Source organism: Natator depressus, chromosome 1, assembly GCF_965152275.1.
Source record: "Natator depressus isolate rNatDep1 chromosome 1, rNatDep2.hap1, whole genome shotgun sequence".
NCBI lineage: Eukaryota > Metazoa > Chordata > Testudines > Cheloniidae > Natator > Natator depressus.
The window spans coordinates 55,039,050-55,148,929 of record NC_134234.1 but is presented as its reverse complement, the minus strand read 5'-3'; the positions used below and the strand labels follow the sequence as shown (position 1 = coordinate 55,148,929).

The window sequence follows — 109,880 nt, the reverse complement described above, 5'->3', positions numbered from 1 at the left end:
TCCAGCATGCTGTGTCGGGAATGTTCGGCCCGCTTCAGGAGTGGGCTTTGGTGAGTTAATCTGTGTAACAGAGCGTCAGGACCAGTTTTTATATTAACTAGCCCAGGGGCGGCGAGTTATATCTCCACGTGGTGCCTTGGCACCAGCAATACTCAGAGCCCAGGGGCCCAGCTCCACCAATATTTGGGGCCGGGTGTCCCCCACGCGCGGCACCTCCGCAGGCCCCTGCTTGCTACCCCCACGCACCTCCCCGGGCCCCGCAGCAGAACGTACCTGCCTCGGCCTCTTCCGAGCAGCTCCATGCTGCCTCCGGGTCCTAGTGCCCCCCCGCCTCACTGTCAGGGCAGACTGACTGACCCTGCCTTCCACCTCAGACCCTTTCCTTTTCCGGCGGGACCATCCACCAGCACAGGACCCCCTCTCCCCCCGCAGTCACCGCTTCTGCCCCTTGCTGGGCAAGGAGGCAGCCCCATCCCTCACCCCCAGTGAGGCTACAGTGAGGGGCAGCCGGAGAGGAGGAGGCGCACGCAGCACCCCCTGGCACCCACCACGGGGGAGGCGAGGGAGATTCCTGGACCTGAGAGGGGCCCTAGGAGCACATGCAGTGACAGTGGTGGGGGTGAGTGTGCTGCTCAGGGGGTGGGAAAGGGGGGCTCCTCCGCCAGCGCTCGCTGCTGCTGGCAGGGAAAGGGCTGGGGGGAGTCCTCCTCTCTGGCCCCTGTCCCGGAGCAGCCTTCCTGCACCCCAAACTCATCCCCAGCCCTGCCCCACCCCACAGCCCACACCCCCAGCCAGAGCTTTCACCTCCCCCCCGCATCCTCAACCATCTGCCCTAGCCCTGAGCCCCTCCAACACCCCAAACACCTTATCCCCAATCCCAGCCAGAGCCCTCATCCTCCCGCTCCCTAACCCTCTGCCCGAGCCCCTCCAGCACCCCAAACACCTTATCCCCAGTCTCATTCATAGCCCTCATCCCCCTGCACTCCAACCCTCTGTCCCAGCTCTGAGCCTCTCTAACACCCCAAGCCCCCCAGTCCCAGAGCCCTCACTCCCCACACTCCTACTCTCACCCTGAGCCCCTCCCACACCCCACACCCCTGTACCTCCTCCCTCTGCACCCACTCCCATCCCCAAACTCCCTCCCAGAACCTGCACCTTGCACCCCAATCCCCTGCCCCAGCCTAGGACCTGCACCCCAGACCTCCCCCACCCAAACTCCCTCCCAGAGCCTTGGGCAGGTGGGGGGGGTCGGAGTTTGGGGGAGGCAGAGTTTGGGCAGGGGTGGGTTCTGGGCACCACCAAAAATTATACAAACCTGCCACCCCTGAACTAGCCACTGTAAACGGCCAGCCTAGATTTTTAAAACACACCCAATATTCGGGCCCAATCCAAAGCTTATTAACATTAATAATGAAAGGCTTTCTACTGACTTCACTGGGCTCGAGATCAGGCTTTTAGAGTACTTGTGGCACCTTAGAGACTAACCAATGCTCAAATAAATTGGTTAGTCTCTAAGGTGCCACAAGTACTCCTTTTCTTTTTGCGAATACAGACTAACACGGCTGTTACTCTGAAACCCGGCTTTTAGAGTGTTTACTGCTTCAGCTATTTACCAGTTGTGTGTCAACGTAAATCATTGTCCCTGCAGAGGTGCGATCTGTGGATTTTAGAACTTGCAGTGCTGAAATAGCTATTTGAAGGCCTGCATTTGGCTCATTGAACCTCCCAAAGCAGGTGCTCCTGTGGCACCAGCGAAAATGCTGCAGGTGATGCAACAAAGCCCCAATGTGAACAGCAGTCTGACACCCTGTGGCAACAATTTGCATAACTTACCCTGGGAAGTGCCGGAGTCCAGCTGTCTAGCTCAGAGCAAATAGGTACCTGGCCAGTGGGACTTTTCAACTTGTATTAAGAAAAATGTGTCTATACTGTGGGTATGCAAAAAAAAGACTCACAGCAGCGAGTTGCAGAGGCTAGGTCAACTGACTCAGACTTGCCCTGCGGGGCTAAAAACTAGCAGTGTAGCTGTTCATGGTGGGTTGGGCTGGAGCCTTGGCTCTGAAACCCAGTAAGGGCGGGAGGGTGTCAGAGCTTGGGCTGCAGCCTGAGTGGGAAAGTCTACACTGTGATTTTTAGCCCTGCCGCGCAAGCCCAAGTCAGTTGACCTGGGCTCTGAAACATGCTGCCCTGGGTTTGTTTTTTTTATTGCTGTGTATAAATATTCTGAAACCCTTTCTGGGACTTGTACAAGATTTTGCAGGGCCCTCCACAAAGTACTACAGCGTTCCATCTAGCGCCTTCTCTCTCTGTGATCAGATACATCTTCCCGCATCCCCTCCTGTGCAAGGTCATCTTCTAAAGCAAATATCTGGTTTATACTATTTGATTAAATTATTTTAAACCCTTATTTAAATGTTCTAGTGTCAGAGAGTGGCTGTTGGGTGTTCCGTGACTTTCTGGGCCAGGATAGCACTGGCTTTTTGGCACTGAAATTGATTTTCAGCTTCTTGATGTGTGCAAGCACCTGCTGGTAGCTTTGTCCTGGAGCATGTCCCCAGCAGGATGTTGCCAAAGCAATAATGTTTATAGGAAGTGCCAGCATCAGCCTGAGTAGATTGGAAGCAATTGTTCCACCTTAACTAGTCTCCATGCCTATACATTGACAGAAGTTTCCTTATTGCTACTGGATTTTGTGCCCAGGGCTACACTGTTATAGGGTTGTACTATATGGTAAATCAGGGTTGGTAGGTGCCACCAGGTTAGCACTGATTTCTTCTGGTAACTTTTCATTTTATAAAATGCTCTAGATACATAATTATGGCCCCGTTGTAAGGCTTACTGGTGTGTAGTACAAATAAAGTGAGTTAGATGAGAGGAAGTTCTGGTGTTGGACTCCACTCCACTCCCTTTGGTGACAAGCATGACTCTCGTTCCAAAGACATACGTGTAGTTCTCATTTCTTATGGGCACGTGTTACCTCTTGGACTGAGGGCATCCATGCATTCTTCCTGGGCTGCAGCCCTTGAGGCTGTGTCTCACTGGTGCACTAGCACAGTGGGAGCAAAAGTGGACATCGGTCAGCATTTTAACTGATGGGTTGTCTACACTCAAAAGAGGTGTAATGGAGAGCAGGATTTGATCCTTGTGTCTCTAGGCAGATGAGCCATCAGGAAGCAGAGCATGTAAAATTTCACACTGAACATCCAGCTTCCCCAGTGTTGCTTGATTCAAGAAAATTAAGCTTGCCTTATAGGCCCTGAAAATGTGACTAGAACCAGTGATAAAAGTGTGAGTGAAATGTCTTGGAGCATCATCTCTCGCAAACCATTTCTGATTTTCCAACCAAATCTTTGTCCATCTCCCAGTATTGTTTAAGAACAAAAAAAATGTAAATTTCCATTCAAATGATTTTTAATTCACATGTGTACGAATATATAATACAAATTACAATGTGTATTTATCTAAAGGAAAAGTAAAATAAATTGAAAAGAACGACTAATTTAAAAGAGCATATTTATAATACACAAAGTGTAGGCTCATTTTGCTGCATGGAGGTTAAAGGATTTATGTCAAGCCCAAGTCTTTTGTTACTAACAACTTAAGAGAATTAATTGTTGGCATTACATTTCTTGTTGTTATTCTATACTCATTCATTTGTGCTGTATAATTTTCTCATTTCACTTGGCTAATATAATGAAGTGGAAGTGAACAGTGAACTAGAAGAGAACTTTCTAGTTCTCATTCACTAGCACAAAGTTGTCTGTTGCAGAACACTGACAAGAACATATAAATAAACAAATAGCAACTGAAATAAAGAATTCTCCAGAATATTGAACCTTCATATTAGGCTTTGCAAAGTCCACTTCAAAACAAAATCTAAATCTGAGACCTAGATCTAGCTGACAGCTTTAAGGGCCAAATCCTTATTCCCCTGTTTGTTCTATTTCTGTGTTCTTATATTGCTTACTACATTCACTGACCATTGAAATCAAAGTGAGAAGAATTTGGCCATTATAAGGTACAAATGGCTAAGAGGAGTAAGGGCCTGATTCTGCAAGGTGCAGAGAGTTTCCTGTGAACTGCTGAGTACTCTCCTCTCCACTAAAGATCGTTGGAAAACAAACTTGCGGCATTTCCATTGGTTTTAGCAAGAATGAGAGACCCTTACATCCTCCATTAGGCCATACGATAGGAGTATTCTAGTACTCTACCCTGGGGATGGATCCTCAACTAATGTAAACTGATCAAATGCAAATTACTACAGTGCAACTATGCTGATTTACACCAGCAGAGGGTTTGGCCCTTGATTTCTAAAATCCTTTCTATCCTGTACTCTCTCTGTCTCCAATGATGTGGATTCTAGCTGTCCTAGCTGCTTTCACCATGTCCACTCCCTACGTCGACAAAAGATGGAAGCCTGATTTTCATGGCTGTGTATTTCAGGGAGTACCACAACCCACGCCAGGTTGACCAAACCACTCCATTGTCATGGCGTCCGGTGTAGTTTCCTGTTTTATAATATTGTCCATTGAGATTTGCTGCGTGGCATCTTGTAGGGACAAAAGGGGGTGGAAAAAAGGAGACTCAGTTTAACGTGAGACGGCATTGCATCCTTACAGCAAAATACAAAGTATTTTTATTGATATACATTTGAATTCAATGGATCTATGCGAGTTTACACCTGATGAGGACCTGGCTTATAAAGGCTTAATATGAAACAAAGGGCTTAGTCTTACAAACTGTCCACATGCAGAACTATTGACTTCAGTGTGCATTCCCTGCACAGAGGGCCTGTGAGACCAGACCCAGTAATTGCTAACATACTGGTCATACCCACCAATGAAATATAACATCAGTGAAATATAATTATGGCCAACTGTGATAGAAAGCTCAAAAATTAATCACCCCAAACTAGAGATATGCCCTTAACATACAATCTAACTGCCAAGCTAGAGCCTCAGGCCCTTGGTACACAGGACACTTCTCTTATGCTTTTATTCTGAAAGTCATCATGAAAGCTATTTAAACTTCTCTGTCTTGAATGGTAATGAAAAAACACTGTTGCTGCACACCCACCCACAGCCCTAGTCCCATGTGCGTCACTCTTTGTGTAATGGATACAGTCAACTTCTTCCCATACCTGTTAAACCACCAGCCACACTTGTTCTCTTGTGCACAGTTGCCTGCTAGGAATCTATCATGATCTTTGTCTGATGTGGAGAATGGCATTCCACTGAGAGATGCTGACCACTGCTCTTCAAAGTTACTCCCGCCAGACAGAGCATCACCAGCATTACCAGAATAGGTGCCAACCCATAACCTGTAATTGTCCTGCAAGAGTTAAATGTAAACATTTCTTTGTTATCAGCAGCCTTTTATTTCTTTTTGAAAGCTCATAATTGTTTTCTGCAATATACTGTGGGCCAAATTAATCCCTGGTATAACTCCACTGAAGTCAAAGATGATTTTGGCCTTATGCTTTTTGATATTAGCCCTGGGCCAAAACCCCATCTAATATACCAAATATACTGCCAAGTTGTTCTCCTGCTACTAAAGGCTACAAGTATTATTCTCTTTCAACACCTACATGATACAAATTGGCTGACCTTGGCAGGAATGCCTAGACATTAGAAGAGTGGCTCCAGGGGCAATGGTGGTGAAATACCCCAGACTTCTCATCTTGGAAGATTTCAACATACACACTGACAAAGGTTGCAGATGCAAAAGTCTAAAAATTCATCTCCTCTCTTGCCTCCCTAGCACTTTCACAGATCATCTCTGGTCCAACCTCACAGCCAGTCATGCTCTGGACCTGATTTGCAGCCTAGATGTCAAGATAGAGGACATCACAACCCAGCCACTGTTTTGGACAACCCATCACCTCATTAGGGCAGTGGCCAGAGAACCTTCCAGCATCTAGGCAACAAGAAAGACCAGTGAGTCTGATTTGACCATAAAAAATCATGGACTCCAACAAATTGCAGAGTTTGCTGAAGGACAACAGCACCCCACGCACAGCACGAGGCGTCAAGGACCTGGTGAACCATTACCATTCTACACTGGCCTTGGCCACTGTTATGCTGGCTTCTATGCAGCCCCTTCCTTCCCATTGCCCACACAGATCTCCTTGGTTTTCTGATACCTTGCAGCGGTTGAAGAGGGGCAGAAACTTGAGTGCCAGTGATGGAAAACAAAGGCTGATTCAGACAGGATGAAATAACAAATTCCTCAAAGCCTGTACTAAGACATGTTGTGCTCCCCATCAGTACCCGGTCCAAGGAAGCTAATGATCCAACCAGCAGACCAAATTCGGTGATGAATCCTGATCACGTGCCACCCGAGGCACGTTGCGCATATGCTAAGAAGAAGAACAGGTCAAGAGAATCTTCCTATCAGTCTCTATTGAGTCTGCCAAATCCTGCCCCAAGGAGTCATCCAGGGTGATAAACCTCTTAGTCAGTCCTGAGTGCCTATAGCCTGCATCAAAACAGAGCACCAAGTATAGCAAAAATCTATCATCCTACTTCTCTGAAAAGATCATACACATTCAGGAAGGCTTCTTAAACAGTATGGATCTACTCTGCCTATACCCACTAACCAACAGCCCTCCTGCATTCCCAGAGTTCAGTACATTCACTCCTGAAGAAGTTATGGACACCTAAAGTAGTCTTGACCCATGCCCCTTCTGGCTTGTGAAAGAAAATCATGAACAATTGGTGCCACTCCTGAATGAAATAGTCAATGTATCATTTAGAGAAAGAATCTTCTCTTCCTCCTTCAAACACACAATAGTCTAACCAACACTGAAGAAACTCACCCCAGATACTTCAGTCTTAGCCATCACCCGGTGTCAAAGCTCCCATTCCTGAGCAAGCTCACAGAGAAGGGTTCAAAAAAGAATTAGATAATTTCATGGAGCAGAGGTCCATCAATGACTATTAGCCAAGATGGTCAGAGGTGCTCCGAGTGTCCTAAACCACTGACTGACAGAAACTGGGACTGGAAGACAGGGGATTGATGCACTCAATAATTGCCATGTTCTGATCATTCCCTCTGAAGCATCTGTCACTGGCCACTGTCAGAAGATAGGATAGATGGACCACTGGTCTGATCCTGTATGACCATTCTTATTCTCTTAAACTAGCAAAAGGCCAACTACAAGCTCATCTAACGGAAGCTAAAATTCTACATCCAGCACAATCTGGATTCAGGCCAGGACCTGGAACCAAAACCGCCTTAGTGGCACAGATGGATAATCTCCTGCTGTCAATTGATAGAAGACATATCCATTCCCATCCTTCTGGACCTCTGCGCAGCATTCAACACATGAGATTCTGCTGACTTGCCTGCGAGAGGTGGCCGGGGTCCAGGGTAATGTGCTAAAATGGTTTGAGTCTTTCCTGAGAGGACACACCAAAGAGTAGTGATGGGAAACTGCACTTTATTGATTTGTGTTATGCTGATAGTATGCTCAACCTGTTACGGCACCTCCATCACTAGACCACTCACTTGTAGAATCCCACAAGGATCAGTTCTCTCTCCAGTCGTATTCAACATCTATATGCAGTCATACGATATGGACTCAAGTGCCAGCAATATGCACATGACACACAGCTCTATCCTTCACCACAAACGACCACACCACCAAGATGCCCCAGTGGTTGGATGAGATCAGCTCTTGGATGAAAAACAGTTGGCTGAAGCTGAACCCATGCAAGACAGAGGTGATGCTGATGGGCAGAATAAAGCATTCTGAAGAGTTTTGAGCCTTGATGCAATCTCCACTGGTCGAAGATAGACACCCACAACTGTTCAATTCAGTCTATAGTCTAGGAGTTTAGCAAAATCCATTAATAATGCTTTCTACCATCTCCGCTTGGGTAGAAACTCCATCCCGTCCTGGCAGATAAAGACCTGGCCTCAGTTGTTCATACCTTCACCACCTCTTGGCTGGATTACAGCAATGCAATATACTTGTTCATGAAGCCTTCAGCATTTGGAAACTTCAATTAATTCAGAACACTGCAGTGCATCTCCTCGGCACACCAACTACCAAGATCATAGCAAACCTGTCCTCCATTCTCTACCCTGGCGGCTAACAGGAGTTCAAATTAAGTTGAAGGTCTTGATCCTTATGTTCAAAGTGCTCCAAGGTGTGGGCCCAGTATACTTAAAAGATCATATAATGCTCCAGGACAAAAACTGTGGTCTGCAGCTATGCTCCTTTGGCACAACAGAACTCTCAATAATAAGAGTAAATCTTGTCTATGTGGGAGACAGAGCCTTCTCCATGGGCCAGTCCAAGACTGTGGAATGAACTCCCCTAGGAACTATGTAGCATCACAAACTCACCACCATTCATTCCAACTGCCAGGCACATCTCTTTGATCTTGCCTTCTCTAACATAACGCACAAAACCAGGTATATTTATGTAAAAAAATAAACAGAACCCAAAAATACTCAACAACCACATCCTACCAAAACAAATCACTCCACTGAACATGCTTCTCCCTCTAGGGAGAGGATGGGAAAACAAACAACCCATGATATATGTGTGGCCACGTTGCTTAATGCACCACTGGAAAGTGCTCAGATACTACAGTGATGAACATAGTAGATCCGGAACGAGACTGATAATAGATGTGTAATAATTGTAGGTTCTCTCTTTCATAACATTTGCTTTTACCACTGATTGAAATGGAGTTGTCCAAAACTTTCATAACAAAACTTGAAATGTGGACAGGTTCTCCAGAATGTCTAGTGAGGTTGGCAAAACTTTTGGTGAACTTGGGCCTAGTTACAAGCAAACCTATATCAAACTCCAACAAAACTGAACCAAATTTGGAGTGAACATTGGCCTATTTCAGGTTTTCAGGTGTGAACCATGTGAAATGTTATGTTTTCATATTCTGACCCCAAACCAGACAAAACTTGGCAGTTTTGGTTGAATTTTGCTTTGAGTTTCTGCAATCATTCAAATCTGAAGCCCAAACAAAACTCACAGGGTACAAACCTATATGAAATTAACCTTAAAGAAAGATGCACAGTTGAGATGAATCAATGCCCCACATCTGAATACCTCCAAGCTTTGGAAAATTTCAGCTTCTGATCTGCTATCAAGCTTCTCTGCCATCCCTTCTCTCTATAATGGGCCAAACCAAAATACCGAATCTAACTGCAACTGAACTTTTCAAAAGTTCTCAATTAGGCTCTTTGTGGCTTGGTCCTGTCTCTAGTTGATATGGACCCCTGTGAACAAAATGGATGAGTTTTTCAGAACTTTATTATTAAGATCTCAGCAGGACTCAAGCAGAAGTACTAAAAGTCAAAGAGAACCCTCTCCCTGCAATAACAAACAAAACACTACTGTCTTCATTCCTTACCTGCTCATTCTTGATCTGGAAGTTTTCATAGATTGCATATCGTCTTTCTCCTTGCCAGTCCATCAGGTCAATTTTTAGTGAGTTTTTCTCTGGATTATAATGCAGTATCTTGTTAGATTAGTACTTCACAGTGAACCATACAATGCAACTAGTAAGAAATTGTGCAGATGAAATAATACCCTTACCTCTAACCAGCAGATCATAAATGTGCTCATTGCCCAGCCAGTATTCATCATTCTTGCCCTGGAACAGTCCAAATCCTTGTTTGTAATCAGCCCATTTCCTGAAGCGAGATACAGCTATCAATTTCAGTGCTCTATCTAGAATGCTGAAATTAGGGAGTTTGTATCTGACGATCTCAGTCGCCCTATTATTGTGAAATCTCTTGATAAGTGAATCTTTGGCTTTATCTAAAGAAACATTTTTCCTACGTATCCTATTCAAAGCATAAGAGATGACAGATTTATAGCAGCTCATTACAAATAAATACTAAACAATGTTGACTGCTTTACATATTACTCTCTCTCACTTGCTCGCAGTGGGTTCAATCCTGCTAACACTGCCAGGTGTAGTGCTTGCAGAATCAGGACAAACGGTACTGGACAAATGGAATGCAGTAGATATCCTAGATTAGTCTTTTAGTAAAGCAGCTGACACTGAGCCTTGCAAAATCTTAATTAAGTAATTAATTCAAATTGTCTCCTTACAAGCTACAAGAATTCTGTCTTGCACTCTCAAGCACCCTGCAAACTCAGGGCTACTATGCAATATAATAATGAATTGAAAACTGGCAAAAAGCTGCAAAAAAAAAAAGGTAGTGATGTCTCAAGTTATTATTAATCAATCACATTTATTATGGCAGTGCCTCAGGGCCAATCAGAATTGGGTCCCCATTGTGCTAGGCACCATACAAAGAAAGTAGTAGACAGGCCCTTCCCTGAAGAGTTTATAATCTAAAATAATAGACAAGACAGACACAGGGTAGGGGAAGAAGTAGAAACACAAATGGGGTGATCAGTGTGATGGTGGCAAATGGCATGTTAATCCCACTTTTTGGGGGGGTGAGTGGGCTGAGTTAGGAGTGGATCAGCTAAGTGGAAAGAAAAACGGCAGGGGAGAAGAGGGTAAGAGAGGCAGGTGAGGAGATTGAGGGGGAAGGGGGAATGTTGGAGCCAACAGCCAATCAGCACAGGGCAGAGAAAGTTGGAGTACATTCCAGTTTTGAATGTAGTGTCCAAAGGTCCCAGCTTTGGCTGCTTCTGGTCCCACCAGCGGGAGTCTCTGGCCACTTGACAAGGAGGAGGGGAAGCACTGCCTGGATCCTAGTACCCCAAGCATGTGTATATATGGGGATGTCTCCCTGCACAGTTCTTGCTCTGGAGGGGGAACTGGCTGGGGGGAAAGGTGGCCCTGGCTGGGCCTCATTTTACCCTCCTCCCCCAAAGTGCATTCTCTGCTTTGGTGGAGGTATGGGTGGAATACATTGGCCTGTTTTGTATCCATATCCGATTTCAAACCCATGTGTAATTTGCTGTCCACTGTCACCCCTATATGTCTTGCAGCATCACTGCTTGCCTGTCCTGTCCCTCCCTTCAAATATATGTGTTTTTAATTATTTTTCATCAGATTATGTAGGCTGCATTTTTTCAAGATGAATCTCTTTCTGTTACTTTCTGTCCCTGTTTTTTTTCTCTCTAGACTCCTCTGTGTTGTTTCTATATCCCCATCCGTATTCAAAGATCCTTCCAATTTAGTATTCCTTTCAGATTTCATTAACATACTGTTAAGTAGAGCTGGGCAATTTTTTTTCAGCCAATAATTTATTCTCTGAAAAATGCAGTTTTGGGTTGAATTTGGTGAATAATTTCAGCAGAATAAAAATGGAGGGGAAAAAATTCTGAAAAAGTCAAAGTTTCATTTCTACATTATCAATATGAAACATTCTGACTTTTCATTTGAAATGACATTTAATTGAAATTTAACTAGATTTATCTTAAAAGGGGATGGGTAAAAAAAATCCCAAACCTAAACAAAATATTTTGTTTTAGGACAAAATAACCATTCATTCATGCCCCTCTCTTCTCCCCCCCGAAAATTAGTTTTTCGTTTTGCCAAGAAAAAAAACAAAAAATTGTGATTTGGGTCAAACCGGAATGAAAATATTTTCAGATATTTTGGTTCAGGCATTGAACCAAAACCTCAGTTACCCCTCTAGCTCTACTGTTTATTTCCTCTTCCACATCATGAATGAGGATGTTAAATAAGACTGATCAAAACACCAATCAATGGACCAGTTTGCCAGGTTGAAAGTGGCAGGAGGAAGCTTTTTGGGTAGAAATCTCCATGTAAAAGCCACCTTTCCATGGCTTTAAGCCAAGACAATCTGGACCAGTCTTATTTTGCATGTTCATTAACATTCTGGAAGAGGGAGTAAATAGTACACTGTAATAGTTTTCATGATATGAGAGAGGATATATCATTTAATCGGTTGATAGCAGATGGTGGCAGAATCAAAATCATTACCAGATAATGAAATGTCTCCTATCATAATAACCAAAAAGACTTAAACAGACAAAGACCAACCAATGAAAAAGTATCACAAGTTCATTCTAACTTCATTCTAAATCATTAAAAAGGGCCCGATCCTGCCAGCCCTCACTCCCATGAGTTGTCCTTATTTGTGCAAATAGTTCTAATCAGTAAGGACTAGAACTGAACGAATTTTTTTCAACAAATTGTTTTTCCATTGAAAAGTGAAATTTTTGGTCCCTGAAACTATTAATTGAATTTGGATTGAATTCGACAAATAGATTTGGTTGAAAACACCTTTTTTTAATGAGTTGAAATGTTCTGTTTTAACTTTTAGAGTCCAAACAGCATTTTGATTTAAAATTTGGCCAATTTCAAAAACAAAATATAACACAATAAAAAGGGTGAAGTGCACAGGAAACAGCAGAATCAAAACAAAAACTAGGAAAAAAATTCATGTGGAGACAGCCCCAATGTTTCGATTGACTCAAAACAAATTGAAAAACTGGAAAACAATAATTCTGAGTTGAGTTGAAATGTTTGTCAATTCAAAATCATATTTTTTGTGTTCTTCAATTGGATGAAAAAATTTGAAAAAAATTTTTTTTGTTTGAATTGAACCAGAATTTTTTTTTCCAGATTTTTCGGTTCAGCCCCGGAACAGAAAAACTCATTGTTCCCTCATCTCTATGAATGACAAAACACATGAGTGCACATTTGTAGGACTGTAGCCTAAAATAGCAGCCTTTGATAGTAAGGTGCCATCAGAGATTGGATGGAATTTAAAAATCACAGCAATCCTTAAAGGAATAATTTAAATCCCCACTGAAATATTAACCACAGCACACACCTGTCAAAATTTTCTTTGCCATTACTGCGTCGCTGTATTACAGTCCATCCCCCTCCATCAGACATGTCACAGTACACCAGGAAAGGTTCTCGGTCTGCTCTGGGCCTGATTCGGTAGTATCCATTTTCGATTTTTCTGCTGTTAAACACTGCAGAGCAATCTGAGCAGAATAGTATTGCTTCATAAAACAGTGGTCATGGAAGAGCAAATAACTGACTGTAGTCAAGAGAAAACATCCATAGAAGTTTGTCTTAGGACAATGATTTCTGGCTCTTCTGTATGGTCCCACCCTGGCTGAGCTGGGGGTTGTATTTGTTAAACAATGTTTAAATATGGTTCTAGCAAAAATTGTAAAACAGTTTGGCCAGCCAGGATGCATCTAGATGAGCAAATTCGGGACCCATCTTTTGCAGCCCCACCAATGGTAACAGCAGTAGAAGCTGTAGTGCAGAAAGGACTCAGAAGAATTTACCACCGTCATCTCAACCTAAGACAGCATTAACTTAGATTCGTCCCACTGAAGTCCCTGAAATCAGGCCACTGATTTAAGAATTGAAATCAGGATTTCAGACTCTAATTTAAGGCCCCCTAGTTTTGAAAATTTTAGTGAAGGGTGAAAAGATTTGATGTTGTGACAATTGCAAAGCAATATCATTCTGTCATAGCAGGCTTCTGCACTATTGATCTGTTGCACAACAGGAACCATGCCCATGGACCATTGTGCCAGGTGCTGTACAAAAACATAGTGAAAGACAGTCCTTGCCCCAAAGAGCTAAGTGGACGAGACGGGCAGAGTGTAGGTGAGGAAGAGAGGTGCAGGGAAATAAAGTGACTTGCCTGAGATGACGCACTAGGTCAGTGGCCTTGGGCCATGGATCTACCCTTAACCCTCCTATGCATATAATAAATAGTACATATTCTAGATTAAGCATTTTTAAAGATATAAACTTCCTGTGTTGATTTTGTTAAGGTAATTGGATAAGATATAAATATGCCTATCTGTTTATAAATGGAATGTTGCAGCAAGAAATAAATATTTTGGTATGCTGAAGTGACAGTGTCTATTATATTCTTCTGCAACATCCTACCTTGATCGTAGACTATCAAGTTTCCACTAGTTGTGGGTAAAAGTATTTCAGGCTGTATGCTCCTCCTGCCTGAGAAGAACTTGCTCTTTGCTCCATGATAGTTGTTCCCTAAGATGTCCTTCAGCTGTAATTCACACAACTGAAGCAAGTCTTGGAGCAGTTTTAGCCTCTGTTGTAATTTAGTGTTGTCTAACAGGCAGATGTCCTTATCCTAAGGGGGAAAAAAGAGGTATGATGTAATTAAAGTGGTAACAACAGGGAGAACGTCTGTAGCTCTTAATGATCCAAACACATACATCTATGTTGAGGAGGCAAGGGGATTCAAATTTAAAACATCTAACTGGGTAAAGAGGGCTATTATTTTTTGTCTCTAAATCATTACAGCACAGTCTACATGGCAGATGAATTGAGGCCAATGGGAAGAGTTTTTTGTGCTGATTTTGGCAAAGAGATTCCAGCAGTGCAGCATTAACTTTTTAACTGGCCCATCAGAAAGTGACTTTGGACGACTTGTGCTCAACTCTGCTATCTTTTAATGAAATCAGTGGACTTATTTGCAGAGGAAGGTACTGATTGGCAAAATCTGGATCTTACAAAGGTCCTGTAAGGATGCAGAATTCTCAGACCTCTTATTGTAAAAGTGAAAGATAAAGGGAAAGAATCCGCTCACAGTTACTCTGGTATAAATCTGCAGTAACGCCATTGAAATCAGTAGTTCCACAGATATCAGTGGAGTTACTCCAGATTTACACTGGCATCACCGAAAGCAGAAACTCACTAGGAAAAACATTTTTGGTCAGAATCAAACCAGAAGCTCATATTGCTATATTCCTTAAGAAGAAGTCTTAGCCAACTAAAGTGGCAATGGAGTCTTATTACATGGATTTGTATAGCCTGAAGTTCGTGTGGAGTAGTGGGCTTGAATGACTTGAAAAACACCAAGTGAAACTGAGTCTAGTTTTGTTTCAAAGCTATGCCAAGCCTTTAGATTTCACCTGAAACCATACATTGATTTAGGTGGGCTAAAAACTTGACGCAGACTCATGTCACAGAAACCACCAAAGAAACCTGTTGATATTGTTGATGACAGAACTACCTTCCTACCACTACCAAAAATGGTTGCTTCAAGTCAGGGCTGAGGCAGAGTGGGGAAGTTTATCCTACCCACTGGGTGCACAAACAGAGGGTTTAAGCCTCCAGTGACATGAATACCCTCTAAGTTCTTGATGTGCCTTCTAGATATCACAAAAGTTTATGAAAAAAACAAATGGTCTAAAGAAGGTAGATCAGGAGCTTCTGCTCTCTTTGTCCCATAACACAAGAACAAGGGGACCTTTAATGAAATTAAAAGATGACGAATTCAGAACTGATAAAAGGAAATTCTTTTTCTCCTGTAATTAGATTACAGAACTCACTGCCACAGGAAGTCATTGGGCCCAAGAATTTAACAAGATTCAAAAAGGGACTGGACATTGATATGAGTGTTAAGACTATTCAGCGTTAGTGCTAACAACATTATGGAAGGGATATTAAACCTCATGCTTCAGGACGTAAACCAATCTCTAACAATTTGAGATCAGGATAAGACCTAGTGTGTGTGTGGACGGGCAGATCACCCCACATCTGCCTGCTGCAGGGTTCTTACACTTTCCTCTGAAGCATCTGCACTGGTCACTATCTGAGACAGGGTCCTGATCCAGTCTGGCTATTCCTGTTTCCTGTGTAAATTCTCACTCCTGCCACTGGAGGAGCCAGTGGCCAGTCAAGAGGGAATAACCGACAGTTGCTGGCCAACTGTCCTTTCAGAGAATTCCAGGCATGTGAATTTGGACTATGGGCTGGACGACAGAGTAATATGCTCCCCCTGTTGATGTTGCCTTGAGTAAGAGACAGCAAATTGTTCCGAGACCGTCTGTGAGGTGACATTTACTATTTTGTAAGGAAAATTTACTGTACACAAAGGTCAAATGTAGAGGCTGGCTACACTCAGGTCCTTTCTTGTTTTCCTTATTATTCACATTGCAGTTGCACCCACCAGGGGAGAGGTGCCATCCAAACACAGAAGCAGGCAAAGGGCCTGGCCCAAACCGTGAACAGTGTAGGAAGATAAAGGACACAAGCAGTTTTTAATTTGCCAGCTAATAGTTTATTTGTGCCAGTCTTAAGTATGTAATGCAGGTGGCGTCATGAGTTTAGTGCTAGTCTAGGACAGCCTTTCAGTGGTTTATTGAAAGCAGGTTGTGAGTACTTAAGGTTCCTATGCCACATTTGGAAGGAAAGCCCTTGGGTTATTTCCACAATACAGTCATTCCTTATTGTGGTCTGTAGGAACGTAACTTGCCGCTTACACTTACCCAGAGACTGCCTGGGCTACCTGTAGCTATGTTTCCTCCTCCTGCCTTTTTACACCCAGTGGGGAAAAAAAAGAAGTAATCAGTTTGTTCCAGTTGGTTTTCTGTTTCTTCCCTGACCACAGAGCTGTTGTTTACTCTTCAAAAGGCTATTTTCACACTATCCTCAGGAACATCAAGTCAACTTAGTTTATGAAAACAAGCTGTGGTTACTTGTGCCTATTCCAACAGGCCTCCGTTCCAAAACAGGGATTTAAGGATGAGTTAGAGCCAATAGAATACACATGGAAAGGCAGCATGACAGAGACACAATGTGTTACTTATTTAGATTTTTCTCTCATATTATCATAAAAATGGCAATTTTGACAGTTATTATTTTAAATGCATTTGTTTTCCCTATGTGTGTAAAGACTACTCAAGCAAGTAAGGGCATGCAGGACTAGGCCTGACGTTTTTCTGGAGCTATGATTCATACCACCTTCCAGGATCAGTTCTGATAGCTTTAGTCAGGTTGAATAGTATTTGTCTCCAGACGCAGGGCCATTGAGGCTGCCCATCTAATGCAATACCATTCTGCCCGAGTAAGGGATTTTGAATCTGACCCTAAATGTTATGGAAAGTTAGAGGAGCCTTTCTTGAGCTAAGAAAACACATTTAAAATATTAATGGCCAAACATTCGTATCATAACAAACTAGGTGAGAAAGTACATTCTATGTAAATAACATGCATTCGTCTTTATTGTGGAAAAATCAAAGTCAATGGGAGTTATGGCAACTCATAGGACTGAGCACTTTGTTAGCGGAAATGCTCTGGTATCAGATAATGCTTCCCATTCAAAGCACCTTCTATCTCAAAGCAGTTTCCAAAGAGTTAGCTTCACTAGCCCTCTATCTGTGAGGTAAGGGGATATTGTTATCCCAATTTTACGCTCCGTGAAATTGAGCCACAAAGAGGTGAAGTGATTTGCCTGAGGTCACACGGAGAATACAGGCATGAAGAAAATGCAGATCTGGCAATGCTATTCTGTAACCTTATGGCCATCCTTCCTCTCCAGCTACCTTTATGGAATTTGAATGCTTGGCACTCTGGGAAAAACACTACAAATACATCACTAAATGGGAGTTGCAGGTGCTTCGCACCTCTCAGGACTGGGCCCCAAAAGAGCGATTTGTGGATCTCATCTACAAAACTATTCCTCCTTCTGCTTTCAGATGCATCCTGAAGACCATCTTCCACTAGTGATGCCTGCAAGAAACTAACTGACTGATTTCTGGCACGATTGTGGGCATAGTCTATAAATCTTACAATATAATGTCCCCGCACACACCAACTGACCACAATGAAACCCAACCCCCTATATTATGTAAACACTCTATTATCCAGATGCAGCCAATTCTCACCTGACTGTTTTGCCTGCATGCTGTAATACCTCCTCCTCCACTCCTATATCCCTCTGTCTGATTTATCTTTTTAGGGAGTGAGTTATTTAGGAGAGAGGCCATGTCTTTTTTTGTGTATTTGCCATACCTAGCACACTGTGGATGCTCCTGGAAACAATCAGTAGTAATCAGCTAACAGGGATGATACAAACTGCAGTCAAGTGATACGTACCGAAAGTCTAGGTGCAGGTGAACACAAGTTCACAAGCAGAAGTAGCAACAGCAACCAGGATCTCATTGTATTCATTTCATGTAGCCTGGGGAGAATAATGAATTTACTGTACTATGTGCTTTTTTAACTCCACCAAAAACACAACCACAATTAAGTCCTCATATAAGTGTGACAGGACTTATTAAAGAAGGTACATGAAATGACATGGAGTACAAAATGAAAAGAAGATGCATCTTAGAAAGGGTTGGGACTCACTGGTCCAGACGCAGTGCCATGGGGAGACCTAAGTTTGGGTTCCAAGCTCAGTACCTCCCTGATGGGATGAGTGACATGCTAGCAAACCCCTCTGGCTCCCACAGACAGGCACATGCACCATTTACAGTACACGTCATTTTACTGGTAATAGCTCTTTATAGAGTTCCTTACAAACTAGTTGGCTGAAATCTTGTAGTCAGGCAAAACTTTCATTAACTTCACTGGGTTTTGCTGGAGTAAAGACGGCAAGATTTGGCCTTATATTCCATATACACTTCACCCACCACTGAAATGCAGTTCAGCTCTGAGGTGGGGGACAGCAGTCAGACAAGCAACTGGTGCACCTTCCTGCCAAAGGGGGCAGGGAGGGATACATTTGGGCAGGGCCCCAGGGTGAAGCCTCAGCTCTGACAAATTGTGCCAAGGCTGTTCAGTTACCACACTGAGCAGACAAGACAGTGTGGTAACTAAAGTCTCATCTGAAATAAATGTAAACAGATTAAAGTCAAGCACATGGAGATGAACATGAGTCAAATGGCAAAACTGTCCACAATGTTTTGCATAACAACATTTTGTATAAATAAAAAAGCAAATATGCAAAAACAACAAAAAACCCAACCCCTCCCCCAACATCTTAAACCCCATAGTTTTCCACAACTGTGGAAATTTAAATTGATAAAACTTGGGAGGGGGGGAATGCTTAACACCCATAATTTTGCACAATTGTGAAAAGTTAAATAAATAAAATAAATGCTTAAAAATAAACATCAATATTATTCATTGAAATTATAAAAACATAACAATAAAATTCTGCCAAACCTAAAAATATATCCGATGAAGTGAGCTGTAGCTCACGAAAGCTTATGCTCTAATATATTTGTTAGTCTCTAAGGTGCCACAAGTCCTCCTTTTCTTTTTGTGGATACAGACTAACATGGCTGCTACTCTGAAACTTGCATTAAACAGTTGCTCAAATCCTAATAATTTTGCTTGATTGTTACCTAATGTTAATCCTACTTGTTCCGAGTATGAGGAGACTAAAATCATGTTTATATCAGTGATGTTCCTTAAAAGGGAAAGGTTCCATTGCCATGCATCATTATTCACATTATTTAACTGTGAAATGCAATAAAGAATGATTTGTTTAAGCATTTAAATGAATCACTGAAGCTAACTTTCCCCATGGGTGTTCCCCTACAACAGCATTTCCCAAACTTGTGTTCCGCGGAACACTGGTGTTCCACATGATGTGAATAAGTGTTCCGCGAAAGAATCTAGAATTTAATTTTAACTCTTGCACTTGATTTTTGTACTACTTTATATGCGCTTTCCAGTTAGAAATTGTTAGTTCAAGTTATTTTAAATTTGTATTTTTGCTTTGTTTTATAAAATAAAATATATTTGAGCATAAATAACGCAATTTTTTATTTGAAAACCAAACGACTACAAAATAATATTACTAAGTGTTCTGTAATAGGCTAAAAAGTGTTCCGTGGCCAAAAAAGTTTGGAAAACACTGCCCTACAAATTTAATACAGCCATGCTAATTACAATAAATTCCATAAGATAGTATGAAGGCAGACTTTTGGACTCAGTGTTTATTTGCATTGTTGTTTAATTTGGTTTATGTCTAAAAAAATAGAAAACAGAAATTCGAATGCCAAAGGACAGGAAATCTGAACTGGAGAGTAGAAAATGAGGATATTAAGCAAGACTCTATTACACTGAAGCCTCAGAAGGGTTGTGGTTGTGTAACTAACCTCAAAATGGGAAGATCGGGTTTCTAGTTAACAAAAACAAGAAGGTTTGTGATGAATGGAGCAAAAAATAATAGAGACAGGCCACTCCCTCTGCATTATGGCCAAATGATTAATATTTATTTTCAGGGGAATAGGAGGAATTCTCCATTTTACAAGGCAATTGTTTGGTCACTCGAGAGGATAGCTAATGAGGCCAAATGACAAGTCATTCAGTCTCTGCATAGCCCCCATATTATTACTGAAAAAAATTCTGTTACAAAAGTGCAATAATACCATTTTATTAATAAAAATAGCGTTCCCCTTTCTCCTCTAACAGATCAGCACTCTGCACCCATTTCTCAGCCACAAATATTATTTATTATCAAATTAATGCTTTTCCTTCCGCTTTGGAGGTAGCCCTGTTTTAATAGCCAGTTTTTTAAACTTTGAAATTAAATGAACGAAACTTCTTCTCCTCCTCTCTTTTTGCTTTCTGGGTTCTACCCTGCAGAGTGCTTCACTTCCTTCCCCAGCCCTCACTGACTTCAAAAAGCCCAGCTCTTCAAAGGTATTTAGACTCCTAACTTCCATTGAAATCGGTGGAAGTTAAGTGCCTAAATACCTTTGTGAATCTGGCCAAAGAGGCTAAGCTAATGGTTCCCAGATGTTGAATTATTAGCATTCCTGACTTTTCATCTGTTAACAATCTCTCTTTTTAGTTAGATCTAGTCAGCCAATACTTACAATTGCTGTTCTCGCCTATCGCTTGTTGATGTCAATGGGGCTGCCTGGGTGTAACCGAGAGCACAATCGTAAGAGTCACACAGGACCCAACTCCTTTTAAAAACATACACACAAATAAAGGCCACCATCTTGCAGGTACGTAAGCACATGCTTAACTTTACATGTGTGAATAGGGCCGTTGGAGCCAATGAAACTATTCCTGTGTATAAAGTTCTGTATGTGCATAAGTGCTTGCAGGATCAGGGTTTAATATCCTATCCCTTCCTGAAGGACACTCCAAACCCTTCACAGAACCCAAAAGTCTCTGATCTTTGTACTTTCTCCCCTTCTCTACTTCCCTGTCTGCACAGGGCTCCCACCTCTGCTAGCCTGACAATTGGCTTGAGACCCATAATCAGATGCTCCCACAGAGGATCTTAGTGTGCTTCCACCAGACTCTTGGTTTGGTCTCTAAAAGCTGCCATTTATTAGCCCTGGGACAAATCGTGACCTCCTTGTTGACTTTTAACCCCCTCCTTATTGAGGCAAAACCCATACAGAAGTGTGAGACTAGTCTAGACTGGGTAGATAAGTCATGTTTGAAAACATGTTAACTCTTCCCTATGCAGGAGTCTAGGGTTGATCATGACCAGCTAATAGTCTTTTAAACATGACCTGCTCTGTCTACACTAGGTTCCAAGGCTCAGAATCTCAAAGGGGTTTATGAATCTCTCTCTCATTGAAATCAATGGGAGTTAAGCACCTAAGTACCATCTGGGCCCAAGTCATGTTTATAATAATATTAGTTAAAAATATTTGTTTAGACATTTTCAGACATGACTTATTTTCCCAGTTTAGACAAAACCTTAGGGATAGCAGAGATGTGAGGCAAGGACCTGGTGTGGAGATCATGTGAAGCAGATGTAGCAGAAGAGTGTGTCTGTGTACAGCTCCATTTGGCTTCTACTTAAAAATAACTGAGTCATCTTAAGCAAATATGAACATTGCGTTTTCTCTAATGATACCTCCTCACAGATGTTGAAATCCCTTGACAGCACGTTAGCAAAAGCATTTTCTTTTCCAGGAATATGTATGGCGGATACATGAACTGCAATATTAATTCCCATTCAGCTTTTTAGAACGAGGTCAGATTCACTCTTTGTAAAATGTTCGGCCCTACAGTCATATTGTCTGCAAATATTAACTGTTTTACACATTGCCCCCATTTTTACATCACTTCCAGGGGGACTCAGAAGAACCAGGTGTTCCTACCTCATGTTCTGGGTGACCATGGATAAGTCACTTCACCTCTCTAGGCCTCAGTTTCACCCTCTGTAAAATGGGGATAATGATACTGCCCTCTTTAGTAAAGTGCTTTGTGATCTACAGCTGAAAAGTGCTGCGTAAAGCACTGCACACTTTTTTTTTGGAGGTATGTATTATTGTTGGTACTTGTAAATATATGCACAGTATCTTGCATGCTTGATTTGTTGCTAGTAAACTGGATTTTCATGAACTGCATGTGACTGGTTCCCCCCGCAGGGTGCCCCCTGGAAGTGAGGTACAGCTGAGCCCTCTGTCTCACTCTGGTTCCCTCTTGCACTGTGATGTTGTGACAAGCTGCGAAGCCCTCCAGGCTTACGCTGACACCAACATCCACTGGCAGGGACCACACCCAGCTGTGTTCATGAATACTCTGGCCAGCCACTCATGAGCCCATAATAGAGAAGCTACAGCCAAAATACTCCCAGCTCCCAGGGCTGGCTCTAGGCCCCAGCAAAACAAGCAGGTGCTTGGGGCGGCACATTTCTAGGGGCGGCATTCGGGCGCTGGCCATACCGCCCCTAGAAACGTGCCCCAGCTCACCTCTGCTCTGCCTCCACCTGCTCCCCGAGCATGCTACCGCCACTCCGCTTCTCCCCCCTCCCTCCCAGGCTTGCCGCACACAAAACAGCTGTTAAGCCAGGGAGGGAGGGAGGAGAAGCCACGCCGGTGGCGCCCTTGGGGGAGGTGGCGGTGGTGGAGCAGAGGCGAGCTGGGGCAGGGAGCAGTTCCTCTACCCCCCCCCGTTACTTCCTGCGCTCCCCCTCCCCCCCTCGCTCACCTCTGCTCCGTCTGCTCCCCTGAACGCGCTGCCTCTCCCTCGCCTGAGAGGGAGGGGGGAGAAGTGGAGCAGTGATGAGCTAGGGCAGGGAGCCGCAGGAAGCAATGCAGAGGTGGGGGGGGGGAATGCAGCACGCCCGGGGGAGGAGGTGGGGCCGGGGATTTGGGGAAGGGGCAGAGTTGGGGCGGCCAAATTTTTTTTTGCTTGGGGCGGCAAAAATCCTAGAGCCAGCCCTGCCAGCTCCCCAGCCTAAGACCCCAGAGCTGTACCACCCTACCCTGGTCAAAACCCAACCAGTATGAATTTATTACCCAGTCCGCCACTTCTACAAAGGAAAGTGGACGAGCACCAACTCTTGCTCATGAGCTGAGATTTATCCCCGTTGCACTGCATGCAATACACAGTGTTTTAGGTAAAATATTAAATAGATTTATTAGCTACAGAAGGATAGCTTTTAAGTGATTATAAGTGATAGCAAACAGATCAAAGTAGATTACTGTAAGAAATAAAACAAAACGCAAACTAAGCCTACAATATTAGATAGGATGAATCATGGTCATACAAGCAGTCCACCAAGTTTCCATGCACAGGCTAGAAATCCCTTTAGCCTGGGACCAGCACTTCATTTCCCCCCCAGTTCAGTCCTTTTCCTCTGGTACTTTCAGGTGTGTCGTTGTAGAGGGAGTGAGGTCCCCTCATGATGTCATTTCTCCCTTTTATATCTTCTTCTTCCAACTTGCTGGAAAGTTCTTTTGCTGTGACCTGGGTCAAGCAGCCTCCATTGTGTAGTGCTATCTCTGAGTGGTTTCTATTGTACACTGTTCCTGGGGTAATCCTTGTGCTTGTGTGCATTTCCTCAACAAGCCATTTACATTGTTTGGCCTTTCTATTGTTGTACCTGAAGGGCGGCTTGTGATTGTTCTCAACCTCACAACATGTTTCAGTAGCACATACACAGCCAAACCTCATAGCTTCACCTACAATGGTAGCACATACAATCCAACGAGATATTAATATCTAGCTGATCAAGATTTTTACAGTGATACCTCATAAGGCACACTTCGTACAAAACATATCCTAATTACATGACAGTAGTGAATAAGGGGGTGCCAGGGCGTCACACTGCAATTAGGACCGATTCACTTCAAATGGTCCCTGAATTTGCAGAGGAGTATATAGCCAAGGCTTCACAAAACACTTTGAGGCATATATTGGAGAACCTCATTTGAGGCTTCAGAGAAATTAGCTTCAGCAGCAAGTCCTGGTGAACCCATTTTTAATTCTGCCCTTGATTTAAAAAAAAAAAAAGATAAAAATCAGGTAAAATTGGAAACTCTGATTTTAAGCATTAAAAACCAAAATGTATGCATTAGAGGCCCACAGTTTACTGAAAAGGAATAGCCAGAATAATTTAGGCACAAAGGAAAAGCAGTGGTAGGAGAAAGGTGCTAGGTTACAATATTTCAATAATGTTCAAAAGAGTAAACCCAGGTCACTCTGACAGTTTAGCTACTGTGTATGTAGCATATGGGACTCTAATGGGTTGTTGTCACAAATTTAATTAGAGTGTAAGTATCTCAGGGCAAGGATCATGGACCTGGTTCAGATCTCACTTACATCAGGGAAAATCAGGAGTAGCTGCATTGAAATAATAGATTCATAGCTTATAAGGGACCATTGTGTTCATATAGTCTAACCTCCAGGCCATAGGACTTGGAACTAGAGCATATATTTTAGAAAAACATCCAATCTTGATTTAAAAATTCCCAGTGATGTAGAATCCACCAAAACCTTTGGTAAGTTGTTCCTATGGTTAACTACCTTCACTGTTAAAAATGTACACCTTATTTAGAGTCTGAATTTGCCTACCTTCAACTTCCAGCAATTGGGTTGTATTATACCTTTGTGTCTACACTGAAGAGTTCTCAATTATCAAATTTCTGCTCCCTATTTACCACTCCCCCCAACTTTGTATCATCTGCAAACTTTATCAGTGCTGATTTTATGTTTTACTCCAGGCCACTGATAAAAATGTTAAACAGTGTAGGGCTAAGAACTGATCCCTGTGGGACCCCATTGGAAACACACCTGCTTGATGATGATTTGCCACTTACAGTTTCATTTTGAGATCTATCCAGTGATGTAACAAGGCCATAGAGGGCCTTGGTGCAAGAATAGGTTAAGGGCCCCTTTCTAATTCTAGAACCTAAAATTTTGCTTATGTCCAACATGCCAGCTCCAACCTACCCTCCTCCGCAATATTCCCCATTCCCTCATAAACCCCACAACTCACCCCACCAGCCTCAAAATCCCCCACTTACCCCAACTGCTTACCCCCACAGTCCCCCAACACTCCCTACTCACCCCATAGCCCACCAACAACTTGCTCCCAGCCCCTCACCCACTGACCTCCAGACCTTCCTGGCCACTCACTGGCAGCCCCCTGGCTAACTGCTCCACTCCCATCCCCAGCTAGGATGGCTCTGCCTGATCCTCACTGCTCAGAGGCTCCGCTTGCTCCCATCGCCCATCCTGCGTGCACAAGGAGTGGGCCAAATTCAAGTGGAGAATGGTATTGCAACCTGGCACATGGGGTTGCAGCACTGCTCAGGTTTGGCTCAGCCCCCCTCCATCTGGCAGAGAGGTGGGAGGGCCAAATAGGAGTGAGTCGCACTGAATGAGTGGTATCACAGCAGGTAAAGAGTACCCCCACAGTCCTGTGGGCCATGGCACTACTGTGCCACTTGCACCATTAGAGCTAAACACTGCACTTATCCGTTAGCCAGCTTCTAATCTATTTATTGCGTGCCAGCCTTGCTAGTTTCTTAATCAGAATGTTGTGTGGTACCAAGATAAATGCCTTACAGATGTCTAAATATATTACATCAACATATTGCCTTTATCAACCAAACTTGTAATCTCATGAAAAAAAGATACTAAATTAGTTTGACAAAATCTGTTTTCCATAAGTCCATGTTGATTAGCATTAATTATATTAATTTAATTATTTAATAATAAAGTTATTGTATCAACTATTCCACCATTCTGCTTGAGATCAACATCAGGCTGACATGCCTATAATTACCGAGGTCATCCCATTTACCCTTTTTATATATTGGCACAATATTAGCTTTCTTCCAGTCCTGTGGAACTTCCCCACTGTTTCAAAACATTGAAAATTAACAATAATGATACAGTGAGGTCCTTGGCCAGTTTTTTTAAAACTCTCAGATACAAATTATCCTGACCTGCTGATTTTAAAATGTAGAATATTCATAGCTGTTTTTTAACAGTCACCTGAGTTACTGTTGGAATCATGTGTGTAAATCTGGGGAACAGGGGGCATTGTCCCCCCCAAACTGCAAGCCTCAGGTAGGCTGCTCCTCTCCCCCCTCCCCGCAGTTCCATTGGGCTGATTGAAACTACCTTCCCAAATATAGAATTGAAACTATGCCTATGGAAAGTGTTTTATCATCATCATCTAATATGAATACACCATCCCACTTTTTCCCCAAGTACAGAACAGAAATATTTCTTGAATGCTTCTGCCTTTTCTGCATGATCATTTCTGTCTATTAATGTACCACTGTCAATTCACACTGCTGAAAATGGCTTTGAGATCAGAACTAGACTCATGTCTTTTTAAATGGCTGTAAAACAGTACTGCCAACCTCAGGATGAATTGGACTTCCAAAAATAATAAGATCAGCATAAAAATCTCATTTAGAACCCTCAAAATTAAGCATTTATGGTTCTATTTATTTGTCTTCTACGTTCTGACACTTTAGGATACACTCGGGTCATGGTTTCAAGCCTTCCTCCACAAACGTGAAGGTTAGATTCGTACTTTTATTTAAAAAATGAAAGCTAAGATTCTAATATAATCACTTGCCTTCAGGAGCTGGGGCTTGTCAAGGTTCCTTCCCCACTCTGAACTCTAGGGTACAGATATGGGGACCTGCATGAAAAAACCCCTAAGCTTATTTTTACCAGCTTAGGTTAAAACTTCCCCAAGGTACAAACTATTTTACCTTTTGTCCCTGGACTTTATTGCTGCCACCACCAAGCGTCGAACAAATATAACAGGGAAAAAGCCCACTTGGAAACGTCTTTCCCCAAAAATCTCCCCAAGCCCTACACCCCCTTTCCTGGGGAAGGCTTGATAAAAATCCTTACCAATTTGCATAGGTGAACACAGACCCAAACCCTTGGATCTTAAGAACAATGAAAAAGCAATCAGGTTCTTAGAAGAATAATTTTAATTGAAGAAAAAGTAAAAGAATCACCTCTGTAAAATCAGGATGGTAAATACCTTACAGGGTAATCAGATTTAAAACACAGAGAATCCCTCTAGGCAAAACCTTAAGTTACAAAAAGACACAGAAACAGGAATATACATTTCATCCAGCACAACTTATTTTATCAGCCATTTAAACAAAACAGAATCTAACACATATCTAACTAGATTGCTTATTAACCCTTTACAGGAGTTCTGACCTGCATTCCTGCTCTGGTCCCGGCAAAAAAAAAAAAGAAAAACCAGACAGAGAGACAGAACCCTTTGTTCCCCCCACCCCCAGCTTTGAAAGTATCTTGTCTCCTCATTGGTCATTTTGGTCAGGTGCCAGCGAGGTTGTCTCAGCTTCTTAACCCTTTACAGGTGAAAGGGTTTTTCCTCTGGCCAGGAGGGATTTAGAGGTGTTTACCCTTCCCTTTATTTTTATGACAGGGCTTTAAGAAAATACACCAAGTCTCTTGAGTCTCATGATAAACCATGAGAGCTGGCAACACTGGTAAAGCATAGACAGTGCTGTACAGTTAGTAATAATAAAAGTACTAGTAATTAGAATTCGGCCCAAGCCACAAAAGTCAGCCCTGGATACATATTTTGAACAATGAAAAGTCAGAGGTGTTCTGATCTCAGATTTTGGTTCAAGTCCACTTCTATTATGTAGGAAGCATATCTGGTTGGTTTACAGCTCCTTTATGCCTGCAGAACTGGTGTAAAAGACAATAGAGAATCAGATCCACAGGCCTTTCAAGTTGTTCCCTCACCCTTGCTACTTGTATATTCTGAGCACAATGATTCGTGGGAAAAGTCAGCATCTCAACTAAACCATGCATTGCAAAATATCACATTCCTACTTTGTTACACAAGGAATACAGAACGGGAAATCAAGCTACTGCATTTACACACTCTCCTCTAAATAGTTTCCTTCTGATCCTGAATACATTCCACACACATAATCCCCTGCTGAAATGAATCCATATTGTGTGTCCCACAAGGACTGCAGGATTCATTTCAGGAAAAAAAACCCTAGCACATGTAAAAGCTTTTATCATCAAAAGGGTAAATGTAAAAGCTCATCCTCATCTTCTCATCCTCATCTTGCTAGTTTCCAAAAATGTCTAGCTGTTTCTTAAACACATTTACTTATTTATTTAATTCATTTGTTTTATTTACCTTACATAAGTTACAATTTACTACTTATTGATCTTAATAGTGGCTTATTCCATACATTCATTACACTTAGCCTGGATGTGGTCTGTTTCCCTCCCCAATGCAGTCTCATACGTACCTCTCTGCTTTAACTCTTGGCTGCAGTAAGCCTAATCCAATGTATCAAACCAAATGAAACCCAACAGAACCACGGTTTTGTTGTTTGGTTAGTACTGGAATTTATGAAAAGTTTAAGGAATTTATGTTATCAGGTATAAATATAGTAACTATAATGCAGAGAGCCAGCTTTCATAGGAAGATCATTTACTAGGACTAAGCAAAAGGAAAACTGACTGAGAAAGGGGGAAAAACACATTTTAAAAGATACCATTATGGGTTATAGGTGTAAAATATACCTTACCTTCCATTTGTTTCAGTTTCATGCATAAAAGTGCTCCAAATTCTGAGTATTCATCAAAGGGGTTTTGTTTCGTTTTTAGAAAACAATGATTCCTGCCATTTCATCACTGAGAAATTTACAACTAAACAAACAAACTCAAACACTGTGACCACCTCTTGGACAAGACCTACTAAAGCACACTTGGAGCTCCCTCTGCTGGGCCATGCAGCTGCAGTGAATACTGCTTTGGGAGTTGTGCTGAAATCATGAGTGATGTTGAGACACAAAAGGAAGGCTATTTTTTAATGACAAATCATTGCAAAAGTTACAGTGGTGGAAAAAACCCACACAGTGTTGCTAATTTCAGCTCTCTTTGTAATAAAGACATTTTCAAATGACAGTTGGGTGCCAAACTCCTTCTTTGAAAATCTCCCTCTAAAAACAAGGCAGAAGTTGCCCAGTGGAAAAGGACTGAATCAGTAGAGAAAACATTTCAAGTGTCAGAGGCCCAGATCCCTAAATACCTTTGGGGATCTGAGCCAGACACCCTTACAGTCTGTGGAAAACAAGAACAAAATCTACAAAAATATAATCGAGGGTGTTCTTTTAGTGAAAGGTACCAACTAAAATAAGCAGTGACAAATTAACAAGGCTAATCACCCAGGCCCAGCTGATTAAAAATGCTAAGGCTTTGTCTACACAGATATATTTTTCAGTATAATCTAAGATGTGAATTTAAACCAGAATAGTTATACCTGTATAAGATCCATGTGAACAGTCCTATTCTGGTATAAGATTGCCCTTTTTTTGTTTGTTTATTTTATGTCACTTGGGAAGGGATTTAAGATAAACTGAAAAAAGGCAATCCTATACTGGAGCAAGAGTGTCCACATGGAGTTTTACCAGTATAACTGGTAAAGCTTTCCCATATAGATAAGGCCTTAAGATCATCAAAAAAGTAGTTGTTTTTCTTAACTAGGAGGTAAATATTGAACTACTCAAATTAGAATATTGTTAATTAACCTTAATCTTAAATGGTGATATTGTGCTTGGTACTGTTGAGGCACAAAATAACCCAAAACACCTTGCCTCAGAGTTTACAATCAAAGGCCCAACGCCTGCAAAGATGTATGTGTGTGCTTAACTTTACACACTATGTGTTATATATTGTGAGCAGTCAGTCCCATGTACACACTGCGAGTCATTGCATTGGCTTCAATGGGATGACTCACACTCACAATACAGAAAGTTAAGGGTATGTCTACACTTAAAACATTATAGCGGCACAACAGCACACTGTAGCACTTCAGTGTGTAGACACTCGCTATAGCAACAGGTGGGGTTCCTCCATCCCTGTAGTTAGTCCCCCTCACCAAGCGGCGGTAAGGTCAATGGAAGAATTCGATTGTGTGGATTTTTCACACCCCTGATATAGCTGTGTCAATGCCACCCCTAAGTATCTGCATAAGGCTTTTCAGGATCAAGGCCTATATAGACAAACACCACAAACTGGACAGAAAGTGCACTCGGATGGCCAAAGAGCAGATATATACAGTGCATAGATTTACAGAAACAAATTAGAGAGAGGATGACAGCATTTTTACAGATGTGTATTAGCAGCGAAGGGCTTACATAATGATAACTTGTAATAATGCATCCAAAGCGATCCAAAATCATCTTAGATGGCAAGGTGACAGGAACCATAAAAGAAGATAGGTCCTTGGCACGTGGACCCTTATTCTGCACTCTTATGCATGTGGATGGACCCCTGTGTGCCCACAAGCCCCATTGACTTCAATAGGGCTTCACGCAGGTGGAGGGGTCTGCCTGCATGCATCACATTACAGGACTGGGGCCTTATAGAGCACTTCACATTTTCAAACTGCTGTGCCATATTAATTAACAAATCCTATAATAAGCCAATAGTTTAGAAGAAGGCCCCAACCTGAAGGTGATAGGTATGAATTTATTGCAGTCATTATTGACTTAGGACAAGATCCTGGAAGTACCCATGTGCTTAGTTTTCCTGACATGTTCACCCTCATTAAAGCCAGTGGCAGCTGGATCAGGTCCTTAAGCAATAGTGATTTCCAGGCTGGGCATTTCCTGGCCCATTTCTGTCCAACTGGAATAGCTGAGGGGTGAAAACTGCTACCCTTTACCTAGGCCCTCATGCTGCAAAGGTTTATGCATATACACAGTTTTATCCAGGTGACTATAATCCCTCCAAAGGAGCCTTTACATTGAAAAGACTTCAAAGGGCTAGTTGTGTAAATAAGGTTTCATGAGTGTTTGCGGGAGCAGGGTCCTGCTAGAGCCTGGAATTGTTGTTATAAATGAACTGTGACACCATTAAGATGGGAAGGGACACAGCACTCATTGGCACTGTACTAAGTGCGCTGAGATCCAAGTATGATGAATGCGATGCACAAACTACTCATTCTTCTGCTAAAAGAAAAGGAGTACTTGTGGCACCTTAGAGACTAACCAATTTATTTGAGCATAAGCTTTCGTGAGCTACAGCTCACTTCATCGGATGCATACTGTGGAAAGTGTAGAAGATCTTTTATACACACAAAGCATGAAAAAATACCTTCCTCCACCCCACTCTCCTGCTGGCAATAGCTTATCTAAACTGACCACTCTCCTTACAATGTGTATGATAATCAAGTTGGGCCATTTCCAGCACAAATCCAGGTTTTCTCACCCAGTATGCATCGGATGAAGTGAGCTGTAGCTCACGAAAGCTTATGCTCAAATAAATTGGTTAGTCTCTAAGGTGCCACAAGTACTCCTTTTCTTTTTGCGAATACAGACTAACACGGCTGTTACTCTGAAACCTGTCATTCTTCTGCTCTGAGGGGTGAGGGACCTGCCTGTTGCCACGCGGCCATGGTGCTCCCTTCAAGGAGACTTCTGTGCTGCCCCAGTGGCCGCTCAGCTCCTGCCTGGGCTTGCAACCGGCCAGCAGTTCGCCGACCTCCCCTGAGCCGCCAGCAGGGCGTGAGCAGCAATGATGGGGATCAGGTGTGTGGAGCTGGAGCGGTGGCTTTGCCCCCCCGCAGCACAAGGATCAATCAGCGCCGCCTGCTCCCCGCGGTAATGCCATAAAGCCGCGAAGGCGAAGTCGCTGCAGCTGAGCTGCACTAAAGGGACAGAGCTGGAGCGACGGCCGGGAGGGACTTTTTTTTTTTATTTAAAAGCGTAGGAAGTTTAAACACAAACCCGCCCTGCTGAGTCTGCAAAGCGCGGAGAGGGCCAGGGAGGGGAGCCTGTGCCTGAGCTAAACTTTGAGCCAGTCACAAGACTTCCCAGCTCTCTGGCCGCGGGGAAGGGGGGGGTCGGGTTCCTCGCCTGAGTCGCCCCGGGAGGCAGCCGCACAGAGCCCCGCCTGCAGAGGACTGGTAAGGGGGACACGTGCGGGAGAGGGGCTTCCCCAGAGCCAGCAGGCGCAAGAGGCTTTGAGCCCCTGGCCCCCGGCGGCCTTGGGGGGAGGTGAGACGCCGTCTGATGGAGAAAATCAAAGCGATTTCCTCTTGGGTTGTTCCTGACCCAGCCTGCTGCTGTGGGAGTTAATGATCTGCAGCCGCCGCAGATGTGCCTGCCGCGGGATCTGCGTGTTTGGCGAAACCCGCATTCCTCCCCTTGCTACGTGCATCACTTCCTCCGTTCTCTGCTCTCTTGGCTTGTCTAGTGTCCCAGGCACGCAGCTGTGGCGTTACAGACACAAACTGCTGCCTGCCTGCTCTGGGGCTGCAGGATGTCAATGAGCTGTGCAGGACAGCCCTGGGGCTCCTTTCATTCGCGCTGGGGATGGAGTAGGCCCCTGGTATAGTGAGAATTTGGGGACTGTGCTGATTGATTTAAAATCTCCTTTGACATCTTTCCTCTCTCGTTCTTGACTGGGAGGAATGGAGAACTAACCCCTAAATCTCTTCCAGAGCGCTTGTCTTACCTGCGCTTCTGTTGATGCATCGCCCAAGCATTACGCTCTCTTGGTTAGGCCAGCTTCTGTGAAGTAACACACACTGCTCACCTCAATAAATCGCTGATGTGCTGGACTCTGGGCTTCCAGTAACCAAATCCGAATGCCATTTGCAAGTGAGGGAAGAGACCGCTAGGCTCTCACATGGGCAGTACATTTCCCTTGCTAATGTGTCAGACACAAGGCACAGCATTGTTAGCCCACACAAATGTCATGATCTTTCATTACAGTCTAGGAAAGAGACTACATTGCATTGGGGGAGGGATAGCTCAGTGGTTTGAGCATTGGCCTGCTTGGGGCAAAATTTGGGGATTGGCCCTGCTTTGAGCAGGGGGTTGGACTAGATGACCTCCTGAGGTCCCTCCCAACCCTGATATTCTATGAAGGGAGGGTTGAGAGGAGACGCGCACTTGCTTAAGAAGCTAAACAGAGCTGTAGTTCAAGCAGACTAAAACCATCCCACCAACATTGCCTGGTGCTGCTTAAACTTTCTAAAATGGACTCCTCCATCTATACCGAAATCTCACCGACCTTGATTTGCTTTACACCCCTTTTACATTGGACACCTCTGATTGCCCAATAGTTTGCCCAATGAAGCGGGGGAAAGTGCTCCAGTTGTGTTGAAGTAGCTATGAATCTTCCTATGCCCTCATTAACTCCTGGATCTGTCTCCTTTTCTCTTTCTTCCAAGGCCAGCTTGTCTGTCCCCATCCATTCTCATTTGCCAAAGTTGTGCTGTGTGGTCTGAAGTAGTGACAAAGGGTGCAATCCAGGAAGGGGCTTAGGAGCCTGTCCCATTTTTAGGTCCCACTGTGATCCACAAAACTTCTGCTTGTGTGGGTGCCTATATTTTTACCTTTTGCTAGCTGCACTGCAGTCTCTCTTTAGGCACCTGTCTCCTGCCTGATCATGCCTGAGTGATCTGCAAACTGGAGAAGGCAGATGTACAGCCACCTAGGTTGTGTCTGGGGCCTGATCTAGTAGGTGTGCTCAGAGGCCACCTACCAGATCAGACCCCTCAGAAAAGTTCATACAAAACAGCTGGTGGTGGGAAGGAAGAGGAGGCAGAGGAGAAGAACCTTTTGGCATAGGATACTCCCCTAGGCTATGGGAGATTCTGATGTGGGGCTCTCACTATCTCTCCTACTGAAGGTGTTCCACTGTAATTAAATAATTAATATTTCATTATTCAATTAGGCCAGTGAAAGTGAGTGACTGTGTCCCAGAAGTTGAGGCAGTGACCTGAAAGGTGGCAGGTGCCTGGTCTAATCCCTTCCCCCTCAGGAGGAGAGGGGACTTAACCGGGGATCTCCCATATCGTGGGTGAGTCCCCCTATGCACTAGGCTCAAGGTTATAAGGGAGGCCTCCCGCTGCTGTTGCTGTTTCAGGCTCCGCATGCATATCTTCCCCTGGTGCCTGTCTCTGTAAGAGGGGTGTGGCTTAACACATTGGCTAGCTTAGGTGGCTCCCCACCTAGCGTGCTGGTTTTGTGGATCACAGTCTCTGGTACCAATCTCTCCCCATTCGTTGTATAGGAAATTAAGTGCCTAACTCAGGCTTTATGGATCAGTGTTCTTCCTGTGATTGGTGGCTGGTTTTTTTTTTTTTTTCTTTTCCTCCTAGGCACCTAAAAGCTAGGGGCCATGATGCTCAGCATCACAATGGCTAAGTCCCTTTGTGGATCTGGGCCAAAGTCCTCACAGTGGTCCACTTTGAAACTACATCTCCATTCCCTTGAAATACAAATACTCAATTTAATATTGCTTTAAACATGCTCTGAAGTAGCTCCACACTTCATAGATATTAACATCATTAATGGAAAACATGGTCTCTAGTTTTCTTAGGTAGTACTTGGGCAGTAGTCCATGATGGATTTAAGGAGTAAACCAGAAATTCTAATATAAATTGGGTGCTTTTGGAATATATTTGACCTTTATTTTTAGGATTTCTGGGTCACTTTGAGATGAGAAACACTTAAGTCTGTACTAGCTTTTTCCATGCACTATATCTGGGATAGTCAGCTTGTGGCTCTGGAGCCATATGCAGCTCTTCAGAAGTTAATATGTGGCTCCTTGTATAGGCACCAACTCTGGGGCTGGAGCTACAGGCACCAACTTTCCAGTGTGCCGGGGGGTGCTCATTGCTCAACCCCTGGCTCTGCCACAGGCCCTGCCCCCACTCCACCCCTTCCTGCCCCCTCCCCTGAGCCTGCTGTGTCCTCACTCCTTGTCCAGAGCCTCCTGCATGCCACAAAACAGCTGATCAGGAGGTGCGGGGAGGGAGAGGAGCAATTGGCGGGGCTGCTGGTGGGGTGGGAGAAGCTGGGAGCGGGTGGTGGGAGCTGCTGGGGGGGCTGCTGACATATTACTGTGGCTGTTTGGCAATGTATATTGGTAAATTCTGGCTCCTTCTCAGGCTCAGGTTGGCCACCCCTGCGCTATATGGTTTAAAGGAAAAGATGGATAAAACATCTGCCATTTGGGGTAGATACAAGGCCGATGGAATGCTTTAAAATTACTTAACTTTGGTATACAGCAGAACCCCAGTTACAAACACCAGAGTTATGAACTGATTGGCTAACCACATCTCATTTGGAACATGAAGTACAGTACACAATCAGGCAGCACAGACAACAAAAAGCAAGCACAGTACTGTGTTTAAATCTAAACTTTACTAAAGATTTTTTTTTTAAGTGACAAGGCAAGGAAACTTTCTGTGCTTGTTTCACTTAAATTAAGATGGCTAAAAGCAGCATTTTTCTTCTGCATAGTAAAGTTTCGAAGCTGTATTAAGTCAATGTTCACTTGTGAACTTTTCAAAGAACAACCGTAATGTTTTGTTCAGGGTTACGAACAACCTCCATTCCCGAGGTGCTCGTAACGCTGAGGTTCTACTGTATTAGACCCCGGTTCAGCAAGGTACTTGTGAATGTGGGTAACTCTCTAAGCACATCAGGGGAGGTACTCATGCTTAGTTAGGCAGGCGCTGAGTACTTTCTGAATTAGGGGTGTAAACCTATGTAAATTCAGGAATGAAGTACGAGCTTTTTCTGAATGTTTAGATTAATTAACCTTGTATGTGAAACTCCTCTAATGGATACTAGTGCATATCTGCTGTACTACTTCAAATGTCTTAATCTAAAACATTTTGAAGAAATAACCTGTTTTCCTTTTACTAGATGCATTCTCTTTAAGAGCAACAGAACTAGAAAGAGCAAAATGACAACTGTGAGATATGAACAGGGGTCGGAACTGCCAGAAGCTGATGGGTGAGTAGTCCACCAGAAACGTAACCAGTAGTAATTACAGAACTTAATAACAGTGTATAACCTCTTGTCTCTCCATTTTAGGGTTTTCTTAATGCTCATCAATATGGTATGTAAGCACTTCCAGGTGGAAATAAGTTTGTATTTGAAATCTCTGAATTTAAGGGGAGGCTGCTGCAGTTATATATACAGTATATAATTTTACTATACAAAGTGTGTGTTTTCATGAGGAGTAGAGTGGGAAGTTTAGGGAAAACATACTTAAAATTGCCAATTTACATAACACACAGAATCATAGAACTGGAAGGGACCTCAAGAGGTCATCTAGTCTAGTCTCCTGCACTCGTGGCAGGACTAAGTATTATAAGAAGTAGAGAAGTACATAAAGAAAGATTTAAGAATCAGAACTGAAGGGTATTCATATGAGTATAAGAAGAGATTCTGTTGAGAAGGATATAGTATAGCAAGATCCCCATGCCAGTCACAGACTAATTCAATCTTAGGTGGCTTTCTTGCATTTGTCTAGCTACTGAACCAAAGAACTACGGAGAAATTAAGTCTATTGGATGTGAAAAGACTAAACTCTCATCCAGTAACACTGATGCCATCTACTAAAGCTATGATAGCAGTTGATCTGGAATTTCTACTTTACTGCATAGTAAATTAGGACGGACAGCCAGCTTAACTCTGAACTTCCATGCTTCAGTACATTGGAGATGGTCTTGCTCCTTACCCTTCCATTCCCAAAGATGTTCCTATCCCTGATGGAGTTTAAACAAAACTGTAAAGGGAGCTTTTAAGAAGCAGCCAGTTCTACTTCAACTTTTAAGAGTTGCTCTGTAGGCTAGAACAAGGCCCATTGTGGGACCAGTGAAAAGGTTGCTTCCACTACACTTGTAAAGACATGGGAAGATTGTATGCTCTTGCGTACCTGTGGCACCATAGCCCTGATTTTAGCAAAGCATTAAACCTTGGAGGGGATCCACAAAAAGACTGGGGTGTTGCAACTTCTAGGTGCCTAGAAAATCAAAGAACAGCACTGCAATCCACAAAGCTGAGTTAGGCACCTAGGCTCTCTATACAATGTGGTAGAGATGATCCACAACAGCCAGCATGCTAGGCATGGAGCTTCCTAAGCTAGCCAGTGGGGAAATGTGGCTGAAGGGTGTGTGAAGCCTTGCCTTTCTTGACATAGATACCTATCTCTACTTAGGTTTCAGAGTGGTAGCTGTGTTCGTCTGTATGAGCAAAAAAAACAAGGAGTCCTTGTGGTACCTTAGAGACTAACACCATTTATTTGGGCATAAGCTTTCGTTGGCTAAAACCCATTTCATCAGATGCATCTGATGAAATGGGTTATCCCACAAAAGCTTATGCCCAAATAAATTGTTAGTCTCTAAGGTGCCACAAGGACTCCTCGTTCCATCTCTGCTTAGTGATGGATGAACGGGAACCAGCCACCTGAAGAGCATTTCTTTTGGGAATGAGTTAGGTGCTTGCCTGGCTCCGCAGCGAACAGTGGATTTGGAGCAGGGAGGAGGTGGTGCAGCTGCCACTCTCAACATTGTAATGTTTAGCCCAGTGGTTAGGACACCCACCTGGGATGTGGGTGACCCAGGTTCAGTCCCACCTCTCTGCCAGAAAGGGAGAGGACTTGAATGGTGTCTCCCACCTCTCAGGACTGTGCTCTAACCATTAATCAGTCTCTCCTGTTGAAGGGGTTCCAGTGTGTGGAAATAGTCACTGGGCAAGAGGGTGTGGCAATGACTCCACAATCCAGTGGTTGGGGCATCTGTCTGGGATGTAGGAGACCCTGGGTCCAGGCCCCCTACTCAGTCACTTTCATTATTTATCCATTATTGAAGAGCTTCAACAGGAGAGATGCAGGAGCCCCACATCAGAATATCCCATAGTTCAGAGGTTAGAGCACTTCGACCCTTTTGGGGTTACCCAGAGGAGCCTTGTCTGTGCCCTTGGGGATGGGGGGGGAACTTGCTCAACACTACCAGCAACACCAGTGCCCCACTCTGGGCTCTGCAAGGCCTGCTGTTTCCATCTACAAGCTAGCAACTTGCATGCCCCAGCACTTAAGCTCCCTCTGTGAGTCCTTTGGGGCCTAGCCAAGACTAGCCTAGCCTAAGGCTAAAAATCCAGTCCCTGGAAAAATCATGGAGCAGGTCCTCAAGGAATCAATTCTGAAGCACTTAGAGGAGAGGAAAGTGATCAGGAACAGTCAGCATGGATTCACCAAGGGCAAGTCATGCCTGACTAATCTAATTGCCTTCTATGATGAGATAACTGGCTCTGTGGATGAAGGGAAAGCAGTGGACGTGGTGTTCCTTGACTTTAGCAAAGCTTTTGACACGGTCTCCCACAGTATTCTTGCCAGCAAGTTAAAGTATGGGCTGGATGAATGGACTATAAGGTGGATAGAAAGCTGGCTAGATTGTCGGGCTCAACGGGTAGTGATCAATGGCTCCATGTCTAGTTGGCAGCCGGTATCAAGTGGAGTGCCCCAAGGGTCAGTCCTGGGGCCGGTTTTGTTCAATATCTTCATAAATGATCTGGAGGATGGTGTGGATTGCACCCTCAGCAAGTTTGCAGATGACCCTAAACTGGGAGGAGAGGTAGATACACTGGAGGGTAGGAATAGGATACAGAGGGCCCTAGACAAATTAGAGGATTGGGCCAAAAGAAATCTGATGAAGTTCAACAAGGACAAGTGCAGAGTCCTGCACTTAGGACGGAAGAATCCCATGCACCGCTACAGACTAGGGACCGAATGGCTAGGCAGCAGTTCTGCAGAAAAGGACCTAGGGGTTACAGTGGTCGAGAAGCTGGATATGAGTCAACAGTGTGCCCTTGTTGCCAAGAAGGCTAATGGCATTTTGGGATGTATAAGTAGGGGCATTGCCAGCAGATCGAGGGATGTGATCGTTCCCCTCTATTTGACATTGGTAAGGCCTCATCTGGAGTACTGTGTCCAGTTTTGGGCCCCACACTACAAGAAGGATGTGGAAAAATTGGAAAACATCCAGCGAAGGGCAACAAAAATGATTAGGGGTCTGGAACACATGACTTATGAGGAGAGGCTGAGGGAACTGGGATTGTTTAGTCTGTGGAAGAGAAGAATGGGGGGGGATTTGATAGCTGCTTTCAACTACCTGAAAGGGGGTTCCAAAGAGGATGGATCTAGACTGTTCTCAGTGGTAGCTGATGACAGAACAGGGAATAATGGTCTCAAGTTGCAGTGGGGGAGATTTAGGTTGGATATTAGGAAAAACTTTTTCACTAGGAGGGTGGTGAAACACTGGAATGCGTTACCTAGGGAGGTGGTGGAATCTCCTTCCTTAGATATTTTTAAGGTCAGGCTTGACAAAGCCCTGGCTGGGATGATTTAGTTGGGGATTGGTCCTGCTTTGAGCAGGGGGTTGGACTAGATGACCTCCTGAGGTCCCTTCCAACCCTGATATTCTATGATTCTAAATCTATATGGCAATAGTTAACTCCCAGTGTTCTGCTTTGGCTCCAGGGACAGATCCCTCCAACCTGTCTCTACATCCCACTTGAGTGCCCAGTCCCTCAACTTCTGGACCCTCACAATGCACACAGATTGGCTGCCTCTGTGGAAGCAGTGCCCCTCGTTCACTAGCTTCACCTCAGTTCAACGCTGTCCTTAGCACGCAGCACTTAGTTGTGTTTTATAATAAAACTAAATAGAAGTTTATTTGACAAAGCTTAAGATAAAAGATTCAAATAGAAGCAAGTATAAGGACTGGAAACATATGGTTACAGATAAGGCAAACATAAAATGCACTCTAGAGGCTATACTAACTAATTAATAAGGTATTTCTCACCCACCGTCAATCCATACAGCAATTCTCCAGTCGAGAGAGCTGGGATACATCTTTCATGTGTAGGGTGACCAGACATCCCGATATTAAGTTGTTTTTTTTGTCTTATATAAGCAACTATATTTCCTCCCTGCATCCCCTTTTCTCCCTCCCCCCCCCCCAATATGCCCTTTTCTCCAATTTTGCAGTTCCAGACTGTCTCATTTCATAACCAGGGTGTTTTGTTACCTTCAGTTCACCCCAATGGTTCCCTCCTTCAGGGTTTTTCTCTTGGGCTCTTTTGTGCTGTGTGAAGGCCAATGCCCGCACCTTGTCTAGACATCCCACAATAACCATGACAAACTGTGTTAATAGCTTTTGGCAGAGACCCCATGTAGCCTCCCTCTCACTTTGTTGAAATATTGCGAAGATGGTGATCACAGGGGAAACACCAGTCTAGGCAAGTCCCTGAGCACACCTACCAGATTGGGCCCCGCACATGAGTTAGGTAGGTAAATGCCTGTATTCTCTGGCTTGGTTTGTAAGTCGCTCTGTGGTTTAGGCAGGAGGTAGGCACCTGGATGCCTGGAGTGAGGCAGCTGGGCGCATGCTCAGAGGCAGAAACATAGGTTCCTGAGGGACTTTTACTGCAAAACTTTAGGTGCTGAGCAAGTTCATGCATCTATAGGGTTCAGCAGGAGTTTTGTGGATCCAAAACTGGGATTTAGGTGCCTACATCTGGAGCTTAGGCACTTAAGTGCCTTTGTGGATCTTGAGCTATGCATATGCTTAAGTAGGGTGATCAGGTGTCCAGTTTTGGACCAGGACACCTGGTGGAAAAGAAATCCTGACAGCTCCAGTCCGCACCGCTGACCAGGCTTTTGAGTGTCCAGTTTGCGGCACCACAGCAGGGCTGGCAGGCTCACTGCTAGTGCCGTGCAGCTCCTGAATCCAGAAGCAGCTGGCATGTTCAGCTCCTAGCTTTAGGGGCTGCTGGGGGGGTCTGTGTGCTGCCCTGCCTGTGGGCGCAGCTCCCATTGGCTGGGTCAGGGCAGGGGAGGAACTAGTGCTGTGAGAGCTCAGCAGGCAGCTGTTGAGGGCTTGTGTGGCCTGCACCTCTCCTACTGCTGCCCGGTCCTCTTCTCCTTGTGCTTCTCGTGTGGCTGGGCTTGAGCTGTGGCATGTGTCCTGCTGCGAACCGCAGGCTGTTGCCCTATTGCTGGCACCCAGGAGTTGGAGGTATGTGTATCCCCATCTCAGATTGCTGGGAATGGGGCTGCACCCCCATCCTTGCATCCCTCCCCCATCCCATCTTGCCCCCACACCTACTCATCCCAGCCCTGTACTCCTTACAGCGATCTCCCATCCTTCCTCTTCTCCTCCCAAAGCTGCTACCCCCACCCTCTGTACCCCATTCACCTCCATACACTGCTGCACTTCCATTATGTCCCTATACACCCCTGTATCCCCATGCACTTGTAGCCTTTTGCATCCCCCTGCATCCCCGTCTGCCTCACATACCTCCTAACCCCCACCCTGCTCTTGTCCTTGGCCTTTTTCCCTCCCCATCCTCTCTCCTCCACCCCATCCCCCATCTTTCCCCTCCAGCCCATCCAGGAAGGGAGGATTTAGGCAGCCCCTGGAAAAGTGTATGAAAGTCTCTGCATAGGCAAGTGTGCATGCATGCATTGTATGCGTGTAAGAGACTGTGCCTTTGTGTAGGAAGGTGGGTGTATTGCTGCATGTGTGTATACCTTTGTGTGAATAACATTTGCAGCCTAACTCTGACTTGTATTCCTTTTGCTGGCTTGCACGCACACAAATTGAGGACATGAAATGTATGTATTCATTTCATAAGCCTTTAAAAGAAAAGGGAACTGGGAGCTGCGGGGGGCCGTGCTTGCGGACGGTCAACATAAACAATGCCTCGCAGCCCGCCAGTGGATTACCCTGATGGGCTGCATGACAAAGGTTGCCAGCCCCTGTTCTACAGATTATTTTTATAGGTATCTAGACAGGTGTGCATTTCTGCAGTTGTGCTCTGGATTTGTATTTGGGCTTTGGGAGTGGGCCTTTAATGGACCCATTGCAGCTGTGATAATGTGTGGTCTTAATTCCACACACCATTACAATAACTTTAGTGAACAAAAACCATGGAGCGATTAAGAAAAATGGGAAGAGGGAAGGGAAAGAATCATGAAAACCTTTGAAATTTTTTTAAAAAATTTTAAAATTACCCTTGACTATTTTGCTGCCAGCTCTAGCATCCTATAACCAATAAAACCTGAACATAGCAGAAGACATCTGTCAAAGCAATAAATATGCCTGCTTGGGCCTTGCAGTGAAAATGAGCATGTGAGAGAGGGTGAGGGAGAGGGGATGGTGGGAGGGGGGGCTTGGGGAAAGGGTGAGGCAGTGGGTGGGGCAAGGGTGTTCAGTTTTCTGGGGTTAGAAAGTTGGCAACCCTATGCTTAATCAACTTGATTTGGGACCTACATAAATAGGGCATGTAGCAAGATTAATGGCCTACCAGAGGTATCTTGTCACAGTATTAGACAATATTTTTTTAAAACTTTGTCCATCCTTTGCTGTGATATTTAAGCATATGACATATATGTAAATGTATAGGCACAAGACATGCGTCGAACTTTCCACAATGGGATACAAACAGCCCCTATACCAACTTTAAATTAACAGCACAAATGCTCATAAATGGAAAACTCTAAACAATTTTAAACCCCCACAAATAAAACTAAATTACCTATTCCTGACTGGATACTAAATTGTATGATAGCCAAAGACATTTTTGACTGTAGTTGAATGTGTTCTGATTGTCAGCTCTTTCATGTCTATTTTACTGCCATTGTCCCATTAATAAAATGGTGGTAACTTAAACAGTATTGCTAACCCCTTAGATCTTAGTCCATCCTGTGCTTTGCTGCACATTGGGCTACCCACATTTGCCATCCTTGCCTATCAACTGCCTGTCTCTCCAAATCTTCCCATTTCATGCTGAGGTGCTAGGAGTCCAGAAATCATGACCCTGAAGAAGAGCTCTGTGTAAGCTCAAAAGCTCTCTATCACCAACAGAAGTTGGTGAGAAAATATCTTTTGTTGGACCCACCTTGTCTCTTAAATCAAACTTTTAAATAAATTGGAGGGTTTTTTGCCTTTGTCTTTTGATCATTGAGGTTCACATCTTCAGTCTTCACAACTGTGAGGGCTACAAAGTACTTAAAATAAATGCTGAGACTGTTTAATGACATGATGCAGGAACTGGGGCTTTGAGAACAGTGCCACAAACAGCTAGACTTGTAATAAAATCATAGGCGTTGGAAAAACTGCTTAAACAAAACAGATACTTGGATCTGGGTCTAGCCAGAAAGGATTAAGTCAGTTTAAGGTAGTGCACTAACTCCAATGAATTAACAGCAAACACTCCAAAAATATGTTTGCTGCAACACATTGTGTGTTTATACACTACAAATGTAAACATGATTGGTGGCTGTTTTTTTAAAATGCTGCATTCCAGGCAACGCTGCTGTAAAGCACCCTGGTCTGACAACTTACTATACAAAGATGTAGAGTTAAGCAGAGATTGAAAATTGCATGACTGTATTATACAATGGCAAAACTGGGTTCTGCATAAAGTTATGCATTTCTTAACCTTTGAAATTCCTGACTTGAGCATTAAATGTTAAGGCTATTCTGTCTTGTGTGTCTGTTTTATTAAAGTTTCTGTTCAGAAGGAAGTAATAAAATGGACCATTCAGAAAAGATCTTTAGGGAGGTTAAAAAGTACTACTCTAGCACTAGTTTGATTAGTGCTCTTCCTGTCTTTCCCTTTCCTGTTTTGGTATCCTGTTCTGCACAGAAACGTTTCTGTGCTACAATTTTTCTGATGCAAGTGCTCATGCACTCTCCACAGTTCCTTCCTGTAACAAGAACTAGGCATTTTGACTGGATGAAATAGTTCTGCATCTAGGCAATGCCAACGCTTTCTGAGCATGTACTCTGTACTAAAATGGTTCTAAACTGGTTCCTGGATTGCTTTCAAATGCATATTCTCCAGTAAGCTTAAAAACATTAATTTGAATTCACTTTATGGAGTCTGTTTGGAATGCTACTTCTGAAGATTAATGGTGGCTTCCCTTTTCTGTGAGGCATTAATAATCAAGTGTTATAAGTAATATGAGCAGCTGCAACAATGTATAGGTGAGTTATCACTTAATATCTCCCTAACACTAATTACTATGTAAAGTGTTAACATAGTGATACATTAGAAAACTGTGGATGTTGTAGTGCCCTTTCTGGAACTGGCTGAAAACGTTATCAAATTTTTTGGTGAAACTTCACAACCATTTGTTTTCTTACCAGGTCTGGCCATCCCTTTAATATGCTTAATTCCAAAATTACTTGTAGACACTTACTATTGTCTAAACACAAAATACGTGGCTGAAATTTTAGTAAATGATCTTAATTCTCATTTCTTCTAAACACTCTTGATTCTAAGCTTTTCAGAGTAGCCTGTTCCTTAGGCATAGGGGCAGCAATTAAATGTGTAGTCTTTGCAGTAAATTACTACATCTTGTCCTAGTAGCTGCCCCTCTTGTGGGGCCTGGGCGTGCACTCTGGTGTGAATCCCTTTTAAAAAGAAATAAAATTGTGCCAAATAGTGTCTCTTACCTGCATTTCAGGTAAGAAATTGCAGAGACCTAGTATAAATAAACATAAAACAGATCTATGCATGTAGTGGTTCTTCTCCCCTCTCCAGCTCCACTTGTGGGGACCACTGAAGGGGAGGACAGGGTTGATCAAGATAAAGCAACCTAAAGTAAGAATAAGCCATCTGCTTTCCACTCTGCCTAACTCCTGTTTTGGGCCTTTTGGAACAACTCTGTGATTAGTAGGCGAGTGGACCAAAGTGTGAGCTGGCATTATTGGGCAGCATATCCTTTCTTAGGGGTGGGCTGTGAAGGAAAAGTACCAGGAAAAAATAACTTGAATTCAACAAACTAACTCCCCAAATTCTTTTGTAGTCAATGGAGTGATTGATTTACAAGGCCCTTAGTCCCTGACATGTACTGATATACAAGAACTTATTTTGCTAACTTTGAGTGGTTTCATGGCTGATGGACACTTGAAATCTTTACTGCAAACAATGCTGACCCAGTAAAATGGTAATGGATACATTATTGTATCTTATACACAAGTGGTTCCTTCAGTATTGCAGATGCTTTTTCCTTTGCCAATGGAAATATCTATCTTCACCCTTCTCCCCACAATGGTTCTCTTGGGGTGGCATCCCCAAAGGGACTTAAGTGTCATGACACTCAGTATTGCAATGCCTATGCCAGAAAGTCACAGGAACAACATTGTGATCCACAAAGCTTGAGTTAGCCACCTAAGCTCCTGTACACAGCACTGCAGGGGAGAGAGAGGCACCTGAGAATGCAATCCACAAAGCCAGCATGCTGGATGGGGAGCCACCTAAGCTACCCAGTGGGAAATGAGACAGGCCAACTCATGCAAAATTATCAGGAGAGACACAGTTACTAAGTAAAATTAAGCCTCACTCATGACCTTGCAATAGAACTCTCAAGCGTCAGGATTTTTTCCCCTAGCCATGGTGTTTGAGAGCTCTATCCTGAGATCATGAGTGAGGCTTAATTTTACATAGTACTCACTATCCGTCCAGTGTCAGGCTGACAGCCAGAGCCCTAAGAGCAGCCGAGGTGAGGTTGGGAAGGCTGTACTCTGGCCTGGAGGCTGCTGGGGGGCTGAAGTGAGGATGGGGAGGGTTGATGGGGTGGAGGGGCTGTATTGATGGTGGATTCTGAGCAGATGGGGTGAATGCTGGGAGGGTAAACTGAGTGCAGTAGGGGAAGATAGGGCTGGGGGGACTGAACTGGCAGGGGCTGAATTGAGGGGGGTCTCGGTGAGAGCTCCTGCAGCATGGGCCAAAATCACCTTATCCAGTACATGTTGGAGAGTGGGTACCACTAATTGTCACATGCCCACACCCTGGGGATGGCCTGAGGAAGTTAAAAAATCAAAAGACTGACCTAAAAAAGATTAGTGTGTTTTTTTAGATCTCCTGATTCTGGGGAGGGGTCTGACTCATGACGTTTGATCTCGTGGTGGTGGTGGTACTGTGACAGTTTGTGTCCTAAGTCCTGCCCCTCTCACATAGGGGCCTCCCTGCAGCTCAGACTTGTCTCTGCTTGTGATTCACGAACCAAGGTTATATAGATGTTGGGATACCTAAGCTGTGTGTAGGCAGGTGTATTCAGAGACCACCTAATGGATCAGGCACCTCAGGTGAATTCATGTAAAACAGCCAGGCTGGGGCAGAGTGGGGAAGGGAAGGAGGAATCAGCCCTTTTAACCTGTAGTGCAGTGGTTAGGGTACTCACCAGGATCTGGGAGACCCTAGTTCAAGTCCCAGCCCCCTAAAGAGAGGGAGGGATTGGAACAGGGACCGGCCACCTCTCAGGTGAATGCCCTACCTAATAAGCTATAGACTATTCTGATGTGGGTCTCAATCTCTCCTGTTGAAGTTGTTCTACTTTAAATATTAATTGGGCCACAAAAGCTAGAATTACTCTGACTTAGTGGTTACGGCACTCACCTGCAAGGTGGCAGATCCTGTTCTGAGCCCTTCTCCCCTTCAGGTGGCAGGAGGACAGCTTGAACTGGGGGACTCCCACCCAAGTACCTTATCTCCTAGGCTTCTCATCTCACCCCCAGCTGTTTTGTGTGAACTTTCCTGAGGGGACTGATCCAGCAGGCAGCCTCTGAGCACAGCTACTGAATTGGGCTCCGCATGCAAACAGTCAAACACCTATTTTCCCTAGTTCATTATTTGCCCTTCGGCATCCAGGCGCCTAGCAGGAGGCAGCAGTTCAGCCACCCAGCAGCAGGAACATAGATGCCTAGGGAACTTCTACTGTAAAAAATTTAGGGACTAATTGAATTTAGGTGCCTAGGGATTGCAGTGGCACCTGGACTAATGGACTTAGGTGCCTAACTATGTTCATGGATTGTACCCTAGAATTCTGTCATCCTTAAGTAACTCCATACACTCTCTTGAGACTTAGCATCATGGTCACCATTTTCTGCTGATGTAGGGAAATCTTCTTAGTACTGCTCCTTTTAGGGTACTTCTCAGTGAACGTATGAACACGTACCTCTACGGGTTGAGTAGATTGCTTCTGTAATACTCCTGGGCGGAGGATCTAACCTGCCTTGTGCACATAAAATAAAAAGCAACTCAAATGGTACATAAGGGCCAAACTTAAACTGGCAGGAACTTGGAAATTCAGGGTTAAGACTTTGCCTACCTGAGTCTCACTGGTTTTAAGAACTGATGTTAATTGGTTTAGTTATGTTAAACCAGTAAGTTTCTCCTGCAAACAAGGCCAGAGTCTGCTATACTATGCATGTGACTTGTAGAGGTATGTAGGCTTGTCCTATTAATATGTAGGCACAGCTGAATGAGTTTGGATGGAGTAATTTCCTGCACTCTTTAGTTGAAGCTGCTTTTACAGTAGTTAACTTAATATTACAGAGATGTGGTGTCAAATTATACAATATAATAGTGCAAGATTCCTCAGATATCAAAACAGAAGCAGTAGACCTCACTTCTAAGGTTCAGCAGTTAGCTTGGTCTGCACAGCCATTTAGTACTTGTTCCCTATGATACGTATATGCTAGGGCAGGGGTCAGCAACCTATGGCACGCGTGCCAAAGATGGCACGCGAGCTGATTTTAATGGCATGCTGCTGCCTGCTGGGTCCCAGCCACCGGCCCCGCTCAGCCCACTGCCGAACCCAGGCCAGGATCCCGGCAGGCAGCAGCGTGCCATTAAAAATCCTGCTTGCCCTGGCCTACTCTTCACCCTGCCCCTGTGGTGGCAGTGGGGAGAGAAGAAGCTTGGTCCTGCCTGCTGCTGCTGCAGGGCAGGCAAGCTTCCCCCTCCCCTGCCTCTTCCCCCAGCATGCTGGGTTCCTGCCCCTCCTCCTCTCCCTCCCTGCCACTGATCAGCTGATGGCCCTTGAGCAGGAGGGGGGGGAGAAGCAGAGGGGCAGCGTGCTCGCTGCTCTGGGGAGGAGGCAGAGAAGAGGTGGGCAAGGGCGGGTGGAATCGGGGCATATTCTCTCCAGCCCCCTGCCATGAGCTGCTCAGGGCAGGAAGCTGGGAGGATGCCCACACCCCCAGCCCTCTGCCCTGTCTCTGGCACCCCCTCACACCATCCCCAGCCTTGATGCCAGCACCCCCACACGTACCCAGCCCCCTCACACACCCCTGCCCTGACTCCTGCACCCCCACACATACCTCTCACCCCCACCCTGAGCACCAAATTGGAACTCCTGCACCCCCCCCACATTCCTACCTGCACCCCTCACACCAAATGGGAGCTGCCCAGGTAAGCACTCCACACCCAAACCTCGTGCCCCAACCCTGAGCCCCCTCCCTCATTCTAGCTCCTGGCCACACCCTAAACCCCAACCCCCAGCCTGCTCCTTCACCCCCAGCACTGTGCTCCATGCACTCCCACTCTCAGCTAAGTGCAGACAGAGAGGAAGAGAATGGGCTAGAACCAGGGAGAAGGTAGGTACCCACTCTATGTGGGCAGGGCCGGGATCCCAGACCGGCAGCGGGCTGAGCAGAGCTGGCAGCCGGGACCCTGGCGGGCAGGAGCCAGCGGATGGAACCCCAGACCAGCAGCGGGCTGAGCCGCTCAGCCCGCTGCTGGTCTGGGGTCCCGGCCACCAGCCCCACTCAGCCCACTGCCAGTCTGGGGTTCTGGCTGCCAGCCCCCTGACAGCCGGGGTCCTGGCCACAGGCCCTGCTCAGCCTGCTGCCAGCATAAGTGAATGGAACCCGAGGCTGGCAGCAGGCTGAGCGGGCCAGGGGCATAAGATCAGCATTTTAATTTAATTTTTAAATGAAGCTTCTTAAACATTTTGAAAACCTTGTTTACTTTACATACAACAATAGTTTAGTTATATAATATATAGACTTATAGAGAGAGACCGTCTAAAAATGTTAAAATGTATTACTGGCACGCAAAACCTTAAATTAAAGTGAATCAATGAAGACTCCGCGCACACTTCTGAAAGGTTGCCGACCCCTGTTCTAGGGAATAGATTTTGAAAGCTGCTCACTTGAAATACTGGCAAGTGATCGCCATCTAGCAGCACTATCTCAGTCTTTAGTGACCTTCCCTGAGACTCTGTATCATCAAACTTCTAGATTAAAATAAAATTGAAGTATTCAGTGGGGAGGAGGGAGACTATTTTGATCTCTTAATGCATGTTTTATAGGATCCTTCACTATTTTTCAATTCTGAAATAGTCTTTCAGATGGAACAACTCTGCCTCTAATGTTGTCTTAGCCACATGTGCTAAACTGCTAACTTAGCCTAGTAAAGTCCCTTTGGTTGAAGTGATGCTCAGTGAAGAGGTAAGATCACACCAAATGCCGATGCCAGCCCCTCTCGTTTTGTCTTTTGCTGTGAGCAGCACTCAAGCAGGTGTAGTCCTTGTTTGGGGGAAAAGTGTGTGTGTGAGGGGCTGGCTGGTCCCAGCACACAAGACTGACTGCCACACTTAAGACTACCCTTAAAAAAAAAAAAGAAAAAAAAAAGACCATTTTAAAAAAAATCCTCAGCCCACCCTAGCCTACAGATCCCAGGAGATTTCCCCTTTGCCTTTCTCAGTTGTTCCTGCTTCGGGACTTACGGCAGGATTCTTCTGTGCTCTGAGCACTACTTTTCAGGGCTGCCTCTCCCAGGAAACTTCCTGCTTCTGGAGCATTGCCCCTTCCTTACTGAGTTTTGCGCATACTCTAACCCAGTGATTCTTAAACTTTTGTATTGGTGACCTCTTTCACACAGCAAGTTTGAGTGTAATCCCCTCCTAAACACATTTTTTAAAATATATTTTACGCTATTATAAATGCTGGCAGCAAAGCAGGGCTTGGGGTGGAGGCTGACAGCTCATAGACCCCCTCTCCTCCCCGTAATAACTTCATAACCCCCTGAGGCGTCACAACCTCCAGTTTAAGAACCCCTGCTCTAGCCCCTGGTGGTGTCCCAGCTCTTACTTGACCTGAGTGGAGCACCCCTTCTAGTGCACAGGAGCTGAACGTGCAGGGCAGCCATCCTATGACCTAGTCTGATTTGTCATTTTTTGGCAGCTTTCAAAAGACAGGGGAGCCAAGCATAAAGATTGATGATGGCTGCATTGAGGATAATGAACCAGACACTTGCTCCCGGTAAGTTAAAGTTGTTCTAATCTTTGCTGGGCAAAATAAACTGTCTAGTGCAGTTTCCCAAGCCAAAATTGAGAAGGAAGCATGGCTTGCCGAAATGTCGAAAAGGAGCTCAGTAGGTCATTGCTTAGTAAGGAAACCTAATGTCATAGATTCAGAAGACTTTGCTATGTATTTGCTTTCAATCTTATTTGTTTTTATAAAGCATGTAGCTTGTCTGGCTCGGAGTCCACCTTATAGAGAGAAATCAAGAATATTCCTTCTGGCAAGCTAATTGGTCTGAAATACATAAAGTACGAATACCTACTGACAAACAATGTCTGAGATTTACAATATTATCAACGACTCTAGAGTTTCAAAAATGTGCATTGCGAACATAAAATACTCTGATCTGGACAGATTCTGCATTTAGTCTTGGAGAATGTACAGTAGAAAGAACAAAGCAAAGCTTATTCAGCTAGGAGCTTTGTCCAATGTGGCAATTCAGAAAAGTGAAAAATCTATTTTAAGTATGACAATGGATCCTGAATTCATTTAAACTCCTTGATCTCTTTAGTGGCTTTTAATAGCAGAAGTATGCATTGCAAGTCTGATGCTTTCCAGTGTAACTCCATTCATAACACCAGAGTAATGCAACAGAGAATCAGGACCTTACAGTTGTAGTGAGTTATGGGGGAAGGAAAACTAAAATTTGCTTACTAATTTTTCCACTTTTAGTCAAAGATTAAGTTACTTGTACCATTTGAATACATGAACTTTTGTTTTGGAGAGGAATAAGTTGAGCTGAATGCAATGTTGGCATCTTTGTACAATGGCACTAAAGGTAGAAGACCCTTCTTTCAGGCTGAGGTTTGGCTAGATTCAAATATCAGTTGCTGTCACTTTGGCTCAATGTGTACATGGGATGGCCTTAGTAGTATCTTCAGCTCAATTACAATTTACTATCTGTAATGCCTTTAATTGCAGATTGTAAAGTTTTCTAACAAAATTTTTGTACCAACTGTTAATCTCAGTCACTGTGTGTGTGTGTGTATACATCTTTCAAAACCTAGCATGAAAGGAAAGTGTGTAGAACATTCAAGCAAAATAGAAGGGGATAAAGCTGCATTTCTGAGTGTGTGAACACACTTAAGTTTTATGGTCCAAGAGGTGTCATCCTCTTTGACACCTTTGTTACTTGTCACCAGTTGACAGAAAGATTACATAAAAACAAGGAGTCTGGTGGCGCCTTAAAGACTAACAGATGTATTTAAAAAGAAAACACTTCAGATGCAAAGATTACATGTTTATCTAGGACTCTATGCTATCATATTTTCATACCCATTCTCCAAGTATATCTGTAAGTATCTCTTAAAATTCAGCAAAGGTGCAGGCAAGTTTGCAATAACAATCTTAAATGTAATTTTTAATCAATGCTTAAGTCTACCATTGCATCTGATAGTCACTGACTTTAGACTCTATTCCTCTTTTTAACAGTACTATTAAGAAAAAGATTTCTCCATTTGTGATGTCATTTGGATTCAGGTATGTGTGGATATATACATAACCTGTATGCAGCCACGGATTTTGATAGGAGATATAAATAAAGTAGAACATATTTAACTAAACTTTCTAGTCAGTTTGCTACAAAGTAGTAACTTCCAAACTATCTTTTTTTGTTTTTGTTCCTTTGAAAAGCACTTGGCTCTACAGAGTACATTGAGGAGCTTTTATAAAGCAAACTCCCTGTGCATTGTGAAGGGAAATCTAATGCACAGCAACTTCAGATCTCTTTAGGATTTATAGAGACAATTCTAGGCATCATTGTAGATGACTGAAATGTAAGCAAAATATAACGTTCTATTGCTTTGTTATTGGTATGGTGCAGAGGCTCCTAATTCATCACCTGGACTAGAGGTGGTCCTTGGAGAGCTAGCTGGTCACATGGTAATGGCTCTGCTTGTTTCTAACAGCTAAACTGTATTGATATAGCAAAAATATACTATGTTACAGCAACTGCTGTAGTTACTACAAGGACATTACTCAGCCTGATTGGGAGGGAAGGTGGTGCATGCTGTGACAGTTTGAGCAGTCTTTATAGAATACATGTTTAAAGCTGGCATGTTGACAGGAATATGAAGCAGCTTTGAGGTTGCTGGACACAGAACTTTGTGTTTCTCTTGGCTCTTAGCCTAACACCACCTGCTAGTATGGTCCCACAGGTTATTCTTGCATCCTGGCATGGGTTAAATTGCCACAGCATGGTTGGCCATGCCTTCTTGGCAGCTACAGTGTGAATGAAGGCTTGTGCAGCCTTCAGAGGGTGCTGCATTTCCCAACAGGCTTAGCAAATATGTCTCCCTCTTTGTTTTAAGAGGAAAAGTAGTTACTAAAACATATATCTGGGGAACATGAAGAATTCAGAACAGGCATAAAATAAGAGAATACTAGACTTCTTTACAAAAGTGGCTTTCATTTTGAAAATTGTGAGCAACTGACTTTGTGCACATCAAGCAATGAGAAGTGTAATACTTTCGTACTTTCCCTCTTGAGAGATGCCTTTTTTGTTTTTTTGTTTCGTAGAGTATTTGGTGTTGTACTCATCTTTGTGGACATTGCTCTTGTGATTGTGGACCTAGCTATTAGTGACAAGGAAAAGAGCATAAGAGAGACCCTGGAAGGCGTTTCCTTGGCGATAGCGCTCTTCTTTCTCGTGGATGTTCTCCTGCGAGTGTTTGTTGAGGGGTAAGGTTAATGCCCAAGGGCCTGAAAATTCAGCAAGACATCTTTGTATAGGGACACCTTAAAAATGTACACTGACTTCTAAAGAATCTGCACAGTGGATATGTGGTGGCTGACTCTGAATTCACTTACGCTGGGGTAACCACCAGTGCAGTTACTCCTGACTCACCAGTGTGAGACCAGAATCAGTCCTGTGAAGTTCCCAGTGCTGGTCCCTAACACTGGCAAGTCATTCATTATGTGCAATGACTAGCACTCTTAGTCTTCGGTTTGTTCAGGTAACTGGGAAGCACTGTTCATGAATACTCTTAGCATGACTTTAAGCTCTCTGGGGCTGGGACTGCCTTTGTTCCGTTTGAACAGTTAGTAGCACAATGGAGCATAGCACAATGACTAGGGCTTCTAGGTGCTACTGCAGTAAAATAATAAATGCAGTCTGTGTAGAGAGCAAAATGCTGTAGTACCAGAGTTCTGATATAGGCCCATTAATTCTAAAGGCATTACTCTGGTACTACTCTGCATGAGGATAACAGAAGATAATACAAATACAAACTGCCCTGGCTGTCCAGAAGAGATTTAAAGCACTGCAATTGTAGCATACCCAGTGGTACAGCAGCATGGTATGTGGGCTGGCTAATTTTGGTAGACTTCATAGGAAGAGTGTTTAAGTTGGGATTTGAATGAAGAGGGTAGGAGGGAATTCTTTTCAATTTTCCTTTTAAACTGGTATATGTGACCTGGTGTTAAGTGGAGTCAGCGGTTTGTAAAGGATTGATAAAAATCTGTTTTACTCCTATTGGAGTAACAAACAGGCTATTGAGGACCAATTCATCCATGAGCAATGTTTTGTAGCAATATGAAATATACACTTCTCATAGTACTTTTAGATATTCCCCCCCCTTAATTTTGTCTCTGCTTCCCTTCTTTTGTATTTCAGCTTCAACAATTATTTCAAGTCCAAACTGAACGTTTTAGATGCGGTGATTGTCGTGGGCACCCTGTTGATTAATATGGTGTATTCTTTCTCCGACTTCAGTGGTGCAGACAAGATCCCAAGGTAAGAAGTGTGTGATCTAATTGCTTAGAAATGTGAATATTATCTCTCTCTTTATAAATCCTTCTAAAACTTGCTAGTGTCTGGCACGTCTGGTTTTTGAAGGGAGTATAGGGAAGAACCCTGAATACCTGAATGTTTGTTTATAAAATGTTATACCCAAATTACCCACCTAAGCTGTGTCTCAGTCTACACTGCTGTGTGTACACACACACACACTAGCAGTGGCATGTGGAGTAGTATGTACTCCACATGCCACTGTAAATGTAAGTAGTGTGTGTTTAAAAAGGATTTCTCTCTGGTGTTATGCAATACCTGTGATCTCCAAAGCACTCTGGCTCCCAGCAAAGAAAGCTTTACGGGGTCCACTCACATATTTTTCCAACACTGCAAAAAACCTGTTAGAGATGAGGTAGAGTGCTGTATATACCTGAACCCTCAGGGTATACACCCTATGATGGTGCACTCTATATGCTTTTATGAAAATATATGAATGAGTGTGAATGTGGCGTAACTGGAAAATGCTTCATGCAAAAGGTCTCTTGTAAGGTATCATTACAAAGCTTATAATCTACGGAGTGTGTTCATCCTATTTGTATAAATGTATCTGAAACTAGAAATATGAAATATAACTGAGGTCTTATTGTAATTATGCAAAGTGTGAGCCATTAATGGTGGCTTGGAATCTTGATGGTTCCCATTAACCAGGACACTTGGTTGTAAATGGTTCTGTTTACTTGTAAGTCTTCCTGTATAAGTGTGTGCTGGTAAGTGGGTAATGAAGTCTTACAGTGACGTGATCATGTAGTCTGAACTGGAATCCATCTTTAACCTGGTGCTTTTCCATTTAGAAGGAGGGGTGGGAACCCAGAGAGGGACAAAGGATTCCTGCCCTGTGCAAAAGATATATAAGGGGGTGGAACAGAACAAAGGGGGCTGCAGTCATGAGAAATCCCCTAGCTACCACCTGAGCTGGAGCAAGGACTGTACCAGGGGGAAGGATTGTGCCCAGACTAGGGAGGTATCTAGTCTGTGAAAGAAGCTTATTGAAATGTCTGAGGGTGAGATTTTATCTGTATTCAGCTCCTCACTGTATTAGGCTTACACTTGCATGTGGGGTTTTTTTTGGCTTGGTAATTTGTCTGTCATTCCGTAGAATCACTTAAATCCTATTGTTTGTATTTAAAAGCACTTTTTACTTACTCTGGGTTAATTAATACCGGAGGGGGGGTGGCAAACAGCTGTGTATATCTCGATCAGTGTTATAGAGGGCAAACTATTTGAGTTTACCCTATATAAGCTTTATACAGTGTAAAACAGATTTTATTTGGGGTTTGGACCCCTTTGGGAGCTGGGTGTCTGAGTGCTGGAGATAGGAACACTTCTTAAGCTTTTTTTTTTTTTTTTTTTTTTTTTTCCCAATTAAGCCTGCAGCTTGTGGTGGTTCAGACTTGGATCTGTGTTTGCAGCAGGCAAGTGTCTGGCTCAAACAAGGCAAGATACTGAAGTCCCAAGCTGACAGGGAAAACTGGCTCAGAGGTAGTCTTGCCACATCAGGTGGCATTCCCAAAGGAGTTTCTGTGACCCAACCCATCACACCCTCATGGCTCCCTACACCAGTGGTCTCCAAAGTGGGGTTCACACACACCAGGAGGTATGCAAGACCATCCCTGGGGGTGCACAGCAGGAGGAGTGCCGCTGAAGGCTCTCCCTGCTCCGTCTTCGGCAGCAGCTCAGCTCTCCTTGCTCTGTCTTCGGTGGCAGCTCTTCTTCATTTTTGCTTCCCTAGAGCTGGCCCTGGGGGTACGCGATCCAAAAAGTTTGGAGACCACTGCTCTACACAACCAAGCAGTGCCTTCCAGGTCTACATTGCTGGTTTTTTTTTTTTTTTTGAAATGCTCAGTAGTGGTGAAAGGCTCTGGTAGTGGCAAGGCAGTGGAGCCTTTCACCATGGCATGTGGCTACACATATAGTGCCTGTACTTGACACACTGTAAGTGTAGACATAGCCTTACTCAGCAAAACTTGTCTTAAAAGTAAACAGAAATCAGAGCTAGTAGTAAACTAGAAACCTTACTTACGTTTACAACTGATTGGAGGAAGGATTAACTCCTGCTTCTTTAAAAACTAAAGCAAGTTAAAAGTATTAGAATAATGTGTGTGATATCATACTTGGCAGATTTAAAAACTTCAGCATCAAAAAACAGAGCACTTCCAGCTACCGCTGGCAGGGGATTTTTGTTGAACAATTGTCAAACTAACAATTTGTAGAAATCAAATTTGTGGGAAAGGGGTCTGTTTCAATGAACCATTTGTTGAGAAGGTTTCTCAAGTTCAGTGGGAAAGGGGAAGAAAATGATTGTTACTCTCCTGTTGGAGCTGTTCTACTTTGCATACAATAAATACTCACTGGGCCAGAGAAATTGTCTTGGTAGCCTGGTAGTTGAAGGATTTGCCTCTGATGTGGGAAATTCAGGTTCGAGTCTTGTTCTCCTCAGGCAGAGCAGGGACTTGAACATGGATCCCACACATCTCAGATGAGTGCCCTAACTATTGGGCTATTGGCTAGCATAGGCTCTGTAGTGTAGACATAGCTTATGTGAAGTTTTTTCCCTGTCCCCTGGGGGCTATACCAGCATAGTTATGCCAACATGGGCTCTGTGCTGTAGACAACCCAAGACCAGGATCTTGGGTTGTAGACCCCTATGTACTAACAGTGATTACTTCAGCAGGCCCAACATAAGTTCATTATCTGCAGTTCTGACCTTCGGGAGCTGTGACCAGTGGTATATACAGAATGACCATGCAGCCTTTTCTAAAACCAGGTATTGTTTTAACAGTAGGAACACCGCATAGTGTAAGAATAAGGATTTTCAAACAATCTATAAGCTCTAGGGAAACAGCTACTATTTCTCTCCCCCAACCCAACATGTTAGCCAGGTAGGCCCATCTTCTTCAGTCTCTTTGCAGAACCTTTCTGTCAACCTGTTTCTCCCATCAGTCCTGGACAACTGACCCTCCCACTTCCAGAAAGACTCTTTACCTGAAACTTACACTACATATAGCTATGTCAGTTAGCTATAGCTGTGTTTGGTCCCAGGATCTGAGCAAGACAAGGTGGGTGAGGTAATATCTTTTATTGGACCACCTTCTGGTGGCAAGAGCTCTGTGTGGCTCAAAAGCTTCTCTTGCCACCAGAAGATGGTCCAATAAAAGATATTACCTCACCCACCTTGCATCTCTGACATCTGTCAGTTAAGAGTATGGGTTTGTTTTTTTTTTTTTAAATGGACATAACTGTCAACATAAGCTATATCTACACTAGGGCTTATAGTGGCATAAAGACCTTTTGCTGGTATAGCTTATGTCTCTTGGGGAAATAGTATAAGCTATTCCAGCAGAAGCAGTTGTACACTGATATAAACTGCATCTACACTAGAGGGTTTGCTGACATAGCTATCCCAGCAAAACTTTTCTCCTGTAGACAAGGCCTCAGGATGTCCTTCTGATTTTTAGGCTCCCAACCCTCGCCAAAAAGTCTTATGACTATGCTGGAGCCAAGGGAGGTAGACTCTTCCAGTTGATAGCCCTTCTCTTAATTACCCTGCAATGTTCTGTCTCCTTTCCCACTCCTCCAGGTGCCTTATCTCTAGTCACTGTTTTATTTCCTGCTTGTTTTTCCTAACAGCGCCTTTTGACTTAACTGCACATAGTCAAATAGAGAACATCCCTTACTGTAACTGGACAATCATGAATTAATACAGAGCAGTCCCATATCCTTCACACAACTGAGTACTTTGGTTATGCTCTAGGTAATCTCATCCCGTGTAGGACAAGGCATTTTCTGGGATGGCATTTCGGGTATGTCTACCCAGCAGTCGGGAGGTGTGACTGCAGCATGTGTGGGCATACCTGAGTTAGCCTTGACTGAATTGGCTCACTAAAAATGGCAGTGTAGCACAGGCAGTGGCATGGGCTAAGGGTCTGACTACAATCCTGTCTGGGACCCCAGGCACATACCCAGGCAGCTAGCCTATGCTACCTTGGCTACGCTGCTGTTTTTAGCAGGCTAGCTCAAGGAAGGCTAGCTTGGGTACAGCTACGTGGGCTAGAATGATTGGAGAATAGGCATACCTTAAGGCAGGGGTTCCCAAAACTTGGTTCGCAGCTTGTTCAGGGTAAGCTCCTAGCAGGCCGTGAGACACTTCGTTTACCTGAGCGTCCGCAGGTATGGCCGCTTGCAGCTCCCACTGGCCGCGGTTCGCCGTTCCTGGCCAATGGGAGCTGTGGGAAGAGGTGGCCTGGCCCACGCCACTTCCCCACAACTCCCAGTGGCCGGGAACAGCAAACCATGGCCAGTGGGAGCTGCGAGCGGCCATACCTGCGGACGCTCAGGTAAACGAAGTGTCTCACGGCCTGCCAGGAGCTTACCCTGAACAAGCTGCGAACCAAGTTTTGGGAAGCCTTCTAAACAGTAACATGCTTCCCTAAACCACTTGAGTCAGCAGAAAATTCTTTCCACTTCAAAACTTTTAACTTCTAAGAATGTCCATTATCATCTCTCTAACTGAAATGGATGAGTGATTACGTTTGGGACTCTAGAACTGCTCAGTTTTCCTGAACCTCTTGCATAAAACGCTACACATCCATGGAGTAAGGAGCCAAAGGTGCACATTTGATGATCTTGATGTCTTCTCAATACCAAGAGCCATTAACATACTCAAATGAGTACAGTGACCTTGTATACCATGGATATAAACTGGGAAACTGAAAGATCCGCAGTGTTATGGCTTGGCTAATATTGTGGAGCTCTTACTATTGCTAAGGAGGATAGGTAGAGTGAGACTATACTTGCTGGCATCACTATGCACAGCAGTGAAGCAATGAAAACTCTTTATCTCTGTAGGTGAATTCCTGGCTGCTTTCATTGTAAGGCCAGTCAGAAAACTTGCAGTTAAACAGTTTGCCATCAGAAAAATGCAATTTTGTTGTAACCACATGATTTTGCAACATTTTGTACTTTGACACAATTTCACTGGGCGGGGGCACAGAAAAGCATTTTGACTATTTAAAAATCCTGTTTTGACACTTTCTGGAATAGAAAATTCCAACTTTTTGTTTGAATTAAAAAACAACAACTCTAAATGGAAAGTTGAAATCAAAATAAAATACCTTGAAGTTATGAAATCAAAATGTGTTGACCCAAAACAATTTTAACTTTGTTTTTTCAAAAACAGTTATGTTGGCTTTTTATCCTCATTTGGAACAAAACAAATTTCAATCTTTCTGGCAAAACATAATTTACATCTTCTGCCCAGCTCTATTCCATTGGAAAGCTAACTTCTTCCTCTCTTTGCTAGAATGGTTATCGTCCTTCGAGCTTTGAGAATTATCATTCTGATAAGAATATTTCGCCTGGCCTCGCAAAAGAAACAACTAGAAAAGGTGACCAGGAGGATGGTAAGTTAGCTTCATAACTGTTTGTCTGAATGTGCTATTATGGTTTTCAAACTCTCCTCATATTCTTAAAGCAGTAACAGAGTTCTTCAGCAGTGAAGGGTAGTAATAAGAACTTTCACTTTTGTTCCCATCTCCGCCTGCTTCCCTCCCTTCCATTTATTTCTGTCTTAGTTTATTCTGCACTCTGGTTTTCCTCCCCTCATACCTAACACTGCACAGTTCTCATTCTAAAACAGTCAGAATTGCAGGCCAGCAGACTAGTAACAGGATTCTGCCCCATCCACTAAAGCAATCTGTTCTAGTGATAGGGAGCAGGTATTGAATTACAGCATTAGGTAGTTGAGAACCATTTCTGCATTCAGGCAGTGTTTCCACTCTCAGTATAGGGTCACACCTTCAAAACACCATTGTCCCACTACAGCAGTGTGGTGGCACTGATGTGATGCCATGACATACCTGATGCAAATAGCCAATTCTGTCTTGACTTTTTTATATTGAACACACTTGCATGGCAGGGCAGAGAGAAGAAAATCTCCTGTATCCCATGAATATAGGAATGAGTGGTTACAATTAAAATCAGAGGCAAAAGCTTTTATTATAGTGCATCTTCTGCAGGTATAAACAGAATAGAAACTGTACCTTAAGTTTTAGCTTCCTGGTAGCATCTGATATTAAAACTCCATTTCAAAATGTTTAGACATAGCTTTGAATAAAAAGTGTTCCTTTTCTTCTCTTCTCCCCTCCCGCAGGACTCTTAATGTAGTGTCAATTTTAACCCAACTTCCATGTGCATTTTTCAGGGAACAAAATCAATACTCCATCAGCATCTTGCTTGTCAAATGTAGACTAACTGAGAAATTTCCAAGATATTTAGATAGCTAGAGTTTACCCTGAGGCATCAAAACTTTTTCTGGAAAAAAAATCTCCAAGACTTGTGTGTGTGAGAGATCCTGTCCCTTAGAGCTCAACTTCACTTTAACATCTTAAGTGAGGTATTGCATCCCACTAGGAGTTCAAAGGATTCTCTGGCATCCTTTTGTAAAATAAGAGTAACCCTTGTGATCTGCCTAGTGCTTCTCCCTCTAAGGCCTCACTTGCACATGGGAGTATAGCCCTGATTAAGCAATTGGTGAAGATGCAACAAAGCTGATCTTCTTCCCCCCTGCTCCCCCCTCCCAGTAGAGAATTGAATCGTGGATTAAATGGTACTTTTTTTTTTTTAAACAAATCAGTAATATGATGTAGCATACAACAGTGTGATCCATGTAGACAGTCTCATCGTGCACTGTCCCACTAACTAGAATAAGGCCTTGATAAGGTCAGCAGCCCCAGTACAGCTGTTGCTGGCTACTGATTACTGGATTGAAATAATTCCTGAGCACAAAGCCTGACTAAAATGCAGTTTCATTTCTGAATTTGTGTGAATGCTGCTGCTGAGTTACCTAGTGTGAGCAACTTGCTAGTCTTAAGCTTGATCTATATACTAGTGTAGTTATGTTGTCGGGGACTGGGGGTGGGGACACACCCTAGTGACATAGATATGCTGACAAAACCACCAGTGTAGACACAACTATGCCAACAGAAACGTGTCTTTGGTGGCATAGCTAATGGCCTTTTGGGGTGGTGGTGTTCCTACACCAGCAGAAACAAGGAGGCTGGTGGCACCTTAAAGACTAACAGATTTATTTGGGCATAAGCTTTCATAGGCTAGAACCCACTTCATCAGATGCACCAGCAGAAAAACTCCTTCTGTTGATGTATGCTGCTTCTACACGAGGGAGTTATGCTGGCTATGTAGACATAAGTTCTACAATGTGTATGTTCTAACTATGTACACTTCCACCTGGAGTGGATAGGGAAAGATTGAGGCTCTGCCACTCATGCTTAGTTACAAGGAGAAACAGTAACCATCTGGACTACTTCAGTACTCACCCTTCTAGACACTCCCTAATCTTTATGGTTCCCTTGACTCTCCTTTCTAACTCCTTCATTTGTCTTTTTGACTGACAGGTCTCGGAAAACAAAAGGCGCTATACAAAAGATGGCTTTGACCTGGACCTTACTTATGTTACTGGTTTGTACAATTTTAGAGAACTATTGGTTACTCCAAAGTTAGAGCTGGCTGAAATTTTTCAGCTGAGACTTTTCACCAAAATGCATATTTGGGTCAACACAGTTCATAAGTTTGTCTGTTGGCAAATTGTTTTGGTTGAAAGGAAGAAAATGGAAATTTCAGGTCTTAAGGCTAAATGCACAACAGATTTGGGTGCTGGTCTTACAAAAAGACTGAAGAGGAGGTTGTTGTGTTGCCCCCCCTTATGCCTATTGTATAATTAGTTAGGGTGCTCTCCTGGGATGTGGGAGACCTGCTGTGGAGCAAGGACTTGAACCTGGGTCACCCACATCCCAGGAGAGTGCCCTGACCACAAGCTGTAGTCGTCACCCTGCCCCCACCACAGTTCTTGTGAATCTATCCCTTAACTTGTTGCTTTCGTTTTAAAAATGCCCAAACCATTTTGTTTCAGCTCAAACAATTCTTTCCAATTTCTTTGATTTGCTGAAATGTCCTCACTTGGATGACTTGAACCAAAATTTAAAAAACTTTTTTTGAATAACTTATTTGCAGACATCCTATAAGTGCCAGCTTGGGGTGAGGGGAAGGTGCAAAACTAATCCATTGTCTTAAGCAGGTCTTGCTGTGTAGAGAATAGTGATTGATAACTAGGATTTCTTCTAGGTGGAATATCCATTATTGCAGGGCTGTTAATTTGATAAATATCCTATAATAAATACAGACAGTACACTGGCAGAAAATGTACTTCTTTGTAATTAAAAATTCAAATTTTAAATCTGGGCTACTGCTGGTGATACAGGCCACGCCACAAACAAGTAGTCATACTGTGTAACTAATTCATAACATTAATGGTACTTCTTCTACTCTCAAAGCCACACTTTTTTTTTTGGATAGCTTTTTGTCTTTTTAATAGTGCATAGTAGTTCTTTCAAATTCATCCTCCACTGCCTATTTCCAATTCTTGTGGACTTAACATATACATTTTTTCCTCCATAGATCGTATTATTGCAATGTCATTTCCATCATCTGGGAAGCAGTCTTTCTATAGGAATCCTATAAAGGTAAAATATCTCCTAAAATCCCTCCTGCACGTGACTTCAAAACTTAACAGCACTGAATTTGTGTTCCACTTCCAATCCCTTTTCACTAGGTTGAATATGGATCAGATTGGGAATGACTAAACTAGCCTCTGATGGTCTCCAGGAAACCAACTTGTAGTCTGAGGCCAGTACTTAGTGGGCTTATGTCTTGAATCACAAGCATAAAAATTAAGGGTGCAGTCTGCCCATCTTGTCCTTGGGGGTTGTACTCTAGCTGCATGATTTGCTACATAAGTGTCCTGAGGTTACCCTCATTTTCTATTATCCATTTAAAGCCTTCCTGAGAAGGTCACTCTTTGCTATCCAGGCTATGTTAAATGGTGACTTATAGAAGAGGCTGTTTTCTCTCTCAAATACAGAATAAGACTAAATGATCACTTAAACTTTACTGAATTAATCATTTTAGGAACTATGTATAAAAACTGGTGGTAGACTGGCTTAGTAGCTAGATGAGAACCTGAACTACTCATTTCTTCTTGTCTCATGGTCTATTGTGAATATAGCCAGCTTCTCCGGTAAGGCAGTATACTGTTTACGTGGCAGTGGAAATGAATAACTAGTGTGTGTATAGTTTTTTTTAAAAAAAAAAAAAGCAAATGTTTGGAGTTAAATATCTATTTCTTATATCTTATTTCCTTAAGGAAGTTGCAAGATTCTTGGATACAAAACATAAAGACCACTATACAATCTATAACCTTTGCAGTAAGTATATGTAGCTCCTGGCATGCTGGAGGTTGGGTGGTTCCCACAAAGTGCTTCATAGATGTCACTGAAGCTGATTGGTGTAATAGCCTTCTTCAGGCTAAATGAGGGAACAATTAAATGCCCCTTCATTTAGTGATAGCCAAAGCAGTGGAAAACATCCCACTATGGACTGACAAAGTGGCAGCTGGGGATTAACTGCTGCAGCTATGTATCTGAGGGCTTGTCTCAGTTTACAGCACTAAGTCAGAAGCAGCCAAAAAGCATGAAACTAGGAGACAGTATCAAAAAGCATGGGTAGGGTGGCTGTGAGGGCATTTTGGGCAGAGTGCTGGCTAGAAGGGCATGCTTGGACTTGTGAGAGAGGCAACTGCCTCCCATTGTTGGATCCTTCTGTGTTCAGGGAAACAGGACTTTGTACATTCTTTGCAGACAAAGAGCATTGCATCCAAAAAAAAATGGAAATAACCCTCAAGACCTTAAATATTGGCTAGCCACTTGGCCAGATGGGGGTTACGGACAATCAGATCATGAGAACCAACATCAGTTCAGCCAACCAGTTAAAATAGAGAAGATCAAGCTAAAAGGGTCATGACTTTGAAAACTGGCCTCTTGCTTTTTACCACCACAAATCACTGTTGCAACTGATAGCAGTTGGTGGGAGTCCTTTGGGCCCTCCATGAACTGAGGGTGCAAAATTGCAGATGCAAAATAGGAAGCTGGCCTTCGAAGTTAGGCCTGATCCAGATCTGCTTAAATTGAATTGTGAATCTATTCATTCAGTAGCACTGTCCAAAAAAGACTCCAGTAGATAGTCTCAGCTGCTATTCCACCATCTTTAAAACACAGGCAGAGAAAATAGCTTGACTTTAAATAACTAAAATTATAGAGGTAACTTACCAGAACTCTAAACTAGTTTTAATCTGGAGTGTTTGATTTTTTTTTTTTTGTAGGTGAAAAAGGTTATGACCCTGTGTACTTCCATTACAGGGTGGAGAGAGTCTTTATTGATGACCACAATGTCCCCAGCCTAGAGTAAGTCATATGCTAGTGTTTCTGCAGCCCAACAACAATATTAGGCATAAAACAAGCTCTGACAACGCTGAAATTCATATGCTGCTTTTATCTAGGGAAATGCTGAAATTTACTGCCAATGTGCGTGCGTGGATGAAACAGGATGAAAAGAACATCATAGCAATTCACTGTAAAGGAGGCAAGGGTAAGAGAACAAGTACTGTAGCAAAGAAGGGATTGGAAAACATAGGAGTATCCTAATTAAAATGGTGTGAAGCTTAAAGTTTAAAATGCATTCATTTCGTACCTGCCTAAATTTCCAATGCAAGTATTTGATCATGGGATAGCTTAGATTTCCATCCAGTCAAATAACGGGCATGTTAATAACTACTCTGCACTTCATATACCTTTCATCAGAGACTCTCAAAAACCCTTTACAAAGGATAATTTTCAAAAACACCTAATGTTGGATTGAGATTTATTTACTCAACAGATGGGTCTAACAAATGTTTATTAAGGCAAAACACTCAGCAAGTGAGTGATTACTTACAAGTGGAAAGCTCATTAGGACAATCTCATCAGTCACCTCTAGTGCTGGACAATACAGCTTCAACCTGCCTTTGTAACACAAACTTATAAATAACATAAAGTTATCCTAGACATGTGTTAGTCTCCCACTTCTTCCATGTTACCTCTCCTCCCCAATCAGTAGTTCAAACCAGTCTCTCCCCTCCCCCCCCGCCCAAGCTTTAGGGTTACTCTTTTCTTGTTTTCACAGATATGATTCTGCAATTCCTTAAACATAAGTTCTGCTTATGCTGTTAAATGTTAGGCCAGGCTCTTAAAATCCACAGCAGGCTTCTGTGAGACCTAAATATGCCTTTGCTCCCAGTCAAGGGTGCGGGAACAATTTGTATAGTGGGGGTGCTGAGAGCTATTGAACCAAACTGTAAACCCTGTATGTAATGGAATCCACTTCAAGCCAGGAGATGTGGCAGCACCCCTAGTTCCAGCACAAGTCCTATTTTCAGAAGTGACCTAAGCAGTTAAGGCACTTTTTTTGAAAACTTTATCATATGGCTCACAACACTAAGACCATCAATTTTTTTCAGAAGGGAAGTGGAGCAGAGAGGCTTGCTGCAGTCTAGAGTCACTGGGTATAGAACCCAGATCTTCCCTCTGTACCAGTTCCCAGTCTGCTGCTAGCCACATGCTTCCTATATCCAGTTGTTTGCTTTAATAAGTTGGTATCTTGTATTTGAATTTCTCTTGTACAACTTTAGGCTAAAATTTTGTTCAAAAGCATGTGCCTAAAATTAGGCATCTGAGAGGATAAACTTGTCAAAATAACTGAGCACCTAACAGCTCTCATTGAAATCAGTGAGCTGTGGGGTGCTTGGCACTCTGAAAATCAGACATCTGCTTTTGAAAATGTTGGCTTCAATGTTTTGACCTGTGTGCCTTCATGTGGCAGTTCTCCCCTTGTCAGGACATCCCTGTGGAGAAGTAACCCTCAGTAACACTGTAGAATGACTGGTAGTGTAATCCTGGGGTTTTGAAGTATATTTGGCATCTCAAATTAAACAGAGGTCTGAAAAGTACTGGCCATCTTGCTGTAGTTCATAGTAAAGCTGCAGAGGAATTATTGGGGGACATTCTTAAAGGAGTAATTAGAAGAACTAGGAAAATACAAATCTGTAGAAACTGCTTTGCAAAAGCACATCTTATTTTAACTCCGTGTTGAACCCTGTCTAAGATTGTACTCTAGTTTCTACTCTATATATGTATGTGGCTTTTGTCTAGAGTTTAAATTTAAATCTTACATGTTGACTGTCATGTATGTCTCAAAATACTGTGATATACCAGTAGTTTGTTTTTTCTCCTTTCTAATACAGGCAGGACTGGAACAATGGTTTGCACTTGGCTCATTGACAGTGACCAGTTTGAGAGTGCAAAGGTATGAGGGAAAAATCTATATTAGCAGTTTCTTAGATTTGCTCTTATGTTAAGCTCCAGAAAGATGAGTCCTCTTCTGACCGTGTATTGACTAGGGAGAGGCCCTTTACAAAACACATGCCTCATTCTCCATGGAGAGCATAAGCCACTTTTAAAAGGCGTTGCCAAATGTGGTGATGGTTCATATGGTTAAATGCTCATAATTTGAGGGAATGGAAAATGGCAGTGAGGAAGAATGGGAAGAGACTGACTGGATTATGTTGAGATGATACCAGCCATGGAAGCATTTGATTGGGCTGTCTAAATGACTTTTAAAAAAAAAAAAAAATCTCCACTTTAAAACCATTTATAACTAGGAATTTAAGCTTAATATCTTACTCTAAAGCAAGGCCTGCTCAAAGTTTAGTATCAAATCTTAAAATGACCCATTTATCCCTATTATCATGCACCTGTGTGGAGGGTGGAAGCACACCTCCCTTTAGAACTTGCCATTCTTGAAGATGAACTATACCTCTAAGTGGCAAGTCTCATAATTAAAAGCAGGTCATCTGCTGCTGTAATGCAGCATAGCTGGATTTGTGGCCCTAGTGCACAGATGGCAAAAATATGCTATGTGTATGAATCACTTGCATCTGTATGAGGATCATCAAAATTGATGTACTGGGATAAGCTTCTCTTGTACAAGGTAGTTTTACAGACTTCTCTCCAATATTAGTTTGAATGTCTGCAAATTGTGGGGGCTTTTGTTGTTTGTTCCCCCCCTCCCCCTTTCAAAAACTGTGTGCCGATTGAGCTTGGTCCCTGGAACCCATCTGTGGTATTTTTCTGGAATGTGAGGTTTTTATTTGAGGGTGATTGAGACAGATTGGGAGTAAAAAGGAGGGTTTTTAACTAAAAAGGTCTGGGTTCTCTACACTTCTGATGGTTGCTTTAGTAAAACCACTTAAATACTGTCATTTTCTGACTAGCAAATTCTTGTCCACCTTGAAACGTTCTCTGTCACAATAGGGATTGACTAGTCCTTGTGTTTCTAGTACCAACTCACTCTAGCTTCCAAAGCAGCTGTTCTCCAACATTGGTTTAGACTCTTTCAAGCCTTTTACCACTGTTCACATCTGATACTTTTGGGTTTTAGTCTTCAGTTATAACTATATAATAGCACAAACTTCATTGTGAACCAGCTGCAAAATTTGTCCTGTTGCTTCATTTGAAACTGACTCTTATCTGTAGGAGAGCTTGGACTATTTTGGGGAGAGGCGAACTGATAAAAGTACAAGTTCCAAATTTCAAGGAGTTGAAACACCATCCCAGGTAAGAACCTAAACAAAGTGAGAAGATTGTGGAGGGTGAGTTAGATCAAAAAGCACATAAAAATCCACTGTGTAATTGTTTAAATGTAATGGATGGAAGAACCAGAGTTGAAGTACTTTCCACAGTTCAGTTGAGAACTTCCAAACTTCTGTGCCGTATGTCTGGGTAATGTGCTTTTTAGGAACTTAATGACTTCCCTCTACTAGTTGGGAAGTTCCCCAAAGAGGAGGGCCTTCTCCTGTAGCTCTAACAAATGTGCTTGGCGGGGGTGGGGTGAGGAGAAAAGAGGCACAGAGACTTAAATAAAAGTTCAATACCTAGCACTTAATGTTAACCATGTGTTGAACAAATGATGCTCAGAACTAGAGCTAGCTGGAAAACAGAAATCACTTTTTCTGCAAAAATTCATTTTTAATTTTTTGTGCTCAACAGGACAAAGTCAAAACCACATTTTAAAAAAAAAGTGGGAAGGGATTTAAAGGAAAAATACCATTTTGGAAGAATGGAAATGGAAGGTTTTTTTGCTTTCCAGCTTCCCACCTGGAAGTAAGGCCCTTATCAATTTCATTTACTTTTTGCCTGACTCAAAGTAAATGAAGTTGACAAGGGCCTTCTAGAAGGCCAGACAGTAAGCTGCTGTTTCAAACTCAGATTTCTGAGAAGAGGGCACTGTCCATCAGAAGACTGCTGACCAACTACTCAACACCCACTTAAGGCTTTTGTTGGACAAGTGTTAATACTATTTTACAGATGGGAGTGGGGGAAACTGGCACAGATTGTTACTTCTCCAAGGCCATGCAGAGCAAACTATGGCAAAAATGGGATTGAAATTGTGGAAATTTCTGTTAGCTTACTTTGCCACTTCTCACTTATCGGTCACTGAAAGCAACAGGGTCTGTCTGTGCCAGATGTGGTGAGGACCATATTTAACATAGGCAGCTTTATTTTGCATTGCAGAGTAGGTATGTTGGGTATTATGAGATCCTGAAGAACAAGTATAACTTGAAACTCCCACTGGAGAGACGACTCAAAATAAAGAACATCAAAATCTACTCTATTAATGGTAAGAATTAATACAAATTTATATGGACACTTTAGGTTTTTTTTTTTTTTTTCTTTTCTGCCCTGGTTTTGGCATATTTTCCAGGTCACTTTTATTTCAATTCTGTATTCCTACATCTATATTAAGTGCACTACAGACACCTTACTGGGGTCAGAATTACTAGAATAAGTGCGTGTGTAAACAAATGAGATGTGCCTTGCTGTTTCATGAAGCCAGATAAAACGTAATGAAATTCTATATAAATGTAAACTCAAGTTCTTTGTAACTCAGTTGCAAGCAAAATGAACACCTTCTGTGACCGTGCCCTTTTAAAATGGATTCTTTCTGCCTGTTTGTTTTCAGTGATGGTTTATTCCCTCCAACTGGCATTAGAACGGGGAGGGGGACTGTGAGATGCATGCATTTAGGGACTAGAATTCTTCAGCCGATAAGTGACCGTGATATATCTGGCATGGATCAAATGCTTTCAAGTGTGCTTCTGAGTCTGATATCTGAACAGCCTTTGCAGAGAAGCCAAGAACTGAAGTTCAGGTGCCCACCCCTGAGGAACCTTACACTGCTGTTGCTCCATGTGTATTCTGTGGCTAGAGGAATTGATTTCCAGGGTGGTTTGTTCAACAAATTCTTATAGATACTTTTCAAAGCATGATTCTCTTATGCCTACTAAGGAAGACTTATTTTGGTTGCCTTTTTTCTACTGTCTTCCAGAAAGTTCCACATAAAAACTACTTTAACACTGAAGAAAGTGAATTTATTATCGTTATAGGACAGTTCATGGGGTTGATTGTATCCTGTTCCATTTAACTACTTATTGTTCCAGCTCTATAATTTAAAGATCAAACCCTAGCATAATACAACTTTGATTCCTTCTAGGAGTTGGAAAAGGCAATGGAAGTGATCTTAAAATACAGATAATTATGAAAAGGAAAGTTGTATTCCATTGTGTTTGTGCCACTCAAGAAAACTGTAGGGTAAGAACTCTAATGGAGGTGTCTGACTAAAATGTCTTCACAATACTGAACTTGAGCACACTTTACTAAATCCATTACGTCTGTTGGTTTTCATGGGAAAACATTGGATGTAAAATTTCTCTCACTTTCTGATAAGGAAATTTACCAATACTAGGAATAGAACACTCAGTTTTATTTCCTGCACATCTTCGTGTGACTTGGAGCTCACAAGTTTTTCACAGGACAGAAGGAATGTTGGTTTCCCAGGAAACTAATGGGATGATTAGATCAGTTCGTAAAACTGAGTTCCTTGGCAACAGGAGGGCAACAGTCAATCATTTTCCTTCTCTTCACTGTAGAGCCTTTAACCATAAGTAATTGGGTATTGTCATATGAGCCACTGTAACTTAGTAGTGGAACACTGTTAATTGGCACTGCTAGATTTGTGTGCATTTTATTTTCAGTTTGAAAACAGTTACTCCAAACAGTTCTGTTTTTCTTCAGTTATTTTTTGATGCTGAAAATGACTTTGCAGTAATTGGCTTGGAAGACTGTCCTGTAATAAGCGGTGATGTGAAAGTCAGATTTGAATCACAAACTGTAAGTATAGTGGAATTAAAAACTGCATATTTCTGGTACACTTCCAACTTTGAGATGTAAGATATGTATGCGTCTGTTGGTATTGTAAATAATTGGCATCCATGTGAAAACTCCCTGTGTAGGACAAGTCTTGCCTTGATTCAAAAGTATTTCCTCTGATGAAGGTAGACCCTTCATAGCAAGTACTTGCAAATGTGCGAGTACAAGTGTTCAGCACTTATGTGACTGCTTCTCGCTTCTCTCTCCATGACCTTGTGCTGTGACAATCTAGTAACTTCAGACTATGTACTGTAGCTCCTAAGTCTACTCTCAAGGCCAGGAGGCACACGGGCAATTCCTGCTCTTGTTGTAACTTGCTCTGGCGATATCATTTATTGCTTTCTTCTTCACAGTGTAATGAAGGCAACACACAGACCTGCATCCTCTTTCATTGACCTGACTGTAAAATTCCAGCTAAAGTTAATTATGAGACTGTTTTGATGTGGGTGATCAGCAACAGCCCCTCATCAAGTTTTCAGGGTTGTGTGTTCCTGTCTGTTCTGCCAAGGAACAAGCATAGTTTAGTACAGCACAGATTGATTCTTAAACTTTTTTTTAAAAGCAAATATATAAAATATCCTAAACACAATTTTGCTTATCTTTAGGATCTTCCAAAAGGCTATGACGACTGCCCATTCTTCTTCTGGTTCAACACCTCTTTTATAGAAAATAACAGGTAAGATGTAATACACCAGGACAATCAGAGTGGCAAGTCCATAATGCTACTATTTTCAGTGTGTGAACAAATCTTAATAGATTTTATGGAGAATCTTAAACATCCAGAAGAATGAAACGTCTACTTCAAAACCTTCAAGAAGAGGTCCCCAAACTGTGGGGTGTGCCCCCCCAGGGGTGTGTGGAGGAACATCCAGCGTGGGGAGGAGAATGTGGCAGGGCCTGGGCCAGCCCACACAGAAGGCAAGGAAGGCACATCCCCCCCAGCCCTGCTCTGGTCCTGTCCCCAGCTCCGTGCCAGCCCCCAGCCTCAGCTGTGGCTCCATTCCCAGCCCAGGGGAAAGGCTGGGAGTGGAGCCATACCTGGTCACAGGCCTGGCTGTTGGCCCCACTCCCAGCCTTGGTCCCTGGCCACGGCCCAGCTCCCTTACCCTTGGCTGCGCGCCCCCCCCACCCCCAAAATCCAAGCTGTGGCCCTGCTCCCAGCCCCTAGGGGCCCACAGATGGGTAAGGGGGGGGGGTGCGACCTTCAAAAGTTTGGGGACTGCTGCCTTGGCGTTTAACCCTTTGATAGGTAAACAAAAACAAAAAGATTTTAAACAAAAAGAAAAGGAGTACTTGTGGCACCTTAGAGACTAACCAATTTATTTGAGAATAAGCTTTTGTGAGCTACAGCTCACTTGCATCCAATGAAGTGAGCTGTAGCTCACGAAAGCTTGTGCTCAAATAAATTGGTTAGTCTCTAAGGTGCCACAAGTCCTCCTTTTCTTTTTGCGAATACAGACTAACACGGCTGTTACTCTGAAACCTATGATTTAAACAATAGCTGCACTAGGTCTTATTACCCTCAATAGGCAATAATTACTGTTAACAGATTTTAGAAGTATTTAATAATGGTGCTCCTCTTCCTTTTGTGAAGTGAGGAACTGAAATGTCCTTTCCTTACCATTACACAATCTAAATATTTCATGGACTATGGCAGGGTAAGGGTAAATCTGTCCTTTGTATTGTCTCTACATTAGACACCGTAAAACCCACTGAGGAGTTGGTATGCTCCTCCAGTTATGTCTTGAGCTACCTGAACTACTTGAGATGATTTAGACACCTACCAGAACACCTTTCTCTTGGCTGGGGGAAGACACACACGTCCCTCTGGCACACTGGTGTGAAATGCTTGTGTGTGCTTAAATCTTAGTGCTGTCACTAATCAGGGATTTCTGGCAGTAGAGATTGCACTTGCAGTGCAGTGTAATGTCTACTGTCCAAATGCTTGTTTGGCACTCTTCAGTAAAATGTCTAATAAAACACAACAGTGGGAAGGAAGCCTAAGATGCGTCCTTGAGGGATTATCAGCCATGAAAAGAGTTGATGATATAAGGATAGGTGAGCCTGGTTAAAAGGATATTTTTTAAACCCTTTCATGGCTCGATTAAATGAAAAGCTAAAAATGATCATGGCTGCAGAAACAGAGCTGAAAACTTAGTTTGGATTTACCACCACAGGGGTGAGGTAAGAGAAGCACTCATGCTCTTTCAAATGAGGTTCAAATCCTCAAATATCTAAATCACTGTCCCATAGAGCTCTTCCAAATTTGGGATAAATCACGTATCTGCAGCTGCTTTTTTTTCTTGTGACATTGGAGGAGTTAAATTTTATTGTATCTATTTTTTAGTGATCACCAAAAAGCAAAATGATACTTGAGCAAAAATTTTGACCCTGAACTTGCAACTGGTACCCATTTATCCCCAATAGGCTGGTGCTTGTCATAAAGCACCAGCCATAAAGCTAATAGTCACCTTGCTAATAGGATTGTTTGTATAGTTCATTTTATGGCTGAACTTGGTTTTCTCTCACCTGTCTTAACCGTGGAATGTTTGTCTAAATGGTGTAATGCATTTGATTAGCCAACTCTTTAGTGTGTGGAAGTAAACCAAAAATATTCAAAACCTGAAACAAATTCTTAGCTCTCATGTTTCACTTCCTTTTCAAGCCTACTTTCATACCATACATAAGAAGGCAACATGTTTGAACTGTAGAATAACTAAACAGATGACCATTCTATTTTCCAGGCTTTACCTTCCTAGAAATGAGTTGGATAATCCTCATAAATCAAAAATGTGGAAAATCTACAGGGAGAAGTTTGCTGTGGAGTTGAACTTTGTAGAACCATAATGAGAAGTTGTCAGCATTTGTTTAAAAAGAATTGATGTTCTTTCCCTCAAAGAATCATGGTTGGACTTCACCAATATAGTGGCATTTTGAGTCTCCTTCATGTAATTCTTGGTGTGTTTGTATGGAGATACAGTATCTCAAAATTAAATGTTGAAACAAGGAAATACCTCTGGTATGCATTGTCGTGTATAGTTTCTTAGAGTGGCATTCTCTGAAGAATTTAATGTGTTCAACACATTTGTACTATGCATAATGCCAAAACTGAATTTCTTGATCTGAGCACATTCCAATGCTCAATTTTTTTACAGTATCCACATTTATGAATTAAAAACAAAATCCAGAGCTGAAACTCTACACTAGCCTAAGCATGCATACTGCTTTACAATCAGTCTTACACAAAATTAGATATAAAATATCAGTGTTATCCTGATAGCTGAGGAACCCTGCAAAAACATGAGACTGTTATCCCCTACAAATGTCTGGAAAACAGCCTTTGTAATAAAGGAAAACCCAAAGCTGTTGAACTGATCTCTGCAGGGTTTTAACTAAACACATGACAAAATAAACAAGGGTCCTCACAACTTAAGGGGGCAAGGGTGATGTTGGATCTCAAATATATTCTTTCCCACCAAATGAGCTAGCAACTCGTGCACTATGTGCTGATAGAAAAACTAATTCTGAATTTTCTCAGGCCAACTCAATACCCAGAGCAAGGTGGTCTCTCTATCTGGCACAGGCCCCAAGGAGCTGGTAGGGAAAAGACAGGCTAGATATGCCAACTCTGGCTGTGCTGGCCAAATGTAACTAGAGACCAAGCTCTTACAAACACCTCACTTCCCCTCTCTGACAGGGAGGTATGTCCTACTGTCTTGGACAGTAACTTACATGTTTCTGATGGTGTTGGGTTTTGGAGTTTGAAGTGTTCAAAAAGCTTCCATCCTTTTCAAGTTTGAGACACTCCCTGCTTTCATTTTTAGCTAATTCTTTAACTAAACACATTCTCAGAAGCAGCTCTTGAGCAGGAGAATGTGCCTCTACAAAGCTTGCTGCATCAGTCCTCACTTCATTTGAGTGTCAGCTTTATGCTCTCTGAGCTCATGAAAACCAGTCTTAAGCATCACATAAGCCTTTAAGCTGATTGTATCTAGGGTTAGGATTAGTACCATGGTAATATGGGCCTTGTAGGTGAAGCATTTTTTTTTTTTAAATGTGCCATTGGAGCTGAAATCTGAGGAAAGCTTTTGATAGCATCCTCAGTTTGAGATTCAAAGTGCCTATAGGTACTAACAGTGTGGTGCAAATATCCCTTTTGATGGGAAAACTGAAGCAGAGGTTGAGTAAGCTGTCAAAGGCTACCGCTGTCAGTCAAGATTAGAACCTGACAGGGTCTGCTGTAGGGTGGGCAACATGGTCAAGGGGGCACCATGTGGCAGCACAGAGGTGCATGTGATGCTGGTATAGAGTCAAAACTGCTCCTGGCTGGCTGGGAAGCACCCAGATTTTTCCCTGCTTCCTCCCACTGCAGGAACATGGGACACCACCACCCCAACAATTCTCTGTGTTCTGGGGGGGTGGAACAAAGAGCAACAGCAAGGGCTCTGTATAGCCAGATCACTTTCCCCACCTGGGCTGTGCTATGAAACAAGCACTAAGAGCTACTGCCCTGCCCTTATTCAACCCAGGTGGGGAAAGTGACCTGGCTGCAGAGAGCACTGATGTTGCTCCTTGCTCCCCCATTCAAGGGGGATAGGGAGGATCAGTTTCAGGGGGAAGGAGTGAGCAGCAGTGCCAGCCATTCTGCATCCAGGTCAGTTTCCCCATGGGGGTGTAGGAGGGCAGTAGAGGGGCTAGGAGGGCAGGAGAGGGTGAAGGGGTTAGGGACAAAGGGGTACAGTGCTGGAGTTAGGGGTGAAGGTGGAACCTGGGGAGCCCAAAGGGGCCTGGGGCAATGGGAGGGGCAGCACCAAAATACAAGTTCATCCAGGGCACCTTTCCTTAAGGCTAGCCCTGGAACCTAATCTTTTGCTTGCTTGTGGTGTGCTTTCCACCAGTGATGCTTTAAAGTATAGGGGCTGTTGGAGGTGAAGGACACAATCATGTAAAGAAATGACCACTAAGCAATTGTAAGAGAAACAGTTGAGGTTGTCCCTAGACAGCAAACAGCCCTTTTTTGCATTTTTCTAAGTGGAAGTAAGGCTATGGAAGCCTCATTTCCTGGACATCAGTTAATCTGGCTTTTAAATTTCTGTATATGGTACAGAAATGGAAGTTCTAAGAGACTTAATGTTAGTGCTGATCTTTTTGCATGGCAGAAGTCTTTGATCTTGTGACTCAAGCAGCAGGGCTGGACACAGCTACAGAAGTTTTAGAAAGACACGTGTGAAATCCAGCAAGGTAGACTCAGCAAGGGCCACTTCTCTCAGCCTAACCACTGAAGTGCCCAGGGGAAGATGAGATGTGAACTATTTGGTAAGTGTTGAAAGACAAGGTTTATGGAAGGCCTACAGCATTCCTACAAATTCAAGGCAGGAGCCTTCACTGGGATATTTAGTGTGAGAACACTGGACATTACAGCAACCTAGGGGATAAATCTGCTTTCATAATAGTAAAACTCTAGAACTAATGTAGTTTAGATTCTTAGTAGTCTGACACTTACTAGCCAGCTAAATGGATTATCTTCTATTCTGACTTGTGATCACAGTTTGCTAAACTTTGTCCTGGCTCTATGTAGGAGTAAAAGGAATCATTGGTGTTCTCCAGTACTTTCCTGTACCCTTGAGTAACTCATGACAGTGCAATTAACTTCAAAAAACTTTATTCAAATTTATAATTCCCAAAAGTCACATTCAGCCACTGATTGGACCTTGTAGGCAATGAGGTAGCTTCTACATGTTAAATGGTGACAGGTTTGTTTGTTCTTTTGTTTTGAGAAAGGGAAATATCAAACACTTTCAGAAGTTATCTGCAGACACCCAAATATAAAACCTTAAGCCTTAATATAGAAAATGTTGTACTAGGTCTAATTATTGGTAGCTAGATCTGTACTAAGGACATAGGTCTGTTAACTCCACTGTTCACCTTGAAGGGCAGTTCACTTTTTTGAACAGTGATTAAAGTAGCTTAATACTTGCTGTCATAACTGCAGAACCCATATAGTGATTGGAAAGTGAGTTGAGCTCTATTTGAGGAAGGATATAGCCCTTTTGCCTGTACAAGTACACTGAAGGCTCAGAGGGATAAGTAGAAAAGCTAGCCTGCAGAATCTCCTCAGTGGTGCAGGAGCCAAATCTACCTGACTTCTAATCTCAACTGACTTTCCCATGCTGGCTGTTGCAGTAAGCCATCTTTACTTACAAAGCAAACTTGACCTGGCAGTCAGATGCACACAGTGTTCAGTGATGCCATTTCTAGTTACTTAAAGTTGAGGATTAAATGAGCTCTCTCAAATCAGGCTGCAGCGATGGGTGCTACAGGAAGCTATTTAAATTACTTGACTTAATTTGCTACAGGTAAGGCTCCAGCTTGTCTAGAGGCCAGGTAAGCCACATTTAGGGTAGGCAACTACTGTTTTGGTCAAAAGAGTAGATCATATTTTTTCAATTAGAAAAGCAGATTAATACTTACTGAAGATGGTGGTCGTGTTCAACAATTCTACTTGCTACTTCCAACGAAGACACACTTAAGTGCCCCCCCATCCATGCCTGAGACCCAAAATGTGCAAACAATTGTCAGTGTTACAGGTGCTTTTAAAAAGGAATGTGTGAAGTGGGGGAGAAAGGAGGGAAGAGCAGCAGTCTCCTCTTGGCTTGCACTACTGACAGTCTTTTTCACTTTATCAAAGCTTCAGAATCTGGTTTCATTCACAGCTCAAAATGCCATGTAGAATGCCCAATGGATTCTGAATCTTTCCTGCCCAGAAGAGGAACAGGTTCTTCTCCTGAAAACATTAATATTAAATGGAACTAAAACACCTGTTGGCCACTTTGAAAGTAAAACTGCCTGATATATAACTGGGATTTAACCTAGCTGCAGTATATTTTACTAATCTCCGCTCTTAATATTTTAAAACCTACTTTAACTGGGGTTCTGTGGACATTAACTCAAACTGCCTGACTATTTTGACAAACTTGTAATTCACTTTAAAAGTGAAATCAACCTTGTCCCTAGTGCTAGGGGCACAAGGACTACTTGTAATAAGGGGACAACTAACTTCCAGGTATAAAGGACTCTTTCCTTACCAGCCCATGTACATTCTCTCGTATCATGTTCACCCAAATTAGACTAAGCATGAGCACTGCACTGCTGTTTAAGGTTTTTCTGCCTTGTCAGTTTAACTGAATTGTAGAAGAGCTGGGAGAATTTACAAGTCTTTACCTCTACTTAAATTTATCCTAGAAAACATTTTTCTCAATTATTAACTAGAAACCCACAACACAGATTAAAGGATCTGTTACTTAAGTTTTTAATTTGAGCTGTAAGCATTAGACAAAGGGCTCTGAGTATATTTTAGTTTCACTGACTGCATAAATAATTTAATTAGGGCTCCAGTATGAGCATTTGTAAACTAAATCCAACATTTTATTTCCATGAATAGTTGGCAACGTTACTGCTAGAATATTCAGGAAGATGAAGACCAAAGGAATTATGACTAAATACAGGTACAGAGTTGAAACAGCTGCAGTATTCATACTGCTAAATGGAAGTGGTAGTACATAGTTCACACACTGATTTTGTATTAGTCCAACTGAAAACATGCTTTGAAATAGCTTAGTGTCAGCTTCAGTAACTTGACCGTAGTAAAAAGTCTTTGAAAATCCTGCTTCTGCTACACCTATGGCTTGATTTACATCAACTATTGCAAATACAGCTGAAGTTTTTATTTTTAAAAAGGGCAATACTACACCATACAGGACAATTATTACTGACTGAATTAAATCCTATTTTCACTCTTCCACCTGCTATGCAATCAACCTAGATGCTACCAACCCAGCTTTCAGCACCTGACTTTCAGTACTATTACTATTTTTTCAAATTAAAATGTACAAGATTTGACAATTACCTTGTAACTTGCATACCATTTTTATGGTTTGACATTATTCCTATATACACTATGCAAGAGATTAACAAAAGTGCCTCCAAGTAGCACTGAACTATCTTACATTACAGCAGAGCAGAACAGTATTAAAAAAACAAAAGGCAGCTTCAATTTACTTCCCATGGTGCTCTTTCCTGTGAGAGGGTGCAAAGGGAAGACTTGCCCAGAATGTGACTGGGACCAGAGAAGAGGAAGGAATGCCTTGCACTGGTAAACAAACACTCATCCCCCCCTAAGAAGCAGCTCTATCACCAAGATAGGCTACAGCAGGCTATGGGGTGGGGCTGGGGCTGAGGCTGAGAGGTTTGAGATGCAGGAGGGCACTCCAGGCTTGGCTCAAGGGGTTTGGAGAGTGGAAGGGGAATCAGGGCAGGGGTGAGGGGAGACTCTCAGGGGGTGTAGGCTCCAAGCGGCTCCCCTGCAGCACTTATTGGAGTGCGTAGAAACTGGAGCAGGGCCATGCCACAGCTTCCAAGAGCCACACGGTATGGTCCCCCCCCAACCCAGCACCCCAGCTGGAGCGGGGCCAAGCTGCATGGTGTGGCCCCCCTGACCCAAAGCAGGGCCGAGTTGCATGGTCCAGCCCCCACACCCCAGCTGGAGTGGGGCCAAGCTGCTGGTGCGGCCCCCAACCCAGCGCCTCAGGCAGAGCTCCAGAGCAGGACCGAGCCACATGGTGCAGCTCGCAGGCCCAGCTTAAAACGGTTTGTGGGCTGGATCCGGCCCATGGACCATAGTTTGCCCACCCCTGGGCTATAGCTACCCTCACTCTAGCCAAAATGTGAGTGTCCATGAGCATTTGTAAAAGGCTCCAATGACAAGGTGGCAAAAGCATTCCCCTTTGGTAAACACAAAAGCTGACTGGCAGCTATTTTAAGGCCATAGCCTCAAAGAATCTCAGACTTCCACAATGGTAGCAAATATTTAAGGGTATCTACTTCCTTTCCTAACCCACTGCATCTGGCCCCAAATCTTGTTCCTTTTGGATTATGATGGCTGAAGTATTACCATTCCTCCAACCATCATTGTGATCAAAGTATGGAGCAGGCACCAGACTGGTACATGTCCTCCACTGAGGCGCCCGGGGGGTGGGTGGGGGCAGGGGAAGAGGGCTCAGTGCGCTGCCCTTGCCTGCAGGTACCACCCCCACAGATCCTATTGGCTGGGAACCGCAGCCAATGGGAGCTTCAGGGGTGGTACCCACAGGCAAGGGCAATGCATGGCAGGGCCACCTGCCCCCCCACCAAGAGCCACTGCCAGACATGCTGGCCCCTTCTGGCAGTGGCACAGGGCCAGGGCACACAGGGAGCCTGCCTTAGCCCTGCTGCACGCCCCTGCCATCCTGGAGCCACTTGAGGTAAGTGGAGCCGGAGACCAAACCCCTCCTGAACCCCCAACCCCCTGCCCTGAAACCCTTCCTGCACCCTAACCCCCTGCCTTGAGCCCCTTCCTGCACACCGCACCCTCTCCCACACCCCCCATTCCTTTCCACACCCCAGCCCTACATTCATGGCCCTGCATACAATTTCCCCACCCAGATGTGGCCCTCAGGCCAAAAAGTTTGCCCACCCCTGTCCCAAACTATATCCTCCCACAGTTTTGGTCTTCTTCCTACTAGTTTCTACACCCTGACGGTCAAGGGTGGGGGTTTTTTTGGTGTTTTTTAAATCCATCTACCAATTAAAATTTATGCTGGCCTTCTACTCTTTTCTGGCTTCCTGCCCTTTCAACACAGGGATGTGACCACTGAAGGCAGCCTTTAATCTAGATTATTTTGTAAGATGACCAAGAAAGAGGCCAATGGGTAGAGATTGCACTGATTATTCTTGGTCATTGCACAATACCTGAACTTTCTTCTTACTTGGTTCAAGCAATATGAGTAGTAGCAACAATTGGTATTGAGGTGACAGGGTGCAACCCAGGCCCCACGGACATATGGAAGGGATCAAGGGGTAGTTGGTATTACTCTAGGCATTTGGGTTCTCTGGACATTCCCTTGTCTAAGATGAGTAGTAGTAAGACACCACCCTGCTGGCAACCTGTTGGGCCTACGTACTGTGATGTGTATATTAGACCAGTGGCTCTCAACCTTTCCAGACTACTGTGCCCCTTGCAGGAGTCTGATTTGTCTTGTGTACCCCAAGTTTCACCTCACTTAAAACTACTTGCTTACAAAATCAGACATAAAAATACAAAAATGTCAGTGTCACTCTATTACTGAAAAATTGCTGACTTTCTCCTTTTTACCATATAATATAAAAAAATCAATTGTAATATAAATATTGCACTTCCATTTCAGTGTATAGTATATAGAGTAGTATAAACAAGTCATTGTATGAGATTTTAGTTTGTACTGACTTCACTAGTGCTTTTTATGTAGCCTGTTGTAAAACTAGGCAAATATCTAAATGAGCTGATTACCCCTGGGGATACGCAGAGGTCTTCCAGGGGGTACATGTACCCCTGGTTGAGAACCACTGTATTAGACATCTACAAGTAGACCCTTTCCTAAAAGCGTCAAAGATGGTAGCTAGTACTGGACATACCCTGCTTGCAAACCTACAGAAGGAGGCTACCTAGAGACATCAGTTAAAACAGAAAAGGAAGGGGTGGTAAAGAGAGAAATGAGGTATTAGGCTTGCAAGACCCATTCTGCTCCAGTTACTTTAATGTTTTCACATTACTGGTGAAACTACTGAAGGCAGAGTTAATGAATTTGTACAATTTTAACACTACTAAAATAGTGTAAGTATTAGCCATGCATTGCTTAAACTAAACACTTCAGGAAACTAAACCTCCCTCTTCTACCTTTCCTTGTGTATTAAAGTACTTGAAGAAACAGTAGTCTAACAGTCTCTTACAAAGAGGTGAAACGGCTGTAAAATGTAAGCAGCTTACTGTTTCCATTGAATACTCTTACTAAGGGCTCACCTACACATGAAAGTGAATCCAGAATAACGTACGGTGTGAATTTAGAGCAGATTGACTACTCCTGATAGGCTGTCTAAAGTGGATTAAAATAATTTGGAATGAGATTTATTCCAGAATAAGAGTATCCACAGATGAAACTATTCAAGAGTAACTCCCTGGGTAGACAAGCCCTAAAATTGATAATGAAAAGAGTAGCACTACTTTTACTAATGCACCAGTGCCGTGTGGCCTTGAATCAGTTGTGTTTGCTAACAATGAAAAAGGGAAATTCAGGCTTCTTGTACCATGGCTGTTACAGAACTAGATTTTTAAAATTTGAGATTAACTCTCTTAACTGAAAGATCACTGCCCTTTACACTGAGTACTGCTTCCATCAGGGCAACATAATTATCTCTCTTGAGCAGCACAATAGGTGGAAAGAACGTTAACACGTCTCCATCCTCCCTTAAAAAAAAAAACCTGTAAAAACAAATACAAGGTCTACAAAATCCATTTACTTTAAAAAGATTTTTTAAAATCCTAAATTGACTGAGTTTCTCAAATCATGATGTCATCCTATTGGTTTTGTATCCATTCAAGCTCTACAGTTCTTTTTAAAAAGGTTAACCTAAACCTGCTGCTGGAAGATTTCAGTACGTGTCAACCTGTTCCATCATCATCTTGCGGCTGTACTCATAGGCAAGGAATAGTGCACCATTGGCTGGGAATGCACGAATTAAAGTAGGCTTTAGTCCAGAATACAAAGCAAATACTCCTGCAAAATGAAACATGAACGGATTAGAAATATGCATGTTAAACTCTTAAAAGACTAATCAGCAATAGTTCTGATGCTCTACTCTCTAGAAGTCATGCAGAGGAACTTAAAACAATTAGGTTAATTAGAAGAATCAGGAAGCAGAGAGTAGAACTCATTGAGACAGGAAGTTGTTGAGGCCAACAACTCAAGATTCAAGAAGAGACTGGACATCTATACGGATAAATATCCAGAGTCATCTTAATAACATTTTGGAAGGGATATTAAACCTTGGGCTTCAGGCCATCTAACTATTAATGATTCGGAAAAGACGCAATATGGGGGGCAGCTGGCTCCACATCTTCCTGCTTCTGGGTTCTAATACTTTCCTCTGAAGCATCTGGTGCTATCCACTTTCAGATACACCATCCTGGACCTGATGGACCTTGGATCTGATCCAGTATGGCAATTTCTACTTTCCTAGTCAACTGAGAATCTTTTATAGATGTACAAATTACCGTTTCTTATAAATTCTTCAAAAATAGATAGATTCACCACAAATTTGATCTATTTCTAGTACCTGCTTGGAGTTTCAATGTTTAAATGACAAGTTAGCCATTGCAGGACAGTAGGGTGCATTTACTCATCTGTCTTTAACAGGTAAGATACTACAGTAAGTACTAAGTGATTGCCCTCTAAAGTACAACTGAGTGTAGTAGATGCATTAAGTCTGAATCTGTGAAACTAGTTATGTTAGCATAAAGATTTTTTAGTAGCATCATTTCCCCGGTCTCTAAAGGTGGTGATGGGAGAATTTCACAAGAATAGTAAAAAGAAAAGGAGTACTTGTGGCACCTTAGAGACTAACCTATTTATTTGAGCATGAGCTTTTGTGAGCTACAGCTCACTTCATCGGATGAAGTGAGCTGTAGCTCACAAAAGCTCATGCTCAAATTGGTTAGTCTCTAAGGTGCCACAAGTACTCCTTTTCTTTTTACAAGAATAGTAATTTGTGGTCTGCAGAAAAGGGAATAGTGTAATTAATTCCTCTTAACTTCTTAAACTAGGTTTCAGAATAGATTTTTCATACTGGAGTGAAAAGTTTTCACAGATGAGCCTGCAGGTTCAGTTTGTATTGGATATGCTTACCTTCATTTCGCAAAATATTTGCGAATGTTCCCATGAAGCCCGCCTGTTTTCCAGACATGGAAAGAACCTGAATTCTAGATTTGACACAGTCCACAGGATAAACAGCAATCCACAAGCAGATGCCTCCAAAACCACCACTCACCATCAAAGGAATAGGGCCTAAAAACATGAAATAAGCTTTTATACACTGTGCAAACTACCCCCCCAAATCTGATGGTTCTATTTTAGAATAATGTGAAATTATTTTAGAATAAATGTGAAAACAAGGAATGCACAGAGTTTATGAAGAGGTGGCCATCTTTCTGTGTGATAAGCTTGCACTGTATCATAGGTATAAGATTAAACGAAGTGGTTGTGGATTTCTAAAGAGTCCAGCCTCCTAATGCCACAAGCATCTTTAGAATAAGAGTTTCAAAGTTTTACTATGTAGACAAACCTTCAACACAAAGTCTAGTTTAGGAAAGCAGGTTTCTTTAAAAGATTTTGTAACATAGGGAGAGATATACCATTATGCTCTCTCAATTCCTTCTAAATTTACATATTCTTAGTTCAGAAGTGCAACTCGCCTGCCAGGCCTTTAAGTTCACCCTGGAATGTATGGTTCAGGCCATGACAAGAAAAAAAAAAAAAAGAAAAAAAAAGGGGGGGGGGTGTGTGTGTCAGAATTTAATTAATACTTAAGACAAAATATCTCACTTCTGCTGCCATTACTGGATTGGCTCTGCAGCGCTAGCACAAGTAAAAAGGTTGTAAAAACTTCTTGAATAAAGCCAGCAGTTATGACTCTGAATATACACAGGGGAGTGTCTATTGAGTGAGACCGCAGTGTTACAAACCCAGTCAATTTTCAAAATGCAACCACATTTTGCTCTTATGATCAGATTTTATGAAAATTCTGTAACAACAGTGGCCAAAAAAAGCAAGAACCTTTAACTACTAAAAAACAAACTACTAAAAGCAAAAAGCAAGTCCCTTCAAACGCTGGTATCTTGCATTTTAATAGCCAGATAGACCCAATGGTTTCCTATCTTCAATATCCCTCTTTGAAAGTGCATATGAAGTTAGAACGTAAAAACAGCCATACTGGGTCAGACCAAAGGTCCATCTAGCCCAGTATCCTGTCTTCTGACAGTGGCCAATGCCAGGTGCTTCAGAGGGAATGAACAGGCAATCATCAAGTGATCCATCCCCTGTCGCCCATTACCAGCTTCTGGCAAACAGAGGCTGACACTTCAGAGCATGGAAGGAGCATTGTCCAAAATAAGGAATGCAAGAGTTCCAAGAGTTTGTGTTCATACTGGAATGATACAGAAAATTACATTTCACATTCTGCAATACTAACATCTGAATCCTAAACAACCAGATAGCCCTTACGTACTATAAATAGGACTGACAGAACAGCCTATTAATGAGGTTGCCCAACATTTCCCATGATAAGACTCTGTTTTCAGTTGCTTATAATTTGCCAAACTGTGAACAACTTTGCTGCAATAAACAGTTTGGTGGTGCACCATGTAGTGTTGAACATTAAACAGTTTTTGCACAATTATCCTCTCCTGATCAGGTAACTCATACATCAGCTAAATAAGTGTACAAAAACAAGATGATGCATGTCAAATTGGAAAATGGTTGGTCTGAGCAGTTCTTTACAGTCATAAACAGAAATAGTGTTGGTTTTGCTCCCACATCGCTATTCTACAGGGCCACATTTTTTTGGTGCAGAGATACAGTAAGTGCATAAGGTATAATTAGCATTGCCGGAGAGATTTTGAGAGGAGCAGTATGCTACTTTCTGTAGTGAGAGACTACCTTTCCCACATACCCACAAGCTGGCACATACCTAGTTGATCTTTTGGTCTCTCTGCTGCAAAAAATGTCCGACTCAGTTCATAGCCTCCAAAGAAGAAGAAATAACCTGGGACTTCCCGAAGTAAAGTGCTTGACAGACCATGGTAGAACCCGAGTGGGCCATCCTTTTGAATAACACTTTTCATTACTGACCAAACTGTACTGATAGAGGGGTTGAAACAATTAACAATACTTAGCACTTAACACATATTGATCTGCAACATCCTATGAGTAAATACCTTAAACATTACCCCCATTTTACAGATGGGGAAATAGAGGCCAAATAATGAATCAATTGCAAGGCAAGAATTAGAATGGAGGAATTCCTGGCTCTAATCATTTGGTTTTGTTGCAGACCAGAGACAGGAGCAGGGTAGCAATTAAGGGTATGTCTTCGCTACAGGGTTAACCCAGGTGATTGGCACCCAGAAGTGAGCACCTGGGTTAGTTTAGCTCAAGTGTGAGCAGCCACACTACAAAGCCCTACTCTGGTTACAGCATCCTCAGTGAAGCTGCACTCTGTGTGGGGCTAGTACCTCTGGAGGCATATCCCATGGTTCTTTGTGCTGCAGTAAACTGAACTGCTCTGATTCTTTCCCAGTGAATTGTGGGAGAACTTGTCTGTCCTTCTGAGTGCCACACAAGGAACTGTGGGAATGCAGTGGAGGACTACTGCCACTCAAGTGACTTAGCACATATCGGCACTGCAAAGTGAGCAGGTTACTAGCCTGAGTGAAAGCCTCGCTTGGCTTTTAGCCTACAGCCACAGATGAACCAGCTAACCCAGGTTGAAAGCACCACTAAACTCAGGTCAGAGGGCTGTTTCTGTGGACGGGGAGGGAAGGAGGTAGGGGAGTTAAGGGAAACACTTTAGTAACAGCCTGAGTTAACTCTGCAGTGAAGACATACCCTAAGTTAGCGTTCCCCAGGAATGCATTCTGACAATCAGTAGCACACCCTTTGTGCAATTAATAGCACAGTACAAGCTAGACCTTACGTGTGCTAGGATGGACTTTTAAAATAGGTATAACATCAACAGATTTCAGTGGTATTGAGCAAATTACATACTTACTTGTGTCCTTGTGCTATCTTTCCAGATAACTGCATTTCATGCATGGTCTGCAACCGACACTTCACCAGCTCTGTGGGACATAGGACCAGGGCAGCAAATGCAGAAGCAAAAGAGCCTGAAGCTGCATTCTGCAGATCACTGCAACAAAGAAACTACAACTGATACTTGGGCACTGCTCTACAGTCACAAGATGGGTGCTCTTGCAGTAGGCTATTTCCTAAAAGCTTTATCAAATAAAGAAAAAAACTGAACAAGAGTGCAAAAAAGGAAAAGCAATCATTTAAAGAGGTGACCAACTTAACACCCAGCTCCAGCCATCTTCATATACAACTCAAATAAGTTCTTCTCCTTCAACAGCTATATAAATGTAAGTATATTATAATCTTTCCCATTTCTCTGACGAAAAAGCACAACCAATTCGATGAATCAAATAAGACCTGAAGTGAATTTCATCCAGACCACACCACACAATCCATTGTCTACAGCCAAGCTCTACGATACAACCGCATTTGCTTCAACCCCTCAGACAGAGACAAACACCTACAAGATCTCTATCAAGCATTCTTACAACTACAATACCCACCTGCTGAAGTAAAGAAACAGACTGACAGAGCCAGAAGAGTACCCAGAAGTCACCTACTACAGGACAGGCCCAACAAAGAAAATAACAGAACGCCACTAGCTATCACCTTCAGCCCCCAACTAAAACCTCTCCAACGCATCATCAAGGATCGACAACCTATCCTGAAGGACGACCCATCACTCTCACAGATCTTGGGAGACAGGCCAGTCCTTGCTTACAGACAGCCCCGCAACCTGAAGCAAATACTCACCAGCAACCACACAACAGAACCACTAACCCAGGAACCTATCCTTGCAACAAAGCCCGTTGCCAATGGTGCCCACATATCTATTCAGGGGACACCATCATAGGGCCTAATAACATCAGCCACACTATCAGAGGCTCGTTCACCTGCACATCTACCAATGTGATATATGCCATCATGTGCCAGCAATGCCCCTCTGCCATGTATAGAACCATAGAATATCAGGGTTGGAAGGGAACTCAGGAGGTCATCTAGTCCGACCCCCTGCTCAAAGCAGGACCAATCCCCAATTTTTGCCCCAGATCCCTAAATGGCCCCCTCAAGGATCGAACTCACAATCCTGGGTTTAGCAGGCCAATGCTCAAACCACTGAGCTATCCCTCCCCCCAATTACATGTACATTGGTCAAACTGGACAGTCTCTACGTAAAAGACTAAATGGACACAAATCAGACGTCAAGAATTAAAACATTCAAAAACCAGTTGGAGAACACTTCAATCTCTTTGGTGACTCGATTACAGATCTAAAAGTTGCAATTCTTCAACAAAAACAGACTCCAATGAGAGACTGCTGAATTGGAATTAATTTGCAAACTGGATACAATTAACTTAGGCTTGAATAGAGACTGGGAGTGGATGGGTCATTACACAAAGTAAAACTATTTCCCCATGTTTATTTACTCCCCCCACCCCCCACTGTTCCTCAGACGTTCTTGTCAACTGCTGCAAATGGCCCACCTTGATTATCACTACAAAAGGTTCCCCTCCTCCCCCCTACTCTTCTGCTGGTAATAGCTCACCTTACCTGATCAATCTTGTTACAGTGTGTATGGTAACACCCACTGTTTCATGTTCTCTGTGTATATAAATCTCCCCCACTGTATTTTCCACAGTATGCATCCGATGAAGTGAGCTGTAGCTCATGAAAGCTTATGCTGAAATAAATTGGTTAGTCTCTAAGGTGCCACAAGTCCTCCTTTTCTTTTTGCGAATACAGACTAACACGACTGCTACTCTGAAACCTGACATTCAAGACTGTATGGCTTCATTAACCCATGGTATCACAAGGCCACAGTTTCTTTCCCAGTTTTTTTGCCAGTGCCTCTATAAAGATAGCTGGCACCACACCAACATGTCCCTGTGATCAACAAAGGATCATGCGCTCAGAGAACAGCTCCTACTCTAACAATTGTAGCGCATGAGGTGGAGTGGACCTGTGCAACACACCTCAAAGAACAGTAGTCACGGAAAGGTTAGTAACTGTTTGGTTTTTTTGTTTGTTTAAAATTAGGTCACTACAGAGCCTCAGACTTTGGTGTCTTCAAGTGGGAGTTCTGTGGTGGAGCAAAATGAGTAGGATGATCTAAAAAAAGAAAAAGGAGTACTTGTGGCACCTTAGAGACTAACAAATTTATTTGAGCATAAGCTTTCATGAGCTACAGCTCAATTCATCAGCTGTAGCTCACGAAAGCTTATGCTCAAATAAATTTGTTAGTCTCTAAGGTGCCACAAGTACTCCTTTTCTTTTTGCGAATACAGACTAACACAGCTGCTACTCTGAAACCTGTCAGGATGATCTAAGATACTCTTCCCTCCTTCCAGAGTTTGGATGAGTGACATGGCAGAGAAATTAGGTACAATGTAGACCATGGCTGAGCTGCTCTGCCGAGCCTCTAATGGGGTGCAGTACAGAACTCACAGACAGGGTGTGGACATGGGGGATAGACTTATGATGGCTTTCTGCCACCTTTGGGTCCCCCCAATCTTGGGTTGCTCCCAGAACTGGAGAATCCCCTGGAGTAACACAATCCCAGATTCCCAGCGCTCTGTAATTTACAGCAGCCTCCACAGGCTGTCTGTCCCCAACATGCCCCCACAGCAAGGCTTGCAATGGGGTCCTCTGAAGGCAATCTTAGAACAGTCTTCCACAATGCCTTCAGTGGGAGAAATCCTCCTGTCATTGCAACCTTTGGTTCTGGGGCCCTTTTATGCTGCTCTGGTCCTTTTACTGGGTGTGAAGATGCTGGAGTAGGGGTTTACCATCTCCTGTTTTTTGTGTATTACTGCAAGGATTTTATTTTGATCTTTAAAAATAGCAAAATCCTCACACATTCTTTAGAAATCTGAAAGTTCCATGTTTTCCCTGCCACCCAATCCATCTGTCTCATGATAACAAATTGTACTTTTGAAACTATGTAAAAGGCTGGAACCTCTGTTCGTTATATCTAAGATCTTCACAAATACTTTTAAACACTGTGAAAGCCAGTGTCTTCATAATTTAGCTCATCTATGGCTTTTATTAGACACTCCATGAGCCTGTTGACCAAATGCAACCCGAGTGTTGGTTACTCAGTACCCTAACCAGGAATGGAAAAACATTTGATCCTAGGAAAGTGGTGAGGGGGAGAGAGAGTGTATAATTTGACTATATTAATGTTCTAAACTAGTGTATCTTAAATTATGTAGTAAGTGCCAGAGTGCTGCCTAAGCAGAATATTTTCGGTTTTCTAAATATGCATTAATGCAGTTTTTTCTGAATCTATGAAAAGAGCAGAAGTGCCTTGCTGGGAAATTAAATGGACCACGTGATTTTTAAATATACCGAGGAGTCTTACTTCCATTTAATTTTGGCATCTGTTTAAGAAACTAGGCTGTGAAAAGTAAGTGCTTCAATTAGGGTGAATACTGAGCATTTTTAACATGCTACAAAAAAAGTCTTTAAAACCAACAATGCTAGATTCAAGTGTATTTAAGTAGTATTATCATTTCATTTACTGTTAAGCTGAGAGTATATGGCGGAGTTGAGAATTATTTAAGGAAGCAAGTTCACTGCCAAAGTTGAGCCAAAACTCTGTTTTGTGTTTAAATTCAGTTAAATGGAGATTTTTCTGGCTTTAGAGTACAGTGACTTAACCCCTAGGATCTTGATTAGGATACTACAGTCAGTCTATAGAATGAATGACAGACTTCCAATTTTATCAGGGAATTTTAAAGTTTTAGCTTCCCTTGTGCATGTGTTGTGCCCCTGGTACCTCTGCATTATGAGAGTCTCTAATTATGTGCTATTTTTGCCCCAGAGGTTTCCTGCCTCATTCAATGCACAGGATCAACCTGTTCTGGAGATGACTCAGGGCTGTCAAGTGAAGGAGGCTGTTTGATGTAGGACCCTACTTCATTTGTTGCAGAAGTAGGAAGGTGTGTGGTTAATGAGCCAGGAGATTGCAAGAAGAGACTTGATTGTCTCATCCTTAAGGGAGTTCTACAGAATGCATCCGATGAAGTGAGCTGTAGCTCACAAAAGTTTATGCTCAAATAAATCGGTTAGTCTCTAAGGTGCCACAAGTCCTCCTTTTCTTTTTGCGGATATAGACTAACACGGCTGCTACTCTGAAACCTACAGAACTCTGGAGAACTGGCTTCGATCCTTGGCTTTGTCACGGAGTGTGTGATGCTGTGTAAGTCTCTCAAGTAGCCACTAGTTGCGTTCTCCTCATTTTCCGGGTACCTGACCTGAGACCCTGGGGTCTGATTTCCAGAAGTGTGAGTACTCACAGCTGCACAGAGGTCAAGGGGAGCGGAGCTCTGGATATTATAATGCTAGGTACTTTGAGGAAACAATCACATCCTAGATGATTCAAATTGGGCCCCCAAAACTAGCAGATACTTCTGTGCCTCAGCTCCCCACCAGTGACATAAGGACATGGAACTTTCAAATCACCCTCGTGCACTATAACCATGTCTCAAAGCTAAATGGTGTTAATCTACCACACAGGCTAGATAAACCCCATCACTTCATGTAAATTAAAGTACATCTGTGTGTATAAACTACTTTTAAAAATTAAGTTAAAATAAATTAGAAGCATAGATGTTTATTTTGGGAAACTCACAGACCACAAAATACTTGTGTAGGAGGGTATATACACTCTGATCAGAGTGTAAGAAACCAAAAGTTAACCTCAGTTTGTTACTTTTCATGTTTCCCTTTTCAGTCCAACAGAGAATGAGATAACTATTACTGTTGGAACACTAAGGCAGACCACCTCTTGAATTGTATGTCTGAGGGCAGAGCAAACTTGGTGGATAGCCCTCAAGTCTGGAATTTAATCCCTTCACAGTGGTCCAATAGAAAATTTGCTAATCTGCAGGGCACACTGCAAGGCCTCTCTGTTTAACCAGGCTTTTTCCAATAGGCTGTCTAATGGAGTTTGTTTGGCAAGGCACAGGTGTGTGTTATTTGTATTACATTAGTTAACATGGGCTTTAGGAATGTATTCTGATTGGGCTGTAAATGCAACTACATAATAGCAATAGGGAAATCTTATAAATGTAAAAAAGAGCAGAATTCAAGGAGAAGTCTGTCTGGCAAGAGTTTGAACCTGTACCATTTTTTGGTATCACTGTACTGCTCAGTACTACAATCTCACTCTTTACTGGTTGTGGCTGGGTTTTTTTTGAGGGGTAAAGTTAATAGTACCATTCTGTATTTAGTACAACACCCCAGGGAATAAAAGCGGATTGATAAATGCACTTTGTTGTTGGAGGCACTTGGCTTTGGTATCACTATGTGCTCTAGTCACCTGTCCCATTACATATTCATCTGCTCTCCAATTAACCCATAATTTCTTCATAGTTAGTGTTCTCTCTTTAGAGATTTCAAAATCCATTCTGACTAGTTATATACTAAACAGACTATCACCTAGAGCAAACTGACCTGGTGTTCAGAGATGAGATGAGATATGGGGTAAGACTAGAATATTTAAACATTGTGATCACTTCTAAAATACACTACATCACTAGGGGCTAAAAAAGTAAATTTCCTCCACCTTCTCATTCTGGTAATTATAAGTATATACAGATGGAATGCAGTCAATAAAATTGGTCTTTAAACTGCCTGAAGCTAAGCACATTCTCATATCCTTAAACCAAAGTTTGATCCACAAGTGTCTGGGTTCATTTCCTAAAACCTGACAGGAAAGAAAGGTACCATTTACCCACACACACTGATTTTTCATGTTTTACTTTCAATAACTTGAAAGTATTAGAGGGGAGACCTAGTTTGCAGAATCACAACCAAGAGCTTCCCCCTTTTTGATGGCAAATTAGTGAAGCCGGAATGCAGTTATAACGAGTAAGTGAATGTTATTCAGCATCATCATTGCTCTGGAGGGAACGACAGTTGGGACAGTGCTGAGTCACCGCATAAACCACCTGAGCCATCACTGATATCCGTCCATGGAGCAGTGCAGACAGTGAAGATGCAGCCTCTCTTAATGATGCACGAGTTACAGCTGCCAATGCTCCAGTAGTTTCATACCCTTTCCTTCACAAATACTACAGCATGGGATTTAAGAAAGATGCTTACAGAATTCTCTTCTCCTTCCCAAAACAAATCATGGTGTTTGGAAGAACCAACACATTTCACATCTGGGTTTTTTGGCAATGGGCACACCCCATACAGACCAGCCATCTATTCTTATGAAAAATGTACCATTATTACACAAGACCTTGTCTCGGCAATTAAGTCAGCACTTGCACAGTGACAAAATGGCACCCCGGATAAGGGCAAAGAGACTGCACTTCATTTTAAAATACAGCACATTAGTATTTACTCTTGACTGCTAGTTGTACAATATTCTGGAGATTACAATTTGTTACTAACCTCAGTTTTGCTTTCCTGTCTAATCCAACAATGCCCCTCACAATCTGCTGGCAAAACCCATAGCACATGAATAGGACTGAGTTTTCTGCTATGTTGGCTACAAGTGCCGGGGTGGTCCCTTTGTAGAACCCTCGCAATCCAACTTGTTTATATGTCTTCACAATACATTCAATGAGTCCTTTATACATGCTGGGAAATGTCTGCATCTTCACCTTAGCTGTATCAAAGGGCTGGCCAGTTAGCACACATGCAGTCCCACCTGAGGAAATAAGAATATCAATATTCAACAGCCCCTTACTGATCATGTGAAAAAAAACTCAACATAATGAAGAAAAAACAAGCAAGCAATATGGAGAAAGGGATGTGTCAATATGTGTCAACTTTGGTGACACCAATGACGACACTGGCTCTTGCAACATTTTTAAGTTACAGAAGTACCAAATGAAAAAGATCAATGCTCGATTTACAGCAGTTAGACATTCATTCATAACACAAGGCAATCAATTCATACATTGACTAGATGGTGAAATAAGAGTTATCAGTGGAATTAACGTTCTCTGTGTATTAGGCAGTCACCTCATCAGATGAAGGATGAGTAGATTTGAATGAATGATGTGAAGAGATTATGCAAGAAACTAAAGAAGCTGAAGGTGTGAATCTAGGGTGACCAGATGTCCCAATTTTATAGGGACAACCATGATTTTGGGGGCTTTTTCTTATATAGGTTCCTATTACCCCCTACCCCATCCCAATTTTACACACTTGCTATCTGGTCACCCTATGTGAATCCAGCACCTTTAGTTGTTTCTGAAGCAGGGAGAAGGTACATTTTGTTTTGAAGGGGTGATTCTCATTAGTACCCACACTCTGAGTGGAGCTAGTTTGTATTATACTGCTGCTGCTCTTGTGTCATGGGGTGAGCCAGAGGAACTCCAATCTGAGCTCCCACACTTTTTCATTTTCCTCCCAGATCAGGTGATTGCAGGCTACACAGCTAACCACGCTTGGAAGCAGGATATGACACTTCCTGTACTCACTAGGGGAGGGATTAACTAAGGACAGCAAAAGCTGGCAGGGGCAGATGTGGCTCCCTGTTGAGAGAGCTGGGGCAGGTGCCTGTGATGGGCTCTGTTGAAGCCCCCCAAGGCAGTCTAGGGTGAGGGTGGGGAAAGAGCAGCCAAGAGTCTGGAGAGAAACTGGGGATGGCTCCTCACTGAAAGGGAGCCAGGAATGTTGTCTGGAAGTAGGTTGGCTGATGACTGCTGGAAGAGGCTAGGGAGAAGGCTTCTTTGGAGAGAAGTGAAAGTAGGAAATGGCATTGGGAATCTGAAGCTGAGGAACTGTGAGTTGAGGGTGGATGGCTGATACAGGGTCCCAGAGCCAGAGCCCAGAGTTGGAGGTGGTGTAGGAACTCCTGTGACCAAGGGGCAATGAATTTGTGAGCCCTCAGATAAGAGGCAGAGGTCCAAGTTAATTCCCTCTTGACCAAGGGCTGAAAGACTTTAGGAAACCCTTGCCAACTAATGGCAACTAGGAAAACCCTACTTACCAACAGGGAAGACTTAGATGCCGAGGCCATGGATAGCTTGGGCACTGCTATAAGGGAAGAAGTCCTATTCAACCAAGGAGAAGGACTTGTGTGTCACACACCTCCTACACAGGACTGTGGCCTACTGAAGGTAAAAGTACTTGTTTACTTTTGTTTAGAATTTATTTACCCCAGAAGAGGACGACTGGTTTTGGCCAGAGGGCCAAGTTACTCCAGCAGCCAGGCAAGACATCTCCAGAGAGAAATCTGAAGCATGGCCACACACTTAACAAGGGACTGGCTAATTGGATCCCTACAACATCTTCTGTTAATTGGTTTGCTAGCCTAGGATGCTGTAAAGTCAGCTTCTGTTGAATGGCAAAGATCCAGCTGCAGCACAGCAGTAGGAACTAACATAAAACAAGAGCAAGGCATACATAGTGAGCTTGCAGCAAGAGGGAGAAAACATAAAGGAGACCTTTAAAAATGCTAGAAGATGAGGATAGAAAGGAAGATTAACAGCAGCCTATTAGAACAAAGGAGGAGGATTTTACAGCTAATCGAGTAAGCAAAGCAAGAACAATCTCTTTATAAAGGATTTCAAGTATCAAAGTGATAGAGACGTTTAAAGGCTTTCGCTTCTTCATGCTGTTTGAAGTTAATATTTGAGTTGCAACCAAAAGAGGAAATAGAGCAAAGAACTATAATCTACCTTTAAACCTGTTTACTGACAGAAAATAGGCAGATTTCCCTGAATAGTGGATGTAATGGAGGTGGGGAGGGGAGATGGGGGGGAGAAATGCCATCTCTTTAAATGAAAACTAGGTTTCCTAGCCCTCATGAGAGCCAAGATGACAGTGTATTGGCTTTCACTGACAAAGTTATGTTTGTGAGGATTGACTGCGGTGATACTGACTAGAGGTTAGTTTTTGCTGCTGCTATTTCAACCCTGTGAGCATCAGTGAAGCGGACCAAAAAACCAAAACCAAAACAAAACAGTGATTTCACTGTACTATTGTTTGGGACAGCAGCAGATCTTGCTTGTGAATCGCTACAATAAGGACCCAAATGCAAGGTAGAAGAAATAGCAGAAATAGGCTGCTCTGGGATGGTGATGAGGTAACAGGGGAAATAAATAGAAGGCTCCCTCTCCTTTCCATCAGCCAGAATTGGCCTTTGTGTGGAAATCTTCAAGTCTGTCACATACTGAATAGCCACAGGCCAATATAAAACAAGTATACCTGGGCAGAGTCAAGGGACAGCAGCCTGGTAGAAACTCTGGCAACCTTCTTATAGGTGTTACCCCTGGATAATGGTAGCTGCACCCTCTTTTCCCTCCACACGCCATCATCTTTCACACAGACCTCTGGATTTAGACCTTGGATCATAGGTATCTTGTAACATTTGAGTCATGGCTAATATTCTTGGATCCATAGCACAAATACAGGGAACATTCCTAGAACACTAACTGTGTATATCTGCACAGCAACTTGACACCCACGGTTGGCCCATGCCAGCCGACTTGGACTGTGGGGCTGTTTCATTACTGTATAAACTTCTGGGCTCAGGCTGGAGGTCAAGGCTAGCTGGGGGGTTTTCTTTGCTGTGTAGACATACCCTGAATTAGCTGTATTAGAATATGCAAGAGATGTGATTAGATGGCTAATGTGTTGAATTTGTTAGTAGAGCACCAGCAGCAGTGTTAGGCACTGTACATAGATATGTATTTTCCATCCTCTTTGTAGAACTCAACTTAAAGTTAATTTCTCCTGATGTTTCATCCTTACCAACCATATTTTAGGCGATGAGAGAAATTGATATTTTCATTTGTAGCTAAGTGGAGGAACAACTTAAGTTAACTGCTGACCTTATGTTACGTTATTCTGAATACCATAATGTTTCCTCATCTTCCAAAGAGACTTTCTGAATGTTGGTTAAAGAGATAACCCTTCAGATAGCTTTCTGCCCCTTTCAATTAGAGAGAGTTTTTAGGACTGAAGCATTATCTCGACTACTTTGCTTGCACATGGTGTTTGCCTTCATTGCAAAACTTTACTTGTGACTGACATTTTGAAACTCATGTGAGCATGAAAATACACATTAGATGTACTCAAACCTACTCTTAGAAAATCATTAGTCTAAAAGAGGTTACATATTTACTTGTTGGCATTGGTTTCAGTCGAATGATATTAACCTATCAGATGTTTGCAACACTGGGCTAGGTCAGTTAGTTCCCTCCTTCATCTCAACATCTTACTTCAAATGTGGAAGATGTGCCTCTTGTAAAGATTCAATTATTAACAGTGCCAATATGACAAATCGTCATCATTTAGCAATCAGACTATTGTCTTTACACTTGTGAGGAGACTTACTTTAAGAACACAAGCTTTTTTGCATCAGAGTCTCAGAAAACTTTGAAAACAGAAAGAAAAGGAGTACTTGTGGCACCTTAGAGACGAACAAATTTATTTGAGCATCCAATGAAATGAGCTGTAGCTCATGAAAGCTTATGCTCAAATAAATTTGTTAGTCTCTAAGGTGCCACAAGTACTCCTTTTCTTTTTGCGAATACAGACTAACACGGCTGCTACTCTGAAACCTTTGAAAACAGAGTTTTCTCCAGTATTACCTGCTGCACCTGCTGTGAGGTCAATGGCAGCTTGAATGGCAGGATTTGTCCTCATGTTTCACACTTGCTTATTGGTTGCTGTGGAATAAGAAATCTCCAATGACAGGTAAGATGTCGTGATATGTATACCTAAGGTGGAAAAGGAAAAAACGTTAAAACTACTTTCTACAGACCACCCATTATGCCCATATATCCACTTCTATTTATCTTCTCTTAAATCAAGAGTTCTGTGGCAGAGAAAAGATGGTCCAATGGTTAGAGCCCTAGACTGGTACTTGGAAACCCAGGTTCAATTCCCTGCTCTACCAAAGATTTCCTGTGTGACCCTGGCCACATTACCTAGTCCCTCTGTGCCTCACTTCCCCATTTTACAAATGGGAAGAATAGTACCTTTCTACTTCAGAGGGATGCATTAAGATAACTGCACTAAAGATCATGAGGAACTAAGGTACTAGAGTGGAAGCCATATAAATACCTAAGACAGATATCAGTATCACAAAGGATGACAGAAATATGTAGAAAATATCTGGAAAGGGGTTTGGTTGCCTTGTATTCCCAATATAAGTCTTTTTAATGGAAGCCCCAGGTTCAATTTACAGAATGCCGCCCAGTGTGGATTTTATTTGGTTTTGTCTCTCAGGAAGGTGGTTGGCACAATAAATACCCTACAAGGGCAATGTTTTCAAATAAAGCACCACTCATTAAAATAAATCCGCAGATCAGTGCAAAGGCTATTTCATGAGGGGAAAGGTTTTGTTTTGGGCAACAGAACCAAGTTAGAAAACTAATATTAAAGACTTAAACTAGTTTGAAATTCAAAGATCTACATGCATGGGTAGATAATGCCAGCCATATATTCAGCATGGTACTTTTTAAAAAATGAGATAAGGAGAGTGAGCAGTTGTACTAGCAGAGTATCCCCTTTCTTACATTAATTTTTAATTTTTTCAAGTAAAGGGGAAATCCACAGAAGAATTAAAACACTCCTAATATGTACTGTATAAATATTTCATCCAAAGTGTTTTGGTGGATAACTGATAAAGAAATGAGAGGGAAAGCAACTCACAATATGCAGGGTGGGATACATTCTGACAAGGAAGTTGTAAGAACAGTTGTACTGCATCCTTTCTAAAGTTCTGTGATGGACAGACATGGGTTTATAAGAAACATTTTGAAAGGTCTGTTCCTACATGCCTGTTTACCACTTTGACAGCAGAAAAATTGTGTGCCAAATAGTTATTTACACTTATGAAAGTGCTGACTCTTTCCATTCTAGAAAGGTCTGGCTTGTACTAGACTGAATATAATGGGATAAAAAAAAGCAGCCATTACTAGTACATACTGTATTTCTGAATTATATTTAAAGATTTGAAAGGTATTATTCCCAATAGCATAGTTAACTAGCTACTGTTATTTCAAGATAAAAAGGCTCCAAAATTGTTACACTTAATTATCCTGAAATTAATGTCATTACTGTCCTCAAAGCACTTTGTGATTTAGCCCCTTTGATCTCGGAGAAGAGCAAAAGAAAAAAAAAAAATCAAAGAGACTAAAGAGTCTGTGAATGAAGGGAATCACTATGAAGTAGTGAGTCTCTCATTGCAGTGGAACTTGCATTACTGCTACACTGCACTAAATGTAAAGGAAACCATACACGGAATATATGCTCATTTCCATTCCATCCTGCTGATGAGATTTATCACACACTGGGAAAGTGAAGGCAAAACAAGGAAGAGTTTTTCAAAGAAAGTACTCTGACCAACACAAGTACCCAGCCACAGCACTAGATTTAAGATTATATAATTAAATCTAAGCCATCATTTATTGCAGGGGTAGTCAATAGGCAGACTGCGGGCCAAATCCAAACTGCCAGATGCTTTTGAGCAGACCCTGAAATCTTTATTTTTTTAAATTTCTTTGGATTCTGGACCTTCACTATACCTTGACTGAGAAATTTGGACCGTGACAAAAAATAATTGACCACCATTTATAATCCTGTAGATTTCTCTGAATTTACAGTAATAAATAAGTGACTAAAAGTCAAATGATTGTTAAAATAGCAATCACTCATTCATACTAGAAATCCAAAGAAATCCAGGAGTCATGTAAGAGATCTTCAGGAAATTTACATTTAACAATTCTGTTACCTAAAACAGTGCTTCCATCCAAGGACCTCAAAGGACTCTCCAAATACTGAATGATTAAGTCACAAGACCCTCCTGCAAAATAAGGACTAATGCCCTACTTCAGAGACCAGAAAGACAGGGCATGACTTTTGACTTGCTTAAGGACACAGCAGGCCAATGACCAAAGTAGAATTTGAATACAAGGGCCATAAAAGTGCCATTTCTTGGCTGGAGCTCTTACCGTTCACCCTAATAAGAATGGACTTGTTTTTTCATTGTCCGAATGCAAGCTTTGAGAAGAGTAGAAGCATAAGCCTGAGGCTGTCCTACTGTTTCAATTTAGGTAGGAGAAGTTTGTATCCATGTCTCTGCAAGCTCTTTCCTGCACTACCTGTTAATTAAAAAAAAATTCAAGTCATGCACATTACATGAATAAAACAGAGGAAGGAAACTTCCTTCAGAGCTTGTGATCTAAGGGAAGGTGGGAGAGCGTTAGGCTATGTCTACATTGAAAATGCTACCCCAGATCAGCTGTGCCACTGTAGCACTTCAGGATTGACACTTAGTGACAGGAGAGGTTCTCCCAACAGCCTTGCTAATCCACCTCCCCAAGAGGCGGTAGCTAAGTCAACAGAAGAATTCTTCCATCAACCTAGCACTGTCTACCTGGGGACTTAGGTCAGCTTACTTTTTTTTTTTTAAAACAAGCTTTTACTAGTTATGGGCACATCTCTATCTTCCATGAATATTCTAGCCAGTAGACATTTCTAAGCAAATGTTGTAGAATATACACTGAAAGCAAACTGGGCATTTGTAATCACCACTATTTACATCAGAAGCACAATGCTAAGGGACACTCTCAAATTAAAAAGAAGAGGAGGACTTGTGGCACCTTAGAGACTAACAAATTTATTTGAGCATAAGCTTTTGTGAGCTACAGCTCACTTCATCGGATGCTGTAGCTCACAAAACCTTATGCTCAAATAAATTGAGCAGTCTCTAAGGTGCCACAAGTCCTCCTCTTCTTTTTGCGGATACAGACTAACATGGCTGCTACTCTGAAAACTCTCAGACTCAGACACCCCCAATTTCTAATACACACAACGATCTGCTTGTAAGCGACAGACCAGGCACTGCTGGCTGAAGCCAGGCCGGTGGGAACAAGGAAGGGCTTTGAGAAGCAAGCCGGTTTGCCGGCAGGTCACAAACAGAAGGGGCCAAACGTGTCCAGGCAGTCAGCGGCCAGCTCTAAAGGGGTTGAGCGGTGGCAAGTCCATTGAATGAACTTCACGGGCACACGTCCCTGCCACAGAGGCGATGGCCCGCACTGGAAACAACAGCGCCTCGGACCGAGCGCCGCAGCCGGCTTCTCGCCACGGGTCCGTGACCCTCGCTCCACGGGGGGCAGCTCGCGAGCCAGGCTGCAGCGAGGATTCCCCGCGCCTCCTGCACCGCGTGACGGGCAGCTGCTCGCGGCTCCGCGCTGCAGCCGCACCGGCGGCTGCGGATCGCGCAGGCTGGAGCCGCTCTGGCTCCAGCCCGCCCCTGCGGGCCCCAGCAGCGGCACCTGGGGCGGGGTGGTTGTTGGTGGTTCCGGAGGCCCCGCGGCAGACACGTGCGCAAAGGAGGAGCCGGCTGCCAGCGCCTCGCCCGGCCGGCTCGGCTCCCCAGCCCCCGCCACTCACCCAGTGCCCGACACCCGCCGCGTCGCCTGGCCCCGCCGCCAATATATAGCCGGGCCGCGGGAGGCGGGGCCCAGCCCGGCTCGGAGCGCCCCGCCCCAGGCCAGGGAAGCGGAACTAGTCAGGGCCCCCCCCGCAGGGACCCTGCGGAGCGGCCGCGGCAGCGCCCCCTTGCGCCCCCCCCCCCAGCGGCGCGGCCTGGGAGGGGGAAAGCGGAGGCGCGGAGTGTGCCTGAGAGAGAGACTGGGTGACTCCTCGGGGTGGGGGACGGTTGTCGGGGGGACGGGAGGGGGTTGTCCGGGGACGGGTGGGGGTTGAGGAGAGCAGGGGGATGGTGGGGCTTGGGGAGAGTGGGGGGCTGTGGGGGGATGGGTGGTGGTTGAGGAGATTAGGGGTTTTCGGGGGGACGGGTGGGGATTGGGGAGAGTGGGGGGCTGTGGGGGGAGGGTGAGGATTGGGGGGTTGTGGGGGGACGGGTGGGGGTTGGGAAGAGCAGGGGTTTTCGGGGGGACGGGTAGGGGTTGAGGAGAGCAGGGGTTTTCGGGGGGACAGGTGGGGGTTGGGGAGAGTAGGGGGCTGTAGGGGGACAGGTGGGGGTGGAGGAGAGCAGGGGTTTTCGGGGAGATGGGTGGGGGTTGAGGAGAGCAGGGGTTTTCAGGGGGACGGGTGGGGGTTGGGAAGAGCAGGGGTTTTTGGGGGGACGGGTGGGGGTTAGGGAGAGTGGGGGGTTTTCGGAGGGACGGGTGGTGGTTGAGGAGAGCAGGGGTTTTCGGAGGGACGGGTGGGGGTTGAGGAGAATAGGGGTTTTCGGGGGGACGGGTGGGGGTTGGGGCAGCGGGGGGCTGTCTGGGGGTGGGTGGGGGTTGGGGAGAGTGGGGGGCTGTCAGGAGGATGTGTGGGGTGTTGCTGGGATAGCAGGGGCTGTTGGGGGGACGGGTGGTGTTGGAGAGAGCAGGGAGCTATCAGGGTGGGTAGGTGGGGTATTATGGGGAAAGCAGGGGCTGTCAGAGGGTCGGGTGTGGTGTTGCAGAGAGTGGGGGCTGTTGGGGAGGAGAGTGGGGTATAGCAGAGGGAGTGGAGGATTGTTGCGGGGGACAGGTTAGGCCTTGGGGAGAGCGAGGGTTGGGTGGGGCATTGTAGGGGGAATGGGAGGTGTTGGGGGAATGAATGTAGCACTGGTGGGGAATAGGGACTTTTCCGGAGATAGATGGGGCATTGGAGTGAGCGGTGGGTTATTGGGATGGATGGGGAACATGGGGCTGTTGGGGGATGGTAGGGGATTTCTGGGGGGATAGTGGGGGAGCAGTGGGATGGAGGCCAGGTGGATATGTGATGGGGAAAGTGGGATGAATGTATCATGAGGGTTGAGAGCATTGCAGGGAAGCAATGGGGAGGTATAGTGGGGGGAATGGGGTGTGTGTGATGGATATAGGAGGAAAGAGAGTGGGCTAGTGGGATGTTTCTTTGCTTGTTAAAAGGGCAAAGGCCTTGCTATAGCCAGCTCACTTTTATGAGCACTCAAGTGTCATGGAAATAATGGGAGAATATCAAAGGTGCCGTCATGAACAGACTGGATCCCCAGAGCCAAAAGTCAGTGGAGCTCTGCGTGGGGGCAAGGGTCTGCCTGCATTGATCCAACAGCAGGACTGGAACAATGGTCTTTTTCTCAGAGCAGTGACTGGTGACAAAGGTAGACCAAATAAGCAGTCTGAACATCGCAGCAGCCAGCATCTCCCTGCTGCCATATCGCAAGAAGCCGCACCTATTTTACCTAATCTGAAAATTGTTCCCTGCACTCTGCACAGAGTCCACTTTCTTGCTAAGGAATCTTTAATTACGGGCAATAAACAAAAATTCACAGCCTGTGACCTGTCCCTGACTTATATTTTATGCCCCTGACTAAAATCTTGGGAGGTCTAGGGCAGAGGGCGGCCGGGGAGTGCTGCGGGTGCTCTGAGGGGATGTGTCGGTGCGTGGCCTGGGACCCCTGCTGGTGCTGTGGGAGAGGTGGCGGGGCACAGCCTGGGACCCCTGCCATCAGTGAAATGTAGTTTTACTTCATGGAGGCATTTAGTCAGAAAATTACATACCCTTTGATTATAAATTACAATATGTACTTACAAATGGATCAAAACAGAACTTTAATGGCCTGATCCTTCAATTATACCTATAGGGAGATCCTTTGAAATCAGTGGGGCTCTGTGCAGAGAGCCACCTGTGCAGATCCAGTTGCAAGATGGAGTTTAAAATCATAAGAACGGTCAAACTGGGTCAGACCAAAGGTCCATCTAGCCCAGTATCCTGTCTTCCAACAGTGGCCAATGCCATGTACCCCATGAGCGGCGGGCCAGAGCGCTGGCAGCGCAGCGCACTGAGGCTGGGGGGGAGGGGCCTGGGACTAGCCCCCCTGGTCGGGAGCTCAGGGGCCAGGTAGGACGGTCCCGTGGGCCGGATGTGGCCACGGGCCATAGTTTGCCCACCTCTGATCTAAAACCTACCCTGCACCAACTCTTGACATCACTATGAGATATCACACTCAGATGTCACTCCCAGTAGACTGTGCAAAAATTCATAATGTGATTATCTTTCTTTTTAATTAGAAGTGAAATAATTAACAAGATTGATGTCTATACTGACATCATTAGGCTTCAGAATGAACACCTCATGCTGGTATCCTATACCTCACAGAAAGATGGAAGAGCAGCAGCTGCACTGGTTTGAACGTCAAAATACATCATGAGCCATTGTACCTAAACAGGCTAATGCTCCTGGGAGATGCCACGTGCCTGCAGCCCTCCTAAGCTGCCCAGGTATGTGCTTGCATTCAGGCATGCACACACACTTCCACATGTGGTGGCTTAAGGCCATAGTCTTGTCCAAAAAGTAAAACTGACCAATGCTAATTTCGTTGCCCAAGTTGAGTGAAGTGTAGTAAATTAGCATCATAAATGCCAGAAAGAGAAGTAGACATTTATTTGTCCTTCAGTGTTAATCTATTCTATGCCTTTGATAACATAGTTATGGATGATTTTAAATATGATTGTTACCTTAACATTCCTTTAAAATAATGTGAGTATTCCTCTAAATATCAAAACTATTAATGAAAAACAGAACAGAATATAAACAATTCCATTAAACACTTTGTTAATTATGAAGTGATTTTTAGTCCTTAAACTGAGAATATTTTGCTGAGACAATGTTAAAGTTTAGGTCCAATGAGCTAATTATTGTTCCAAAGTAGGAGTTATTATTCAGTCAGAAACTATTTTGGATTGTTTCCCTCTGACTTGCTGTAGGGTGGTGGTGCTGTTAGAAAAATTCGTTGATAGAAAATTATCTAGCCTCTGCTGCTAATGAAGCTTGTGACTTAGAATTAAACTACAGGCTGTCTGCAGTCACCGTGTATCTTGTGTCAAATGTTAACACCATGCCTTGATTACTGCAGGATATACATTATATGTTAATGCACAGAGGTCACATTCTCTGTGTAGCCCATAAGGTGTGCTCTGCAGATGCTTGGACCATGTACAAAAGATTTAGAAATCAAATATACTGTCCTTCAAACAGAATAGTAAATTGTTTGCTGTTAGTTAATGTATTTGTGTAGTGCAATACTGTAATGTCAGTGCTGCCACTGTGCAGCTAATGACATTATTTGCATTCTCCTCTCTGAAAAATGCAAAAAAAAATGCATATTAAAGGTGACCTGGAAACTTTAAAAACCATGGAGCTTATGCCCTTTTTTTGGTTTCTTTATAATGTGTGAATGCCTGAAAGGTTTAGACAATTAAAAAGGAGTGGGACTGTATTTTTTTTAAACCTGAAAAATATTAACTCTGTCTTCAGTGGAAGTCTCCCTGGAAGGGTCCAGAGAAGTGGAGGGAAAGCCTTAGCCCTTAATCGAAAATGATAAATCTTTAACAAAGACAGCTTTTTTCCAACAATTTTGAATAAAAATATGCTTCCCCTCTCAGCCAGTTTTCACTTTTTTGGTACCTATGATGTAAACCTGGTAGGTCTTTAGTTGTCCACAGAGTCTTCCAGGAAAAACAGGGTAGTCAGGCTTTGAATGGGTGAACAGTCTCTGCATGCCCCTCTTGGACACTGGAGCTATGCCCCATCTTAATTTCCCCAAGTGGAACAACAATAGATTTCAGACTTACCTGTCCTGAGGCAAGGAGAAGCTGACACACATTAACAAAAATACCATCTCCTTTTAATCAGTCTTCAGTTCAGGAATCCTTACAACAAGGAGCTCTCTCTCTCTCTGCTCCATTTTCTGTTCCTGTTTATATGGCCCAGACGTTATGTTGGATCATATTAAAGAAGTTCTGTATTAAAATCACAAATGAGTTTGATTCCCCTTGCACCCCTGCCACCCAAAGTCCCGGCCACCTGCCCCTCTGCTGCCCAGGGACTCTGCCGCTGGCCCTGGGTCCCGCTCAGCTACTGGCCCTGGGTCCCGGTTGGCTGCTAGCCCTGCACCCGAGGGCTCTGCTGCCAGCCTGGGGTCCCACTCGGCCACCAGGTCCCGCCCAGCCACCGGGTCTGGGGTCCTGGACACAGCCCCATGCCCAGGGTTCCGCACCTGCCCCTAACTGTGACCCCAGCCTCCACCATCTTACCCCAGTCCGCGTCCTCCCATCACAGAGCCACAGCCCTGTTCCCAGCCCCAGCTCTAGGGGGTGGTGAGGGGCGCAGACAGGGGTAAGAGGGCTGCACCCCCACTCCAAAAACTGTTCCAGCACCACTGCCTTTGGTCATTTTTGTCGCTTGCCTCTGGATCCTTTCCAGTTTCTTTACATCCTTTATATACAGCAGAGGTGGGCAAACTACCATCCATGGGCCACATTTGGCTCGCAGAACCATCCTGCCTGGCCCCTGAGCTCCCGGACAGGGAGGCTACCCCCGGCCTCTCCCCCACCAGCGCTCTGGGTAGCTTGGCTGGCTCCAGCTGGGCCGTGCGGCTGCAGGCTCCTGCCGCTCTGCATGGCATGGTAAGGGGCTGGGGGGGGAGGGTTTGGATAAGGGGCAGGGGGTTCTGGGGGGGCAGTCAGGGAACAGGGAGGGTTGGATAGGCGTGGGAGTTGGGGGGGCTATCAGGAGGCGGCGGTGTGGATAGGGGTTGCGGCAGTCAGGGAGCAGGGGGGTTGTATAGGGAGTGGGGTCCTGGGGGGGGCGGTTAGGGGCAGGGGGTCCCGGGAGGGGGCGGTCAGGGGACAAGGAGCGGGGGGGGGGGTTGGATGGGTCAGGGGTTCTGAGGGGGGCAGTCAGGGGGCAGGAAGTGGGAGGGGCGGATAGGGGGGTGAGGACCCAGCTGTTTGGGGAGGCACAGCCTTCCTTACCCGGCCCTCCATATAGTTTCGTAACCCTGATGTGGCCCTCAGGCCAAAAAGTTTGCCCACTCCTGCTATACAGTGATGACTAAAATTGCACACAGTACTCCAACTGAGCACTAACCAGTGCTGAGTACAGCAGTACTATCACCTCCTGTGACATGCGTGCTCTGCCTCTGTTAATGCAACGCAAAACTGCATTTGCTTTTTTTGTAACAGCAAGGCAGCATCCTTTCCCCCTTTCTCACACAAGGTGTATGGGGTGGGGCAATCTTTTGGGGAACACAAAACAAACAACCCAAACCTTTCATGCCTTCTTTACAGTAATTTAAAGCTGCCTTTCCCTGGATCAGCTCTGCACAGAAGGGCGGCATTGTAAACACTTCAGCTCTATCCCAGGATGGATCCTGAGAAGGAACGATTGTACTCATACACCAGAGGGATTAAATGGAGTCCATAGAGTTTCTGTTGAATCAATGAATTTCTATGTATACAGTTTGCACCCAGGATATGATACAGTTCTGTGAATTTGTCTATGTTAAGTACCATTCATTAATGTCATACTCCAGAGTATTTCGTGCTATAGAATGAATCCTACACTTATGAGAGGCATGGAAATCTAATTTAATGTTACCCAGCTCAGATACCTGAATAGGTTTTCAGGAACCCTTTAAAATAAGTATATATGGTTTGCTCAGAGCCAGTGAAGTATCTATTTAGAATGCTATTTTAAAGACTGAGTTAACAAAACCTCAAAGGATGAAGTGAGTGAAAATGAGAAATGCAGTTTCTGAGAAAAGATCAAAGGACAGATTCTGTGTTCTGCCACAGTAACAGTAGCCAGAATTGTGCTGTAGGGAGTAGGGGGAGAAGTCCCTCACAAGAGATGTAGTATACTGCCTCATTGCAAGACCTGGCACAAGAGGCAGGAGTTAGTGGTGACTCTGTGGCAGAGGGCACTGTGGCGTTTCTGCGCTGTGACACACTCCATATGCAGTCTAGGAAGAGGAGAAAAGGTGCATTAATCCACCTTTATGCTCTTAGGATTCTGGGCTGCTCTGGGAGACAGTGTGGCTACTGGTGTAAATTAGAATAGCTATGGACTACTCTAATATATGGGAGCCACCCATCCTGAAGGCACAATGGTGAACCTGAAGCTACCATTTTGCTCTCTATTCTGGCCTGCACCTTCTGAGTTGCCCCTCTAGGAGGTGCAGCACAGAACCTCAACCCATATAACATTTAAGCTCGGATGTAAGATTTATGCTTCAAAAGAATTACAGTGTTTCCATAGTGCGTGACTGCAGGTAGGTTTTACTGCAATTCTACATCCCATAGAAAGTGCCCGTGCTCCATCTAGCCCAGTATCCTGTCCCAAGAGTACCACGTGCTCTGGAGGAAGGTGCAAGAAATCTGAAGTGGGTATATATGGAATAATCTGTCCATAGTGGAAGTTTCTTTTAACTCTCTTTATTAGATTGGTTTATGCCCTGCAGCATGAGGGCTTATATCCCTTTCAGATTTTTGTTTCTCTTTTTTTTTTATTGTGGAAATAACAGAGTCAATGCTCCAACTAAAAAACGTCTTGCTATTTCAATTACAGTAAAATGAAACCATGGATGGTGCTGTGTCCTGCTTTTCCAGTGCCTGTCTAAAATTGGGATGAGAATGAGAGTATGAGAGGTTTAATTCAGATCAGTCTGTACCTTAATGGGCACGGTCTACAATGACAATCTTTCTCAGGTGTCTCACAATTATTTTTTATTTTAATATTCTTTATTTTTTGCATTGTTCCTCCAAAAATGTAACTATTGGGTACATGCCAGTATCTACCAGCTGGTTTTTAAAGTATACAGTCGTATAATCCCAGATGTTTATAGCTTTTCACTTTGCCCCCATATTTACGAATGTCTACAGAAACAATGTTTTGGAAATTCAAATTGACAAAGATGTCAGTTGGCACTGTTGGCTACTAATGTCCATTTAACTATTACCAAATCAGCCTGGTGTGTCCTCCTCTCCTTGTGACAGGAAATATCTCTAAAACTGACTCATTTTAATGGCGCCATTCGATGACAGAAATAATGAGAAACATCTGACTGGACACATTAGTTTAATTAATACATATTTAAAATAACATTCTTCAGGGGTATGTGCCATATGGCCAAACCAGAAAAGGAGTTTACCCTTCCGAGTGTTGAGTACCCTCAACTTCCACTAAAAGCTTTGGAAATTGAGACCCCTTAAACACCTTACAGGAGCCAATTGGCACATCATGGGATTGGATCCATATGTCTATAATTCCAGCTGGCATGATGAAACCACATGAAAATTCAGAAAGTAAAGGCTTCTTTACATGTAATATAACTTTTTTTACAGTTTTTGATTAAGACTTGATTTAGACCAAAGATCAGAAAAATATGCAATGCAGAGAAGTTTGAGAAACAGCTGCACTATTGTGCATAATGCTTTGCTCAATCCATACACTTGTACACAAACATAAGAATGGCCATACCGGGTCAGACCAATAGCCTACCTAGCCCCATATCCTGTCTTCTGACAGTGGCCAGTGCCAGATACTTCAGAGGGAATGAACAGAACAGGGCAATTACTGAGTGATCCATTCCCTTTCGTCCAGGCCCAGCTTCTGACAGATACAGGTTTAGGGACATGGGGCAGCCCAGGGCATGGGGTTGCATCCCTGACCAGCTTGGCTAATAGCCATTGATGGACCTATCCTCCATGAACTTACTTAATTTTTTTTTAACCCAGTTATGGCCTTCAAAACATTCCTTGGCAATGAGTTCCACAGGTTGACTATGCATTGGCTGAAGAAGTACTTCTTTATATTTGTTTTAAACCTGCTGCCTATTAATTTCATCAGGTAACCCGAGGTTCTCGTGTTATGTAAAGGAGTAAATAACACTTCCCTATTGACTTTTTCCACGCCATTCATGATTTTATAGATTTCTATCGTATCCCCCCCTTACAGTCCTAGTCTTTCTGAAAATCCAAATTCACTTTATAAACTGGATCACCCTTGTCCACATGCTTTTTGTCCCCCTCAAAGAATTCTAATAGATTGGTGAGGCATGATTTTCCTTTATAAAAGCTATGTTGACTCTTCCCCACCTATGTGCAGGGATGAAAAGTAACTTAAAAGACTTATCGGTACTCCAGAGTCCTGAGCAGGGGGCATGGCCTCGACTGGAAGAGGCATGGCCTTGACCGGAAGAGGCATGGCCGGGGCCTTTAAATCACCCCCAGAGCTACCAGCTGCAGAGGCAACTGGGAGCCCCGGGGCTCAGGGGTGATTTAAAGGGCCCCAGGCTCCGGCTGCCACTACCACAGCGGAGCTCCAGGTCCTTTATATCACCGCCGGAGCTCTACCGCTGCTACCCTGGGGCTCCGGCAGCGGGGCTCGGGGGGCCCTTTAAAGCACCTCCGGAGCCCTGCCGCTGCTACCCCAGGGGCTCCGGCAGCGGAGCTCAAATGTTGTGAGACACACAATCGAACTGTGAGAGTTGGCAACACTTAGACACCAGGGTAAAGCTGGAGTAAATGAGATAAGAATCAGGCTATGTGAGTGCAGTCTCTCACATGCCCTCATTCCATCCGTTCCTTCATTCACTTACTCTCTCTCTCTCCTTGCTCTACCTTAGCTCAGTCTCCTTCCTTATCCATTCCATATCCCACATTGATTATTTCTACTACTCACTCTTTCTTTTCACTGTTTCCCACCCTTTCCTTCTCCCTCATTTCATGCAGGGCCGTCCCTACCCATATGCAAAATACACAGCTGTGTAGGACACCAGGATTTTGGGGCACCACATTTCCTGGTGCCCTACACAGCTGCGTGCTGCTCCAGCCCCTGCTCCACCTCTTCTCCACGGCTCCCATCCCTGCTCTGCCCCAGCCCCGCCTCTTCCTGCACCAGCCCCACCCCCACTCCACCCCTTCCCCAAAGCCCCTGTCCCTGCTCCACCTCCACCCTCACTCCCCTGATGACTGCAGCAGGGGTTGTGCCTGCACTCACTGGTGGCGGTAAGTGGAGTGACCTGACCCCAGCCCGCTGTGCTCTGCTAGCTCCCAGCCGCATCACCGGTCAGTGCTGGGGAGCGGTTCCCCCCTGCCCCCCAAGGCAGGGAGCCCAGGGAGCAGAGCAGAGTGGGCTGGGGCCGGGTTGCTCCAGTTCCCGCTGCCCCATGAGTGCGGGGTCAGGCCTGCCCTGCACTCACTGGGTGGCAGGAAGTGGAGCGACTTGGCTCCAGCCTGCTCCGCTCCACCGGCTCGTGCTGGGGGGTGGTTCCCCCCTGCCCCCCAAGCCTGTTCCTGCCCCCCCATGGAGGCCTGGGCCCCCCCTTGCGGGGTGTGTGGGGGCTGCATAAGGCACCAAAATGGCTAGGGACGGCCCTGATTTCATGGTATATGCCTGTGTGTGAAAGACAGGGAAAGAAAGAGAGAAGAGAAAAGGGAAGAGAGAGAGAGAGAAGAACATGGTGAAGTGGAAGCCCTGGAGCCTGTTCCTACTCCCCACAGC

General features: G+C 43.6%; 3 protein-coding genes across 8 annotated transcripts; 1 reads left to right on the top strand and 2 right to left on the bottom strand.

The window, feature by feature from the left end:
- The first annotated feature begins 328 nt into the window (after nt 1-328).
- On the top strand, nt 329-72,890 carry LOC141991769 (phosphatidylinositol 3,4,5-trisphosphate 3-phosphatase TPTE2-like). 4 transcript variants are annotated; one of them, XM_074960088.1, is made up of 19 exons: nt 329-619; nt 35,639-35,728; nt 49,762-49,839; nt 51,313-51,360; nt 52,399-52,560; nt 53,495-53,614; nt 58,971-59,070; nt 61,081-61,144; nt 62,141-62,205; nt 62,886-62,946; nt 63,900-63,981; nt 64,077-64,165; nt 65,856-65,917; nt 67,147-67,227; nt 68,185-68,290; nt 69,164-69,261; nt 69,745-69,840; nt 70,485-70,555; nt 72,624-72,890. In XM_074960088.1, the coding sequence occupies exons 2-19, from the start codon at nt 35,679-35,681 to the stop codon at nt 72,724-72,726; spliced, it is 1,536 nt and encodes a 511-aa protein (XP_074816189.1). In that variant the 5' UTR covers nt 329-619; nt 35,639-35,678; the 3' UTR covers nt 72,727-72,890. The 4 variants fall into 4 exon arrangements, with proteins under 4 accessions (XP_074816189.1, XP_074816188.1, XP_074816190.1 ...); XM_074960087.1 differs by lacking the exon at nt 329-619 and adding an exon at nt 31,473-31,573; XM_074960089.1 differs by lacking the exon at nt 329-619 and adding an exon at nt 31,745-31,878.
- Nucleotides 3,549-32,529, bottom strand: LOC141991808 (fibrinogen-like protein 1). 2 transcript variants are annotated; one of them, XM_074960126.1, is made up of 8 exons: nt 32,430-32,529; nt 17,814-17,898; nt 13,851-14,061; nt 12,763-12,922; nt 9,569-9,666; nt 9,384-9,472; nt 5,141-5,331; nt 3,549-4,549 (listed from the first exon to the last, which is right to left on the bottom strand). In XM_074960126.1, exons 1-8 carry the CDS (start codon nt 32,447-32,449, stop codon nt 4,369-4,371), a joined length of 1,035 nt encoding a protein of 344 aa, XP_074816227.1. In that variant the 5' UTR covers nt 32,450-32,529; the 3' UTR covers nt 3,549-4,368. The 2 variants fall into 2 exon arrangements, with proteins under 2 accessions (XP_074816227.1, XP_074816236.1); XM_074960135.1 differs by lacking the exon at nt 32,430-32,529 and adding an exon at nt 27,132-27,150.
- A 6,523-nt stretch (nt 72,891-79,413) lies between the features above and the next one.
- Nucleotides 79,414-100,135, bottom strand: SLC25A15 (solute carrier family 25 member 15). Of its 2 annotated transcripts, none has more exons than XM_074960063.1 (8): nt 100,008-100,135; nt 98,564-98,713; nt 96,197-96,325; nt 92,040-92,298; nt 85,555-85,692; nt 84,475-84,644; nt 82,635-82,793; nt 79,414-81,506 (listed from the first exon to the last, which is right to left on the bottom strand). In XM_074960063.1, exons 3-8 carry the CDS (start codon nt 96,249-96,251, stop codon nt 81,382-81,384), a joined length of 906 nt encoding a protein of 301 aa, XP_074816164.1. In that variant the 5' UTR covers nt 96,252-96,325; nt 98,564-98,713; nt 100,008-100,135; the 3' UTR covers nt 79,414-81,381. The 2 variants fall into 2 exon arrangements, with proteins under 2 accessions (XP_074816164.1, XP_074816170.1); XM_074960069.1 differs by lacking the exon at nt 100,008-100,135 and adding an exon at nt 99,890-99,980.
- Between the last annotated feature and the right edge of the window lie 9,745 nt (nt 100,136-109,880).

Coding starts and splice junctions, on each gene's coding strand:
- LOC141991769 (XM_074960087.1), top strand. CDS start 31,488: ATGATGGGGATCAGGTGTGTGGAGCTGGAGCGGTGGCTTTGCCCCCCC. Junction 49,840..51,312: donor GAACCAGACACTTGCTCCCG/GTAAGTTAAAGT, acceptor TCTTTTTAACAG/TACTATTAAGAAAAAGATTT. Junction 70,556..72,623: donor TCTTTTATAGAAAATAACAG/GTAAGATGTAAT, acceptor TCTATTTTCCAG/GCTTTACCTTCCTAGAAATG.
- LOC141991808 (XM_074960126.1), bottom strand. CDS start 32,449: ATGCATCAACAGAAGCGCAG. Junction 12,923..13,850: donor CTTGATAGTCTACGATCAAG/GTAGGATGTTGC, acceptor TATTCTGCTCAG/ATTGCTCTGCAGTGTTTAAC. Junction 9,667..12,762: donor GGCAAAGAAAATTTTGACAG/GTGTGTGCTGTG, acceptor ATCTCGCTTCAG/GAAATGGGCTGATTACAAAC.
- SLC25A15 (XM_074960063.1), bottom strand. CDS start 96,251: ATGAGGACAAATCCTGCCATTCAAGCTGCCATTGACCTCACAGCAGGT. Junction 82,794..84,474: donor GAGACCAAAAGATCAACTAG/GTATGTGCCAGC, acceptor TCATGTTTTTAG/GCCCTATTCCTTTGATGGTG. Junction 81,507..82,634: donor AAATATTTTGCGAAATGAAG/GTAAGCATATCC, acceptor TTCATTTTGCAG/GAGTATTTGCTTTGTATTCT.